This window comes from Malaclemys terrapin, chromosome 2 (genome assembly GCF_027887155.1).
Source record: "Malaclemys terrapin pileata isolate rMalTer1 chromosome 2, rMalTer1.hap1, whole genome shotgun sequence".
Classification (NCBI taxonomy): domain Eukaryota; kingdom Metazoa; phylum Chordata; order Testudines; family Emydidae; genus Malaclemys; species Malaclemys terrapin.
This window is the reverse complement of record NC_071506.1, coordinates 231,169,193-231,313,371: the sequence shown is the minus strand read 5'-3', so window position 1 is coordinate 231,313,371 and position 144,179 is coordinate 231,169,193. Positions and strand designations below refer to the sequence as shown.

The 144,179-nt window shown below is 41.1% G+C and overlaps 1 protein-coding gene across 1 annotated transcript; it reads left to right on the top strand.

The window, feature by feature from the left end:
- Window positions 1-22,587: 22,587 nt before the first annotated feature.
- AHR (aryl hydrocarbon receptor) lies at window positions 22,588-130,140 on the top strand. Its single transcript, XM_054020266.1, has 11 exons — window positions 22,588-23,086; window positions 33,362-33,549; window positions 87,067-87,182; window positions 101,408-101,497; window positions 103,499-103,622; window positions 110,282-110,412; window positions 110,838-111,040; window positions 116,293-116,402; window positions 119,195-119,336; window positions 120,143-121,409; window positions 127,155-130,140. Exons 1-11 carry the CDS (start codon window positions 23,031-23,033, stop codon window positions 127,308-127,310), a joined length of 2,583 nt encoding a protein of 860 aa, XP_053876241.1. The 5' UTR covers window positions 22,588-23,030; the 3' UTR covers window positions 127,311-130,140.
- Window positions 130,141-144,179: the final 14,039 nt, after the last annotated feature.

The window sequence follows — 144,179 nt, the reverse complement described above, 5'->3', positions numbered from 1 at the left end:
TGATATTCATGCCAAAGATTAGAAATCTATTAATTGAAACACACAAATGGAAAAGAAACAAAACAAGGCACAAAGATTGAAACTGGAATTGAGTGATTATGCAAAACAAGCTTAATCAAATCCCTTGGAAGTCTCTTGTTAGAGAGAGTGAATATTGGATTCAAGTCTCTTATTCTGACAAACTTATTTGGAGTTGGAAACGCTAACCACTTTCCTGCTTTAGACAAAACAGACAGACACAGAATGGAGAGAAGAGATAGGATAGTAAAGATGGGGGAAATACAGCATTTTGTTGATGTTCTCAGGATACAGTGTGGCTGATCAGTCATGGGTGGATGCTTTAGGCTGGTAGGTCAGCCACAACAGCTATTGCTGGGGACCTTGGCTAACCTCCCATTTAGGGACATCATCTGTTTGGTCCTTCTAATGACAGGCTGTCTCATCTCACCATGCTGGTACCATACAGTGCAGCTGATTTCTGGATGAGGTGAAAAGCGGAGAGAGATAGGGCAGGAGGAAGATTGTGTAGGAACAGAAAGGAATACATGAGAGAGGTGAAGACAGAGCAGGATCTCACATGTACCAAGCTGGTGCAGCAATGGTGGTCAAGCACAGGAGCAGCAGAAGTGCCCTAAAAGTGTGTGTGTGGAGGGAGAGGCACAGGCACCCAAAATGTGGCCCTGATTCCCTGTGCTGCACTGTGCTGTGCAGCCCCCAAGGTGCCACCCCCACACCACCCCTTCTCCCCAAGCCTCCGCACTCACACCACCCATTCCCCTTGAGGCCATGCTTTCGCACTACCCCTTCCCTCGAGGCCCCCCCCCCATTTCTTGCCCACACAGGTGATAAAAAGTGGGGGGCATGGTCCCCCGGCCCTCCCTGTTCCAGCACCACTGGTCAAGGATTCCCACTGAAGTATCGAAATCTGGTGTCACAGCAACCATCCTTCAACTGCAGCTGCAGTGATGGTAAAAAGTTCCCCTTTTCTCCCTCTTTTCAAGGGTCCCCAGAAGGGCGATGGATGGAATGATCCATCTTCTTATTATTTTGCCCACCAATTGGCCCTAATTTCTGACGCACCAATTTTGATTTACTTCCATTCCTCTTGTTTACTCGTCCTAATCTTATCAGAGTCTTTGAGTGGTATCAGTAAAACCCATTCTATTTGTTATTTCAGTCTTTGCCTCCTTCTTATATCTTTTCTTAAATAATTTTATATAACAGGTCATTGTGACAATTATTACAACATCACTAACTTGTCACAATTAAGTCAGATTATTATTAGAGAACAACAGAGGGTCCTGTGGCACCTTTGAGATTAACAGAAGTATTGGGAGCATAAGATCTAATGCATCTGAAGAAGTGCATCTGAAGAAGTGAGGTTCTTACCCACAATGCATCTGAAGAAGTGAGGTTCTTACCCACGAAAGCTTATGCTCCCAATACTTCTGTTAGTCTCAAAGGTGCCACAGGACCCTCTGTTGCTTTTTACAGATTCAGACTAACACGGCTACCCCTCTAATATTAGAGAACAGTATAGAATGGCAATATGGTGACTGGCAAGAAAAGAGTTTTTGGACATTTTAAAAAGTTAACACTGAAGCATTGATGCTAAAATATTTTGAGATTAACAAATCTTAAAATCTCAGTTGATGCAAACTCACATGGATTTGGGGGCTTTTCTTCCACAAAAGGATTGTCCACTTGCCAAAACACTGCCTAAAACACTGCAAAACACTTCAAATCACCAGATCCTGATGAAATGCAACCGAGAATACTCAAGGAGCTGACTGAGGAGATATCTGAGCCATTAGCAATTATCTTTGAGAAGTCATGGAAGACGGGAAACATTCCAGAAGACTGGAAAAGGGCAAATATGGTGCCCATCTATAAAAAGGGAAATAAGGACAACCCGGGGAATTACAGACCAGTCAGCTTAACTTCTGTACCCGGAAAGATAATGGAGCAAATAATTAAGCAATCAATTCACAAACACCTAGAAGATAATAAGGTGATAAATAACAGTCAGCATGGATTTGGCAAGAACAAATCATGTCAAACCAACCTGATAGCTTTCTTTGACAGGGTAACAAGCCTTGTGGATGGGGGGAAGCGGTAGACGTGCTATATCTTGACTTTAGTAAAACTGTTGATACTGTCTTACATGATCTTCTCATAAACAACCTAGGGAAATACAACCTAGATGGTGCTACTATAAGGTGGGTTCATAACTGGTTGGAAAATCGTTCCCAGAGAGTAGTTATCAGTGGTCCACCGTCATGCTGGAAGGGCATAATGAGTGGGGTCCCGCAGGGATTGGTTCTGAGTCTAGTTCTGTTCAATATCTTCATCAATGATTTAGATAATGGCATAGAGAGTACATTTATAACGTTTGCGGACTATACCAAGCTGGGAGGGGTTGCAACTGCTTTGGAGGATAGGATTAAAATTCAAAATGATCTGGACAAACTGGAGAAACCTCCTGAAGTAAATGGGATGAAATTCAATAAGGACAAATGCAAAGTACTCCACTTTGGAAGGAACAGTCAGCTGCACACATACAAAGAGGGAAATGACGGCCTGGGAAGGAGTACTTTGGAAAGGGATCTGGGGATCATAGTGGATCACAAGCTAAATATGAGTCAACAATGTAACACTATTGCAAAAAAAAGCAAACATCATTCTGGGATGTATTAGCAGGAATATTGTAAGCAGGTCACAAGAAGTAATCCTTCCTCTCTACTCTGCGCTGATTAGGCCTCAACTGGAGTATAGTGTCCAGTTCTGGGCACCACATTTCAGGAAAGATGTGGACAAATTGGAGAAAGTCCAGAGAAAAGCAACAAAAATGATTAAAGGTCTAGTAAACATGACCTATGAGGGAAGATTGAAAAAATTGGGTTTGTTTAGTCTGGAAAAGAGAAGACTGAGAGGGGACATGATAACAGTTTTCAAGTACATAAAAGGTTGTTACAAGGAGGAGGGAGAAAAATTGTTCTTGTTAACCTCTGAAGATAGGACAAGAAGCAACGGGCTTAAATTGCAGCAAAGGCTGCAAAACCAAAAGCAAAGTTTAGGTTGGACATTAGGAAAAACTTCCTAACTGTCAGAGTGGTTAAGTACTGGAATAAATTGCCTAGGGAGGTTGTGGAATCTCCATCATTGGGGATTTTTAAGAGCAGGTTAGACAAACACCTGTCAGGGATGGTCTAGATAATACTTAGTCCTGCCATGAGTGCAGGGGACTGGACTAGATGACCTCTTGAGGTCCCTTCCAGTCCTACACTTCTATGATTCTATAAACAGAACAGCACACGTATTCAATCATATGATTCTATGATTCTAAAACACAACAATACTATGCTCAGACTGAAGAAAAAAGAAAGCCAGCAGTTGTTTTCAGTTGTGAGTGTTTTCACAAATGTTTATGGGCAGAAATCTGTAAAGGAAGAAACAGATGATGAAACTGTTTCAGAAACCATTAAGCAAAGCGCCAACTAATGTAATTAAACTCCAAAAGTACCTAGATCCTGGCACCTTTACACTGATTAATATCTTACTCCTTAAGTAGACCCATTAACTTCAGTAGGACTATTGGCAAAGTAAGATACTACTACTCACTGTGAGCAGGAGGAGCAGAATCTGTCCTTAAATAAATTATTTCTTGGACTGAGGGGAATTAGAAGTAAGGAATTAGAAGTAAGATACTATAGGTTTCTGCAGAGGGATAATAGCTATGCTTTTTCACCTCATGTCACCTATGAAATGATCTCAGCTACAAGAGAAAACATGGATAGGGCCACCCACTTGGCCTGATTATTTTTTTTAAGCAACAAGCTTGAAAAGGACAGATTTGTTTGTATCTGTACTTATGTTGGGCTACACAGATTGAAGGGATTGAGAAATACTACTGGACTAAACACAAATGATTTCTATGCTTTTTATAGATGAATGTGATCTAGGTACTCAGAGTGGAATTCTTTTGCATGCAGGAGATAAGTGGAATGTGGTGTGGGTTATAATCAGGAATACAGTTCCAAGATCATTTTATCATTTCTCTCATTTTCATATGTGAGTTTTATAAATATTATGCACCTGCATCTGTATACGTTTCTGTATGTATGCATATGTCATGCCCTCAGTGTGGAAGAAATGAAATTGAAGTTGTACAGCATACTAAATAGTGGTAATACTGCCTGCTCTTAGGACATTTGAATACCAAGGAAATCAATTAAATGCATACAAGTAATAATATCATTAATGGCTACAGATATATTATATTTACTTCTTCCAAAAACTTTGGACATAAACTAGGAATGCATTGGCAATGAGGGGATGTCTATTTGTTGAAAAGTCTGCTCTAAGTCATGTCTCTATACAGAATGCTGGTTGACATTAGAAAGAGTTCAGATTATTTTTTCTTTTCCGTTTGAATGTCAGCACATATTAATCAGTGAAGTATGGCTTGTTACATCTACATCATGCAGCTTATACTGATTACAGGCAGCAGTTACAATAAAGCTGGAATGGACCAGAAGAAGTTATCTGACTGCCATTAATGTAAGCAATCAACAGTTTCATAATCAAGATTAATGTCACTAATCACTTATGTAAAAAATGTTGTTATTGTAACAACTACTGGGTAGGCCATAGAAGGATATCCGCTAGTCACAGCCAGATCTTTATTTAGGCCAGGGTTATACTAGGAAACTAGGTCTGTTTAACAATATCGCTCTGGGGTGTGAAAAATCCACAGCCTGACACGACACAGTTAAAACAACCCAACCCCTGGCGTAGACAGCACTAGGTCAATGGGAGAATTCTCCCTTCAACATAGCTACTGCTTCATGGGGAGGTGGAGTACCTATGCTGATGGGAGAACCTGTCACCTGTCGGCTTAGGTAGTGTCTCCACTGAAATGCGACAGTCGCACAGCTGCAGTGATGCACAGTATATGCAGAAAATAACCTCACCCTTTTAGTTTATTCTCAAGTTTCCTTTAAAACAAAGCCATTGTTTTTAGCTGGTTGCAGGGGGATTCACACCTGGGGAGAGGCACGTATTTTTCCATGTGTGCCTTCCCCTGAAGGTTCTAATGAGGGAGGCAGTTTTTAAGTTTCACCAGGTGGTCTTTGCCATTAAAGGGCCACTGATGGATGCTACCGAGGGAGATCGTCCCCTGAACACCAAATTATCGTCCCTCCTCCCCACAGCCTCCATTTTTTTTGGACTGCACTGATTGGCTCTGGAGATTGGCACAGCTTGTGTTGCTACTAACCACCCTATTGCAGACTTTCTCTTACTGGAAGCCTCTATCAGGTCCTGTGCAGGCTTTCCTGTTTGAATCTAGCTCTGTATACTTCTACTGAAACTATGTTATATTCTTTTTTATTTAGTGTTTGTTTTTTCTTCCTTTTCTGCCTCCTAAGGAGACAAATTTCTCTAAATCCTCAACTACTGTCATTCCCCCTTCTCTCTTTCCCAATCACCCTTCACTCTGACTCCATGATCACTTCTCTCTCCCTTGTCCTCCATGCTTGTTTTCTTTACGCTTTGTCTACCCTATACTCTAAGGTCACTGGATGAAATTCCAAACCTATACTGACTTCCTGCATTGGAATTTTATTTTCACTCTTTCTTCATCTGTGCTCTGTTCCTGGCTAGGCAGTTCCACTTCTAATCCCTTATCCATCCCCAGGCTTCCACCCCTTCTCCATTTGGGTCTCCTCCTTTATATATCTATTTAGGCTTAAAAAAAAATAATGCCTAACACAAAGGTATCTGTATTGTCATTTGCACCATGCCACTAGTAGTTCTTGTGGCAGAATGGAAATTTTCTGTAATATTTTGTTTGAATACTGTGTATGCCCCAGTTTCCGCTATATGCTGCTTTGTTAACTAGGTGGTGGGAAAAGGTTGTTTACTCTCTGCAGAGATCAGAAATACAGGTGTGACTGATGCCTCGCTGACTGCAGCCCAGGCCCCATGTCCATGGAGAGTCAGAGAAGGCACTGGCCACTCCAATTGCCTGGGCATTTGGTACCTAGCAACTGATGATACTGGATGGCCCACCCCTCTGCAGGAAGCCAGCCATGTTTGCCCATGAATAATAACAAAGGACTGTGGAGCGGCAAGGTGGGGGGTTGTTAAGTGTGGGCTGCTGGAAGGTTGAGTCTCTCCTGAACTGGGACAAAAGCGGGGTCAGAGGGTTGTGGGTTGACCAAGATAGACCATACTGTAACTTACTTCTCTCTCTGCTAACCAAGGACTTTTTACGCTCTGTTCCAGACATCTAATAAACCCTATTGCTTTTACAACACTGGCTGAGAGTCACTACAGATGCTGAAGGTGGGGTGCATTGCTCCCTGTGGGTGTACAAGTCTCTCTCAGGTGCCCAGTTCAGGAGGACTTATTGAAGGGAGCTCATAGTGTGAAGCAGGGGTGCTGAAGGAACTTAAGTTCAATCCAAGGAGGCTGCAAAGCAAAGTGGCTAACCCCAGTGAAAGAGTGATACCCTAAGATGTGTGTGTGTGTGGGGGCTGGAACACTAAAGGGGTCCTACCAGGGACTGTCCCAGAGTACCAGACCAGTGGATCCATGACAGTTCCAAATGCTGTTTCCCAATAATTAAGCAGTTGAGACGATCCTAAAATATGAGTTATACATATAGCATATTAATCAATTCTGAAATATTAGATCCATTTTTGAGTCTAGTATTTGTGTAATACAGATCATGTGCTGACCTGTGTTTAGTAGGTATGAAAATCTTTCTAGTTAAGAGAAAAGGTAACACACTTATTTGGGGAAGTAATATTGATTGGGAAAGCAGTTCCCTCTGTGGCACAGACATATGAGCTTTTGAGACATACATTCTTGAAGAATGAGGTGTGCTGTTGCAGCATTCTAAATTGTTTCAAAGAGGTTCTGATTATCAGGAGAGTCTTATTGGATCATATTCCTGTGGATGAAGAGAAAAGTGGCCATACAATTTTTCATTTTTAAGTAAGTGCGGAAAAAGCTGTTTATCCAGCAAACATTAATCTTTCAGTGAGTTTATCAAAACATTTGTCTTGAGACGTATATCATGAAGGAATGTATGGTGGATTCCCGGGTCTTAGTTCAAAGAATCCAGGACACAAGATGTTTAGCCAACAAACACAGACACTTTATTAGTGTTACCAACACATAGACATAGAGATAATACTGCTGTTATACATGAGAGTGTAATCAGTGGCGGATTAGACACTGGGCCAATGGGGCCCGTGCCCAGGGACCCAGCCAATTGGGAGGACCCAGAAAAATACGTGCTTCCGCGCTTGGACCTACTCCACCCTCCCGGCGCTCCTGCCAGGGAGCAGGGTCATGGCACAGGGACTTGCCTTGCTCCAGCTGCCCACCTGCCCAGCGCTTCTTCCGTGGAGTGGGGTCGGGGCACGGGGGCTTTCCCCACTCCATCCACCCAGTGCTGCAGCCTGGAAGGAGCACTGGGTGGACAGGCGGAGTAGGGTAAGCCCCGGTGCCCCAACCTCTCTCCCCAGCAGGAGTGCCGGCAGGTGGGTGGGGCAAACCCCCGTGTCCCAACCCCGATCCCCGGCTGGAGCACCGGGACAGAACAGGGAGGGGAGCTGCAGGGAGAAAGGGTGGGGAGGGGCCCCCACTTGCTCTGGCCCAGGGACCCCACAAAACCTTAATCCACCCTTGAGTGTAATTTATCCTAGCTTTCTGGGGTCCAGCTCCTGATCACTATTTTTTTCCATCAGGGTCCCACCTTGCCACAGCTACAGCAGATAGGAACTCTTCTCCTTCTGGTAGACTCCCCAGCTTTTTATCAGCCTCTCCCTGACAAGCTTCCATAGCCATATGAAAAGGTCATCTGTCTTTCAGCCAGCTAGTCAAAAGGTAGCTCCCTCCCTAAGGGTGCTCTTAGTTTCTCTTTCCCAGTTGCTTTCAGGGTACCTCAGTAGTCAAGGGTTTGTCCTCCAAAGGTCTATGACTGTCTCATTAACTTCCAGAGGTAAATTTATACTCTGAAGTCTTAGGGTCTGAAATTTCTATTCTGCTGCATGAAGGCTTTGACCTTTTATCTATTTATATACACCCACAAACTCACTGTTATTCAATGTAATCCATCCTTGAGGGCAGGAAACCTCTTGCATGACAAAATGAATTTTAAGGCTGAATCCCAGACTGTAGTTATTGGAATAGTTTGGAATGTTACAATGCACATGATCCTAGTTACTTCTTGCCCCTACTCAATGGTGGGGCATCTTTCTCTCACAAAGTCACTCCTTTCAACTCCCATCCCTTGAATGCAACTTTTTGAAGAACTTCAGGAATGTTAAAAACTTTTCTTCCTCATAGGAGAATCCTAAAAGTGGATCCATCATATAAGCAGATATAATAGATTTAAGTGCTGATAAAGTTCCTTACTATTAAGTGTTTTTGAGAAATTTCTCATGATTGTGTTTTTACATGAATTTATGAGCATCCATGGGAAAAATAATCAGGATTAATATATTGCAGTAACTGAATGACAGCACATTTCTGAGAAAAGATGAGAGAGGTCTCAGTCTACTGGTCAAAAGCAGCCATGAAGGTATCCCACTACTTCCTTGTCTGCTTATGTTGCCAAATTGTCACAATAGATCACAATAGAAAATAATGCTATATATTGTATACAAGTAGTAGACTCATATAAAGGCAACCATTTGGGCAACATATTCACTTTATCACACTGATACATCCTAAGAAGGGAAAATTGAAGGTGGGCCTATCCCGTGAGATCTTTGGTTATTGCATATATTAACTGTTTTGTAAGTCATAATGTTTAGATAGAAGTGATCACAGATCTATGCCCAATTATCTGAAAGGAGATTGTCACGTATAGCAGGAAATCAGTGGCATCCTCCTGAACTGTTAAAATAATCTGTTTTCTTCAGTTTGTCTTTGAACTAAAGATCTTGCTGAATCTGTTGTCTGTGGCTAAAATTTCAGGACAGAAGATATTGAATTAATAGAGCTCTATCAGGAGCATAAAACAAAATATGATGAACAGACTCATTATTTGTAGTTCCACATATTTATATGGCCATTGGGTGAAACACTATGGCAGGGATCGTCAACCTTTGGCATGCGGCTCGCCAGGGTAAGCACCCTGGTGGGCTGGGCCGGTTTGTTTACCTGCCGCGTCTGCAGGTTTGGCCAATCATGGCTCCCACTGGCCATGGTTCACTGCTCCAAGCCAATGTGGGCAGCAGGAAGCGGTGGCCAGCACATCCCTCAGCCCGCGCCGCTTCCCACAGCCCCCATTGGCCTGGAGCGACGAACCGCAGCCAGTGGGAGCTGCAATCAGCCAAACCTGTGGACGCAGCAGGTAAACAAACCAGCCCAGCCCGCCTGGGTGCTTACCCTGGTGGACCACGTGCCAAAGGGTGCCAATCCCTGCACTATGGGCTACAGTGTTGTCAATATACCTATGACTCCCAGATCTACATCATCTTCTCATTTAGCATGGATAATATTGTCTTCTTGATTTTCTAGTCTGAGGGAATTAGGGGACCGGATGAAAAATAGGAGGCTCACACTCAATTGTCAGAAAACAGCATTGACCTTGAATAGAGAGAGGAAGTATGACAATCTAACAGAAGCTGTGACCTCCCTGTTCAGAGTACCTGTCCTCTGGTTTTCTAAGGAGGAGGAGCATAACCTCAGGTGGTTTTTTTTTTGACTCATTCTCAAAGATACCCAGGGACAGGAAAAAAAAAGAAAACAAACAACCTCCCCCCCATTTTTTTCCATCTTTCTTCCTATGCTGTAATTTAATTGTTAGAAAAAACACTGTATGGAGTCTGTAAGCGAGGTAGAGTGAGACTGAATGATGCAATATAATAATTAATTACAGAACAGACTGAATCTCTTAACTGTTCATTTCCAGACATTCTAATATTTGGATTTTTTTTAAAAAGAAGTGTAGCAATTGCTTTGGTGTATTAGCTGGATGCTAGTACATTTTCAATCTTAAGTCTCTTTTAGTTATTCGACCCCACACCCCGCAGTATATAAACACTTTGATTATGGAACAAAAGCTTTAACAAATAGATGGTTCTCACAGTGTGTTTTCAGTATTTCTTTATATATCATATAGAAATTTTTAAAAGGACAAAACATTTCTTTTCCTTTTTTGGATCAACTTTAGAGGCCTGGAATGTGATTAGCTAATTATGGAGTTTATGGTTTACTTTACTATATAAATTACTATACTTTGGAAATTTCACTACTAGTGAAATTATGTGGATTAATAAATGATAGACTGGACTCTTTATGCTATTTTGAATACATAGACTGCTGCAGAAACCTTCAGAAAATGATAGAAAAGGAAACACTAACTTCACTAATTGATTAGTACACGTTAGTCTGGACATTGACTCTGAGATTAAAGATAATTTTGAATTAGCAAGTAACGAAATAGTCTGGCTATCTGCTTCACTATATATTAAATCCTCTCTTAAATGTTAGTGTCTAATTTCTACTGTACAGCTAATTCTTGAAATAATACTTCTCAAATAAACATTGAGAGTCCACATTGAAACCAATACAGCTCATTGTCCAGTGGTGCAAAGAATCAGGAAAATCATTTTAGCTGCAGCTGAGCAGTTGAAAATTCCTCTGCTGTAGAGATATGTGGATTAGAAGGCAGCCAGTGACTGATTACATCGGAGAGAGTCAAAGGACACCATAGGTAATGAAGAAACGAACCTCAAACTACACTAACTGAACAGAGGATGTGGTATTATAAAGATACTTGTAAACACCCATCTGTGATAAAAATTTTGGTATTAATGTAGTTTTGGGGGGATAAAAATGTTGACATGGATGTTAAACCTTATGATAATACTACTTTTCAATTAATACCTGTAAACAGGTTTAAAGATTATCACAACAGAGAAACAATAAAAAACCTGGTTTACTGTGTGTGAATGGGGAAACTGAGGCACGCTCCTTAATGGCTGGATGCCAAGAGAACTATAACACAAACTGCCTTCGAGCTAGTCAGTAACTAACCCTCGTGGGAACACCCTATACTCCCGTGTTCATCCTTATAATACGATTGTGTGGTATCTAATGCAAAGTTTGTCATGTCGGGTGTCTTCGGAAGGCTCATGATGTACTGAGCACTGTTATGGTAATGTTATAGTAATTGTTGTTAAGGTAATGTTATAGGTTGTAATTTCATGTATATAATTATGAGACTGAAAATGTGCCCTCATGGCTTAAAGCAAATCCAGGCAAAAACTCCCCAAGAGCAGAGGGGCAGTTCACACCTCATCAGGGCATGTATAGGACAAACCCAGCCACCTCACAGGAACAAAGGACACTGGCCTAGGCAACAACAACAACAGAAGGATCTATTGGCCTCTCAAGTGAGTCACCCCCCTTCTTTTGGTCAGTTTTGGACTGAGATGAGGTAATGCTCACCTGACTCTGAAGGGAGGGGGGGACAAAGCCAAGAGGGAAGAAAGAATTCGATAAAAGGAAGAGACGTTTGCCATGCTCTTGCTCTCTCTTCCACCTCCATCTACAGATATCATCACCAAGCAACTGAAGCGCTGATCAAAGGGGAGGGCCTGGTTGAAAGGCAACCAGCCAGCCTGTGGTGAGAAGCATCTAAGTTTATAATGGCATTGAAAGTGTTAAGATCAGCTTAGAATGCATTTTGCTTTTATTTCATTTGACCAAATCCGACTTCTTATGCTTTGACTTATAATCACTTAAAATCTATCTTTGTGGTTAATAAATCTGTTTGTTTATTCTACCTGAAGCAGTGTGTTTGGTTTGAAGCATGTCAGGGACTCCCCTTGGCATAACAAGCCTGGTACATATCAATTTCTTTGTTAAATTGACAAACTCATATAAGCTTGCAGCGTCCAACGGGCATAACTGGACACTGCAAGATGGAGGTTCCTAGGGTTGTGTCTGAGACCGGAGATATTGGCTAGCGTCATTCGATTGCATAATCCAAGTAGCTCACATGCCAGAGGCTGTGTGTGAACAGCCCAGGAGTGGGGGTTCTCACAGCAGAGCAGGGTAAGGCTGGCTTTGTCAAGGATTGGAGTGACCTAGCAGATCACTGGTCCAGATATCACCAGAAGGGAAGTCACAAAAGGGAAGCTGCATCATCTTCATTTTGTCTTCAATCCTGCTCCTCAACTCTGAAATAACTTCTCTGCAAACTGAAACTCTGAACACAGGACTGAATGACCCATCCATGCTTTGGATTTCTTCCAGAGGGACTGTCAAGCCAGCACACTCACCAACATTGCTAAGAACCTGATATATGGACTTTGAAGTCTTATGCATGTATCTGATTGCTTTACCATTGAACAACTCTCTCCTTACTCTTTTCTTTTCTAATAAACCTTTATTTTTAAATACTAAAGGATTGGCTGTCCGCGTGCTATTTTGTATAAGATCCAAACTCATGTTGCTCTGGTAATGTGGCTGGCCCTTTGGGACCAGAAGAATATTTTGTATAGTGAGCAGAATTTTTAAATAACTTCTCACTGTATTAGACCTATTGGCTGATTAGGAGCCGGAGAACTGGAATGCAATAGAGGCAGTGTGTGATTTCTTTTTTAGCTTTTTAATAACCAGTGTGGGAAATCAGGAGCATAGTTTGTGATTGATTGGTGAGTCTAACTTCACTGTTAACCACCACATTTGGGAGAATCCGCTCTCCCTTTTTCAACCTGCCCTGACCCTGGCATTTTCAGTGAAGGCTATCCCAGGCACCCTGGATCACAGTACTCACCATCCAAGCTGGAGAGTATCCCTATTGTACAAGGTACTACACATACCCCAAAATACCCGACCCCAAAAAGCTTACTATCTAAAAGGTATCTTCTCTTCTGGATTCCCAGTTATCATCTTCAAAAGTTCCAATCACACCTGCCTTAAAACAAAATAGTTGTTCAGACTTGACTCCATGGTGACTCTGATACCTAAGAATTGTTTTTCTCTGTTCCTAAGCAGGCTGTTTCCTCAATTCATCTTCTTCAAGTCACTCTTTCTTGGCACTCCTTTCAGATAGGTAACACACTGAGTACATTTACCATATTCTAAAATACCAATGTTTGTAAATGTTTAGTTAGGTTTTAGGGCTGGTCCTTATGAATTACATCTTTATATCTATACAGTATGCAGTGTTCTAGCCATGGTTTCCCCAGGATGTTAGAGAGACAAGGTAGGTGAGGTAATATCTTTTACTGGACCATCTTCTATTGGTGAGAGAGACAAGCTTTCAAGCTTACTATCTAAAGCTTGTTTCTCTCATCAACAGAAGTTGGTCCAATCGGGGATATTACCTCATCTGCTTTGTGTCTCTATGTCTATATTGTCATTTTTCCCATATTCTCACTTTGGATATTTACTTGTTTGGCTTCATATGAAGTCCAGTGGAAAATAGACAGTGTTTGTCATTCATACATTACCTGCAGTTTGTGATACTTCAATTAACAAAGTTTTACTGTCATGATAATCATAGGCAGGTTAAAATTCATGAACCTATAGCTATAATTAGTTAAATTAGCTCAGGTTTGTTGTTACAGAAATGAAACACCAGCATATTAACTGACTTGTCATTTCCAATTTAGATAATTCTTTTTATATAATTAATCTTGCTGTGTGTTATACCCTTGCCTCTTAATGAGAGCAGAAAGGAAACTGCAGCCCACTAGTTGGACATCATAAATGTAAGCTTGTGTTAAGCTCTCTAAGACACATTTTGTTAAAGTTAGAAGCCTACTCGGCAAGAAAGACATTTTAGTCAAAGTAATTCAATTTTAAAGCACATGGAAAAAATAATTGCCAATACTGATGTATCTTGTTTTACAGGTTTTTGGTACAGCAGTGCCTGAATCATATGTTGCTCATTATTTGTTGATAGGCCTAATGATTTTACTGTTGTGATCAAATGCTTCTGGTTTCCACACACAACTAAGGCAGTTGTCTTCCTCCCAGTGAGGATTCTTCAGCCCCCTCGTTCAGGAGTCTTCAGGACAGATCTGTCTTCCTCCCCTTCTGAGCTGAATTGCTCACTTTTAAGGTTCTTCTCCAATTGGCGCATGCTCTGCACATCTGCAGGGATGGGGTTATCTGGGCTCAGTATTTAATTCCTTCAGGACTACTGAAAGGTTTATAAATCCCATCGCACTCTCACATCCTCTTATCCCATACCTCTCCTCTCCATAAGTATACTACTTAGGGCTTAAGCTTTCGTGAGTAAAAACCTCACTTCTTCGGATGCATAGAGTGAAAGCTACAGATGCAGGCATTATATACAGACACATGGAGAGCAGGGAGTTACTTCACAACTTGACTTGTGAAGTAACTCCCTGCTCTCCATGTGTCTGTATATAATGCCTGCATCTGTAGCTTTCACTCTATGCATCCGAAGAAGTGAGGTTTTTACTCACGAAAGCTTATGCCCAAATAAATCTGTTAGTCTTTAAGGTGCCACCAGACTCTTTGTTGTTTTTGTAGATACAGACTAACACGGCTACCCCCTGATACTTAGGGCTTGTCTTCACTACTGGGGAGATCTACGCTGCTGCATTCGATGCAACAGGAGTTGATTTAGCGGGTCTAGTGAAGACCCACTAAATCGACAGCAGAGTGCTCTCCAGTCGACCCCCGTACTCCAGCTATCCGTCTCCTGTCAACGCAGCGCAGCGAAGACACCGGGGTAAGTTGACCTAAGCTACGTCGACTCCAGCAACGTTATTGATGTAGCTGGAATAGTGTAATTTAGGTCGATTTACCGTGATAGTGAAGACAAGCCCTTAGTTTTGAAGACAACAGACATTATTTTAAATATTGGCATATGGGAACAGCCACGAGGGTGGGGGGGGAAGAAAAAGAGTACGCTGCTTTTCTCCTGTGCTCACAGAAGTGTGATTGTCTTAAAAATTGGTGATTATATAACTTAACCAACTTTTGTGTATTTTGCAATCTAACTAATAACTATTATAAGAGATTCTATAATGGAAATAATCATAGAGCAACACAGTACAGTGTAGTAGGCACAACATCAGTAAACTTGTTTGTTCCTTCACTTAGAGAAATTTTTCTATCTTTAGATACACATCTTTTTCCTTTTTAATTTTTAAAAAAGAGGGGAGCAGACGGTTCTTTCCACATCCCAGATGCCTCAATAAGCTTAGAGCTTCTGGGCCTGGTTCTCGGTTACATTAAGGGTCTTTTTCAGTTTTGGGGAGCATAAAAGGAACTAAAAGTGTTTGTAACTGGCCCTTGAGAATTCTCCTTGCACAAAGGACCTCCCTGGCTAGTGCAGAAGTGGCATAAAGGTTCTGGCCTGGCCCTGCTCCCAGCCCATATCCCTGCTCCTTGAGTTGGGTGAGTGTCAGGGGAGTGACCAGAGCACACCGCACTACAGAAACTCTCTGTTTCTCAGGTTCCATGGAGAATAGAACATAAGTCAGATCTGTCCTAAGATAGCCCCAGCATACAGGGAGCACAAAGGTGGCTTAAATTCACCTTGGACATCTCTCCCCTACCCCTTTCCTATGTGCTTAGTTCTCCCCACCATGGCTGAGATGGATTAATTTCTGTAGGTTGCATGATGCTAGCTGGCAGAAACAGAGATTTGAATGTGGCTTGAATAAGTAGGGCAAAGGTTACAGATGAGTCAGTTGCAGGTTTGAGCAACATGGAGAGTGGTGGTGATACTGATGGTGACAGAGAAAGCACAGTAGACAGGGTTTAGGAGGGGTGGTTAGGAGTTTAACTTTGGACATTTTAAGCTTAAATTGATGGCGAAACATCCAGGCAATGTCAGAGACAGAGTGAGATGCCAGATTGGATGAAAGAGGCAGGAGTATACAAGTAGATTTGAGAGTTGTCTACATGGAGATGGCAGCTGATACCATATGAGTACATGAGATCATCCAAAAAGAAAAAAAAAATGAAGAATGATAAAAGTAGGGGTGCAGGGCAGAGCTCTGTGATACCGTTACAAACAGTGGGTGAGGAGGATTCACTCAAAGAGATGATGAAGGAACAGTCAGATGCAGAAGAACCAGGAGAAAACAGAAATGCAGAAGACTAGGATGGAGGATGATATGGACGGGGTGATTGATGGTGTCAAAGGTAGCAAAGAGGTGAAGAAGGGCATGGATAGAGTAAGACCTTGGAACCCAGCTGAGAAGAGGTTGTTAGAGACTTTGGTGAAAGCAGTTTAAATGGAGTGGGTGTAGAAAATGGACAGAAAGAGATCAAGGGAAGAGAGTTCAAGGCAATGATTGTAACCACGGCTTAGCATTGAAGAGGAGAATGAAGACCAAGTGGTAGTTTGAGAGGTAGGTTGGGTCAAGGAATTTATGTTGTGGATGGGGGAGATCACAGCTTGCTTGTATTTAGAGGGGAAGGAGTTAGATAATAATGAAAGGTTAAGGATGGAGGAGGCTGTAAGGGGGATATGGGAGTTTAGTAGACTGAAAGGAACGGGGGGCTCATGATAGATGGAGGGTTTAAAGGACAACAATGGGCAAGAAACCTCAGTTTTGGTCACAGGGATGAAAGAGGAAAGGGTATAAGAGGTGGGAGACAAGGAAAGAAAGAGATTATAGTGCATCGTGTTGATCTTTTCATTGAAAACTCTTGGGAAGATCTTGTGCGGAGAGAGACATGGGTGAATGGGCTTGAGGAGGGAGTAGAAGGTGGTAAATAGGAAACAGCTATCATGGACATAGCAGTCAATTTGAGTGGAGAAATAGGTCTGTTTGGCCAGGAATTTGACAAAACTACTGGAGAAGAGAACAAACTTAGGCTCAGGAAACACTTTTTCTTCTGTTATACTTCATTTAAAGTAAGTTTCTGCAAGCTTTATTTGCCAAATATATATTTTTCTAATATAATTTTATAACTTATTTTGGAATTTGCTGCCTCTTTTTTATTTTATTTTAGCGGTCAAATCAATACAGTGGATTCACTATATTTTGCCTCAGACAGATTGAGAGGTAAAGCAATTGAGCCACCAAAAAAGACTGATGTGTTTTGTGCTATTTAGATCGCAATTTCCTCCGTACAAGGACTATATCTTCTCTGTTTTGTACAGGACTGAGCATATTGTCAATACTGAACAAATATGATACCAACAATCAGCTAGAGGGAAGCTGCAGGATTACTGAAGCATAACTGTACAGTTTTGCAGTTATGGAATTCCATGCATTGATTGGTTCTGGCTATCTGATTAGCATAATCATTGTATCATTATCTCTCAGTAAGTACACAGCATATTAATACCTGTACTAGCTAATTACATCTATCAGCAAATCCAAAGAGAAGGATTTGCATAATCTTATATTGTTTTTAATAACCATTGAGTGAATATGCAGATGTTGTTACTGGCTGTTTTTGCCCCTTATACTCTGGCTGTCATTTGTAGTCAGATTTAAACCATTTAGCCAGCACCAAAGACACTGCCTCAGCTTCTCACTCCTTGCAGCTTAAGTAGAGAACTCCAAAATGAACATTGCTGGGGAAACCCAAAGGCAAAGAAAATTTCCCTCCAAACTGCTGAAAGGAAAAATGTGTTTCTCTTTGACTCATTTCCCTCCTTGGGGCCCAGTCATGCTTCCACTGAAACTAATGAGACATTTGCAGGTGATTTCAATGGAAGCAGGATTGGACTCCTTTTTTCTCTCACTACAGGTCAGCAGGGCTCTTGTTTCAGCAAACACTTATATATATTTTGTTTTACATTGGGAGATTCCTGCCCCTGCCTCAGAGTTCTGACACAAACTGTATTGTTACCTCGGAGGAGAAGAACCTTGCTGATCTGTAGCAAATGAAAAGATGAAAATGAGGAGGAGGGAAGAAAAAATTATCAAAGTTAGGGCTATCAATTAATTGCAGTTAACTCAAGCAATTAACTTAAATTAACTTGATAAAAAAATTATTGCAATTAATCACAGTTTTAATCACACTGTTAAACAATAATAGAATACCAATTGAAATTTATAAATATTTTGGATGTTTTTCTACATTTTCAAACATTAATTTCAATTACAACATAGAATACAAAGTGCATAGTGCTCACTTTATATTATTATTTTTTATTACAAATATTTGCACAGTAAAAAGATAAACAAAAGAAATAGTATTTTTCAATTCATGTCATACAAGTACTATAATGCAATCTCTTTATTATGAAAGTGCAATTTACAAATGTGGATTTTTTGTTACATAACTACGATCAAAAAGAAAACAATGTAAAACTTTACAGCTTACAAGTCCACTCAGTCCTACTTCTTGTTCAGCCAATCACTAAGATAAAGAAGTTTGTTCAAATTTACGGGAGATAATGCTGCCCACTTTTTATTTACAATGTCACCTGAAAGTGAGAACAGGCATTTGCGTGGCACTTTTGTAGCCAGCGTTGCAAGATATTTACATGCCAGATATGCTAAACATTTGTATATCTCTTCATGCATCAGCCACCATTCCAGAGGACATGCTTCCATGCTGATGACATTCGTTAAAAAAAAAATGTGATAATTAAATTTGTGACTGAACTGCTTGGGGCAGAATTGTATATCTCTGGTTTTACCCACATTCTGCCATATATTTTGTACTATGTCAGTCTCGGATGACAACTCAGCATAGTTGTTCAATTTAGATCCATAGAATCATAGAATCTCAGGGTTGGAAGGGACCTCAGGAGGTCATATAGTCCAACCCCCTGCTCAAAGCAGGACCAATCCCCAACTAAATCATCCCAGCTAGGGCTTTGTCAAGCCTGACCTTAAAAACCTGTAAGGAAGGAGATTCCACCACCTCCCTAGGTAACCCATTCCAGTGCTTCACCACCTTCCTAGTGAATTTTTTTTTCCTAATATCCAACCTAAACCTCCCTCACTGTAACTTGAGACCATTACTCTTTGTTCTGTCACCTGGTACCACTGAGAACAGTTTAGATCCATCTGCTTTGGAACCCCCCTTTCAGGTAGTTGAAAGCAGCTATCAAATCCCCCCTCATTCTTCTCATCTAAACAATCCCAGTTCCCTCAGCCTCTCCTCAGAAGTCATGTGCTCCAGCCCCCTAATCATTTTTGTTGTCTTCCACTGGACTCTTTCCAATTTTTCCACATCCTTCTTGTAGTGTAGGGCCCAAAACTGGACGCAGTACTTCAGATGAGGCCTCACCGATGTCTAATAGAGGGGAATGATCATGGTCCTCGATCTGCTGGCAAAACTCCTACTAATGCAGCCCAATATGCCGTTAGCCATCTTGGCAACAAGGGCACACTGTCGACTCATATCCAGCTTCTCGTCCACTGTAATCCCCAGGTCCTTTTCTGCAAAACTGCCGCTTAGCCAGTCGGTCCCCAGCCTGTAGTAGTGCATGGGATTCTTCCATCCTAAGTCCAGGACTCTGCACTTGTCCTTGTTGAACCTCATCAAATTTCTTTTGGCCCAATCCTCTAATTTGTCTAGGTCCCTCTGTATCCTATCCCTACCCTCCAGCGTATCTACCACTCCTCCCAGTTTAGTGTCATCTGCAAACTTGCTGAGGGTGCAGTCCACGCTATCCTCCAAATCATTAATGAAGATACTGAACAAAACCAGCCCCAGGACCAACCCTTGGAGCACTCCGCTTGATACCAGCTGCCAACTAGACATGGAGCCATTGATCACTACCCGTTGAGCCCAACAATCTAGCCATCTTTCCATCCACCTTATAGTCCATTCATCCAGCCCATACTTCTTTACCTTGGCGGCAAGAATACTGTGGGAGACTGTATTAAGAGCTTTGCTAAAGTCAAGGAATAACACGTCCACTGCTTTCCCCTCATCCACAGAGCCAGTTATCTCGTCATAGAAGGCAATTAGGTTAGTTAGGCATGACTTGCTCTTGGTGAATCCACGCTGACTGTTCCTGATCACTTTCCTCTCCTCTAAGCGCTTCAGAATTGATTCCTTGAGGACCTGCTCCATGATTTTTCCAGGGACTGAGGTGAGGCTGACTGACCTGTAGTTCTCCGGATCCTCCTCCTTCCCTTTTAAAGATGGGCACTACATTAGCCTTTTTCCAGTCATCCGGGACCTCCCCCGATAGCCATGAGTTTTCAAAGAAAACGGCCAATGGCTCTGCAATCACATCCGCCAACTCCTTTAGCACCCTCGGATGCAGTGCATCCGGCCCCATGGATTTGTGCTCATCCAGCTTTTTAAATAGTTCTGAACCACTTCTTTCTCCACAGAGGGCTGGTCACCTCCTCCCTATGCATATTTGACAAAATGCAAAGAAGATGAATGTGAGATTTCTAAAGACAGATACAGCACTCAACCCAAGGTTTAAGAATCTGAAGTGCCTTCCAAAATCTGAGAGGGACGAGGTGTGGAACATGCTGTCAGAAGTCCTCTGATGCAGAAACTACAGAACTTGAACCACCAAAAAAGAAAAACAAGCCTCTGTTGGTGGTATCTAATTTGGATGATGAAAATGAGTGTGCATCAGTCTGCACTGCTTTGGCACATTATCGAACAGAACCTGTCATCAGCATGGAAGCATGTCCTCTGGAATGGTGGTTGAAGCATGGAAGGGCATACGAATGTTTAGCATGTTTGGCACGTAAATACCTTCCATGCTGGCTACAAAAGTGCTATGAGAATGCCTGTTCTCATTTTCAGATGACACTGTAAATAAGAAGCAGGAAGCATTATCTCCCATAAATGTAACCAAACATATTTGTCTTAGTGATTAGCTGAAGAAGGACTGAATGGCCTTTTGGCTCTAAAGTTTTACATTGTTTTATTTTTGAGTGCAGTTATGTAAAAATAATAGTGCAACTTAAAAATGTAGAATTATTTTCAGGATAAAGAGATTGCACTACAGTACTTGAATGAGGTGAATTAAAAAACACTATTTCTTTTGTTTATCTTTGTAAAGGGCAAATACTTGTAATAAAACGAATAATATAAAGTGAGTACTGTAGTACTTTGTATTCGGTGTTGCAATTGAAATCAATATATTTAAAAATGTACAAAAATCCAAAATATATAAAGAAATGTTATTCCATTATTAACAATGCAATTGAAATGGCAAATAATCATGATTTTTTAATCTCACAATTACGTTTTTAATTGTTTGACAGCCCTAGGCAAAATACATGATGATTCTACTAGGGTTACCATATCCAGCACATAAAAAAAGAGGACCCTCCACGGGCCCTGGCCCCGCCCATTTCCCCACCCCCAACTCCGCCCCTTCTCTGCCCTAACCCCACCCCCTCCTCCCTCCCACTCCCAGCCACGAGGAAAGGGCTGCCCGAGCGCTACCAGCTTCACGGTTTGCTGGGCAGCCCCCAGACCCTGCGCCCCTGGCCGGCGCTTCCCCAGCACAGTTGGAGCCTGGGAGGGGAAGCGCCCAGCCGGGGGCGCACGGTCTGGAGGCTGCCCGGCAAACCGTGAAGCCGGTAGCGCTTGGGCTTCGGGCAGCCCCCTTGCCTCCAGACCCTGCACCCCCGGCCGGGCACTTCCCCTCCTGGGCTCCGGCGGCGCAGGGTCCTGAGGCATGGGGGCTGCCCGAAGCCGGTAGCACTCGGGCAGCCTGGCTCTTAAACAGAGTCGGGGAGGAGCAGAGCCGCCGCGGCCGAAGGCTCTGCTCCTCCCCTGACTCTTCGGCTCTGTTTAAGAGCCGAGCTGCCCCAACGCTACCAGCTTCGGGCAGCCCCCATGCCTCTGGACCCTGTGCCGCCAGAGCCCAGGAGGGGAAGTGCCCGGCCGGGGGTGCAGGGTCCGGAGGCATGGGGGCTGCCCAAAGCCGGTAGTGCTCGGGCAGCTCGGCTCTTAAACAGAGCCAAAGAGTCAGGGGAGGAGCAGAGCCGCCATTTTCCTGGACATGTTCGGCTTTTTGGCAATTCCCCCCGGACGGGGGTTTGAGTGCCGAAAAGCCGGACATGTCCGGGAAAAAGAGGACATATGGTAACCCTAGATTCTACCTGAACAGCTGGACTTAGCAGCACTTTAGCAGCCCATGTCACTTGTAAACCCCCCCCCCTTTAAAATGTAGGCTGATAATGGCTTCCCCCCCTTAAGCACAGTCTGGACACTTATCTTTCAGAATTTCATAGGTGCAATCACGGGTCGCGGGGGTATGGGTCCCGCCCCAGTGCAGGCCTAGGCCTAGGCCCCACCAGCACACTGCTCCTTCCTCCCTGCGGTGGCTCACACCTGCTGTCCCAGCTGTGGGCGGCCCTTGAGTTAATGTAGGCAGGGGGGAGGGGAGGCGATGGGGGTGCACAGCTCTCCCCTTACACACGCAGGCAGGGCCGGTGCCTGTCCGGACGGGAAATGCCCTGATTTCTGTGTGTTTCCTTGTGGTTGTCATTGACGGCTGTAGCTATTTTGTTGAGCGTCTATCACCTCCCCCGTCTCGGCGGGCCGGGCTCCTGCTGGGTACCTGGGCTGCCGGGGGCCGTAGCAGGCTCCGTCCTGGGGCCTCTCGCCGGGCGTGACCTACCCAACATGGCGGCGCACGCCGCCCCCTCACGTAGGCAGCCGCCGGAGCCTCCCCCGCAGGGCGGGGAGAGCAGGGGGAGGTTGGCTCCGAGACCACGGCGGCAGCGGTGGCCGGTGACAGACGTTTGCCCGGCCCGCGGCGGCCGCACAGGGACAGAGGGATCTTCGCACCCGGCCGTAGCGGCAGCAGCCTCGGGGTGCGCTGGCCCGGCCCCCACCTTCCCGGGCAGGAGAAGCCGCCGCTGCCGGGAGCCGGGCTGCGGGAACTGGAAAGCCCCGGCCGCCCCCGCCCCTATCTTCGGGGGCGCAGCGGGGTTGGTGGGTGACGCCGGCGCTGATCACCTGGGCTCCCCGCCCTCCCTCGGCCGGGGGAGCAGCGCTCGGCGCGCTGCAGGCGGGCAGGGCCGGGCAGTTTCGGGCTGCGGCGCCGAGCGGGGTCGCCGGGGACTCGCGGCGGCTGCGGGACGGGGAGCCGCGGCGGCAGCAGCAGGATGAACCCCAATATCACCTACGCCAGTCGCAAGCGGCGGAAACCCGTGCAGAAAATGTAAGAGACGAGCTGGGGGGGGGGGAGCTGCCGGGCTGGTTTCGCCACTGGTCATTGCGGGGCCGTCAGCGGCTCACCCAATCCGGCCCCTGGCCGCGCTCTGCGCCCCCAGCCTCCTCTCCCTCTAGCCCGAGCGTCCGCTCTGTAGCGGCTCCCCGCTTCCCCGGCGCCGGGTGGGTGTCTGCAGCCCCCGGCGCTGCTTCCCGCCGCAGCCCCCAGTCTCCCCACAGCTCCGGGGCTCTGCGCTTCGCAACTCGTGGGCCTCGGCAGCTACGGGTTTGCCGTGTTTGTCTGGGGCGCTGTTTGGGTTTTGCCCGGGAACGCAGAGGCAGGGGGCACCCGGGGGCTGTTCGCTGCAATGCCTGGTGCCTTTTCGTGGGGGGCCGGGGGCTTTTCTTTTTCTGTCGGCGGCTTTGGGTTGGGACCCCTGGCAGCAGTGTTGGGTGTGCGCGTGATTTCTGGGGATCCAGGAGGTCCCTTTTCCGACCCCCCCCCTCCCCCAGGGAAGTCTGTAGTTAGCTATGTTCGGAGTCCTGTTGTGAACAGGCACCGATGACCCAGTTGTATAAGGATGGTGATTAAAAGGCAGAATGAGGGCTTGGGGGAGGGGAGGAAGGAAGGAAGAAGAAATGACTTTAGGTTTTAGTGTGGCTGGGTTACCTGATCTAGACGAGGCGGCATTTAAGGTGGCAGTTCCCTAGGGATGGCTACAAAGCCCCCATCAGCTAAAATAATTGTTAAAAGTAGTGAAATGACAGATGTAGCTTTTTAAATGTCTTATTGGTCACAGTGCAAAGATGGAGCAGTTTCTTAGCAGTGCAGTGCTTAGCTGTGCTGCTTAGGACTTGGCATGTGTATATGCAGAAAGGCACGTTGTGCTGGGTGCACGGCTGACCCTGGTCGTCCCCATTTGGATGGGTTTGTAACTTACCGTTCACTCCCTGCGGTAGAGTATTTCACAGTCCGTACTGTGATTTTTAACTAATAAAGCACATTTTATTACTTCAACTCTGTATGAAGTCTTACACATCAGATTCTGGACACCCTGCCCCCCCCTCACCCCCCATGTAGTAATCCTGAATGTGGATGTCTCTGGCAAGGTGCCTGGGACATTTCAACAAAGGGCATGACAGTAGATTATGTATAATTATGTTATCCTGTTTGGGAATATTTAAAAGACCAATCTTCCTTAGTATTTTTATTCTGCCAAAAGATTGATTATATTTTATGGTACTTATTCATTTAGCTCCAAACAAACACAAAAGTCAGAAATTACTGCCACATCTTAAAAAGAAAAAAAAATACCTCTTAATATAGGGCCTAATCCTGAAAACCCTTAGTTGCATGAGTAAAGCTAATTATATCACACAAGTATAGATAGGATTGGGCCCAAGGTTGTACCTGCTTCACTAAAAGATTACTTTAATCTGAAATGACTTTCAGCCTAGAGGAAATCGTTAACTTTTACATTTATATATTACATAAAGATGCATATATTAACTACTTTTATAAGTAGTCTGATTAGCTGCTTTTTTTCCCCCCCTGGCAGCTTGTTTCTTATTGACTCATGACCAAAACAAACTTTTTACTCTTTTTTTTTTTTTTTTTTTTAATTGCACTTGTTTTCAAATAGCATTACTGAAAAAAACTGTATTAAAAAGTAAAATCATACACTAAGTTTATAAGAGTTGTTCCTTGTAACATACTAGTAAAAGAGAAACATTTTGGGACACTGTGTAAGCAAGTTCCTTTATATCATTCAGCTCCCTGTTTTGGATCAGTTAATTGAATGCATATTCAGTCACAGCTGTTGTTGTTAAAATATTTTTACAAATGGACATTTTGCTTTAAATGAAATTTTACTATGTTTGTGCAGTGAATAAATCAGTGAAAAGCAATATATGTGATGATTTCTACCAACACTCTGCAGAAGCGGCAGTAAATGTGAATATAACTTAATGTAAATGTGGCTAGCCTCTTCCATGTTAAAACAGTTCAACAATATAAATCTATATTTTTGAAAGAAATAGTTGCCCTATTTCAAGATATATAAGCATATAGGAAATGCTTTTTTTCTACAGTTATGCGCAAGCGCAAATAACTTCCCCGCTCCGTTTACATATTTTCTTAGACTAATCCTTTAAAGTACACACATCTTAATTTAAGGAACTGTTGTATAGCTATTCATTCTTTCTAATTAGTGTAGTCTTAATGCTTTGTTTCCTAATAAATTCTGGTCAGATCTGAAAACTGTTTCTATTTTTGTACCTGTATATAAAAATGTCTGACTCTCAAGCTGCTTAGTCTTTCATATTCTTTTTTTTCATTTGCCACACTTAACTTATTTGAATCTGAATATTTTCTTTTTTTATGTATATCGGCATATGGCTGGAAACTAAGTTTAATATTGGTCTTGAAGTGTCCTTGTCATAAAAGAACTTCTCTTTTTAGGACTGAAAGGGAAAAATAAACCTTTCTTAATTTAAGGTAAATATTTTTGTTTTTAATCTAGCCGTAATTTGGGCTTCACCTATAACAGGTTTTTTAAAAAAACCTCCTAGTAATCATATTATTTGCTAACCTGCTGGACTGACAAATAATTTGTGCAAGATTAATTTCTATTTGTTCAGTGTACCATACTTGTTTCCCTCTCTTTATGCTTAATTTTACATTCATTTTGTATTTATACTCTGATAGCAGTCTTGGGAGGCACATTATCTGCAGGCCTGAGGGTTCTGATTTGCCCAGTTAAAAACTGATCATAGTTCATACTCTTGGCCAAAAAGAGAGAAAATGCTAGAGTAGCAGCAGATTATCAGATCTGATTTTTAAAAAAGCTTGTTCGTTATTGTAAAAAGATCTAGCTTACCTCTGATTTTCCAAATTAATATATAGGATATTTGTAGGATAACTGCCTTGAAGTTAGCTTTCTCCAGGCAAATTTAAAACCTCTTGAAAAAATAGTTTAAAATAGAAGAGCTGACATACTATTATATGTAGTGAGGTAATGTAGCTTGTTTTTACATTCCTTTCATATAAGGAAGAGATTACATTTTTGTTGAATTGTGTATTTGTGCTTCACTTGCCATATCCAAAATTCTGAGTGGAGCATGAGTGATGTACTGTCCGTAATACAGACAACTCATTTGTGTGAACAACTTTTTTTCCTCATCTATATAATGATGTAATGTTCACAAGAAAGTCTAAGTGGGAAAAACTCTGATTTTTGTATGGAAAATAACTAATTGAAAATCATGGTAGTAATTTGAAGCCAGTTCAGAAAAAAACCACTCCTGTTATCTACAGTGTAGAGGACAGAACCCCACAGGAAATCTTGGGCTATTACCCTGACAGTACAAAGTATTGGAATATTATCCTTTCTGTAGAGAGCTACCCTATCACTGTAATATGTATAAAAGGAAAATATACTGACTGCATTTTTGGAGAAATACAATACCTAGTTTAAATGTAGGAATATCCGCATCTTTTGTTAAAGAAGAAAAATGCATGGTAAACAAAGTGTGATTTCACCACCTACACCCAATTAAATCTTGCTATGTATTAGGGAACACGCACTTTCTTGGAACCTTTTCTACTTTTATGTTTGTTTTTTCTCCATGTAATTCTTTTTATTTTATTGATTGAATGATGTGGACTCCCCCCTGTGGTCATTTTCCTATGGGTGTTAACAAATATTTATTGAGGCTTGTATCTTTTTTTAAAATTGTTCATATATGTTAAATTCAAATTCTCAATTTTTCTGGATTTTTATTAATCACTGGAATATCATTAATATATAACAAGCCATAGAGTTCATTTAATGCAAAACAGGATGGAATGCAAGATCCACAAAAGTTAGATTTGTTGTAAATAGATTATGTGCATTTAATCCCCTTCCCCTGGTGTTATGAATTTATATGTATTTAATCCTTATGATGTCTTTAGATAAAAATATTTTGTATTTAATATACTTTAACATTTTGTTGTTGTTGAAATAAAATACACAATAAACACTAAATGGGAAAATGGTGGTGGGGGGCGTTAAGAAGTTTAATTGCCATATATACGCAAACTAGAATGCCAGTTAAAACTAATTGCATGTTTCCTATATAATGAAAAATGAACAAAAAATATAAGTGATTGGTTTTGTCCAATGCTTACTTATATGGATTCTCCATATACAATGTACCTGAAAAATGTTTGCTTTATTTGGCTGTCTGGGTGACCCTTCAGGCTAGGATTAATAAACAGTGGTTCAAGAGGCAGCATAGAGATAATTTCCCTGTCATTGCTTTTTCTTCATCTATAGATAGGTGTTCACTTTCCAGGCTCATTCTGGTACCATTCATTATCTCTAATTGCACTTAATACAAAGAGTTAGTATACAGTAGGGGTGGCCAAACTTACTGGCTCTCTTCGTGCGACAGTCTTCAGAAGTTTGAGAGCCAGAGCATGCCTGCTGGGAGCCTGGGGTTTCAGTCCCACTCCTGCTGAAGCCCCGACCCGCAGCAGGTGTGCCCTCGTGGGGCTGAAGCCCCGAAACCCTCCTCCCCGCTGGGCAGAAGCCTCCACCCCATCACCCTACTGCAAGGCAGAGGTCCCGAGCTTTCCCCCCCACCCGCAAACCCCCCAGTCTGGTAGGTGGAGAATTGGGGGCGGACGGGGCTTGCGAGCAGCACTTAAATGGTAAAAGAGCCACATGTGGCTCGCGAACCACAGTTTGGCCATCCCATGTATACAGTCTTTCTTTTTAGAAACAATGCACATTCATTTATAGTTTCGGTACTTTAGATGGATGGTTTGTAGCCGATAGCATTTTAAGATGCTTCATATTTTTAATTTCAGTTTTATTATGTACTCTGCTTCTTTCAGAGAGACATTAAAAAGAAAATTTACATAGCATATTAAGAAAGTGTCTTTCGCTATATTTAGAAAACAATCTTGGGAAGCAAAGAAAATTCTTTCCTTCGTGCACAACCATGGTATATGATTTTAAAAGCTATATATTGCAATCTGTTGGATTTGGCACAAAACTTCCATTGTCAATACTCTAGTAGTCTCTCCTTGCTCTGGCTGTTGCAGGCAGTCTTTAAATCAAAATGAACTGTTAAGAGGAAGCCAACAGAGTGGGTGGGTATTGATACATACTCCCCAGTGGAGAACAAAAGGTTACAGCAGTAGTTCTCAAACTTTTGTATTGGTAACCCCTTTCACACAGCAAGCCTTTGAGTGTGACCCTCCTCCCTTATACATTAAAAACTTTAAAATATATTTAACATTATTATAAATGCTGGAGGTGAAGTGGGGTTTGGGGATGGATGCTCACAGCTCATGACCCCCCCACATAACCTTGTGACCTGCTGAGGGGTCATGACTATCAGTTTGAGAACCCCTGGGTTACATAGTCCTACCACACCATTGACCGAAGAGTTAGAACAGCCTGGTCCTTTAAAGCTACTTGGAAGCTCATTGGCTCTGTCACACCTGAGGGCAAACCACAAAACAGGTTTGCTGCACCATTGAGAAAGATGTACCCCAACTTCAAATCAAAGGGATCAACAGTCTACAGAGATAATACCAACCAGAGTGTAATGTTAATGTTGAATATGGTGGCAGGGAGAATAAAAGAAGTAAATCATGCTTAGAGCTTTTAGTTCCTCTGAGTGGAGTGGTATTGTTTGAGAATAGTGAACATGCATCACTTTTGGTAATAGACAGATGTGGTGTAAATAACAATTTTAGGGGAAAAAAACAGGTCTTTGCATATGTGGTTGAGACTATAGGGAGACATCATCCTATTTTAATTTAGAAGGGCTTTTTTGTTTAAATGTGAATTTTTTCGATGACCATGCATTTTAAGTCCATTTCAATGCCATTTATTCATGGTCCTTAAAATGTTATGTTGCTTTGTTCATTTCTAAAATAAAATGGTGTGTATGTACATGACACATTTCTCACACATCCTGAATTGTCTGAACTAAATAATAATGCACAAAAATAACACCCCAATTTTTGTAACATTAAGGATGGGTTGAAAAACATCTGCAGCACATACTACCTCGAGGATTAAGACTGTCAGCTATGTGACAGATGCCTGTGCCGCCAATCTCCTCAAAGGTCCTCTGTTTTTTAGAGGAGTAAAACAGTTGTGTATTATATTCAGGGATCCCATTTTCCATGATAACAAAACAAAATTCTCCGATAAAAATCCAGGGTTTTTTTTTGCTATTTAAAATGAAACACTGAACTTTAGGTTCCGTAGCAACAACATACATAGGTATCCCTTGAACATAATGTTTTACTGATATACAGTAGAAGCCCAGTTATTGGAGCCTCCATTATCCAACTCTCCGGCTCCGGGCTAACAGCAGCTGGGACTCCGGGGTCAGCCCTGAGCAGTTGCGGCACCAAGTCCCCCCGCCCCTTATAAAATAAGGGATAGAAAGCTCTTTGCCAATTCTCCTGATTATCCCAATTTTTGATTATTTGATCTGGCCTCTGTCCTAATTAGAACGAATAAACTGGGTTCCACTGTAAAGTTAAAGTGCACTCAAAAATAGACCACAAGAGGGGGAGTTTGTGAGCACTGAATAAGTGACACTGGTACTTTTAGTAAAATGTAGTTAATAGTTGTGTTTTTTATTTTTTCACAAATGAAAAAGTAAAGATTCTCTGTAAAACTGCAATTTCTGTGTTTTTCTGTGTCAAATGGAGTTTTAGGATCCCTGCTAATATTCATTTATCTTTAGGTGCTCAGCAACTGATCTTATTCAAAACTGTATTTTAATTTTACTTTTATTTTTAAGTCAGGAATATGTATATCAGAACCTGCTTTGGTTTCATGGTATAAATTAAGGCTACAGCCCTTTGGTTTTAGTGTGTGTGGGTGGGTGTGTATACACAATCTAAACTCACACAATAGTAAGGTATGTGATTAAAGACTATGCTGCATAGAAGAATAGTGAAAATACAGTTCAAATAATACTTGGACAACTCTGTTTTTATTTTGACATTCTATGACCGCACTTGTTTGTCTCTCAAGTATTGAAATATTTCCGTTCCGCTGTAATAGATATTAACAAAACAAGGAACTCTGGCCGTTTGGTTTATTGAGATCTCTCACAGCTGTATCTAAACAGTAGAGAAGCAGGAGTGGAAGGGCAGTCTACTGTTAAAGTAGTTTTAACAATCTTAAAATCTGCCCCTGCTTTCTGGACTGTTTTTGTAAAAAGCGCATATACAAGGATTAATCTTGACATAGCATTCAATTTCCTTCAGGGATAACTTGCTGTAATGCATAGAGGGTGCAGCACTCTATCTAAACGAGGGGTTCGCGGATTTCATTGCACCATGACCCCCTTCTGACAACAAAAAATACTACATGACCTCAGGAGGGGGGACTGAAGCCTGACACCACCTGAGCCATTCTGTGGTGCTGCCCCAGGCAAGGGGGCCAAGGCTGACAAAGCCCTGTTCACACCGATGTTTTTTCACACCCCTGAATGACAGAAGTTTTATCAACAAAAGTCCAGTGTAGACAAAGCCTGACTACCAGGAATCGGAGGCTACAAACTATTCCACAGGAATAGCAGACCTGGTTGACTGACTTAAAAGTGTACAAGTGTATGAGTGGGGTAGCTTAGTCCTGCTGTACTTGCAATGATTGTACTTCAAGCAATAGGTTTTTTTAATCTGGCTCTGTATTAACTGGCAGTAATGCACATTAACAACTCACTCAGTGAGGCATAGTGTTACTAATAGGGATTGTTAAGGAAATGTTGGGTGACTTTTAGTCTGTTGTTTGGCCAATATTGAAATCTAGACTACACAACAAAAAGTTTGTTCCTCTCCCCTCTCTTTCCCCCTCCCCCCCACCAAAAATTATGCCAGTTGTCATGATTTGGGTACACGAATGCTTCCCTAGAATAAGTAAACATTATTTGGTTCCTTTTATCTGAACAAAAGCTTTACAGAATTATTTTTAAGCTAATATTATCTGGGGTTGTGGTGAGCTGCAGGTAGTCTGACATCAAATGGCATTAGAGAGATATTGAGCTCAGAGTGGCCCTCAGAAAGTCAGGACTCCTAATTGAGGTAGTTCTAATACTGCCTGTAACCAAGTATTTATTTCACTGTGTATTTTAATTGATGACACACCCATACGTGGTGTGCTGTTTTTGCTTTGGATAAGTCTCTGTTTAATAGACATAATTTTCATAACCCTTTTTATTTCTCCATCACTTCCCTCTTGCTCATTTCTGTACCATTAACCTCCATCAGAGCAGTGGGGAAGCAGACCCTTTATTTCTGCAACAAACTTAGCTTTAATGGTAGTGAATTTATAAGTGTGATGGTGGTTGTTATTCCTGGGGCTTTCGTGTGTGTTGTCAACATTCAGTACCATAGCCCCTATCAGATTACAAACTCTGCGTAAGGAAAAGGTAGGGGTGTGTGTTTGTATACACTCCTTCAGTGTATAACAGCAACACAACATCATTTTTATAGCTAGAGTGAACAGTTGAGACAAATTTAAGTTTTCTCCAATCAAGAGGTAGTGGACAAGTGATACTGGTATAAGAAGACATGGTCCTTATAAGCCTTCCAAATCTACTTTTATTTAAATTAATAAATATTGACAATTTTATGATCCTTCCCCCCCCCCCCCCCCAGCGGATACCTAATAGTTGGAACTGGAAGAAAGAGACGTCTAAAAACACATGATATATTTCACTATTTGATGTCAGTTCTGTCTGTCATGTATTTAACTGGAAGTGATGAAATTGTTTTACAGTACAAAACATGTTTTCACAGTGGTATCTAAATTTCATTATGGGAGGTTTTTAAAATTTCTAGCCAGTGCAGAATATTAATTTGATTGAATGCAATACTTGGAAATAAATACTGCCAAGACTACTTAAACTAAATGAAGCACGTAGGCATGAACAGAGTTTGCAGACAGCATGTCACACACAACCAACATTCATGTAAAGGTAATCTAAGTAGTAGCAAACTGACTTTACAAACTTATTGCACAAAAATGAATCGATTGATCCCTCTGTAATTAGAAAACTTTATTTAAGCATACATGGCATGTGAGCAAAGCTAATCTGTTGAAAGACTCAGAATTTATTTTTCTAATAATAAAATATAATTTCATATAATATAAATGTCCCCTACTCACAACCTTGCGTGTAGGAAATTTTGGAGAGAGCACTGGGAATTTAAGGTGGGTGTTAATGGAAACTAGAAGCAAGATTACATAAACACCATAATATAATTCATAAAAGAACACTACTGCTTTGTTTTGGATGGTATACTTCACCAATTTGTCATGCCATGCTTACTGTAAATGTTGACGAGTATGTTAGTGCTCAGTATGTTGTCAACTGTGAGTGGATTTAATGAGTTGATTTACGTATTCCCACTCCCAAAAATCTCATTACAAGCATTCATAGTGACTCCTTCCTCAGGAACTCCCCAACATATCTTCACCTGTCTCTCTCCCAGATTGGAAGATATCTGGGGCAGGGGCCATCTTGATGTTTTGTGTCTTGGACACTAGCAAAGTATTCAGCACTGTACAACAAGTTGTTAGAACTCTTGCAGTGTTAAGCAGAAAATAAAACACTGTATAAAAATTAAGCATACATTGAGATATGTTGCACTAAAAGTGAACAAGTGTAGATGCAAGAGTACAATTTTACACAGAATATTAATAATATACTGAAATACCAGTGTTGATGTATAATATAAGTAACACCTCTGCCCCGATATATAATTCAGATATAATGTGTTAAAGCAGCGCTCTGGGTGGGCGGGGCTGCGCGCTCCGGCGGATCAAAGCAAGTTCGATATATAACATGGTAAGATTTTTTTTTGGCTCCCGAGGACAGCGTCATATTGGGGTAGAGGTATCTTTGGCATATTGAGGAACATTTGAGTTATTTTTTTTTCTGAACAATAGAACAGTTTATTTTTAAGTATCTCTCAATTTTCAAACACTTTTAACTAAACACTCTGATGCGCGAACAGGACTCTTAGATGCCCACCTGACTTTTGTTTTTCCTAACTTTAATCTAAGTTAATTTTTGCTGAAGAATGTGCAAGTCATGTTGGGAAAGCATATTACATGTTAAAATGTAAAAGATTTGTGGTGGTGGGCATCAGCTTAATGGCAGAGCTTTACTACTTTTCTGTTTAAAAAAAAAAAATTAAGACAATATCATCATTTTGAGAAAAAATATGCATTTATACTGTGTTTTGTCTTTGCCACAGAATAAAGCCGTCCCCATCTGAAGGAGCCAAGTCCAATCCATCCAAGAGACACAGAGACAGATTGAATGCAGAGTTAGATCGCTTGGCTAGCCTCTTGCCTTTCCCACAAGATGTTATCGCCAAACTGGATAAACTGTCTGTGCTTAGGCTTAGCGTGAGTTACCTGAGAGCCAAAAGCTTCTTTGATGGTAAGAGATTAGGATTAAATTTTTCTTGGACTGCTTTTAAAATACTGTTTGGTGCTGTTACTTTCACCTGTTTTAGTATTTAAAATTGTTGAATGTATCTATACTTTAATGACATGTCAAGTTGTGAAGTGAGGTAACTGTACAAAATCAGTTGTCCAGTTTCTTGAAAACCAAATGTATCTATTTACATTTCACTTAACTTGTCATCTTGCATTTGGAAGCAATATTGCCTTTAATGAGTCTTCCAGACCTTTTCCTCAAACTTGCAAAGGTTTTGAGGAGATGAGATAAAATTGTTGAACTTTTTCAGATGGATTTCCCATCAGTTGGATGTTTTTCTTGATGCTGCAAAGATAATTTTGTTATGAATAAAATGAATGAACACCTGCAACCCCATCACATAATTGGTTTATCATCTAACGTGCTTGAGGAAGCTACTTTCTGAAACTAATGGAGGCAAATTCTCTCCTGTGCTCAAGCTGTGCTTGGCAAAGGAAAATGGAGGGGGGAGGGAAACATAAGGAACCAGTTAAGGTTCCCTAGTTCTGTGGGCTGGTCTGCATTGACCCTGGTTCTGGTTTGAGTTATAGCATTCTTGGAGCTATTCTATGTTGGGCCAACAACATACGATAACCCCCACACCAGCTGAGAATTGGTGGAACGAAGCTCTGTGCTGCCCTTTCATTCCCTGGCCTGCCCCCTTGGCTGAAATGGAGTGGTTGGCTTAACGCCCGCTGAGAGCTTCCCCTACTGTGGAAATTCTTATCTGACCAGTTGTGGCCAGAATCTGGCTGTCTTGTGACAGTGCAAAAGAACCATGCCCACAAAAAAAATAGTTGATTATTGTATCACTTGCTGTGATAGTATTGAAGTTCTAATTGCATGTATAATTAAAGTTTATCATCCATATTAGTGTAGGAATTGAGCTTAAAATGATGCTAATCTTTTAGTTGAAAGCCTTTTCGGCAAAATTGTGTGACATAATTTTAACCTCCTCTGTCTTTAACACCACACTACAAGTGTAATGTGGTCTGATATGATTGCTCACTACCTTTGATAATCATGCTACTGAAGTCTATCTTTCAGATAGTTTTGCCTTTTTCTTTTCTCCAAAGTACTTCCTCTAGGTCAGTGGTTCCCAAACACTTTCTCTGTATAACCTCATATTTTCTGTAACCCCAGACAGCATTGACACCATTTTCAAATGGCATCTTCCATGCAGCAAGACCTTGCACGCGCTGTACACCTAATATCACATTGCATAAAGGGTGCCATTTTGCTTTACAAAATGGTGTCTTCCTCACAGCATTACCTTGTACACACAGTGTGTGCAAGATCACAGTGCATGGAGGGTTCCATTTTGTTGAGCAAAATAGCATCCTCCATGTGGCATGACCTTGCACGTATTTTGTAAAATGCTATTCTCCACACACTTGGAATTGTTGCCACCCTATCTGCTAAGGGAGCAACCTCACTTGGGGTCGTGACACACAGTTTGAGAACCACTGCTCTAGGTTGCGTTGACTGGTTGTTAGCAGTAGGCAGTCCCACATATAGTGTGTGTATTTTATTATTGATAACTAATCCTGGTAAATTTTGTCTTTTTAAAAAAGTCAAGCTTTTTTGTCTTTGAGTAAACAGTCGATGCAGTGCTTTTTGTGGTAAATCAGGATAGTACAGCATGTGACATTTGTTCAACACTACAGCTTGTCGAAAAGTTTGGTGGAACAATTTCTCATCATATTACAGGGTGGCTGGCCCCTTTAAGGGGAAATAGTGCCTCAACCCGTCTGTGTTAAGATTAGTTCAGCTTTCCAGGTAGGCACGAATGAGGTCATGCAGTTAACTCAGGTGAGGGCTGGGGAGATAGAGGAGGAACAGACTGACTCCAGAAGGAGTCTTTGTGGAAGGGAGCTCAAGTGGAAGCTGGTAGCACTCCAGCTAGGAGGCCCAAGCACAACAGAAGCCTGGAAAGCTGTAGCTGGCTTGAGGAAGCAGCTGTAGGTGCATGCTGCAGGGAATGAGACTGACTCTAGTGGAGAGTAAAGGAAGTTGGATTGGGTCCTGGAAGACCAAACTCCTGACTCAGACAGAAGAAGACACACGGAACTGAGAGACAGACTGAATTGAACCCAGCACTGTGAAAAAGGGCTGGGGACACCTGATTCAAGGAGAGGGACACTGAACTGGGGTGGGGGCCTAGAGGGCCACTGTTTTAGGACTAAATAAATTAGACCCCCCAGAAGGAGAGTGTGTTTATTACCTTTGGACTGTGATCGTGAGTTATTGAGGAGCCCTGTGAGAGAAGGGAAACTGAGACATTATAACAGCGAGGAGTCTGGTGGCATCTTAAAGACTAACAAATTTATTTGAGCTTAAGCTTTTGTGGGTAAAAAACCCACTTCTTCAGACCATGCATCTGAAGAAGTGGGTTTTTTACCCACGAAAGCTTATGCCCAAATAAATTTGATAGTCTTTAAGGTGCCACCAGACTCCTTGTTAGTTTGTATCCACAAAAACAACATGGCTACCTCTCTGATACTTGAGGCATTGTCGTCCTTGGCCATGAGTGTGTGATTGGGAGCAGCCGGCCTGTGACATATCAGAAAATGCTGTTTAGATGAAATCAAGATCTCATAGAACATACCAATTTTCATTGAAATTTTACAGCAGTTTTTTTTTTAAATACTTCATTTTGATAAGGTAGAAATGCTTTGTTTGACTTTTGTTATAATTTATAATATAAAAGTTGAAACAAAACACTTCAGCCTCATCAAAACAACAAAATGTTTGTGAATATTTTGTTTCACCCAAAATTCCAGGATTTTAACTTTGTCCTGACTTAGGCCAAAACCAGATTTCAGAATTTCCCATTACAGTTTTTGCAGTTTTCAGCCTGCTCAAGAACATTATGTGGTCTTTCAAGGTCCAGAAATTGCCCAGGGTTTTTTTGAATCCTGCACAGACTTATGGATCTTAATCCAAGTTCACACTGTATAGCAATATGGCAAAAGCCTCATATTCAGCCCCCTACTTTTGTCTCATATATGTTGTTTGTGTCTGACTAGCTTGGATGTAGAGGTAGTTTCCATCCATTTAAAGTGATTAACTGGAAATAGTTTTCTTGACACCAAAAGAGTCTGAATTCATTTAAAGTGATTAACTGGAAATAGTTTTCTTGGCACCAAAAAAAGCCTGTATGCACTTTTGGATGTAACATATCTATAAGTAGATCCAGATTTGTAGCAAGGTTGTATAGCACTGAACAGAAAATCCCATCTTTTTGGTTGAAAGCCATTTCGCACAACAATATATATTCAGCACATTGTACTAAGAGATGAACAGTTGCAGCTATATGCTTTGCATTTAATCTTGTTGCATAGTAGTGAGTTCTTTAGCAGAGTTCTGATTAATTTGCCTGTCTGTAGTGAATATGAATTGTTTATTTTCAAGCTACAAGAAATATGTGCATGTACTGCAAGTTACAGCAGTAACTTTGAATTAGTGTGTTCATATTCGGAACTAGAATTATCTGAGACTTGAAAAATTTGTGCACGTTGTACAACATTAAGGTGTCTTGAAAGAAGTCTTGAAAAAAATGATAATGGAAGATAAGTTTGAAAAGAGGAGTCATTTTTGGATATAAATTGGTTTTATTAAGAACAAATTTAAGGATATCTGACTGTATTATAAGGAAGGTAACATTGAAAAATGGTATTTTTCATGAAATGCAGGTAACTCCTATTATTTCTTATGCTGGTGACTTACTGTTGCAAACATTTATTTTTATCTTACCCACTCTTTCTGCTCACCTTAGCTTAATGTATGGTTTATCATTGAATATCTTGCGGCTTCCCAATAAAGGAATAGAGTTCATACTATCAGGATTTTAAAACTTTAAAAGGCTAGTGTGGCTGCTATTTGGTGTATTTGATGTTTTTTAAAAAGTTTTCAAACTCCTTTCTCCTTTCATGTATTGTTAGACTTTAGGTAAACTCCTCTGGCTCAGCTAGTTGGGTATTTTAACTCATTGTCCTAACTGAGGAGAATGGAGCGGGAGGGGCGGGGGGAGAGTGTCACCTGAACAGTGTCTGATCTAATTTCTACTGAAGTGTGTAAATCTCTTCTCATTTGGAATGTTCATGACTATCTCAGGTGACGAAAATAAGTTGAAATTTTATTTAAATTTCTCTTTGTTAGAGAAGACTACATAGATATGTACATGGCTAATAAAGCATCGTCTTTAATCAATCTGAGTAATAATTTTTTTTTTTTTTTTGAGAGTCCTATAACAGGGCAATTAGTGTTACTTTTATAACTGAAGGGCTTTGTGATATGTGAAATGGAGTGTAGGGTGTCTTGTACGTTTTGACAGAAGATTAATTATACATACATTTAAAATTGTGTGTGTATGTATGTATGTGTGTGTGTGTGTGTGTGTGTGTATATATATATACATTTATTTATTTATTTAACAGTTCCTTAAATTACAGGATTGAAAAAACATCATTTAAATTTTCATCCTGTTGTGCTTGGCAGTCTGTAATTTCAGCAACTAAGTGAAGAGCAAAGAAATTCTGACATTCTAGTCTTCAACACAGTTGTTTGTAAATATGTAGCACCCATTTATGCTATAGTTTAAACTCTGTTAGATGTGAAAAGAGAAGCATGACCTGTGTTAAAAATATTGCTCATCTTTTGTGATGGTTCATCTTACATTGTGACTAGTGTCTTCATTTATTGCTTCGGATGGAATTGTGAGCATAGGGCTTTTTGTACCATTTTTGTTAACTCGCTACCCTACTGACTGAATGTATCTTTAAGACATTCTAAGAGCATTGTGTGGTTGGTAACTCAGAATCTGTCTCAAAGTATTTAAAGATTTACATCTATAGTGTTACTAATAAAAGTGAAGAGTACAAATAAATCTAAATGTCTAAGATTCAGACAGATGCAATATTAGGAGTAGGGCATAACCTTAATCTTTTCACTGTTTAAAAGACGTTGTGTATTAATTATAGAAGTTGCAACAGAGATTGATCCACCAAAGGAAAAGGTCTGGATTTCTGTACCACGTGGGTTTTTCTGACATAAAGTGCAGTTTAAAACAATGGTGCCCTTTATAGTGCCTCAAATAGAATATGAAGAAGAACCATAGTTTGTACAGTGAGCTGAAATACTCTGTGTATAAAATAAACCAGTTAAATGCAAAAGTTAGCATTGTGATTGTCATGTTATTAACACAGCATGCTGAAGGGAAGGGAAACGTTAAATGAATAACAGGATGCAAATGGGGGTGTATGTGAATTCCTGCGGAAAGTAAAATATAAACGTGTAATCATATGATCTTGCTTGAAAGGAAACCCAAGTTTTTGCTGTAACAATAGATATTTTTTTAAAGAAAACACTTGCATTTTTCCAAGTTTAAATAATCCAGAGTGGATGTCTGTTTTCTGAAGGCGGAAGTCTGGAAGACAGAACTATTTTTATACTTTTTAAAAAGTCATCTTAAGTTGAAATAAAGTGTATTTTAATAGATCTTCTTATTTAACTTTTAGACTCTCAAAGCCATGCTTGAAGAAAGAGTGAGCGCAAGAAGCTTTTAATGTACTTGTTTGCTTCTCAGATATTAAGGAGATGCAGTAGTGCTTCCATAATTAAAGTTATAGGAGTCATTTCAATAGTCCTGAAATTAAGAAACCATTGAACTCAGCAGATTTACATAAAAAGGTACTCTATTACAGAACTAATTGAGAAGATGCACTTAATTTCTACAGTATTATGATTAGAGGGTAGTCTCCTGTGCCTGCCTCAGTGATGATGATTATATTTCATCTAAACAAGTGACACTGCAGGTTTGTAAATAATACAATTAAGTCTGATGATATTCAGCAGTTGGTCATATTCACGTAATGAGCTGCCATCAATCTGAATGGAGTACAAGTAACCCACTAATCATAACCAAAAATATCCAAAGGCAATTGTTGACTGCATTATCTATAATTAAATTAATTATAAGGGTGAGACAGTTGCATAACGTGGAACAAGCTGCCTATGTTGCCAGCATAATACAAAAGAACTGTGCTATTGGTTGAATTGTAATTTTAGATATGTATGTCAAGAGGTCTTAGAAACATTTAGCATGTTGCTTATATGACTGGTGTCTATTATTTCATTTTCCTATAAATTCCTGTGGTTTTTAATAGGCACTCTTCTTTTTGTTGCTATTTGGACAGTATTCTGCTGTCATTGAAGAAAGTTTCTATTCAAAATTAGTGTCTTATGTCAGATGCAAGTGACTTTGGCAAGCCCAGCACAACGTAAAGTAATTACTTTAAGGGTTTTTTCATTAAAGTTGCACTTCCTAATTTACTCTGAAATGTAGCACACATTCTTTGGTGTAGTATGACTTCATTGCGCCTCTTGTCAGCACATAAATAATTTTGTGGTGTTGTAGTTTACCGTTTGTACTGTGGTAGGCACCATACAAATATAAAAACAGTACCTGCTGTGAAGGGCTTGCAGTCTAAGGTGAGCCAATAGATGTGTACAACAGATGGGAAGCACAAGGTAACAATGAAACTATTCAGAGCATTGTGATGAGCAGTGGTCTCACCACATTAGCTGCTTAACTGTAGATGTAACTCTTTTGTCAGGTGTTAGACTGCATAAAGGGCTGATTTCAATATGATGTCCAGGATTACTGCTGGGGTCCTTTTGAAAATATATAAAACAATTGGTTCAGGTCTCCTTTCCCACACATTCATAGGGTTTAAGGCCAGAAAGATCCATTAGATGTTGTCTGACCTCCTGTATATCACAGACCATTACATTTTACAGTTATCCCTGTATTGAGCTTAATAACTTGTGTTTGATTAAAGCATAACTTGTAATTGGCTAAATCATATCTTCCAGAAGGACATCCAGTCTCGATTTGGAGACATCAAGAGATTAGAGAATCCACCACTTCTCTTGGTAGTTTGTTATAGTGGCTGATAACTTTTACTGTTTTAAAAACGTGTGCCTGATTTCTAATTTGAATGTATTTGGTTTCAGCTTCTAACCATTGGTTCTTGTTAGTCCTTTCTATCCTCAATTAAAGAAGCCTTTAGTAACCAGTATTATCTAATGTAAAGGTACTTGCAGACTGTAATCAAGCCACCACTCAATCGTCTTTTTGACAAACAGATTGAGCTTGTTAAATCTGTCTCTAAACCGTTTTCTCTAGCCCTCAAATAATTTTTGTGGATCTTTTCTGTACCCTCTCCAATTTTTCAACATCCTTTTTACAATGTGGACACTAGAACTGGGTGCAGTGTTCCAGTATTGGTTTCACCAATGCCATATACAGAGGTAAAGTCATCTTGCTGACTACTCCAGTGTTTATACATCAAGGATTTCAGTAGTCCTTTTTGCCACAGCATGACATTAGGAGCCCATATTAAGTTGCTTGTTTACTATAACCTCTAGGTCCTCTTCAGAGTCGCTGCATTCCAGGATACAATCCTGAAGTCTGGAGGCTTGGCTTGCATTCCATGTTCCTAGCTGGATAACTTGGCATTTTTCTGTACTAAAACACATTTTGTATGAATGGGCCCAGGTTATGAAATGATCTTATTGCTCAGTATGACTGCCCTGCCCTCATCATTATTTACCTCTCCACCAATCTTTGTGTCGTTGGCAAATTTGATCAACAATGTTTTTATATTTACTTCCAGATCATTGATGAAAATGTTGAATAGTATCAGGCTTGGTACCAATCTCTGCAGAACCCCAGTAGATATGCATGCCCCCATTTGATGATTTCCCACACTTCTGCACTTCAGGTTCAGGAAATCAAACGCTAAAACTTTGGCCACCTTTAATAGTGTATCATTTATGCTCTTACAAGCACACAGAAAAGTCTTTGGGAACCTGAAATACAACTACTTGTATTTGGGCTAAAATATTTGAATTTTAAAATGAAATTAAGCAACACTACAACACTTCTGAGCGAGAGGAGTTCCTCCAATTCCATTTGTTGTTCAGTATTAAGGCTACGTTTTTATCATGGAGATTGCGGAAGTCACGGAATCCATGACTTCCAGAGACCTCCATGACTTCAGCCCATGGCAGTGCAGAGCTGCAAGGTGCCCCGAAGCTTCCAACCAGGGCCTGCAGCTGCCCAGCCCCTGGGGCTGTGGGGCGACCCCAGAGCCCCAGCAACAGCCATGGGTGTGCTGGAGCCTTCTCCCTCCTCATTTTGTCAGGGATATTTTTAGTAAAAGTCACGGACAGGTCCCGGACTTGCATGAATTTTTCTTTATTGCCATGACATGTCCGTGACTTTTACTAAAAATATCCCTGACAAAATCTTAGCATTTATGTATTAGCTATTTGTTAAGGCACTTATTCAAAGCACAGCCCTCACAGACCTAAACCACATTCTCAAATATAGTTTAACTTGATAGTAGTCAAAGGGGTGGAATATGGACAGTCTCTCCCTCTGGTCCACCTCTACTAAGTACAGCCTAGCCTACTGGTCAGATTTTCTCTAGCCTACAGCAATCAGCTGCCATCCTCTACTGCCAGCTCCTGTCCAGTCTGCGGCTGCCATTTCACCAGGTTGGCTCCAATCCAGACAGCTTTAATACGGTGCTGGAGTGGGATAGAGCCTCTCTCACCAGAGCAAAAGTCTCCAGAAGAAGTCTCTCCTCTAACCGTATTGTGCCTGACTTCCAGATCAGGGTAGTCATTTTCCTCATTGAATAATGTTCATGAATTCCTACATTCATTATATCATGCCACATATATGCAGTTACATAACACTTTTAATACTAGTTAAAAGAATGAAACACAAATTCCAAAATAAAAAAACTTAAAGTGCTTCATAAACTCTTTTATGTAAATTAGACCTGGAAGTAGGTAAGTAGCTCCTTGATTTCCTCTTTTTTTTTTTTTTTTTTTTTAACCTAGAGGGGAGCCAGAGAGCCTAATGAGCAAACTAAGCTGGTAGTGGGTTTTTTCCTTCTCACCATAGAGGAAGCCCCAAGATCTGTTCCTAGCAAGCACCTAGTCCTGGGGCTTACATTAGCATCTGTTCATCTTCCTCTCTTAGCCACAGCTTTGGATTTTATTTGTAATTCTGGAAATGTTTTAAAAATAAACACTTAGTTTACAGACACTATTCAGGTTTTTAGGCCTAAATTCCCATGACCGTGTTCCTCTTCTTGAAAGTTAATTTCCTGGGTCCATTGATTCAATTTAAAGTTACATCCTAAATCCAAGTTGATTTGTTTCTTATTATGAGTCTGACATTTTACTGCCTCTGACATCATCAGCACTAGCATATGCTGCTGCTCTCTTAAATCCAACATTGTAAAAACTAGACCTTTCCATTCTTTCCACAACACTCCTTTCATTATTGGTGACAAATTAAATATTCTCCCTTTCACCCAAGCTTACGACCTGTTTTCTTTCCTACTCTCTTTCCTCCCTCAAACATTCAGCCTCTCTCCAGCTCCATTGCTTCTTCCAAAGTATCGCCTCTTCAGACAAACAGCCTTGTGTATTTCTAAGTCATCTTCTGCATCAACTACTGCAGTCCCCTTTCTTGCACCTCACTTCTCATCTTGCCTCAATCCAGTATTCCGAATTCCATGGCATTGATGATTATAGTAGCACCTAAAAAACACAACTAGGTTAGCCCCCCCTTGTGCTTGTTGGTCAAACCATAATTGACAGCCCCTGCTCCAAAGAGGCGTATAATCTAAAATGTCATGGTACATAAAGATCTTTGTTGAAATCCTGGTCCTATTGAAGTCCATGCCAAAACTCCTCATTGACTTTGGGACAGGATATCACCCCTTGAACTTTTTCTTTGAATACTGTTTTAAAAAGAATTCCTTGTAATTCTAAAGATCACTCTTTGCAGGGGGTGGGGAGAGAAGGCAGGAAAAACACTTAATGGTGTTAAAAATGCAAGTATCTTACGTAATTTTAAAGATATAATAAGCAGTTAAGGCTGAAACACCTTTTCATGCTTTGTGTTTCTGTTATGACTCAGCATTTTCCTGTTACATATACTTGTTAACAGAAATATCGGCGTTTTCCTGTTTGATTGTTATCTAGTCTCTGATAAGGAAATAAGATTTGCTTGTATGGTTAAGCTCTGTAGATGTTTATAATTCTGGCCATTTATAACATTTGTTTCATAGGGAAAAAGAACTTCAACCATTAAAACTACTGAATAAATATTTTAATGAAGCTGTTACTGGTTAAAAAGTGGTTGCTTTGTGAATAATTTTAAAAGTTTAGAGCAATCCCAGACAAGTACTTCATTAAAATGGAGTTAATTAAGATGATCAAAGACATTAATAAACACTTTTAAATCAATTTATAGTCTAGATTTTAGCAGTATTGGTTTAGCTAATGGGTTAGTTCATAACATGTATCTTATCCGCAAACCTCAAGGGAAAAGATTTCAGCTATCCAGGACATCTAAAATAGTAGAAAAAAAATATTAAAAAGTGCTTTTCCAGTATTTCTAGACTAAATTTTGTGTTGATTAGCCTTGATTCATTTGTTTCCTTCTGCAGAGATTATAAAAGGAAGTCTTCTATCCTTGTGAGATAATGGATTGGATGTCAGAATAGCTACAACTTTTTTCACAAGACATTCTGTTCAAAACAAAATTTACCATTAAGCCTGAAGTGAGATGAAGTACAGTAACTCCTCACTTAGTCATCCTGGTTAATGTTGTTTTGTTGCTGATCAATTAGGAAACATGCTCATTTAAAGTTATGCTGTGCTCCCTTGTAATGTTGTTTGGCAGCCGCCTGCTTTGTCCACTGCTTGCAGGAAGAGCAGCCCGTTGCAGCTAGCTGGAGGGGGCTTGGAACCAGGGTGGACCAGCAGCCCCCCATCGGCTCCCCACTCTCCTAAATTCCCTGTGCAGCAGCCACCAGCAGGCTACCAATTGCTGGCAGTTCAGCTGTCTCTCTCCTCACTGCCATGTGCTGTTCCTGCCCTCTGCCTTGGAGCTGCTCCTGGGAGCCTCCTGCTTGCTGTGCAGGGGAGTTGGGGAGCTAATGTCAGGGTGTCCCCCTCCCCCCTACTCCTGCCCCCCGCTTACCTCTTCTCCATATAGAGCAGGGTGGGGACAGGATAGGGCTCAGGATGGAGAGAGCTTGCTGCTGTCTCAACTTCCTGATCTTTTTAAAGGCAATGTACATAGAGTGGTGTCAATGTACTTTAAGGGGCAATGTGCATCTCTCTCTCTCTCTCTGTCTGCCATGCTATCTCCCCTCCCTCCATTCATGCTGTCTTGTAGAGTGTGAAGCTACATTAACAACAATGTGTTAACCATTGAGGGCTCAGCTAAAGCTAGTTCATTATTTAGCAGTAAGGCATTCCCTGGGAAATATTCCACCCTCTGACTTCACCACCTCAACCAAGCATCATTGCTGTGTACAGTATTAAATTGTTTTAAAACTTTGAGTGTGTGTGTGTGTGTGTGTGTGTCTAAAAATATGTAAAATAGTTTTGTCTGGTGGAAAAAAATTTCTCTGGAACCTAACACCCCCCTCTTCCCCCATTTACATTAATTCTTATGGGGAAATTGGATTCGCTTAACATCATTTCGCTTAGTCGCATTTTTCAGGAACATAACTACAATGTTAAACGAGGAGTTACTGTAATATTTTAAATTTAGACAAAAAGAAGGGTTATCTGAAACTGCTCTAGGAAATTGCAGCTTACTTTCTTTGTAAATTAACAATTTAATCATTTTCAGTAATATCTGCTGGATACCACCTCTGATTGGGCTAACAGGTGTAGTCCCTGAAAAATTGTCTTAATATTCAACCTTATTATGCAGTGCGGGAAGAAGAGGAGAATGTCAGTTTACTATTTGATACCATGCTATAAAGTTGATATTTTACATAATGAAAGACTTTTAAATAATCTTACTACATAACGCCCACCAAAAAACATCCTTACCCCATGATTCAGCTTGAGGTGGTTATTTCATTAGGAACATGAGGAATCAGGGCTTTGGGGCTTCTAGTCCAGTATTCTGTTTCCGACAGTGGCCAGCACCAGATATTTGGGGAGAAGGTACAACAAACACCACAGTAGATAGGTTGGGGTAATCTGGCCTCATGAAGGACTCATTCTGGTGTGTAATAGAGATTGGTTTACACCCTGAAGCATAAGATTTAATATTCCTTCCAAAAATTGTTAGTACTATTATAATTATGGCTATACTTTTTATCTCTATAAATGCTCAATCTCTTTGAATTGTGCTAAATTCTTGTATTCAATGACATCATGTGGCAGAGAGTTCCACAGTACTTACATAGTGAAAATCTGTCCTTGTCAGTTTGAATTTGCCACCTTTTAATTTAATTTAATTTAATTTAATTTCAGTCTATTCTGTCTTTTCAAATTAACGTTTTGATGTTTCTAATCATGCCCGTAATCATTTTCATCCTCCTCCTCTGAACCACATCTAATTCTGCAGTATTCTTTTTTGACGTGGGGCTGCCAGTACTGCACACAGATGAGGTTGAACCATTGATTTGATCACAGAAAACAAGATGTTAATATGCATAAGGAATTCTGATTCAGTTGAAACTGGGTTAGCTGGTGGTATTTTATGCAATCTGAAAAGGAAAAACCGTTTCATGCTGAAGTCCCTTTTTAGCCATAGTGAGGCCATAGCTGAGGAACATAATATTTTTAACTTAATTCTTGCACTTAGGGATGCTAACTCCCGCTATGACTGATGGTAATCCTAATGTATAAACATTGGGCTGGATTTATCTGTTGATACGGAAGGAAGGGAGAATGTAAGTTGCATCGTGGTGTTCCAGCAGAGGGAGTTGGAGGCATTTCTGTTTCCCTGGGGATTCATAAACAATGAGTGTTTAGGTTCTGATTTGTGGTAGAGACTCTTTTGGAGTCTTGCAAATGGAGGTTGCAACAGATATCCACTGAATAGTGTTATATCTCAGGAGTTCCCTGCTCACACCCTCTCCTTAGCTAGTCCCTCCCAACCTCTGGGCAGCACCAGCCAACTGCTGGCCCTCTTCTAAAACACTTGTAGCTGCATACTTTCCAGCAATGGGAACGTGCAACCCAGGGCTGCTCTCTTTCTCCATCCCAGGAAGGACTAATGCCAGGCCCAACGTCTGTTCAGGCCTTTCTGTCAGGGCACAGTTTTTTCCCCAAACACAATAGAAGAGTTCAATAGCAGTTCCATGTATAAACCCTATCTTTTTTTCTCTTGACCTGTGGTCTTCTGCAGGGTCCCAGAGGCCTTTCCTGGGCCTCTCTCCCCCATGGTCCAGGACTGATCAGCAGAGCCATCTCCCTCCTGCAGCTGTCCTCCTTATCACTAGATCTGTCTCAGCTGGGGAGTAATGAACAGTCATAGGTGAGGCTGGGCCCAGTTTCCCTTGAAGGGCCAGCCATCCTATTACTGCCTTTTTTGAAATGTATGTATGTAATTTCAGCATTTGAATTGGCTAATAACTTGAAGACAAAGGAAAGGAGTACGGTTAAGGTATAAACTGCAGTGCTGCCTCCTCATACTATGGGCTATGTTACTAGTTCATCTGAAGCTATATGTGAAATTACAACTTTTAACTTCCTTTAGTTGGGCTGGGGTGTTTTTGCTCAGTCTAGGCAGGATATGCATGTAATAGAGATTGTTTAGCAATAATTGAATTAGGCCTGCTATAATTCAGAGGGATGAATTTACATGACCTTGTAAAAATTCACTCCAACCCAAAGGATTCTGTTTATCATGGTTATGGGTAAAAGACGACAACACGTAATTTCAGTAGGAGAATTAAACTGTCCTGCTTCGTTGTCGAACACTAGCAGCAATTTACATTTTCCTTTCTACAAGTGGAAGCATGTGGAAATTCACCTGCCAAAAATTCTGTAACGTTTCTCAATTATTACTCAATGGAAAGAGAAGCCCAAATTTAAGATATTGTTTCTATAGTTGTTAGGCATATTTAATAGATCAAATCCATCATTTTTTTTTCTATCAAGACATTGTATGGCAGACCTTTATATTTAAGGGCGGTGTATTGAAACTATCTGAAGTTTTTTAAAAAGATGCTGAAAAGAACAATTACCAAGTGATTTGGGGGAGAACTTTTCTGCTGATGGGAAAACTAGAGACCTAGAGTGGAGGATACTGTTAGTGACATGCTCAAGTAGATTTCATGTCTGGCAAGGTACTTAGAACCATTGGAGGATGTGGTTTAACACCCCCTCCCCCGCAAATTCTTTTTAGTGTCTGAAACCCTTATTAAATTACGTAATATAATCTTAACATATGTAATATAGTCTGATGTTAAGTTAAAATCTTAGACCTATTAACTCAGGCGGATATTGTCGTCCCGCAAGCTAATCAAGGTCAAGATAGATCATTACTTGAAAGGGAGGCACCTCAGGAAAATCTATGGTGCTTCAGAAAACAGTTTGAGTGAATCAGCTGGTGACCTTTCTTTTGGAGGTATTAGTGGGACAGACCTCAGTGTCTCCAGTTTTAAAATAATATGCAATGGTTCTAAATTTAAAGCCCAAGGAAGAGTCCACAAAATTGAATTTGCTGTGCAACTGCATGTTTTTCAGAAGCACCTTTCTGTTTTTAAAAAGATAAAAAAAATGAAATGCAAACCTGTATTATTTCAGTGTTACATGCATAAAAATAAAGAATTTCTTAATCTGTGATTCCATCATCAAATTGCTCAGCCTCGTGTATAAAAATAGACTAAAGATAAAATTACTTAATTTAATTGATACCAATTTTGTCTATGGTCATGCTTCTAAATATTTTTTGTTCATATATAGTAGAACCTCAGAGTTACACCTTGGGAATGGAGGTTGTCTGTAACTCTGAAATGTCCGTAACTCCAAAGAAGATATTACGGACTTCGGCCACTGGAGGGTTGGGGGGATTTGGGGCTGCAGTCACTAGGAGGAGGGGGGTGTCAGGGCTTCTGACACTCAAGAGCACCAGCAGCTCAGGGCTTTAAATCTGGGGGGAGAGCTGGGGCTTAGGGGCTTCTGCACCATGGCTCTGTTCCTGGCTTCTGCCTCGCAGGGGGTGCTGTGGCTCAGGGCTTCAGCTTGGGTTCCCCTCAGCTCCACTCCCAGTTTCAGTGGTGGGGGGAGGAGGGTGCCGAGACTCAGGGCGTTAGTTCGCTGGGGCTAAAACCAGTGCTCCCCTCATAGCTAAAGCCCCAAGTCTCAGCACCCCTGTGGGGCTGAAGCTGGGAACAGAGCCGCAGGGCCCCCCATGAGACTGAAACCAGGAGCAGAGCCGTGGGACTGAAGCCCTGAGCCCCAGCGTTCCCTCCAGATCTGAAGCCCTGAGCCCTGGTGCTCCCAAGTGTCAGAAGCCCTGACTTCCCACACCCTGTAGCTGCAGCCCTAGCCCTCTACCCCCTTGGCTAAAGCCCCAAGGTAGTAAAGTATTTGCTGCTTTTATGTGTGTATCTCCACTGCTGCCTGATTACTTCTGGTTCCAGAGGATTTCTGGTTGACCAGTAAGTCTGGAACACTGGTGTTCGTATCTTTGAGGTTCTTCTGTAGTACACGTTTCTAAAACACAAATACTATAAATGACCTTCATTTCAAAGGTGGGCATTTTGTAGGCTGTGGTGACTCCACTGTGGAGGTAGGTGTTCAGCACTTCTGAAAATCAGGCCAGTAATAATTACAGGTCTACTCTTATTTGTACATTTTATTGAAGTTTTATAATAGATTTGAAAAAAATCTAGTGACTACAAACTTGATCAGATACCAGATCTAATAATAAACTAATATTACATTTAGCAGTTCTACATACTCTCAATGATTAAAAAATGAACACTACTATGTTACCAAATGGTATCCAAAATATTAGTTTTCTATTTTAATTACAAAAACACTGCAGTATTTTAAATACCATGTTGTGATAAATGTTCTCCTTTTAATGGAGACTGTTCTTTAAATAAGCATTAATTGTAGCGTTCAATAGTTAATACTACCTACATAAAAAAACCCACAGATAAGTGTCTATAGTGTTCTCCTCTGTGTGCAAGAGTTATGCACCGGTCAAGTTCAGTGTAAGCCATATTGCAAGGACTTCAGTTGTATATGGTCCTTGTCGTCCACCGCACATAAGTGAATTTCATCCGTTATACATTTAAAAACAATATTTAAAATACTTATCTGCTATGACAATTTTTGACTCCAGATTTGCATCCTTCTAGGAGTGAGTCAAAAGAGAGAGTATTCTGCAGACAATGAACATATTTACAACACCTGCTGTAGCTTCAGGTTTGTATCAAGCCCTTGGAATCTTCAGAATATTTGCATAAATAAAGCTTGCAAAATCCCAAAATACACTCAATGGGGGGGAGTCAAAAGTTAACTTTTCAGTCATGTCTTGTCACTGGTTTTACATGACTGAGGAATTTCATAGCTGCTGCATTTTTTCTCTCTCTAAAAATAAGGTTCTAGTTACTGGTGGTGGTATAAGGAAAGTGATTCAGTTCCTCTACCATTTATTATAATATTGGTGCAGCATGTTATTAAAACTCCTGTATGCATTACTCTATAAACCAGGGGTACGTAACCTATGGCACGCGTGCCCAAGGCGGCACACGAGCTGATTTTCAGTGGCACTCACACTGCCCAGGTCATGGCCACCAGTCCGGGGGACTCTGGATTTTAATTTAATTTTAAATGAAGCTTCTAAAACATTTTAAAAACCTTATTTACTTTACATACAACAATAGTTTAATTATATATTATAGACTTATAGAAAGAGACCTTCTAAAAACGTTAAAATGTATTACTGGCATGCAAAACCTTAAATTAGAGTGAATAAACGAAGACTCGGCACACCACTTCCGAAAGGTTGCCGACCCCTGCTATAAACCATCAATGACTGTTGCAGTTATTTGTGGTATAAATTATAAATCAGGAGGGGAACTATGAGATTCTAATTGGATAGAACTGCCCTTTTCCTTACAGATCTTACTCAGTGTTTTTTAGAATAGAGGAAAAGAAATAGTATCTCATAGTGCACTATAATTATTATAAATCACTTATCACCATAAATTTGTGTTATACAAACATATAGTAGGAAACGTTTCCTCTTAAGAGTGAAACTATGGCACAAAATGACAAACTAGTTGATGAATACTCATCTACAACAAAGTGGTGCAAAATTCAATTATAATTGTGGCATGACTCAAATAATCTCAGAACTGGAGATATGGTCATAACAATTCTTTTCAGTTCTGGTGTCAAACAGATTCTCAGGTCTGTAACCATGTGGATACCCAAGTCTGGTATTCTTGGTGATTCTTCTCCATCTTAGCAGATCCAGACAGTCTAGGAACCTTCCATCAAACTCACAATAAATCCAGTGCCTGATTGAAATGTCTATTTCTTAGGCTAAAAATCTGATTCTGTAAGTAGTTGTACACTTGTTTTTGTGTAGCTTTTTACTGAAATATATCTTACAAATGTATTTAATCTAACATGTATTTTTGTGGTTTAACTAAAAGCAAAACTTTGAAGTGCCTTTAACTTACTCTTTCATCCAGGAAAGATTGGATGTCTGCTTTGCAGGTGCCTATCATCTTTTTCTTGTAATAAGATTTAAGTGGAGTTTCAGTTCATATTAAGCTATTATGTTGCATTACTGTTGAAGTTCCTATATCAGTGATATAGAAAGAAACACTCATTTAGGAAAAGATTGTGGCTGATTGGACTTCTGAGCACTGTGCTAGACAAGTGGTTTCCTTCTCAGACACTCACCTTTTGCTTTGTTAAATGAAAGTGTAGATAACAGAAAAATCTCATAGGAGGGCTGTTGTGGTGGTGGTTTTTTTTTAGACATTGAATTGGCTTGAGGCGCAAAACAAGGACTTCAAGTCTAATGCTTTGTCTAAAATGTGCAGTTTTTAGCGACGTGGCTGTGCTGTTACAGCAATGCCACAAAAAGGTGAACAGTGTCACCGCTGCTTGTCGGCTCTTCTGCTGACAAAAACCTTCCACCCCCAACAAGCGGCAGTAGCTTTGCCGGCAAAGTGCTGTTCACCCTGGCGCTTTTGATCTACAAAACTTTTGTCTTTTGTGGTGTGTGTGTGTGTTCTTTTTAACACCTCTTACACTTTAGCAGCTGAACGACAAAAGTGTTAGTGTAGACAAAGCCTAAGTGTGGTTGATAAGATGGTATAAAGAAAAAAGGGGGGGTTACGTTTATTAGGCAGTGGGGAAAGATTGGGGAAGAAGGAGCCTACTCAGCCTCCATCAGACTGCTGGCACAAAAAACAAATATGTTTTGGGGGAGTGTTTAAACTAAGAGCTGGGGAGACAGCCATAGAAGCTGAGAAGTACACAAGTTAGTTTTATTACTGACAATAGACTTAGAGCTGACTGGGAGTTTTTCATTGAAATGGTTTGTCAGAAAATCCTAATTCATCAAAATAAACTCTTCAGGAATGTACCAGTTTTGACCAAAAAAACCCAAACAAACCAACAAAAACAAAAAAAACCTTCTGTTGGGAAGGGTTTCTCAAGTAAGTACAGGATGAATTTTCTGATCAACATGATAGATACAGATCCACTCCCTATCACAGTTAACAGCTTGGTGGCTAAGGCATTCACCTGAGTTGCGGGAAACCCAGATTCAAGTCCCAGATCTGAATCAGGCAGAGCAGAAACTTGAATCTGGGTCTCCCAACTCCAGGTACATGCTTAGATAGCAGTCTGTTAGCTATTCTCAGGACAGGTGTTGCCTCTCTTATTTTGACCAGATATTCTAGGCTGGACATGAAAAAACATTTCCTGACTAAAGGTTTATCAAAACAAAACTGGTACAGTCTAGTGAAAAAGTTATATCAAAGAAAAATCATTTACTTGGAAAATTCCCAATCATTTTTGATTAGCTGGAGGTATTTGGGCGGGGTGAGGAGGAGGTGAGACTGGTATCTATGCCTATTATGTTTTCTGACAATTCCCATCATAAGCCCCTTTTTAAAGGGTTTTTGCCCCTTTTTCTGAAACTTCTGGTGCTTGCCATTGTTGGAGGGAGGACTGAACTAGATGGACCTCTGCGTGATCTTGGTGCATTGCCCTAGCCTTCATGTCTCAGGCTGAAAATGAAAACGTTTCTTGCCTTTAATTTTCCTCTTGAGCATATGACATCTTAAAAAGGAATCCAAATCTGCTAATCTTGCCCCACACCACTACAAAGAAGATAATTTATTACTGGGAAAGGGGCCTCATCATTTGTTCAGGGATTGTAAATGAGCATGGGGAGGAAAGAAAGTGTGTAAGGGGGAGGAGTGGAACTTTATAGGTAATAAATTAGCAGATTTTTTTCAAGAATTGTAGGTTACTTAGTTGACCCACATTTATTCACAAACAACTTAACCTTTCCTCTGATCTGTTCCTCTAAGGCTGCAGGTTGCCCACCACTGCCTATCAGAGTAATCCGCTGGCGGGCTGCGAGATAGTATTTACATTGACCGTCCGCAGCCACGGCCGCTCGCAGCTCCCAGTGGGGCCACAGTTCGCTGTTCCCAGGCAATGGGAGCTGTGGGAAGTGATGCCCAATGTAAATACTGTCTCGTGGCCCGCCAGCCAATTACCCTGATGGGCCACGTGCCGCCCGCGGGCAGCAGGTTGCCCACCAGTGCTCTAAGCGAATTAAGCTCCTTGAACAGGATCAATGTCTGTTTTTGTTTTGTGTGTGTGGTGCTAGGACACTAGTGTTACTTACATAATGAAATGGCCCTACTCTGTAGCAAAGTGGGTGAAATGACTGTCAGTATTCCTTTTAGAATTCATATAGATCATGGGAATTCACAACATTTATAAACTAACTTTCACACTTTTCACACTCTCAGATTGACTTTCAATTAGTTTAAAGATTCCCTGGTTTCTAGCTAATAACCAAAACCAACCAACCAAAAATCCACAACCATGTATTGTATAGAACCATATAAAACTAAAATTCAGATTCTTGGAGAAATTCCCAATCTTCATTCCCCTGCTTCTCTAAAGGTTTGTCTGCTGTTTTACAGTTTCCTTTGGGCTGCTAGCTATAGCCAAATAGGCAGATCTACATGTTAAAATTCATTTAGAGGGTGAGGCTCTGAAATACATTTCTGATGAATAACTCAGAATAGAGACTGTTAATTTCAAAAGAGGCATTTGACCAATTATTCCAGTGGGAATAAGAGTGAAGCGATTCTGCTCTCTCAGCTTTGTCTCAGGACAGTTGTAATTTGATGGCAGTTCTAATGGTTACCAGAATGTCTGAGCTACTTCTGAAGTTTTCCTAAACAAAAAATACAAAAATGTAGTTTTAAAATGATGGTGTGATCCACCAAAAGGACTTTCTTTATTAATGTAGCAACAAAGTTTAAAAACAGCACAAAGCAACCCAGGCTCACTGCTCTTTAGGGTCTTGTCTCAATCCTTGTCTCCAGAGCTACTTCATTCTTACAGTCCTTTTTCCAGGGCTTCCCAGCCTTTCTCAGTTTTGACTTCCTCCTAGTCAGCTCCTCCTCCTTGAAGGTATCTCTCAAGGTCAACTGCTCTGACAGTTGTGGAGGGCTCCCCTTCCAGTTCCTTGCCTTTCTGCTTCCCTACTTATGAGGCAGAAAGTCTTATATACAATATCTTGTAGTACACATGACTAAGAACGTGTGGCTTTCAACTATAGTTCCTGGGTCTAAAGGGTCAACTGGGACATGCATAGTATTAGGTGCTATTAACAATTCATGACAGAAACAAAGCTAACTACGATTGCATTATATGGATCAAACAAGAAGTCTCTCTATTGGGTAGAATGCAAATTATAACACTAATAGTAGTATCTCAAGTTGTGGCAATGCTTCCTTTGCCTTCAAAAGTACACTTTATAGCAATAGATGATATATAGATATTCCTCTGGGAAGATAAACAGCAAAGATTATCACTTATGGTGCTAAAAGTACCTTGTAATACAGGAGGATTATTGCTCCTTTACTTAGCAAGTTAATGCTTGGCAAATCGTGTGGCTCATTTGACAGCCTTAATATATAAGAATGTACCAGTTAGCTGGGGAGCAAAGGCGACATGGCGAGCCCAATTTGTACCATAATTTGTGATGAAAATGCAGTCATAAGCCCATTATGGTACAGCCATAATAAAACTTTGATAAGTGCCACTCTTTTACCAATAACCATCGACGTAAATTAAATTCCTCCTCGTGTGGAAATCCATATCTAAATTATAAATTTGCATAATTTCCAGCAATTCAAGAAAAATAATTAACTTTTATCAAGAAAAACATGTATGAAACTATCTAATCTACAACTATCATCTCTTTAAGTGCACTTTCTCTAAAAGTAACCATTGCCACCTTACCTAAAGTCAATATATGATTAAAAGTAATCAGTTCAGTGGCTGGTAAGTCTAAAAGATGAAATAGAGAGACATTCAACTCAGTGAAGTTACTCAAATGTATAAAGTTGTATCAATAAATGTTGAATGGAACAGGCAAGATGAACCATGTAACTAATTAGATTTACAAATGAAAACCAGCCAATAAATCTGCCTTTGTATTTTGATGGATGACAAATTATTCTTATAGAAAATTCATAAGTAATTGAATGTGATTCTGAAAGGTAGATTTTGTTTGGCTGACTGTTTTTCCTTGTTGTTGCTGAAGTGGTTTAATGAAAATTGTTACATGTTGTCCACTGGCTCAGTTTTGTTTGAAAGCCTGCTAAGAAAATAGGTTGAACGACAACACAATGTATATGGTATTTGTATTTGGTCAGTTGCACTAGTTCCAGAAAAGTACCATCTATGGTTTTTATACCTTTTTATATAAAGGTTTGGAGTGAAATAAATGGTGCTCTGTCACCAGGTTCTGAGGGAGGAAATGCAATCGGGTACGTAAATGTGAGAGAGCAAATTTTTACTGACTTTTCCAGACTAAACATCCAAGTATATTTTTTGTGATTCTAATGGAAAGCATTGTTTAGCTCTAATTTGTGTATTTAATCATTACATTACCTTAACCATGTATGTTTTAGAAAAGAAATTGGCACCTCCCCTGCCCCAGTAGATTACCTGTTCCTACTTATAGGAGGAGAAAAACAAATCTGATACTATAAATACAGCCAAAGATCGAGATAAGCTGGAGAAATCAGTAGCAAAATAATATTTTTAAAATCTTCTATAGCAGGCCAAGTTTTTCTTAAAGGGAATGTTTAAGTGGCTAACCTGAGCAGTTGTCTGAACAAGATCCATTTCAGGGTCTGAGGTCTGGACATGCTTTGTAAGAAATGTGCTCACTGCAAAGATGTTTGGTGTGTCTTTGCCCAGCTGGCAGAAGAGAAGGGGGTTGTTGCTCCATATGGGGGTTGCCTTTCTAATTGATGGTGGAAGTGGGGAGGAAGGGGAAAGTTTACCTGGATGGAGCAGGGAGGAATAAGAAGTGGCTGGACCAGGTAGTAGGGGAAGGGGATATTTTTATACAAGGCAGCTCCACAGAAGCCCCCTCTCACTGCATTTAGGCTGGCAGCAGCGGCTCTGTAGCTCACAGCGGCAATGGTGGTGGCAGTGTGTCCACTTCTAGGCAGCCACAGCTTCAGATACCTGCATGTGCTCATCTCCTTTTTCCAGTCTCCTTAATCCTGATTCAAGGGGAGGGTAGTGGAGTCCCAGCAACGGGAAGGGACAGGGCTAACGACAGCCCTTCCGGGTAGCGGGAAACAGTCTTCCCAGGTAGGGGGAAACAGTTAAGGAAATGATTATCTACACCATACAATTTATTGCTGGGCATTTTCCAGATATTTTAAGTGAATAAAGTTGTGGCCTAATTAAATCACATCCATTGCCTCCTGTCTGTCTTCTGACATGGCTGGGACACTACAGCAATATACAGTACAACCAACACCATTAGTGTCTCTTGGTGCCTCAATATAAGCAGTTACAAAAATGGTATTTTTCTTCAGCCACAAAATAGACACAGTGATCGTTTGATAGCTAATGTTTTCAACAGGATGAGTTAACAACTCTTTCAGCTGACTAGGGAAAGGTTACATTTGTGGAAAAACTAGAGGCCGTGCAGGGACCTCCCCCTGTTAAGCCTGAGTTACCCAAGGTGGCAACATATTGAAGTACTTTTTCTGGGAGACAGCTCCCACAGCCTAGTTTTCTGTTAGAGATATCTGGGACTTCTGTCTGTTTTAGCCATAGAAAAAACAGAACTTTTTGCCTTTTTAATGCGGGAATTTAATGCAGCTTTTTGCTTTTTTATTGCTTTGTCTATAACATTACAGTGACAACATTACAGAATTTCTTTATTTAGCTCCCACTCTCTTAGATGATAGACTTGCTGTTATGTTCAAAATAGTTTTATTAGAATGTTGTGCTTACTAGAGATCAATTACAACATATGGGTTAATTTTGGGACTTTGTAAAGTTAGCTACATCAATATTGCACACTCCTTTTGGTGGTTTGTAGAGTGCATACACTGCATGCCCTAGCACAGACGTAAATAGCAGTGTTGACTGAAGCAAGTAGAGCCATGCCTGAATCCTGTGGGTATGTACCCTACACAGCTCTTTAATTCCCCAAGCAGTGCCTCCCCCATCTAAACTGCTGTTTTTAGCTGTGAAGCGACCTGCTGTGGGAGCCTTTCACCGCTACAGAGACCTGCTGGAGTCTTTTCCCCCGTTATGAGGAAAGGCTCTGGCATTTTCTCACTGCCTCCACCTCTGCCAGAGCCTTTTGCTGACGCATGTAACTACGCACCACAATGTGGACATAGTCTGCTTTTCACTGTGGCATGTAGCTACATGAATTCTATGCACTGCCACAAGGGGTTAGCAGTGTAGACATAGCAATTGGGAAGGAGTAAAGGGATATTAGCCTATGGCTGAAGCTACTAAATATAGTTCTGCAAGACTTAATAATCTCTTAAGTGATTGCGCATACTTCCCCCTTCCCCCCCCCCCATTATGTGGTTTTGGTAGCCATATTTTGTCACAAGAATTAGTGGTAGATAATTGATTCCTGCATTAAAAATCCATGTATGCAGCTCAGTTACGATAGTCTTTCAGAATTTTAGTAGGCTGTCCATATAACGTCTAGTCATACGTCCATTCTAAGCAAGAAATAGTTTTATTTTTACACTAACATAAGTTATTTTAAAACTTAAAATATCCCATTCTTTTGAAATGATGCAAGTTTTTCCTGTTTTTCTTTGTTGATGTCAAGTAAGAGGGACAAATGAATTGACTAAAGTGTATGAAAAGGGCTAATATAAAAAGTCATAGTATGTTTGCTAAAAGTACTAAAATATAATAGTGAGAACAGATTTTTATGCAAAGTTCTTTACAGTGTTTTAGGATCCTTACTGTAGTTTTGTTTCACCATTTTATATATATATATATATATAGAGAGAGAGAGAGAGAGGCAAATTAGAAGAATTTTCGGCTGCTAGTGTAGTACTTAATTATTTTATCAAATGCAGTATGTCTCCTGCAGGTCAAGAGGGTATATCAGTATAACTTATTAAAATTATGACTCTTTTCTTATATGCAAGCTAATGAAATCCAGAACCCCCCTCCCCCACACACGGAAATACCTGATCAATTTTCTTTTCCATTAAATCTGTTCTAGTCAAGTTGTGATACCAAGCAGGGAGGGAGGGGGACCAAGCTAGTTGCTGGCACCCTTTGTAGCTAGATTCCAGTGTGGTTGAGAGCATAAAATGAACAGTTTTATGCGGGGGGAACAGGGGGCGGGGAGGGGACATCCTAGGATGCAGAGAGAGTTGAGTCCTAGCGGGTACGCTAGGGAGAGCCTACCTTGCTTTATGGGTTATATGGCAAGGAGCCCTGTTACCCTGGTGCCAATTACAGGTTATATGGTAAGGAGCCTTGAAATCCCCACACTGGAACCAATTAAATACCTGATATAGGAGAGTGTGGGTGATGGGCTGGTAGTGCTTCTCGTGCTAAAAGTTTTAACAGAAGTTATGGCCTGCTGCTTAATTCTATGCATGTGTTTGTCCACATCAAAAGCTCTTACTCTTACTGGACTAACTAGGGAATTCCTGTCATTAACTGGTCTAACTTTAGCTGACACACTAACCATAATGGCAACATCCAGTCTTTAAATTACTATCAAAAACTTTCTTACAGAAACAGCAGTTTGAGAGCCAGGAATGCAGTTAAAAGTTTCTGCTCCTTAACATCGTTTAAGTGCATGAAAAGTACAAACACGGTAAACATTGTAGTGCTCAGGCTCTCAGTTAAGGGTCCACTTTTCTCTGCAAACAAAACTAGATTTATTTCTGGAGAATAAACACAGGATTTTGTAGAAAGGGCTCGTCCCTTCCATGTTCTGATTTGCTCTGCTATATCACCATTGCTGTTGACCTCTAGTTCAGCTCTCCCTCAAGCCACACTTAGATTTTTACAGAACATAAGTCACCATTAGAAAATCTTCATTTGCCAGTACTGTTGTGAGACACTGCGATTGTTTCCTGTTTTAAGCTTAGGGAAAAACTGTAGATGCCAACTGTGCTAAAGGTTGGGAAATGTTGACTTAATTGTGTCTACTGGTGCTTGAGACCAGCCTGAAGTGTTAAGTATGTGATGCACAATGTTCAGTAAGGCTTGGGACTGGGAAACAAGTGTTATTTTGTACCCACGAGTAAGTCAGAGAGGAATTCATAATTCTATAGAGGAAGTAGTATTAGGAGCTATTATCTTTAAAGGTTTCAGGGTAGCAGCCGTGTTTGTCTATATCCTCAGAAAGAACAGGAGTACTTGTGGCACCTTAGAGATCTTTAAAGGGTACATCTACACTGCAAAAAAGAAAGAAACCCCCATGATAGGAAGTCTCTCAGCCTGGGCTCTGAAAACCACCCCCACCTTGCTGGGCTTCAGAGCCCTTGCTCCAGTCCAGGTGGGAATGTCTGCACTGCTATATTTAGCCCATGCCGTGAGCCCGAGTCAGTTGACCCAGACTTTGAGACTTGCTGATGGAGGGCCAATTTCTTTCTGAACTCCGGTGTTGAAAAAGGGATTGATATTTTTTTCTTTCATCAAAATCTTAATCTATTTTTTCAAAACTTTAAGAATCTATCACATTTGGCTTTCTGTTGATATTATTTATTTATTTTTACTATATAGCTATATATCACCTCTTATTTTTTAACTTTGTCCTACAATTATCAGTTTATAGTGTAAAGTTGGAAAACACTGAACTTAGTTTCCCAACCTCATCCACCCCTTATTTAAATTAAAACATGCATCATGTTGTCAACAAATTGCTGTACTATATTAAAAGAACTCAAAGATCAATTTTCAATTCTCCCCGCCCCCCCCCCCCCCCCAAAAAAAAAAAAAAACCCTAAAAAACAAAACAAAAAACAAGGCACAGCATAATTACAGCTAGGTCAGTTTGAAGTGCATCTGCTCTGCAAAAAAAAAGAGAGGGTCAGAAAAGGCCATTTACAGTCCATCCTTTAAGAAATACTCTTCAGTATTCTCAGAATAGTCCATGTGTATAAATCAAATGTACAGATTAACACACAGCTGAAGACAAATACTGAATAATATTCAGTGTATAACAGACCAGCAAATTAATCAGAGATAAAGACGATTAACTTACAAAATCTACAGTGGCTCTTACCACATATAAATTAAATGTATTGTTGAAAATTTTGCCTTAGCATTCTTTGGCCCCTCTAGCTTAGCTTTCTACCAACCACTTGAGGCCCAGCTCACTTCTAAAATGGTAATTCTTTCAAACGAAAACGACTTGTGTTCAGGCTTTCCAATGTCTAACAACTTCCTCAGAGGTACAAATGGCAATCATTTCTAGGCACCATGCACAAGCAGATGAAAATTTTCATAGAAAACGCTGTGACAGATTTGTGAGACTATATGGGAATCTTTTTGTAGAGTGGTATAGAATGCATAGTCCTTTAGTCATAACTTAGTGGGTTTCTGTACAATCTGGTGATGTGAAGGTGTGGGTGGCTTCAAGAGGCTCGAGGGTACTGTGTAATGCTATAATCTCACTAATTTATAGAACTTTTTCAAATCCCTATAAAAACACCCCTATTTCAAAAAGATCTGCAAGCCCATGCAAGTCAAATATTTTCTTTGTGATGAGAAGTGAGACTAAAACAAAATCCAAATTAACGACAATGCTTAATCTTCCAGAGTATCTTGCTTTATTTTATGTGTTTGTCCTCCAGGCTGACGACGTCTCAGGCAGATGCTTTATTTATTTTTGTGTATAGTGTTATGCTAATCAAGTTCCTGGCACTTATTAAACAAGAAAGAACATTTGGTTGGTGGGTCTTGCAGCTAGCTGATTCAGGTGCTATTTAACCAAATATAATATTGCTTAGATTTAGAATGAAAAGTAATATAAATAGTTGGGAATTTGTATGTAGTTTTTATTTATATGGTGAACTTCTAGTGGAGAAATAACATATAATTTTCCTTTTTAGACCTGAGGAATAAAGCCTTCTGGGTTCTTTAGGGTAGATTTATTTAAGTCAAGGCAACTGAAATTGTCAATTTAAATCATGAGTAAAAAACTTAGATTTTAAAGTTTAATCTCTAATTTTAAGATTTGTAAAGAAAAAATCACCTGCTGATTAGCCCCCGAAATTGTTTCTGTTTGGTATACTGAAGCTGTCGGCTGCCTGCCTAAAAGGATAACAGTGCTATCTACTAACATTTGTTTAAGCAATAAATTCTTAGTAAATAAATTTCTTCCAACTTTTTACAGTCGAAGTTGATGAATGCTAGTTCTGAATTATTAATCATGGATGTACTCATTTAATTTATAGTACATATAAGCTGTATTGTTAAAAGTAAACAAAAAAAACCCTCAGCCCAGCATATTAGAATTTATAGGACAAGCTTTGCAAAGCTTCTCACCTTGGCTTGCCCCTTCCTTTTTTCTTTAAAACATAATTGACTGAACATGGAGGCATTTGCAGATTCAGCATGTAAGCAGATTGCTTAGAGTGCAGGACTTCCACGAGAGGCTCTCCCTTTGGGAAGACTGGATTAAGTAGTCAGAAGTTCCAGTTTCCTTCCTTCCTCTCTCTAGGCTTCCTCCTGTAAGTTCAGCCTTAACTCTCTTGTTCTCTCTCCCCAGTGTATTGGGTTTTTTAGGGTAGTTGCATACAGCACCCAACTTCTGCATGTTGCAGGCTGAGCAGTAAATTGTTAGCCCTGCCTTTGCTGTCTGTAGTTCAGTCAAGAAAGTACCTATTAGGCTCTCCAAGCCCAGCCTTCAGCAAAGTTGCTGCCTTAAGCTGTGATACACCACATGCTTTTCTTTATCTTATACTCTTAATGAATAAAGATACTGATGTTCATATGTCTCTTGTTTTGTTTTTAAATCAGCTATACAAAACAGGATCTTGGGGGGGAGGGGAATGGTAACCATTCATAATTCACTGTTCAGTGCTGCTAACCAAATAAACCAAGAGTACTTAAAAAGTCGTATTGTTCGCTATACATATACTTTTGGTATAATTTAAAGTATTTTCAAATATCTATCTTAGGAACTTAGATGGCCCTTGTATCTGAGCACCTCGCAATTTTTAATGCATTGATCTCACAACTCTATGAGAGAGACTGTTTTTATCTTTATTTTACAAGTGGTAAACTGAGTCACAAAGCGGCTTAAATAATTTGCCCAGGGTTACACAGGAAGTCTGTGCTAAAGAAGGAATTCCAAGTCCTAAGCTACTCCCCTAACTACTGGACCATGCTTCCTCTCTATTCTGATAAATATTATTGACCATTTCATAACTGGATTCATATACAAGTATTTCATTTACCTGCTATAATGACACTTGCTCTGGCAACATTTTTTTTAATTGCTTAAAATTGATTACTTAAATATCTAGGCAATGTCTGATTCTTCTATTCCATTGTATAAAACATCAGTTATGCTAACGTGGAAATTTGTGGGTTGAACAACAGTATTTCTATTACCTGTTTCCTTTTTTCAAGCGCCTATATATTTGGCCTGCAGTCATGCTATTTTCTGTTCTAATATTGTCAATCTCTGAAACTAACAATGTCAGGAGAAGTCTGATTTTTGAATAGGAGACCAGTAAGTGACTCAGGCATGTATATGTATATGTACATGCATGCAGTGTTGTTGTAGCTGTGTCTGTCCCAGGATATTAGAGAGACAAAGTAGGTGAAGTAATATCTTTTATTGGACCAACTTCTGTTGGTGAGAAAGATGAACTTTTGAGCTTACACAGAACTCTTCTTCAGGTCTGGGAAACTTACTCAGGGTTTGTGTTCACTACCACTTCAGTATAATTTACGTTGTTTGGGGTATGAATAATCCACACCCAAGTGACATAAGTTACACCGACCTAAGTGCTGGTGTAGACAGCGCTATGTTAGCGGGAAAGCTCTCATGGAGGTGGAGTAATTAATCGAAAGAGCTCCCTGTTGGTTTAGTGTCTTCTCCAGATGCTCTGATGGAGCTGCATCACTGTAGTGCTTTTAGTGTAGACTAGTCCTCAGTGTCACAGCTAAATACTAAATGGAATATATTGTTTAGCATAAGTAGTTAACCCATTTCAAGATGAAGTGGCCTGATAACACCCTTCCAGTCATAGAGAAGGTGGTGTGTTATCCAGCACTTTACCACCCAGAAAACTCTAGAAACCAGCATTTTGGGGTGGTGGACCCAGGTGGCGCTCACCTTGGGCAGCTCCCTGTGCTGCCCCCGTCCCACCCCGAGTGCTGGTTCCGCAGCTCCCATTGGCTGGGGACTGCAGCCAATGGGAGCTTCAGGTGCGGCACCTGCAGGTGGAGGCAGTGCGCAGAGCCGCCTGGCTGTGCCTCCACCTAGGAGGAGCAGGGACATGTTGCCACTTTCAGGGAGCCACCCAAGGTGAGCGCTGCCCATATTTAGCACCCTGAAACCCCTACCACGCCTCACCCCCTGCCCTGAGCCCTCTCCTGCACCCAAAGTCCTTCCCAGAGCCCACACCCCCAGCCCCCTCCCAAACCCAAGCTACCTCCCTCCATTGGTAAGTATAGCTTTTAGTTAACCAGAATTCTTGACTAACCGGCACCCCTCAATCCCCCAACATGCCAGATAACAGAGCTTTTATTGTATCTGGGTGGGTGGCTTAGTGGGTTATAGATTGCTGTAATAAATCTAGTGTCTATTCAGTCCATGATTTTTATTGTCTAGCAAAGTTATGAATTTTAAGCTCCCAGGCTTGCCTCTTGAAAGTGTTGTGCAGGTTTCCTTTGAGGATGAGGACTGATCGGTCAGCTATAGAATGATTGCTTTGTGAAAAATGTTTACCCACAGTTTGGTGTTTTTGTCTTTCATTTTCCTGTGTGAGTTCATTCAAGAGTGTAGTGATTGTCTGGCTTCACCGACGTAGTTTTTATTAGGGCATTTAGTGCACTGGATGAGATACTATCACATGTGATAGTATTTTGGATCCATGGATCTTGAAAGGTGTGTTGATCGCTGTAGTGATGGAGATATATCTGCAGGTTTTGCATCTGTTGTTCTGGCAGGTCTGGCACCGCTTTGAGTTGGTGTGTCCTGGTTTGTGGGGAACTTGCTTTTGACGATGAGCTTGGAGAGACTGGGGGGAGGGGAGGGGAAATGTTTGAAAGCCAGAAGAGGGAGCTCAGAAAAATTTTTCAGGATGCGGTCCCATCGACAGTGGTTTGTACTTGTTTGATACCCCATATGGATTCCATTGTGGTGTGGCAGGTGACAACTAGGAAGGGGTGTGCAGTCAGAGGGGCTTTTATTTCTGTATTGAAGTAGGTTCTCTCAGGGTATTTGGTTGTCCTGTTCCATGCTGCAATCTACTTCTCTAGTGGAGTGTCCTTGTTTGGTGCAGGCAGTTTTGTGTATTAAGGTGTATATCACAGATTTTCTCCTCGGAACATAGTATGTGGTATCAGAGGGCCCAGCTGCAGATAACAGATTTCAGATTTCTGGGTGTGTTTGGAGTGGTTACTGGATCTATGAAGGTAGGTATGGTGATCCATGGGTTGCTTGTCAGTAGGGTTCGGTTGTTGGAACTGATGGTAGTATCTAGGAAGAAGATGCTGCTGTGGGAATGTTCCAGAGACTCTTTAATGGATGGGTGGTGGTTTTTGAAGTTGTGTTGGAAGTCTGAGGGTGTTCAAGTTGTTTGTCCAGAGAATGAAAATATTGATATATCTCAGGTATTTCATTGGTTTCATGGTGCATTTGTCCAGAAATTCTTCAGTGTGGCCCATGAAGAGGTTGGCATATTGGGGAGCCATCCTAGTACCCATGTTCCCATGGTTAAGACAAAGCGTGTGTTAAATGTGAAATTGTTATGGGTGAGGATGAAATGGATGTATTTAGGGTGGATATCTGAGGGTTATCCATTGTCTTGTACATATTTGAGACAGGCAGCTATGCTGTCATTGTGAAAGATGTTGGTGTACAGGGAGGTGACCTCCATGGGGGCAAGGATGGTATTCTGAGGGAGCTTGTTAATGTTGTGGAGTTTGTGGAAGAAGTTGGTTATGTCCTGTAGAAAGCTGGCCCTTTGTGTGGTGAATGGGTTTCTAGGAATCTGAATATCGGTAAGAGTACCATGGCCAAATATGATGGGTCTGCCTAGTTTGCCTTGTTTGTGTATCTTGGGAAGCATGTAGAAGGCCTCTGAGTAGCATTCTTTTCAGAGTCAATATTAAACCACTGCTCGGTCATTTGTGGTGATAAAGGTCAGCCTCAGTATTTTACATGTAGGCTAAAACCTATGTTTTGACCATCCATAGCTATTATGTCTGTGGCCATTTTCATGAAAATAAGGGTGTTATAACCCTGGTGTCTTGAAGTTCTGATTCAGAAATTTACTTTATAATCTGCCTGAATAATTTAACCCGTTCTTTTATTTGAATAAAGTACACTTTCTGTCCTACCTTGTGTGTTGTAACATTTGCAACATTTAATCCAAGAAGTAGTTGTGCTGCATTTGTGAGGGAAGATTATTTTTGTCTTTGAGTTGTTGTGTTAAGAAATTTTCCGCTGTGGGAAAGGGTACCGATGCAGCTGAAGCATATTAATATGAGAAGTCTGCAGATCGGTTGAGAGCCACTGACCTAAGCTATCCAGACTACTGTACCCCCTTTCAGGAATCGGATTTGTCTTGATGCCTCCCAAGTTTTACTTCACTTTAAAACTACTTGCTTACAAAATCAAACCTAAAAATACAAAAGTGTCACAGCACACACACACGATTACTGAAAAATTGCTTATTTCTCATTTTTACCATATCATTATCAAATAAATCAATTGGAATATAAATATCGTACTTACATTCTAGTGTACAGTGGCTATAAAATAGTATAAACATTTAATTGTATGAAATTTTCATTTGTACTGACTTAACTAGTGCTTTTTATTTAGCCTGTTGTAAAACTAGGCAAATATCATCTAGATAAATTGATGTACCCCCAGAAGACCTCTGTATACCCCCCAGTGGCACACATACCCCTGGTTGAGAATCACTGGCTTAGGTTGTTGGAAAGGAGGAGCTTATGCTTCTGGTTTTCCCTCTCTTTCAAAACATACCCTCATGTAGTTATGCACTAGCAGATGTATGTATTCCTGTCATTACAGGAAAACCATTAACATATATTGCCCGCCTGTCACTTCTCTACTCGTCTAATGCTAAGTGTGTTCTTTTGACTGACATCTCAGCTTTTTAATGAAGATACAGTGTATATTTGAATGCTTTTGGTTTACCTATGTAAATGTCTTAATATGAGAAAAGAAGTGTTTATAATCTTGGTCAGAGGCAATTGTGCGAATATTTTCCAACATTGTACCTGTTCTTAAGGTTGCATATATTACAGCATCTTATTGCTATGGAAATACATCTTCGAGTAAGCTTTCAATACTAAGATGAAATATAGAAAGAGAATTTGAAAAACAGAGTATAGAAGGGAAGACTGGGAAATAAAAGTACCAGTGACCATTGTAAGATAAAGTTGCTTATTAGCTCTCTAAGAGTTCATCAAAACCTTTTAAAAAGGCTTTTCTACTTCTATTAAGGTTTCTTCATTTATTTTACTAAGCCATATCAAGTAGAATACTTAATAACTGTACATAGAATGAAACACAAGAGTTCTTTGAGTTCTGTTTAGTAAATGCATGTTATTAGTGGGATTCTTGTGATCTTGAAATGTAATTTCTGGGAAATTGTGGGCTGCTTGTTAGTCTTGACTTGTGCAATTCAACGGGGCGGGGGGTGGGAGGTTCCTTCTGCCAAGTTCTTGTCTCTTGTCTTCTGATTTATAAACATACATATCCCTCGCATAGACTTGGAAACCAAGTACCAGTGGTTTGAGCTCACAAACGTAAATTTTGAAAGGGCAAGAAACAGACTTCCTTATGACAAAAATAGTTTGTTTTGTGCTAAATTAAGTCTAATATTTTTTCTTTAGCTGCAATCAAACATTAATTTTACACTTCTTTTGACCCAAGGTTATCTTAAAATTAAACCATTAGTGGTATATGAATCTAAAGCACCACACAAAAGCTAACCATTAGCAGTCAGCTTTGATTAAAATGTAAGCAGTTTTAAAATATATTTTTATGCCTGGGTCATAAGTCTGTTCTATTTTGTTGTCATTATGGACAGTGTGCATATAATGAATTAAGTCAAGGAGTAATTTTTGCTGACTTTGAAGTAATTTAAAGACTGCCTACTCCTTTTCCTTATTAATTTAAAATATGTACAAAGACATGTTTTTAAAGTTTAAGCACTAGGACCCTTGGGGATTTTCTGTAGCTGTATGCTGAGTAATTTTCAAGACAATACTGACAAAATATTAACTATTTTGTTTTGTAAATCTGTTTCCATCTGCATTCTCTAAAACATTCAACAATTACTAATGAAACCTTAATATTGGCAGTTCTTTATCCTGACTAAACTGAAAATATGCAAAGCACTCTTTATTTTAGCAACCAAATAGTGCTTTATTTTAGTGTTTGTTTTGGTGACAACCCCTATTGTCAAGATTGCAAAATAGTTTCCATTGAAACCCTCTGTGTTCATACACTTTTAAAATATCTGAATCATTCGCTTTTAGAGCTGAAATTTTCCTTATTTGTTCTTTGAGTTTGATTTTTTTTTTTTTTTTTTTTTTTTTTTTTTGGCAAAGTTTGAACAAATTCTCTTTAGCAATTTTTACTATGGAAGGGTGACAAAATACATTTTTCCCATTTTCAAAGAGAAAATTTTGTTTTGTTTTTCTCAGAGTATGTGCTCATAACGGGCTATACTTTATTATAATAAAAATAATAAGGCATGGGCACTGAGGAGTATGTGCTTTACTCAGTTTTAGAAGAGGCTTTTGAAAAAATGTTATGGGTGAATGAAAATGCAGGACTGCACATGTATAGCAGAGATTTCAGTTTAATTGCAGCAGCTGAGAAGCTATGCTGCTGATTGAGAGGGGAATTAGTTGGAACTGTATACCTATGTACACTAGAATTTTTCTTGAATTCTGTAAGTGCATGCTCAGTGATACACCCTTTTTTCCCCCAAAGTGCATTTCTAGAGCTTTCTCCATTTGGATCAGTAAAAAGCCAGATAACTTTTTGAAAGTGTCTAGCACATTGTGGATGATTCCAGAAATAAATAAATAATGATGTCCTGCTTTGCCCAGCTATGACACCCAATAATAGACTCGGACCGTCATTGTCTTTCTTTGATACTAGACTAGCTGGAAGCAAGTCCAGGAGCCTCTGTGCCATGCCACAAGACTCTTGCAGGACACACATTTTTTTTTTTCCAGCCCACTAACACTGTTGGGCTCCGATTCTGTTTCCCTCCCATCAGATTACAGCCTGTGTAGCTTTGACTGACCACTTACTGGCCAATGACACAATTTCAAGAGGAAGATCTCTACTATCCATCTCCCACCAATCCTTATTTTTAAAACGATGCCTCCTTATATAGTCCATTCCCAGACCAGGCAGGAGCAGGTACAGAATCAAAAAGTTATGCCCTAGATGGCTCACTGATTGCTTTCATTACTGATTCCTTTACCTTTAATTGGAAACCATTATGACAATATTAAAACATGGCTGCTCCTACTGAGAAGTTTTCATTGCAATATTCAATGAGTGTAAGTTTTAAACAAACAAATGGAAAATAGTGTGTTGTACTCCACTTTAAGGTTGAGTCAATAATCAGGGTGGATTTGATTTATATCATTATTTAAATCACTAGTCAGGAAGACTCGATTTAGTCATGGATTTCTACATAGAAGTGCATTCTTGTTGGTTGTTCTAACCTTAATACATATTCTTCACAACTCAGATAGATGTAGGTTTCATTTTTAGAAGGTACACACTATACATTTTAAGTGATTTATTTTGAAAACTTTTCTGATTACTTTTACGGCTATATCAGAAAATGAATGACTGGTTATTTCATTTACCAAAGATAATTGAAGCAGATATTTATGAAGTCATTGGGAGGTGAACGATCTCCAATTCAACAGGTTAATCATTAATATTTGGAGGATTTTTTAGCCATGCTGTATTTGGAGAACATCACCAGACAGACATTTAAATTGTTTTATTTAACTACAACAATGCTATGTATTCTGGATTTTTTTTCTTCAACAGCAAACATATAATATTTTAACAAAACAAGCATATGAATTTTTTAATTTAGTTAAACATTCAAGTTTTTTAAAATCAGGTTTGTTTTTGTTAAAATTGTTTAAAATAGTTAAATGAAATATTAAAAAAAACCAACACATTTAAATAGACTGTCAGCCAGGTCAACATGAGAAACTTAAAATATTGGCTTCTGCAGCTAACTCAGTCATCTTCACCTTCATTTTCCTGTTTGTTCATAATCTGGAAAAGAAAGCCAAGCCTTCCTGCTTTTTCAGGTCCCAAACCATTTCTCAATTTGGAATGAATTAGTCCAAAGGAAGATAAAATTCTTTCTACGTCGGCAGAAGAAGCTACTGCTGTTAAAAGTGAGATGATCACTTCAACAGTCTCTGAATCCAAGTGCTTAAGTGACTTAAGTGACTTCAAACCAGTTCACTGATGTGACTTTCTTTAAAACATCATCAGCAAACAAGTATTTCTTGAATGGGTCTTATTCCCAAACTGGGTCTCTCTTACGACCTGCTGCTATTATAGGTTTTCCCTTCTAGTGAGATAATGGTATGGTAGATATCAAATCAATGAAGGCCACACTCAGAAGGACCTCAAGACTTCTGGAATATGCTGCCCAAACAGTTTCACTTTTGTTTCTACTGCCTGTCCCTCCCTTCTCGCATTTATCACCACACTTCTTCTCCTTGTCCAGTTCTATTCCGCCCCCAACAATCTTCTGTTCATTGAACTTTTTGAAACTTTGCACTTTTAGAGAGAGGCAAGAGATTGACTCTGTACACAGATTTGCAGAGACAATAGGGTTGAGGTCTAATTTCTCACCTCTACATATTTATTTATTTATTTTATTTAAAAACATTTTTGCTGTTAACAAGCATATTATCTCTGGAGACACAAATCCATAGTTTGAGAACTGCAAAACTAAGCATCTCTGATGGTATCATCTAGGCTGAGCACTGAGTCCCATAGAGTAGATAGAAAGATTATCCCAAATAATCTATACAAAAGCCCCTGAAGCGCCATAAGATTGGGTCCTTAATCCATGAACTATTGGAACTCATTTACAAAACTTTTCTTAAAAATTACATGAATATATTGTCTCATACTATAGAATTAGAATTTATAATCCCTATTACATTGTAGCTCAAAGATCTCTCGTCATGGATCTTAATTAAAACTATCTTTAGATAAGTTTTTTTCCTCAAAAAGCATTTTATCAAAAAAAATCCGATTTAAATCAAAAACATCCAATTTAAATAAACAAAATCTGATTTTTATCCACCCTGCAAATAATATAGCTGCTGTGGATTCAGGTGCCAATGGGTTTGGCCTTGTTGTTTGCATGAAGAGGGGGTACAGTTAACTCCCTCTCCCATTTCTTTCCTTGGTCATCTTTAGAAAGTACTGATCCATTTATTCATGCCTCTTCCAAAGTTCTATAAAATTGTATTCCCTCAGCTCCCTTCACCATATCAGAGTAATTATTTATCAGTTATTCTTTTGATTTGCATTTAAAAGAATCTATCCATTATTTTAGGTGTTTTCACAATAATAAATACAATATATAATTAAACTGTAAAAATATAATGGACTGTTCACAATTTACTATATTTTTCTGTGCTTCAGTATAAAGCATAATATCCCCACATCTTATTAGCCCAGCTTACTTAACTTCCTCAAATGCCTAACAAAATGGTTTGTAAAAATTAATACAAAATTACAAATAAATAAAAGAAGAAAACAAAATGGGTGGTGTGCACTAGAAGGTGTGGGCATCCCTAGTGGTAATGGACTGGAAGAAGTGGAGGCATAGAAATCAGGGTAATCACCTGTTTAGGTTTCATATTCTGATTTTTCCAATCTATACTAAAATTAGGATTGTCACGCAGCGAAGGGCATTGATATTGCTGAAACAATGAACAGAGTGCATATTGGCAGCGGTCAGACTGACAAAATGGATGATATAGCTACAGAAATTAGAAGAAAAATTATAAATCTAGCCACTCATCGTTTCTGTGAACAAAATGTCATTTGTTGCAATAGAAGGCCAAGTGAACGGAAGGTGGGAAAATCTTCCTTTTATCTTCAGTTTTTACAGTTCTTCAAAGTAGACAGAAGTACAACTTTTGGTAACATTTCTGCTAGTAACCTGAAGGTCAGATACTTGGATGAAGCATTCACATACAAGTTCAAATGATAGTCATGGGAAAACTTTCTTTCCTACTTCTCCCAAACTTAACAAGGAATGCATGTAGTTGAGATTTGTAAACTACAGTTGATTGCTACCTAAACATACCACACTGCGTGTGTAGCTTTGCCTACTTTCTTTGGTAGCAACTAGTGCAGGAACACACATGCAGCTTATGGAGAAGGATGGCAATCATATTTGTTGCCTTTTAGTTGCCAGTTTCTTTCCTTGGTCATCTTTAGAAAGTACTGATCAATTTATTCATGCTGCTTCTTTTTTCTGTTAGTTTTAAAAAAATAAAAGCTCATGCATGCTAGGATGTTGCATGTAAAAGCCTACTTAGTTATAGTTTGGTATAACATTAAGCTTACAAAAGTTAATCATTCAAAAGGTAAAAAATGCAAAAAAGGAAAAGATGCATGTAGAACAGGAGTGGCCAAACTTTTTGGCTTGGGGGCCACATCAGGGTATGGAAATCGTATGGCGGGTCATGAATGCTCACGAAATTGGGGGTAGGAGTGCGGGGGAGGGGAGGTGTGAGGACTCTGGCTGGGGGTGTGGGCTCTGGGGTGGGGCCAGAAAAGAGGAATTTTCAGGGTATGGGAGGGGGCTCCGGGTTGAGGTGCAGGGTGGGGCTGCTTGCAGGCTCTGGGGTGGGGCTGGGGATGAGCGGCTTGGCGTACAACGGGGGCTCGGGCTGGGATCAAGGGGGATCAGGGCTGTGGCAGGGGATTGGGGTGCCAGGGGTGCAGGCTCTGGGCAGCGCTTACTGCAAGCAGCTCCTGGAAGCATGTCCCCCCTCCGGCTCTGAGGCGTGGCCAGGCGGCTCTGTGCGCTGACCCATCCGCAGGTGCCAGCCCTGCAGCTCCCATTGGCCGGGAACCACGGCCAATAGGAGCTGCGGGGTGGCCATGCCTCCACGTGCTACGTAGGAGCCAGAGTGGGGTCATGCTGGCTGCTTCTTGGGCGCTGCGTGGAGCGGGGCAAGCCCCGCCCCCTCTCCCTGGCGGGAGCTAAGGGCCAGATTAAATGGTTTGACGGGCCAGATGTGGGCTGTCGTTTGCCCACCCTTGATATTGTATTCTGGCTCCATGGGGAAGTTACAGTGGTTTCCTGCAGAAACTAAAAGCACATTTTTGGGTGGATGGGGGAGTAATTAATGCAAATCCCTAGGCAAGTAACAAGTCTGGAGAAGCTCATGCCTGAGGGAAGGGAAAATTGCATATACTAGTTTGACCTGGTTAAAGAGAGCTAGAAAACAAAGAACTGAACACTGTATAAAGTAACCATAGGGGTGGAGGTCACTCACCTGACTCAAGAACTGAGATGAAGCTTCAACCTATGGAGACAGGCCCTGCCAGAGGATCTGATGTACTTTGAAACCTGCTAGGGTCTCCATGCAGAAGATGGGTGACACCTGGTAAGCTAGACATTGCATATAAGCTGTTTGTTTTCAACATATGTTTTCTCTGTAATGCTGTTGATCTGAATAAGTCATACCTTGCTTTATGAAAGATGGCTGGATGCTGCCTAATGCTGTCATTGCCCCTGAGAGAATAGAACAGCAGATGCTGAACTAAATCAGACCTGCTGAGTCAGTTACAGTGAATTCTTCTTCGAGTGCTTGCTCATATCCATTCCATTAGGTGTGTGCGCGCCGCGTGCACGATCGTCGGAAGATTTTCTACCCTAGCAACACCGGCGGGTCGGCTGTGGAGCCCCCTAGAGTGGCGCCTTCATGGCGCTGAATATATACCCCAGCCGACCCGGCGCCCCCTCAGTTCCTTCTTACCGCCCCTGACGGTCGTTGGAACTGTGGAGCGCGGCATAGCTGTCCTCCACTGTCCCTAGCTTAGTTAGTTATTCGCAGTTGTAGTTATAGTTATAGTTCTAGTGTTTGTAGTTAAATAGTTAAATAGTTTTAAAGTTGTTATAGTTGTTATAGTAGTCCAGGGGACTAAGGGGGTCGTCTCCCCCTTTCTCCCCCGGCCGCGGGCCCGGGCTCATGCCCAAAGCTCCTGGCTTCAAGCAGTGCGCCTCCTGCGCTAAGCCTATGCCCACGAGCGACCCGCACGACTCCTGTCTGAAGTGCCTGGGAGAGTCCCACCAAACAGATAAGTGCAAGATCTGTAAGGCCTTCAGACCAAGGACCAAGAAAGAGCGGGACTTTCGGCTCCGGCAACTCCTGATGGAGGCGGCACTTAGTCCGGACACTCTCTCTACGAGCCAAGCCACGGCACCTAGCGCCTCGGTGCGCAGTGCCCCAGCAGCACCGGCAATGCCGACCGCGCGGGTGGTGTCGGACAAGCCTCCCCGGCACCGGACCTCGTCGGCACCGCAGTAAGTACCTCGACGCCGGTCATTATCCCCGGGGCATAAAAAAGCCCATAAGACGGGGACCTCCGTGCTGAAGGCGCCGGCTCCCCCAGTGCCGGGGGTAGAGCCGAGTCCGCCGGTGGAGCACCGGAAACAGGTGCCTCCAGCACTGTCGACTCCGGCACCGAGGCCGTTGAGTCCGGTGCAGATAGCGTCTCCACCGAGACCGGAGATAATACAACTCCCGTCGACTCCGGAGACCTTCGTGGCGGCGAGAGACTTGATAGCTCTCACAGAGCCGGCACCGCCTCAACCACTGGCACCGACGGCACCGTTGACTCACCCGGTCCAGTCAAGGGGGAAACCTGCCCTGATGCGCCCTCCATCGCAAGGGCTGGAACCTCGGCATCGGTCCAGGTCCCGAAGCAGGTCCCCACGCCGCTCGCAGTCCCGGCACCGAATATCACCTCGGCACCGGTCGTACTCGCGGCCAAGATCTTCGTCGCGGCACCGCTCTACGTCTCGGCACCGCTATGATCGTCGGCACCGATCAACGTCGAGACGTAGTTCTCGGCACCGCTACGGTCGACGCTCGACGTCGAGAGGCCGCTCCCGGCACCGGGCATACTCCAGGTCCTCGTCGAGGTCCAGATCCGGCTCCCGACACCGACGAGATCATCGGCACCGATCGCGGTCCAGGCACCGTTCGCCGGCACCGCGCAGAGATAGATCATCTCCGGACCGGCACCGTGCGGCACCGCAGCCCACGGGAATCGTCTCGTCTCTCTCGGCACCGCCATGGCCATCAAGATCGGTGTCTCGCTCCTCGGAGGACCTGTCGAGATCGGCATACCCCCCTCAAGGGCAAGCCGAGGAACGGAACTTGGGCCATTGGCAGGAGATGGCAGAGGACCACTCTCATGGCCCATCTCACTGGTCGTTTTGGACCCCGTGGGCGTACCACCAGGAGCAAGGGGCTCCAATACCATCGACCTCTCGCTCGGGTCACTCAGTTAGAAGGGTCCCGGAATCCACCATCTCTCGGCCTCCGCCAGGGGGCATGGAGGCTTCCGTGTCCACGCCACCCGACACCATAGATCCAAGTACAGGTGATGCTTCGGCCCAGGAGCAGGGGGATCAGGACCCTCCATTGGATCCAGTACCACCGGAGGCATCTTCCTCTTCCTCTCCGGATGAGGCAGTGGCGGGCACGTCATGTACAGGTCCCCCTCCGATAGATCTTCGGGCTCACCAGGATCTCCTGCGTAGGATGGCCCGTAATATGGACCTGCAGGCGGAGGAGATAGTGGAAGTGCAGGACCCTATCGTTAACATCCTCGGAGCGGATGCCCCATCGAGGGTGGCGTTACCCCTGATCCGCACGATACAAACCAATGCGGATACGATATGGCAAACTCCTGCCTCTATCCCACCCACAGCGAGAGGGGTGGAAAGGAAATACTTTGTCCCGTCTAAGGACTATGGGTACTTGTACACCCACCCCCAACCGTGTTCACTGGTGGTGGCATCACTGAACGCAAGAGAGCGCCACGGTCAGCAGGCTGCAGCGCCTAAATCAAAGGAGGCTAAGCGGCTCGATTTGTTTGGCCGTAAGGTTTACTCAGCCGGAGGGCTGCAACTTAGAGCGGCGAACCAGCAGGTGCTCCTGAGCCGCTACAACTTCAACTCCTGGAACTCTATGGGGAAGTTTAAGGAGTTGATTCCCCAAGAGTCCAGGGAGGAGTTTGGAGCCATGGTAGAGGAGGGTAAGAAGGTGGCTCGGACCTCCTTGCAAGCCTCCTTGGACATAGCGGACTCGGCTGCGAGGACCATGGCTTCGGGTATCGCTATGCGGAGGATCTCCTGGCTTCAGGTTTCGGGGTTGCCCCCGGAGCTGCAGCAAACCCTACAGGATCTGCCCTTTGAGGGACATGGATTGTTCTCGGACAAGACGGACTCTCGCCTGCAGAGCCTCAAGGACTCGAGAACAATCATGCGCTCCCTGGGGATGCATGTTGCGGGCCCTCAGCGCAGACCATTTAGGCCGCAGCCTCAGCGCTTCTACCCCCCCCCCGCCTCGTCAGAGACAGGACTCGACCCGGAGGCGAGGGCGAGGTGGTAGAAGAAGGTGGACCGGCCCTCAACCCGGCCAGAACCAGGGGCCACCTAGACCACCTTCAGGCCCCAGGCAGAACTTTTGAAGGTGCGGTCGAGGACGGCGCCCCAGTCATCCCCCAGGATCCAGCCCCCTCCTTCCGGGATCGCCTCTCCCACTTCCACCGTGCTTGGTCCCTTATAACTTCGGACCGCTGGGTCCTCCGCACGGTGGAGAAGGGATACGCTATCCAGTTTTCTTCTATCCCCCCCTCTCACCCTCCTTCCCCGTCCCTCTTCAGGGACCCTTCTCACGAGCAACTTCTTATACAGGAGGTTTCTACGCTCCTGGCCATGGGGGCCATAGAGGAGGTTCCGATAGAGTTAAGGGGCAGGGGATTTTATTCCCGTTACTTTCTGATCCCCAAGTCCAAAGGAGGTCTGCGGCCCATCTTGGACTTGCGCGGACTCAACAAATTCGTAGTAAAGTTGAAGTTCCGCATGGTCTCTTTGGGGGCCATTATCCCTTCCCTCGATCCTGGAGACTGGTTCGCCGCCCTCGACGTGAAAGACGCATACTTTCACATCTCAATTTACCCACCTCACAGACGCTTCCTGCGATTCGTGGTAAACACGGTGCACTACCAATTTGCAGTCCTTCCTTTCGGCCTATCCTCGGCCCCAAGAGTGTTCACGAAATGTATGGCTGTCGTGGCAGCGTACCTTCGTCGGCAGGAGATACAGGTGTTCCCGTACCTAGACGACTGGCTGGTACGCGGTCGCACCAAAGAGCAAGTTCAAGCTCACGTCCACAGAATAGTGCACACATTCAACGAGTTGGGCATCCTACTCAACAAGGACAAATCCACTCTAGAACCTACCCAGAGAATAGATTTCATCGGCGCAGTTCTAGACTCCAGACGTGCACAAGCCATCCTGCCAGACAACCGCTTTGGCACCATCACGAGCCTCATTCAAGGGCTACAGGCCTTCCCAACTACCACGGTGAGGTCGTGCCTTACCCTGCTGGGTCACATGGCTTCCTGCACGTACGTAACCAGGCATGCCAGACTTCGGCTTCGCCCACTCCAGACCTGGGTGTCATCAATATACCGTCCACATCGGGACAGCCTGAACATGGTGGTCACGGTCCCGAACTCGGTCCTGACCTCCCTCACCTGGTGGCTAGATCACAATGTGGTCTGCGAAGGGATGCCATTTCACGCCCCACAACCCTCTCTCCATCTGGTCACAGACGCTTCATCTCTGGGTTGGGGCGCCCATCTCAACGAACACCATACCCAGGGCCTGTGGACTGCACCCCAGTTAGCCCTGCACATCAATGTTCGGGAACTGATGGCGGTGCGCCTGGCGTGCCAGGCATTTCTCAATCAACTACGTGGCCGTTGTGTGTTAGTTCTCATCGACAACACCACGGCCATGTTTTACATCAACAAGCAAGGAGGAGCATGTTCGTCAATTCTATGCCAAGAGGCCATTCGCCTGTGGGACTTCTGCATCGCCCACTCAATCCATCTCACGGCATCGTTCCTCCCTGGAGTCCAGAACACTCTAGCGGACCGACTCAGCAGGTCCTTCCAGATGCACGAGTGGTCTATCCGTCCGGATGTCATACATTCCATCTTCCAGAAGTGGGGGTTTCCCCAGATAGACCTGTTTGCATCGCGAGACAACAGGAAGTGCCACGTGTTCTGCTCCCTACAAGGTCGAGCTCCGGGCTCCCTCTCGGATGCATTTCTCCTTCCCTGGAAAGACCACCTGTTTTATGCCTTCCCTCCGTTTCCTCTGGTCCACAAGGTACTGCTCAAATTGTGCAGAGACCAGGCACAGGTAATTCTGATCGCTCCAGCGTGGCCGAGACAACATTGGTACACCACACTGTTGGAACTCTCGGTTCAGACACCGATCCCGCTTCCATTATGTCCGGATCTCATCTCTCAGGACCACGGCCGGCTGCGTCACCCCGACCTGCAATCACTCCACCTCACAGCGTGGCTGCTCCATGGTTCACCCAGGCAGAGCGGCAATGCTCGCACTCTGTCCGACAGATTCTGCTGAGCAGTAGGAAGCCCTCAACACGAGCCACGTATTTGGCCAAGTGGAAGCGGTTCTCCTGTTGGTGCGAACAACGAGCCACGTCCCCGTTACAGGCACCTATTCCTCTCATATTGGAATATCTCCTCTCCCTAAAACAGCAAGGGTTGGCGATATCTTCAATTAGAGTTCACCTGGCCGCTATATCAGCCTTTCACCCAGGGGAACTCACGTCCTCGGTATTCTCTAACCCGATGGTCGTTAGATTCCTCAAGGGCTTAGACCGGACGTACCCACAACAGCGTCATCCCGTCCCGACGTGGGACCTCAATCTGGTTCTCTCCAAACTCACAGGTCCTCCATTCGAACCACTAGCCACCTGTTCACTTTTGTACCTATCCTGGAAGACAGCCTTCCTCGTAGCCATCACCTCAGCAAGGCGCGTTTCTGAACTCAGGGCGCTTACATCCGAGCCCCCTTATACAGTTTTCCATAAGGATAAAGTGCAGCTTCGTCCACATCCTGCCTTTCTCCCTAAGGTGGTTTCTCCATTTCATATCAACCAGGACATATTTCTTCCGGTTTTTCACCCTAAACCACATGCTACTCGCCAGGATCAACGTTTGCATTCTCTGGACGTACGCAGGGCCCTGGCCTTCTATATTGACCGCACAAAGCACTTTAGAAAGACGACGCAACTCTTCGTTGCAGTGGCCGACCGAATGAAAGGCTCACCGGTCTCCTCACAACGCCTATCCTCCTGGATTACGTCTTGCATCCGGACTTGCTATGACCTGGCAGGTGTCTCAGCACCGCACCTCACCGCTCACTCCACGAGGGCCCAAGCTTCCTCGACTGCTTTCCTGGCACATGTTCCGATCCAGGACATTTGTAGAGCGGCGGTTTGGTCATCAGTCCACACGTTTACAGCTCACTATGCACTAGTGCAGCAGTCCAGGGACGATGCTGCATTCGGATCAGCGGTTTTGCACACAGCAATGTCTCACTCCGACCCCACCACCTAAGTTGGGCTTGGGAGTCACCTAATGGAATGGATATGAGCAAGCACTCGAAGAAGAAAAGACGGTTACTCACCGTTGTAACTGTTGTTCTTCGAGATGTGTTGCTCATATCCATTCCAAACCCGCCCCCCGTCCCCACTGTCGGAGTAGCCGGCAAGAAGGAACTGAGGGGGCGCCGGGTCGGCTGGGGTATATATTCAGCGCCATGAAGGCGCCACTCTAGGGGGCTCCACAGCCGACCCGCCGGTGTTGCTAGGGTAGAAAATCTTCCGACGATCGTGCACGCGGCGCGCACACACCTAATGGAATGGATATGAGCAACACATCTCGAAGAACAACAGTTACAACGGTGAGTAACCGTCTTTTACAGGAGGAATTGCAGGCTAACTCACTCATCTAGATGGAAAGTGTCACGGGTTCTGCCTCAAGAAAGGTGACAGAAGCCTGAGACATAAGTCAAATTCCCTCAAAGGAGTCACAGGTGCAGTTATCTCAGGAACTATTACACATGTACCATGGTGTAATGTAACTTAACTCTAAACACTTTCATAAAAACGTTTATTCCTGTTTGTCTAAAGCATCGTATTTAATTGTGTCCCTAAATATGTATTTGACACGAGAGCTAGATTCCTTTTCTCTGGACCCGCGCAACAATGAACTATTTAACAATCCATCAATAAAGTTTGTTCTGTTAATGTAGCACAAATAGAAATTTTGCTGTTGCAGATTTTTTGTTTATACCTTTACATATATTGATATATACTTCCTTTCCTTATTAACCTGATTTATTATATTTCAATTTAAATATTTGGTTTAGTTGCATTTTGCTTTCTTTGACAATTTTCATAAACTCCCTTTGTCCTACATGGTTGCAGCAGTACAGAGTAATTCAAAATGCTCCATACGTCTCTAAGTTAAGGGGCCATAATTTAGCTTGCACATGCAACCTTAATTTTTGTATTTCCTGCATTGTTGCATGTTCCTGCCTAATACACTGTAGTTTTGCATTTAGTTTTATTAATAAGGGTGATTGAATATTATTTTCAATATAATTGGGTATTTTATATATATTTTAAAAGACAAACCTATTTAAATCTGAAAATATGACAAATTATGTTTAGACCTAAACTTACTATAATACAGAGTCACAGTGCGGCTTTTGTGCTGGTGTGGATGCACATGACTTTTGCAGCCTGACAAATACAAGAGAAGACTCTTGAATAGAACCAAGGACCTGTATGTGCTGTTTGTTGACCAGACTAAGGCTTTGACACGGTGAATCACTGGAACCTATGGAAACTCCTTCATAAAGTAGAACCTCAATTTATGAACACTTCTGGAGTGGAGGTTGTTAGTAACTCTGAAATGTTTGTAACTCTGAACAAAACGTTATGGTTCTTTCAAAAGTTTACAACTGAACATTGACTTCATACAGCTTTGAAACTTTACTATGCAGAAGAAAAATGCTGCTTTTAACCATCTTAATTTAAGTGAAACAAGCACAGAAATATTCCTTACCTTATGAGTATTTTTTTTTAATTTCTTTTTTTTTTTTTTTTGGTAGTTTACCTTTAACACAGTACTGTAAAGTAATTACCTTTTTTGTTTCTGCTGCCTGAGCGTATTTCCGATTCCAAATGAGTTGTGTGGTTGACTGGTCAGTTGGTAACTGGTGTTCATAACTTTAAGCTTCTACTGTAATTAAACAGCTATCAAGAGAGCTCATGTACCAGCCAGGACTAGATCGCAAGCATCATGATCCCATTGTCACTCAGCTCTGTCAGGAAATTCTACTACCTGGTTAGCATGCTTTCCAGTAACACCATGTTATATGATGGTTGTTCAGCGACTGTAAAGGGCAGTTTGGCATTTGGCAGGCTCTGGAGGGACCATAAAGTCTGCCTCAGAACCAAAATAGAATTCTATCACGCTGATGTACTCATCTCACTCCTTTATGGTTGTGAAACATGAACACTCTACCAAAGCCACATCAAACAACTGGAAGTCTTCCACCTTCACTGCCTAAGATGCATCTGCAGCATCAAGTGCTAGGACTGATCCCCAACACTGAAGTCCTTGAAAGGTGCCAAATCCCTAGCATCAAGAGCATGCTCATCAGAGCTCAACTTTGGTCCACACATAATCCACATGGAGGTTTCCCATATATTGAAAGTGATGTTCTACAGCCAACTGAGCATAGGAACCCACAATAATAGTCAAAGTGTGCAAGTTAGACATTAAAACGTGGGGGATAAGTTGCACAGAATAGACCCAGACGGAGAAGTGTGTGCTGTAAGGCTCTGTCCAATTTTGAGGAGTGACATGTGAGATCTTTGCTTGAGAAGAGTGCATCATTAGGTCGATGCCTCAAACCCTCGCACCGCCAATGACTACATGTGCAGCCGCATTTGCAAATCCAGGATTGGACTTCCTTGCCATGTGAGAAGTCATAAAAACAAAAACAACAAGGAGTCTGTTGATGATTTAGGCAGTTGTTTACTATTAACTCTGTGTTCCAAATAGTGTCTTCCTTTAGGTCTTTTGAAATAAGTCTGGTTTTGATTGATTAACTTTATTTTGGGAGTTTGGTGGTAGTTACTCAAGCAACTATGAACCTCCCCCTCTTCAGAGCATTTTAAAAAATAATCGTTAGTTGAACTGGTGACGCTATTGAAAGGGTTATGAAACAGACTAAACTGGCTCTAACTATAACTTTGACCTTTTTGACCGAATTGTGGGAGTTGTGCCAACATTTGATAATAAGCAGTTCTGGGAAGTTCTTTAATATTGAATTCCAGGGCTGCATGAGTGATGCACTAAAGATCTACTTGTGATTGATGTAATACTTTCCTAATACATTTTTAGGCTTGAATAGATTATTTATCTAATAGTAAAACTGCATAGACCCTGACTTAAGCGGAAACTTCTAAATGACTTTTTAAAATGCTCAATTAGGAGTTAGCAACTTAAGACTCTTCTTCCCACCTCAATGCAAGTAGTCAGCCTGCCTCTGCAAACACTCCCTCCTAGTTGCATCTTCATCTGTAATAAGAAAAAGCTCAACTCACAGAAGGGGTTTCATATGATTGTCATTCAGCTTTTCAGCCAGTGGTTGCAGGATCAATCTGCATTCACAAAGCTTTTCTGGCTTTGGAAGAGTTTGAGATCAGAAGTCTGTTTAATCCTGACTTCAGTAGACTGAAGGCCTCTGTTTTCTTCAGCCACTCAACACATACAATTCTCTTATTCCTAGAGGTTATTTCTGGTGTCTTGCAAGAACATATCTATCTTCAAATTGAGTATTTAGCCTCAAATTTAGGACTAGCCTGAAACAAAAAATGGCTTGTCTGAGCTACTGCAAAGGTGATGAGATCTGTCCAAGAGGTATTTATTCTCAATTTTTTTTTTTCAGAAGGGGAAATTGAGACAGATCCAGAAACATACCAGATGCATGAGAGTCAGGGGCTGAGGTGCTGGGCTTATAACTTAAGATTCATTTTCATCCAGTCCATCAAACCAAGCTGCTTCTCTGGTTTCATGGATCTTCTCCCCATAAGTGTGGGCAAAATAAGCAATATCCCGTTTTACTAACAAAAAAGCCTTGTGGTCATTCTTCCAAGGAGGAGTCTTCATATTGTTACTTCCGATTAAAAGTACAGGGCAGAAAATGTTTAAGGTGGTACGTCCATCATTGAATTTTGCCGTAGTACAACACGATACAGCACGTATTCAGTGAACATTACAGTGTAATAGTACTGTGTGTATCCATAGTATTTTCCATCCAAGGCCTTCAAAATGCTTTGTAAATATTAATAAATTTTCTCACACCCTCTGTGATGTAAGTTAATATTCTAGGTGTATTGTAAAGCCTTCATTCTGGTGATTTGTGGCACAAGCATTGTTTAAAGAAAAAGTAAGTGTGTGTGTGTGTGTGTGTGTGTAAGCCTTTCAGGAAGTTATCTGAAGGACTGAAGAAACCTGGCAGCTTCAAATGTTGCCTTGAATGTGCTTGTAACATGTTCCTCGATTGTCTTTTTTGTCATTGCATAGACTTTGACTAATCTAGCTGCAACATTTTCAAAGCAAAAGGTGAAAGCAAAATCAGAGGTCTGATCAGAAGGAGACACATCTCGGCATTGCTAGCCTCTCGTCCAAATTGGTGTGAGGGATCTGACTCCACACACAGTATGGGGGAGGTCTTCACCATCACAGAAGCTTGGACTGCCTTTAAATCTTGTTAGTTTTCAAACCTTCTGTGACAGATGTAGAGTTGCTTTGTAATCACTTAGGAATAGGGCTCTGCTTGTCTGACAGTGGTAAGGGGTTTATGGTAGGACTACAAGGAGTTTATTCAAGCAGGGATTGGCTGCATGTCAGCATGAACAAGGGCAATATCTTCAGAGTGCCACCCATTTATTTATGCACTTGAAGGACAATATTATACTCATTTGATTTGATATCTGACTTCTAACCTCTTGTTGAGCTCACTGGGCCAATTTGTTAAGGGGGAGAATCACCATTTGTAATCATAGGAGCATCAAAAGCCTGAGAAGCAAGATAAAGGGCTTCTGGTGGGGACACGAGACGTTGTCAAGGGAGGAAGAGAATGGTTGTTGGGGGTTGCTCTAGGAGCCAGGGAGCTGAAGGAAAGAGGGATGCCCTAGGGTCTGCAAGGGATGGGAAGCCACTGGGAAAATAGGGCTTTTATTGTTTTTTAAATATTTTTTCTCTTGTGCTTTGCTGTGTTCCTACTGTTAAGATTAAATAATAACTTGCTTTATGAAAGCTTTCAGGTCACTGTATTAACCGTTGGCCACACCTCCCAAAGGGAAGACTTGCAGGTATTGAATCCATTTGGGCCTGGTAAGTTATCAGGATTGGAACACAGAGCTCTGTAGTCTGGGGACCCAGTCTATAAATGGGAGACTCGTGGGTTCCACGCTGAGATAAGTCAGCTCACAGGGCCTAAAACTTGAGGACAGGTACTCAGAAATCAGAGAGGAGTCAAAAGTGCAACTGCTCTTTAATTGTGATAGCCCCCATACATGCCTCTCTATTCTGCATCATAACCAGTGGGTTACAGTTCTGATAGCTGAGGCTACAGCTTATGCAATGTTTTTCTCCGTGGTGTCTGACTTTTTTGATTTTGTAAGATTCTTGTATCTCAAGCGGTACAAGAATATACCAGGAAGCAAGGCTTCTCAAAGTGGAAATTCCATTGTGAAAATAAAGAGCTACCTAGTCTCCATGTATATTTAAATACTTGTCAGTTCATTTTTCCATCAGTACTTCTAGCTATGCAAACATCTGATTTTAAAACTAATTTGCCATTTAAGTCAGCATCTACCTACAACACAGTTTTATCTAACTTAAACTCAATTTCCCGCATATACTTAGAATTAAAGATATGAGGTTATGGTTGCTAAACGTTGGCATTTTAATTGCTTCTCCGATAAAGTGTCTGTATTTAACTTGCTGTCTTCTGTAGACGTAGTACAAAACGGAATCAAGTTAATATCTTTTACATTTGCTGATATGAGTGTGAACAGATCACGTTTCACACTTAAGACAAATGCACACAAAACCATAAAGCTGCTGTGTTTTAGAAAAGCCATAAAAGGTCACTACCTCATTCTGCTACATCTAGGGTTTAGTATTTACTGCATTGGAAAATTCCTGGCAATGGTAGGGTGATTATTACTGGATGATAAATCCAGGATTAAGTGACAACCAGTGAAGTTTGAGATTATAAATAGGACATATTTTCTATATTTCTATATTTTCTTATATAAAAAGAATTCTGCATGCAAATATTATAAATTGTATTTATCCACTTGCATAGCTTATGTTTACAATTTTTAGCTTCATATGAAAGTAGAAAAGTGCTTAACCTGAAGCCCAATTGTTAAAAAGAAAACTTGGATTATTTATTTTGTGCTATTCGTAAATTTGTTGAAGATTTTCATTAAAAATAAATTACAGAGAAGCACATTAATTGTCCCCTTGTTTGTTCCATTTTTTAATATATAAACATTAGTGCATAATTTATTTTTTTTCTGTTTTTTCTTTTAAATCCACGTAAGAATAATCAGGTTTATTTCTTTTTGCTGGAAGATTGGAGTTGGATGGTCAAATCACAATAAGATGAAACACAAACTACAGTCTGTCATTTAATGATTTGGAGGTTATAGGGCCAGAAGGGATGATTGTGGTCACCTACTCTGATCTCCTGTGTAATACAGGCCATAGGCCTTCCCTGAATTAATTCCTGTTTGAACTAGACTATGTCTTATAGCAAAACATCCAGTCTTGATTTAAAAATTTCCAATGATGGAGAATCCACCATTACCCTTCATAGATTGCTGCAGTAATTGGTTACTATCAGTTACAAATTTGCACCTTATTTCAAGTCTGAATTTGTCTAGCTGTAACTTCCAGCTAGTCAGAATTGATGTTCACAGTGATTCCTTTGGCCTTGGAATCAATGAATCTAGATCTTATTATACCTCAGTATGCTATTCTCCTCATTACTATTTATATTTATAGACTGATCACGTCTATAAATACTGATCAGGTATTTATAGACTGATCAAGTCACCCCTTGATATTCTTTTGATAAGATTAGTATAGTGAGCTCCTTGAGTCTATCACTATAAAGCAGTTTTTCCAGTCCTTGTATCATTTCTCTTGAACCCTCTTCCTGCAGACTTGGGAAGTAAACAGTGCATTTGGAAGGTTAGCTTCATGAATGCGAAAGCTAGAAATTTATACCCTGGCCCACAGATCTTAATTAAACATGGAATTCCACTCTCTCCGCAGGGTGAATGACACCTGCTATTATGAACTCAGGGAATAAATTGCAGATGTATAACCTCAATAATACCAGCAGATATAATTTCCACATGATCATCCATCTGTTATTCCCAGCCTACCAATCTCTCTTTTGTCTTATCCGAATAGAGACTCAGGCAGCTGGCTCTCATTTATGCCATGATGTCCCCCAGGACTGAGGTCCTAGTTCAGCAAAACACTTAAGCATGTGCTTACCTATAAACACATGCTTAAGTGAAAATGTAATCAGTGCATCCTCAATAATTGATTTTTTTTTTTCCCCTCTCCCACGCTAACGATCCCCATATGCATGTTGGACAAGAGGGGTGACATGATGGAAATTTGACACAGCCAACATGAGATTGCCTTCAGGGTATGATACTGAAGTGGATGAGAATAGCGAGCACTAATATTTTTGCATCAGTAGTTTCACTGAAATCAGTTGGACTTATGACATGAGTGATAACTGCAGGATTCATCCATTAACTTGCGGTCAAGTGTTTGCCTAGTAGGTCAAATGATTAAAAATGAATTTTGTGGAACAAGGGCTTCTCATTTTACAGAAGTGTTTGTTGCTTTACATTGATGAAACCATGTAATAATGTTCTTTGCATTTAACGTAAATGTAGTAGTATTGCTGAATTCTCCTGGACTCCGCTTAGGAAAGTGTTGTTGATTTTACAGCAAAAACAGTTCCTAACTAGCTAAATGATTTTTCTTAAATTCATTTATACTTTGAAAGAATAACGATGGATACTTTAAGCCAGATAGGTGACTTTGGGCGGGAATTAAAATCAATGATTATACCAATTTAAAATGAAAGTGCCTTCTTACTTTACGCATAGCAAAATGTTTGATTTCTCCTATAATAGTATGTTAAATGAAAACGGCCACATATTGCAAAGATACGTATTGTAAAGGAAGTGAAAAATAAATCTCTTAAATATAATAATGAATAAATAACAAGACAATGGGAAACTGCCATTGTGATAACTAGATTTTGATTTATTTAAAAAAGTCCCATGCACATGCAGCACAGTGTTTCTGCTCCATAAATACCATTTACAAAAACCCCCAAATCTATGTAGCTTTTCATATTATTACACTTTGTGCCTTTGAGAGGATAGAAACGAACACCAAGAATATTAAAATGTAAAAACCTTTCATTGTGTTTTTTGTTTGTTTGTTTTCTTTGAACTACAGTTTAGCACTTTCATGGCTTACTAGTAAGACCTTCAAAGAAAAACTGATTTTTATTTTTTGTTTTGTTTCCATAGTTGCATTAAAATCTTCCAACTGTACCAGACCTGAGAGAAATGGCATTCAGGACAGCTGCAGAAGAACTAAGCCTGGAGAAGGCATACATCTACTAGAAGGAGAACTTTTATTACAGGTATGGTTTACAGTGGATATAATAATTGCTGAAGAAAGGTCTTTTGTTACCTTTAATAAGCCAGCAGTTAACTGATGGAGTTTAGGAAGAAACTTCTTATAGTCAAATTACTATGTAATTGTCCATTATGGGGTTTCTTGAATCTTCCCTCTGAGTTATCTGGTACTAGCTAATTTAAGAGACAGGCTACTGGACTGGATGAACCACAAATCTGTTCCAGCATAGCAGTTGCTATTTTCCTGCTATCGGACAATAGTCTTCCAATTCTTTCTTACTCCTTAATCTCTAACAGACTATTTAAAACAAACAAAAATACCCCCCACCAACAAGTACACAAAACCATGCCTTGTATTGATGAGGGTTAAAATGCTAGCCGTCTGTAACCCAGCTTGGAGGCTATTAACTTGGGAATTTATTTAAACATTACATTACTTTTTAAAAAGCACATTGTAGAGCACTTTTTTCTATTTTTGATACCTTCATACTCAAGATGTTTGAATTTATTTTGGGTTCAAACTATTTTGCATGCCATGTTTTATGAATAAGAAAAGCTATTGTGTTCTAAGTGCCATTTTAATTTTTTTTATTTGTATTTCTATTGTATTCAATTGTTACTGAAATTATTTGGCTTATAATAAAATGAACAGGGAGAAAATATAGTAGGTGTCTTTGAAAAACCATCTGGACTGCAGAAAGTTAAGAATGGAAACTTTCTATATCAATTCTTAAGATATTCAGAACCACAGAATATCACAATGATCCAAAACTCTGCTCACATTTTTGTTGGGTAACTAATGCAACTAAACTGATCAGTGTAAAAAACAAAACAGAAAAGTTCTAACTGATCAAGGACCTATTTGAAGGTTAATGTGAACCTATTTAAAGAGGCATGGTTGAGAATATGTGAATAATAGCTTAAGATACCACTGCTAGTTATTGAATACAATATACGGCAGGGCTTTAATTGTACCTTTAAAGAACTGGCCCACATAGGGAATAATCATAGAATCATAGGACTGAAAGGGACCTTGAGAGGTCATCTAGTCTAGTCCCCTGCACTCATGGCAGGACTAAGTATTATCTAGACCATTCCTGACAGGTATTTTTCTAACCTGCTCTTAAAAATCTCCAATGCTGGAAATTCCACAACCTCCCTAGGAGATTGTCCCTCAAATTTAGAGGAATGAGGGACTCTAAGTAATTTGGTGTAATGAGACTAAGTTCTAGACACGAAAAAGAGTTAATGGAGAAGTCAGAAAAGACACGGTGGGTGAGATTGCATGCTGTGCCTCTGCGGGTACGTCTGCAGTGCAATAAAACCCCCTGGCTGGCCCAGATCAGCTAACTTAGGCTCATGGGGTCCCAGAGCTCAGGCTTCAGCCTGAGCCCCCAGTCAGCTGACCGCTAAAAGCTACCTTTAGGCCTCCCAAATTCTGGGCTGATCTAGGGGCTGAAGTGGCAGCCAGTGTAACCTATAACCCTGGTGGGTTTGTTTAACTATGGTAGCCTGTCCCTGGCTGTCTATGGGCAGCTGCGCTGCCAAGGATCTATGCAACATTATGCACTGTGGGTCCACCTCTCCCATCCCCAGCACACTCCACCAAGTTGAAGTTTCACCTGCAGAATGCCTCCTACACTACAATTCGCAAAGTAGACCTCAGAAGACCGCCTTTAGCTCTCTTCCTCAGTTCTATTGCAAGGGGATCTTGTTCCCAGGCTAAAAATGTGAGTGAGAAAGTAAGGAACAAACATAAGAAATGAGGGGAGAGGGCTAATAATAGATTAAAGATGCTGTAATGCAAAATCTTCCCTTATTTGTTAATTCTAAAGGCAGAAATTGGCCAGTTGGGAAGTGTTAGTTTTCCAAGGATTTTACTAATATAGAAATCAGCAGGCCCATATGATACACACCATTGGATATTACGGAATTAGATAACAAAGGTTCTTCTTCGAGTGATTGTTCACGTCCATTACACATTAGGTGTACGCGCGCCGCATGCACGGACGTCGGAAACTTTTTCCCTTAGCGGCTCCCGTCGGGTCGGCAGGGCCCCCTCCCTCCCGCCAGAGCAGCGCCCCGCTCTAGGGTATATATATCCCTGCCGACCCGACCCCTTCAGTTCCTTCTTACCGCCCGTGGCGGCGTTGGAACAACTCTGTCTCTCGTCTGAGAGTGTCCCTTAGCATAGTCATTAGTGTTATCTGCAACAGTTATTTAGTAGTTAGTGTTAAGCTTAGTAGTTAACAGCTCATTAGGTACTTAAAGTTCCTGCTGTGGTTGTTTGGTCAACCCGGACACCGGCTCTGGGCGGCGGGGCATGCCGCAAGCCCAAGGCTTCAAGGCTTGTGCCACGTGCCGTAAACCTATGCCATTGAGCGACCCCCACGACTCCTGTCTCCGCTGCCTGGGGGAAGCTCACCAGAAAGAGCGCTGCAAGATCTGCAAGGCCTTTAAGCCCAGAACTAAGAAAGAAAGAGACTTTCGCCTCAAGCAGCTACTCATGGAGATGGCGTTACAGCCCTCCACTTTGGCGGCACCGTCTGCCTCAGTGCGGAGCGCCCCGGCATCGCTTCGGGACCCGGCGCCGGCGGGTCACCCAAAGCCCACGGCACCGACCCAACGGGGGCATATACGGCACCGGTGGTCTTCACCGACAAAATCGAAGGGCCAACCCAAGGCCCGAGGACGCTCCCCGCGTAAGAGGGCAGCGCCGGCGAAGACCTCGAGTGCGCCTAAGGCCGGCACGGCCCTGGCACAAGCCCCGGTAGTGGCCCCGGGATAGGCGCGTCAAGTGAGGAAGAAGGGCTGGAGGAGCTCTTGGAACAGCCCTCCACTCCGGACACATTTGAGGTAGCAAAAGACCTCATTGCATTGTCTGTTGAGGGCCCTCCACAAACGCCAGACTACATAGCCTCAAGGACTCACGAGCAACCCTGAAGTCATTAGGAATGCATACCCCGGTGACACAGCGCAAGCCCTTTAAGCTTCAACCACCACAGAGGCAGTACCACCCTCGCCCTCGGCACGAACCATACCGCCGTCGTGGCAGGGATAGCAGGCGGAGATGTAACAATACGCCTAACCAAGGCCAAGGTCACGGCCAGGGCAAGCCGCAGCCAGGGAATAAACCAGGCTTTTGAAGTTACGCTCGAGGACAGCGTACCACATTCCATGCCGGATCCTCCTCTAAGTTTCAAGGACCGCCTGTCCCATTTCTACCGGGCATGGTTGCGCATAACATCGGACCGCTGGGTCCTGTGCACAGTGAAGGCGGGCTATACCCTCCAGTTTTCCTTGCTCCCTCCCTTCCATCCCCCTTCCCCGTCCCTCTTCAGGGACCCCTCTCACGAGCAACTTCTCATGCAGGAGGTACAGACCCTTCTCACAGTGGGAGCAGTGGAAGAGGTCCCACCAGACCTAAGGGGAAAAGGATTCTACTCCAGGTACTTCCTGATTCCCAAGGCAAAAGGGGGCCTCCGTCCTATTTTGGACCTGCGCGAACTAAACAAGTTTCTGGTCAGAACGCGCTTCCGTATGGTCTCCCTTGGAACTATTATCCCATCCCTAGATCCGGGGGATTGGTACGCTGCCCTCGATATGAAAGATGCGTATTTTCACATCACCATCAATCCGGCCCACCAGCGGTTCCTGCGCTTCACTGTCAACCAGCGCCATTTCCAATTTACGGTCCTGCCTTTTGGCCTGGCATCAGCACCACGAGTGTTCACGAAATGCATGTCCATGGTAGCAGCCTTCCTTCGGAAAAGAAGGATGCGCGTGTTCCCGTACTTGGACGACTGGCTCCTCGCGGGCAGGTCGGAGGCCGAGGTCCTCTCTCACGTGACGCTGGCCTTACAGATGTTCGGCAGGCTCGGCCTCCTAGTCAACGTGCCCAAGTCCACATTAGCTCCCACACAGAGACTGGACTTCATAGGTGTAGTCCTGGACTCGGTGACCGCGCGGGCAAGCCTCCCAGAGTCACGGTTCTTGACAATTCAAAGGGCCGTAAACTCCGTCCAGAAATTTCCCACGACAACGGCAAGGTGTTGCATGCAGCTCCTGGGACACATGGCAGCCTGCACACACGTAGTCAGGCATGCCCGCCTAAGGCTCCGGCCCTTGCAGTTGTGGTTTACCCAAACGTACCGCCCCAACAGAGACCCCTTGGATCTGGTGGTGACGATCCCGGCTCGGGTGTTGGGCTCGCTCCGCTGGTGGCTCGATCAACAGCAGGTCTGCGAAAGGATCCCCTTCGCTGCCCCACAACCCACTCTGACGTTAGTAACAGATGCATCGGACCTGGGTTGGGGGGCGCACCTGGGGGAACTGCGGACCCAAGGCTTGTGGTCCAGGGAAGACAGGTTGCTTCACATCAATCTGAAGGAGCTGAGGACGGTTCGCCTCGCCTGTCAGACCTTCCACGCCACCATAGAAGGTCACAGCGTGGCAGTCCTGACGGACAACACTACCGCCATGTTCTATATAAACAAGCAGGGTGGGTCCCGGTCCTCTCCCCTCTGTCGCGAGGCACTCCAATTATGGGACTTTTATATAGCCCATGCGGTCCATCTTATTGCAACATATCGCCCAGGGATCCAAAACGGGTTAGCGGACCGCCTCAGCCGATCCTACCACATGCACGAATGGGCGTTGAGGCGGGACGTCCTGCATTCAATCTTCCAGAGGTGGGGCTTTCCCCGGGTGGATCTTTTCGCCACCAAGGACAGTCAATGCCCTCAGTTTTGCTCGTTTCAGAACCTCAGCCCGGGATCATTGGCAGATGCCTTCACGATTCCGTGGGGAGGGAGCCTGAGGTATGCCTTCCCTCCATTCCCGCTCATCCACAAGGTCCTCCTCAAGACCTGCAGGGACAGGGCGACAATTATACTCATCGCCCCGGCCTGGCCACGACAGCATTGGTTCACGACCCTGCTGGAATTGTCCATAGCCGACCTGATTACCCTCCCGCTCCATCGCGACCTAGTCACACAAGACCAGGGTCGCCTGCTCCACCCGCACCTGTCGTCACTACATCTCACGGCGTGGTATCTCTCTGGCTGAACGATGCGGAACACAGGTGCTCTCACCAGGTTCAGCAAATTCTCCTTAGTAGTAGGAAGCCCTCCACAAGAGCGACCTACTTGGCCAAATGGAAGAGGTTCTCCCACTGGTGCGAGCCTCAGCACATACAGCCTCTGCAGGCCTCAGTTCCATCGATCCTGGACTACTTACTGCACCTCAAGCATCAGGGGCTCGCCCCCACCTCGATTAAAGTGCATTTGGCTGCCATATCGGCATTCCATCCGTGGGAGTTGGGAGTGTCAGTGTTCTCCAACCCCACAGTAGCCCGATTCCTCAAGGGGCTGGAGAGGGTGTTTCCCTACTCGCGCCCACCGATCCCGGCGTGGAGTCTGAACCTAGTCCTAACTAAGCTCATGGGGCCCCCCTTTGAACCCCTAGCCACTTGATCCCTCATGCACCTCTCGTGGAAGGTGGCGTTTCTCGTGGCCATCACATCGGCCAGGAGGGTATCGGAATTGAGGGCCCTCACTTCAGAACCTCCTTATACAGTTTTTCATAAGGATAAGGTGCAACTGAGGCCGCACCCCAAATTCCTCCCAAAAGTGGTCTCACAGTTTCACATGGGGCAGGACATTTGTCTACCGGTGTTCTTCCCAAAACCCCATACGGACCCTTGTCACCACAGCCTCCATACCCTCGATGTTCAAAGGGCATTGGCGTTCTACCTGGAGCGGACCAGGTCGTTCCGCAGAACACCTCAGCTGTTTATTGCCATTGCGGAACATATGAGAGGCCTGCCTATCTCGACACAGCGCTTATCGGCATGGATTGTGCATTGTATACGCACACGTTATGAGCTCGCCAATGTTCTGGCCCCAGAGATCCGGGCCCAAGCGTCCTCGACGGCCTTCTTGGCGCAGGTTTCTATCCAGGAAATCTGTAAAGCGGCCACCTGGTCGTCCGTACATACGTTCACAGCCCACTATGCGATCCATCATCAGACCAGAGAGGATGCGGTGGTCGGACGGGCTGTGCTACAGTCAGTTGTACCTTGACTCTTACCCACCTCCAATGGTAAGCTTGGGAATCACCTAATGTGTAATGGACGTGAACAATCACTCGAAGAAGAAAGAACGGTTACTTACCTTCTGTAACTGTTGTTCTTCGAGATGTGTTGTTCACGTCCATTACACTTCCCACCCTCCTTCCCCTCTGTCGGAGTCTCCAGCAAGAAGGAACCGAAGGGGTCGGGTCGGCAGGGATATATATACCCTAGAGTGGGGCGCCGCTCTGGCGGGTGGGAGGGGGCCCTGCCGACCCGACGGGAGCCGCTAAGGGAAAAAGTTTCCGACGTCCGTGCACGCGGCGCGCGTACACCTAATGTGTAATGGACGTGAACAACACACCTCGAAGAACAACAGTTACAGAAGGTAAGTAACCGTTCTTAGTGAACCATTGACACTTACTGAAAATTCACGTATGACTGATGTTACCAGAGGATTGCAGAAGACGCCATCATGAAACTGGTAAATGAAAATGTCTGTTCCCAGTAAAATAATGGGAGAAACGTTGTCCTTCTATATAGAACATTATGGAACCATGAACAGAAAGCAGTATAGCTGTATAAAGAACGGATCTGACCAGAAATAGCATTTGCTTTTGTTAAGCAGAAATGCAAAATTATTTCTTGAAGGGAATGCGATACATTTAATTCAAGAGAATACTGCTGAATAAAGGTTAGAAAAAGAACTGCTACAATTCTCTGTTAAAAAAGAACCAAAAGATCAAACATAGCTCTTATAGAAAGAACTGTTTGTTTTACCTGGGACTTCTTCCCAAATTCTTTGAACAACTGGATTAATACTAGAAGGAATGGGGAAAGGGCTGGAAGAATGTCTTTCTTTGGAAATGCATATGAAACTTTTAGCGCTACAATTTCATCAGTTTTGGAACAACTGTATTCCAAGAGTCTAGGAACAATTTTTTTTTTTTTTTTTAACAATACAGTTTAGAATAATTTTTATCAATATATATTTGGCTGTGGGACTTGGATTGTTTGTCTGATGTAGATGATCCATGGGTGCATCTTCAAAGCCAAATTACTGCGATACACAGGGCCACATTTCCCATTCGGTATTGTAGGCATGCCTAGGGGCGCAAAATTCAAATTTTGTTGTTCCTGTGTCCTGGCAGGGGGCAGGGCCAGCTGAGGGGGAGACAGCTCCACGCAGCCCTGCTGGAGCGCTCCTTGCTCAGCCTGGCAGACAGTCAGTTCCCAGCGGGACCGGTGAGTGCGGCTGGGGGGCAGGGCATGGGAGAGTGGGTCTCTGATGGGATTTATGGGGGAGGGGGAGGTCTATGTGTGTTGGGGTGCTGGGCTGTGTGGGAGGGCTGTGGACGGCGAGGTGCCTAAAAGTCACATGTGGCGGTACTCCCACTGCCCGCAGCTTTTAGGAGCTACGAGCCCCACAGCTCCCATCTGCCACTGGGAGGCAGGGGCACCCCCGCAGCTCCCAGCTGCTGCCGGGCAGTGGGGGATGGGCTGGAGCTCCAAGCCCCTGCAGATGGGGGGGAGCTCGGATCTGGGGCAGCCACCAGAGATGGTGTGGGGACCACAAGGTATAAATCCGGCCCTGGTGATGCATGCTACTTGGTCTTACACTTGCAGTGACTGAAAAGCTTGTTAGCATAGAAAGCAATATCTTGTCTCAGTTGGTTCAGCCTGTTACCATAGAGCACCAGTCTTCTGGACTCTGAACTGTCTTCCTATGTGGTTCCAGGTGTAGTTCAAAGTATTAGTTAAAACCTATAACAATTTGTGATCTTGGTCCTAGATATCTAAAACTTACCTTCTCGAGTCGTGTAATGAAAGATACCATCTGCTGAGCTGCTCTAGGCAGTACTTCATGTGACTAAAATGTTTATAGGTGATGATGTGCTCACTGGAAGCTCCTGTCTTCTCTGGTTGTTTGAAAGAGCCTAAATTTGGCAATACAAGTTCAGGTCACGTTGTAAAACCTAAACTTTTGATTCACTTCTACTATCAGGGAGTAGGTAGAGGGAGGGGGAAGTGGTCTGAACGAGACAGGGTTTTTATATACTATTTTGTATTTTGGTATTTTTATTTTATTTATAAGAACATAAGATGTCCATACTGGGTCAGATCAATGGCCCATATAGCCCAGTATTCTGTCTTCCAGCAGTGGCCAATGCAAGATGCATCAGTGAGAATGAACCAAACAGGGCAATTATCTAGTGATTCATCCCCGATCATCCAGTCAAAGGTTTAGGGACATACAGAGCATGGGATTGTGTTTGTGACCTTCTTGGCTTATAGGCATCAATAACCCTGCAATCTCCATGAATGTATCTATTATTTTTTTGAACCCATACTTTGGCCTTCACAACATACACTGGCAGGGAGTTCCACAGGCTGACTGTGCGTTGTTTGAAGAAGTACTTCCTTATGTTTGTTTTAAACCTGCCACCAATGAATTTTATTGAGTGATTATGTTAAGGTGTAAAGAGTTCTTCCTTACTCACTTTCTCCACACCATTCATCGATCTTATCCATCCTTAGTTGTGTCTTTTCTAAGCTGGTCAGTCTTTTTAATCTATCTTCTTATGGAAACTGTTCCGTACACCTAATCTTTTTATCACCCTTTTCGGTACCTTTTCCAGTTCTAATGTATCTTTTTTTCAGATTGAGTGAACAAAACTTTATGCAGTATTCAAGATGTGAGCGTACCATGGATTTATATAGTGACCATATACTTTCCTAATGGTTCCCAACATGCTGTTAGATTTGCTTGTTTACTTGTTTGCTTGTTGCTGCTGTTGCATGTTGAGCAGATGTTTTCAGAGAACTATCCAAAATTTCTCCAAGATCTTTCTTGAATAGTAACAGCTAATTTAAACCCCCATCATTTTGTATGTATAATTGGAGCTATATTTTCTAATGTGCGTTACTTTGCACTTATCGCCATTGAATTTCATCTGCCATTTTTTGGCCCAGTTACCCAGTTTTCTGGGATCCCTTTGTACCTCTCTCCATTGTAGGAATAAATGATCAGTTTTCCACCCTTTGTTTCCTATCTTTTTAACTAGTTACTGATTCATGAGAAGGCCTTCCCTCTTATCCCATGACTGCCTACCTTTTTAAGAGCCTTTGGTGAGGGACCTTGACAATGGCTTTCTGAAAGTCCAAGTACACTATATCCACTGATCACCCTTGTTTACATGTTTGTTGACACTCAACAAATTTTAATAGATTGGTGAGGCATGATTTCCCTTTACAAAAGCTGTGTTGACTCTTCTGCCAACATATCGTGTTAATCTATAATTCTGTTCTTTGCTATAGTTTCAACCAATTTGCCTGGTACAGAAGTTAGGCTTACTAGCCAGTAATTGAAAGGACTGCCTCTGGAGCCTTTTTAAAAGGTGTTACATTAGATATCCTCCAGTCATCTGGTACAGCGGCTGATTTCAGCAATAAATTACATACTACAGTTAGTAGTTCTGCAGTTTTATATTTGTGTTCCTTCAGAACTCTTGGGTGACTACCATCTCATCCTGTTGGTTTATTACTGTTTAATTTATCAATTTATTCCATTTCTTCTATTGACCCCTCAATCTGGGACAGTTTCTCAGATTTGTCATCTAAAAAGAATGGTTCAAGTGTGGGAATCTCCCTCACATCCTCTGCAGTGAAGACTGAGGCAAAGAATTCACTTAGCTTCTCTGCAACAGCATTGTCTTCTTTCAGTGCTCCTTTAGCACCTTGATTTCAAAGACTAAGAATCATAATGATATAATAAAGTCAAAATCAAAGTCAGTTAATATTTATAAAACTATCCCAACGTTCTAATTAAATATCTGTTCACAAAGTAGAAGGGTTTTAATATATGTCCTACAGATAAATTATGAACACTCCCTCTAGCACTTTTGAACTTTTACACAATTTGTTTCCTAATAACCCTAGTCACTATTTAGTTTGTAGTTGTCCTTCAAAGACCATAATAATTCAGTTACTTGGATAAAAGAAAATAAATGTATTCCAATCACTATTCAGGTAGCAATAAATTATCACTGATGTGTGATGATAAATTCCTAAAATAAATACTTGAATGCAAAAGTAAAATATTTAGTTTAAGTATGAAATTCATTTATTCATATCATCCATAGCCCTCAGTCAAAACCAAAATCAAATTCAACTGCACTGTCTCCACCTGTCACAGGGTGCACTTGCTGCTGGTGGCATCGCCTCCTGGGTGCTCTGGAGATTAGCTCTGGCCAGGTTTTGTGCCCTCCCCTGGTGGTGGTTCTCCCATAATCCTCTCGCCCTGTGTACCACTCACTCCAGGAACCACAGCCTCTTTGTGACTCGGCCTTCCAGCCACATAATTCCCCCTTCCAGGGTATGTAATAAATCAGGCAGTCCACTGTCATCTGGGTTGGTGCCAAATCCCTAGTAGCTGGTAGGGGAACCCGGGCCCACTGTCTACTCTGGGTTCCAGCTCAGAGGCTCTCCAGTGAGTAGCCAAGGCCAGCAATGTCCTACCTAGCTGCTTTCCCCCTGATCCTTTCCTGGCTTCCTTCCTCCCTGGGTTTGCCAGCATCCCAACTCCCTCCTCTCAGGGAGTGACTGCAGCCTACCTTCCTGCAGCATCCTCAGGTTACAAAAACCTCACTTTCTGAGAGAGGTGCTAGAAAGAATTTTGAAAGAATTAGAGAGCTCATCTAATGATTGGTGCTCAATTAAGGCTCACTTCATTTGCTGGTGTAATTTTTTTTTCTACTGACTAGACCATGTCTTATACATCATCAGTGTAGTGACTGACATGACTACCAGGTACAGTAAATATACCCATATAATGTGATAGTTGAAAATCAACTACTTAGCAAGGGTACTGTGTTTTGTATAGCACCTAGCACAGTGAGGTCCTTATACATGACCAGGGCTCCTGGTTGCTGTAATAATAAGGAAAAAATAAGGAATTATCTTCACCAACTTTTTCAAAAGGAACAACAAGAATGATGACCCCAACATTTTTAGTTTTTGTCTATACTTTCTTTGATATTGTCGTCTTGAAAATAATCCCTAAAAAAACATGAAAGGGAAAGAATCCTAAACACTGACTGTAAATTAATATTGATGAAAACTAATTTCCTCAATGATTAGAAAAGCTAATCAGAATTAGAAGTACTTCAGTATATTATTGTTTTAATTCTAAGCAGATACAATGAACAAATACCATGGAAGTATTAAGGCGACCAGTTTACCTTTTAAATGGAGCAAAACACACACACACACATAAAACACTTACTTATACTAGAGACATCCATTGGTTTGGTTTAAAATGAAATTAGTTTTACTTTATCCAGTTTTTAAAAACAGATAAATGACATGATTAAACTGTTGTAACCAAACAAGAAATTGATGAGTTCAAACTTATGTAGGGCACCTATATGCTTACAGAACATTAAGTATTATTTTTCTAATAAAAACTTTGGGAAAGTGATTTATTTTGTATTTTATAGAAACTGAAGTTACCACTTACCTAACAAACCATTTTTGGCATGGACAGCCATTTCTCTCTGAACTAAGCATCAGAACCACTATAAAATATGTTGCTCCAGACTGGAGAGATGGCCTCTTCATATTACAATGAGCAAAGAATCTTTGACTTTTGGATGAAAAGGTACAGAAACTAATTTTAGCTGCTGGGCCAGAATGTAATCACACTACAGTTTACAGCATTTTTTAATTTTAGGTGTATTAGTACTGTATAAATAAAATCAAAAGAGCACCCAAACACAGGCCTTGACATTTTTGCACTGTATTCACTTTTAATTTATATTATCTTTTAACAAAACCAGGCACTTTAAATGACATGCAGTAGTTATGTAGTCAGCTATGAGAACTGAAGACTTGTATTGGTTATACTATTAATTTAACTCTGTATTCTTTTTAACTCTTACTGTCACTTATTCTTCCAGGATTAGAACCCTAATATCCTGTTTATAGGTGGAGGTCGCTTCATTTTTGAAAAGTTTTTAAACAGCTCCATAAATGTGGCATTTCTGTTTTTTATTTTTTTTATTTTTTTTTAAATGTAAGGTGCTCAGAGAGTCTTCAAAAAGGTAATTTAATGGACTATTTAACCTGACCTTATTAAACCCTGGTAATGGGAAGAACAAATTGAAGTAGTAACTGCACCCTAAGAGGGAGAATTTATGAAATAACAGTTGTGCCGAGGATCACGAATGTGTAGGTGTGGTGGGTAATTCTTTGTAATGAGATTCATTTTCTTACTTTAGTTTGTAAACATGACAATATTTTATCATTCATTTACTTTGTGATCTAGAAGTTGTAAATAATAATTTTTCACACTAAAAATTTTGAAATGTGCTTATTTGAACACATTGTCAAAGTCTAACTCTAAATGCAACTATGGTAATTAAATGGCAAAACCTACTTAGTTCAGTCCCTTGAGACAGCCTTTTGTTAAAATCTTGACTGGAATCCATGAAAGTAAATCAGCACCTTTTAGATGAGCTGCCAAGTCACAAATGTTCTGTTTGCTATCACAACAATCGCTGTGAACCATATTGATTGTGAGCTCAGATAAATACCCTTTGCGTGACTTTAAATAAGGAGCTACTTTGTCTAGTTCTTCATAAAGGGAAAACTCTCTTTAAAAACATTGTTTGCTTGCAGCGTCTGCTAGTACAGATGTTTTCAGCTTCATATTTTAAATGATCTGCAAAATGCTTTTTTAATCATATAGAGAGCTTGATGACTTGCCTCTCCATGTAAGACCTGTGTGCACTATAAGTAAAATAGATTTGGTTCCATTTTTTTACTGCACATGGTATTTTATCTGTTAATTGTGCAAAAGGTTTGGGTTATCTAAGCCTTCCTAAAGTTCCATTTGCACCACACCTTGGTTGGGAGAATTGTGTTGTAACTAGATCTATATTGGTTTTATAGTACTGCTCATTACCATAGTAACTCAACATCTTCAACAATAAATAGGTAGCAATAGAGAAGTTACTAGTGAACTTCATTGTGCTTTTCCCTTTTGGGGTTAAAGCTCTGAGATAATGTGTGTTTTGTTTTTATGTGTTTAAGTCCCCATTCATTGTGGTACTTGTAGTGTGGTGTGGACAAGCCTATAAATAAGTAAACGGTAATTTTAAAGATGTTTATCTGTTATGCACTTAAAATTGAGAATCTATTATGCAATCTGAGCTAACCCTGCATTATTGCCTTATTTCTTCTATTATTGGGACATTTTATTTTTAATAAACATCAAGGAAAAAATTCATCCTCGGTGTAAATGACTTAATAGGACTTACTGTAGTGTTTTCCCTCAGTAGTGTTTCATCAGGAATTAATTAAACTCGATATGTAGAATATAAATAAGTATCGTATTTCAACTAACCTTTTAGAAATTAATTTACACTTACCACATACCTATTTGGGGTGCATGACTCATTATCAGTTCATGATTTGTAGAGGTATGACTCTCTTGTGATTTGTGGTGTAAAGTAGGAGGGATCTGTGGACTGTTAGAGGTGACCTGATTATCTTAATCCTGCATTTATGGACTTTTGAATATCTGAGGTTTTAAGATGTAACTTACTGTAAGTTAATTTCCCGGCTTTCAGGTATTTATTTTCTTTTGAAATTAGAGTGGCCTATTAGTTTTCCACTCTGAAGTTATTTGATAAATATTTGCATCCTTAACTACAGTTCATTGTTATAGTACCAACTCCTCTCAATTTATAAAAGCACATCTCTGCATTATTTTTTTCCACAATAATAAAAAGTGCTACATAAGAACAAGGTGGCAGTGTTATGCGCTTGGAGAAGGATGGCTTAAAAGTCAGTATGCAGAAATGTGTACTTAGGATTTTATATAAAATCTTTTCTTTCAGATTCAGATTGCATTATACAGAATTGCATACCTTTGTAAGGTACTGGTAAAATCAGGACTTAATTGCCTAACAGTGTAAGTAGGGAAATTTTTGATTTCTTTTAAAGTGATACTTTGTTTTAATGCATTGCAGTTCAAACTAAAGCTGGAGGTGCAAAACCAGCCAGTAGGTTTATAGAAACACTGAAATTTATAGAAACGCTATTTAATCTGGAATTCTGTCTTTCAAGCTAATGGATTTTGGTGTTTTTTCTTTTCAGGCATTAAATGGCTTTGTGCTGGTTGTTACAGCAGGTGCTCTAGTCTTTTATGCCTCTTCAACCATCCAGGACTATCTGGGGTTCCAGCAAGTATGTCCTTTTTTTTTTTTTTTTTAATCTCACTCTCCTCTTTCTCCCCCCCCCCAAGAAGTTTTTATTGATTTCTAGAAGATTTTAATTAATGATTTCCTAAGGCTTCAAAGCTCATATTTAGTCTTTGATAATTTACATGGAAAATAATCTGTTTAAATATTTTGAGCTGGATTACTTTGGTACTATACTTCTTTAGTATTAGCTGATATAGTAGAGAGGGGGTCTTGTGCCAAGCAAAATACGAATATTTTTCCAACATTGTGTTAAGCAAGTCAGGGAACTTTCACAGTTAAATTGTCTGTACTGGAACAAATGTTTGAAATCGTATGAAATGCTGCACAATTTACGGTGCTGAATGGTACATCATTCACTAGAAAGGTAATTTTAATAGGAACTTTTCTTAATAAATGACCTACATATGCTTTAAGGTTAGTTTAATTATGTATTGGGTTAGTTTACTAATTTTTTTTAGTTTCTTTTGCGTTTGTTTTTCTTCAAGTATAATACCTTTTTTGTAAATGACTCACTGTGTAAATGAAGGATCTGAGTTTTTGTTTAATGATAACGTCACTTAATATATAAGCCAAACAAATTATGTTGTGCTGCAGAATATAAAAAAAAAAATCCTGTTTAATGGAAAATGATCATACTGATATCCAGAAGGTACAGTTGTACTTAACTTCTTCACCACCTGGGATTGATACAGATCTGTCTTGCTGGGTGCTGGATATATATGCTAGATGGTGATATATGTAGTTGCTGTTAGACCCAATAGAATCTCTTCTTACTTTTATCATCTTAGCCAATGGATAAGGGCATTGGGAATTTTAGTTTAAAAGCAAATGCTCCAAACAAAATATATATATTTTTCAAGTTACACACCTTTGTTGAAAAATAAGAAAAGTTGGAAAAACAGAGTAGGTATGAAATGCACATTGTAACTGCAAAATGTCAAGTTTGCATTTCTTATGGAATGAAAAGTAAAGCTTAAAACTTACATTAAGATTTAAAAATTAGTATTTCTGGCAGTTTTTCTAGTAATGGTTGACTTTTTTAATAAAACATGGATAAAGCAAAGAACTAATTTGTTTGAGCTAAACTGTTGCTTCTGCCAAAACCATCTTATATTCCTTATGTCCTTGTTATTTAGATACTGTGAGTTTATATAATGGTTGATACCACAGAAAGCAAATATTTTCTAAGAGAACCTACAGTACAGAAATTTATCTCAATTATCTGATCCTGCTTTTGAAATTCTTTTCTTAGCTTTAAAAAGTTTTCCTTCAATTCTTTCAACCCCGATGCAGGAAGTTCTTAATGTTTGGCTCACATCCCGTTCTTAAGCACCATTACTGCAAATGATAAGGCAGTTTAATAATTAAAGATATAAATGGACCTTAGATAGGGAAAGATTTCAGGCAAACAAAACCAACGTTCAGAGTTTATACTTGTCTTATATTTGTGAGTTTCTTTGGGACCTTGTCTCCTATCACAACTATGCTCAAGTCCTGATTGGCACTGTACTTACTTTGCTTCTATATAAAATGGAGTGTGCTTTAAAAAAATCCATTTCATCTTTATCTCCTCTATTTAAAAAAAAAAAAAAAAAAAGAGAGAGAGACATTGTCATTGTCATTTCTGTATATGGCAAAGCTGTTTTCTTATTTTTACATTTCTGTTAGGCTGTCATGGACAATGAAGAGTGAAAAATAAAATCTTGATAAATTAAGATAGGCTGAGCTTGTGTCAGAAGAAAACCAAAATATAACAGGAAGGAATTCAATTCTAATGGGCACGACTGGATTCTTTTATGAGCATTTACAAATGATTTCATGAAACTTGTTCTTCTTAAATACAAACTTATATTATTGCATCTCTAGTGAGATGGATTGTAGTATCCAGTTCAGCAACCAGTCATGTAATTGAAGTCAATAAGATGACTTTGGTACTGTCATCAGAGATGTCTTACTCTCTCAACTTTTTCCTTTTTGCATATAGTCTGATATTATACACCAGAGTGTATTTGAATTGATTCATACAGAAGACAGACCTGAGTTTCAGCGTCAGCTTCATTGGGCATTAAACCCTGCACAAACGACAGATTCTGCACAGAGAACACAAGGTGAGAATGCAATCAACTAGCTTACAGTTGCCTTTTATGTATTTGTATTCTAAATCATAAATTCTTATTTCAGATAAGCATTTAACACATGACTCTTGCATAAACAAGATTTTAGTTTCACTTTAAATGGAAAATTACAGGTGGAAAATATTGTTTTGAAGCGCAAATCCCAAGCCTTGCACGTCACATCACTACTCATTAATTAGGGTGAAATAATGTGATGCCTAGGATGGATATTATGTTTCTAAAAGTGCCCAAATGTGATTTTTATTTCATAAACTGAAGATACAAACACAGACAACAACCAATCAATTTATCTAAACATCTCTGTCCGGAGGGAAGGAAGGTCTTGATCATGTCTCTTTGAATGAAGTGTGGGTGTCCCTTCCATGAAATTATGCATTTATTACACATTCTCTCCTGATACTGAGCTTGACATTAAATTTGTTAGCTCAGTCAGGACGTCACTTAAATTGTGTGACATACCTTTTCAGTACTTTTTGCCCATCTTCTGTGATGGCTGAAGGGGTGCATTTGTCACATCTTTGCACTGGAAAAGTGCATTGGTGGCTGTGGAAGAGAGGCTTTTTATTCCCTGTTCACATATGAAGTCTCTCTCACGTACACCCCCTCCTGGGTAGGAGCAGGAAAAAGAACAAAAGGTAGCTGCATACACAAGAAGGATGGCCCTTAAAACCAGAGACTATCCTAATTGGCCTTATGAGGTAGGTGCCAATTTGATCTTTTGGATTGAGAAGCGATTAGTAATAGATCTCTTACCTATAGGTACTGGGAGAGCTGCCTTTATGGCTGGCTTTCTGTAATAACAAAGGAACTGAATACTACCTAGTAAAGCCACCAAACTAGTCAGTATCCAGGTAACCATGTGGTTTCATAGAATCATAGAAGATTAGGGTTGGAAGAGACTTCAGGAGGTCATCTAGTTCAACCCCCTGCTTAAAGCAGGACCACCCCCAACTAAGCCATATTTGGAAATACTTTTTTTTGGTACGACATTTTTACAATTTACATTATTTGGAAAACCATCCAAAAGTTGTACACCTCTGCCTCAATATAACGCTGTCCTCGGGAGCCAAAAAATCTTACCGCGTTATAGGTGAAACCGCGTTATATTGAACTTGCTTTGATCTACCAGAGTGTGCAGCCCCGCCCCCCCGGAGTGCTGCTTTACCGCATTGTATCCGAATTCGTGTTGTTGGGTCGCGTTATATCGAGGTAGAGGTGTATTTGAATTATCATATATACTAGCTTCATTGATACTCTTAGATTGAGCTTTAATAAGGCTTTTGTACTGCTCTTTTTATAGCAATGCAAATGGTATTTGGGCCTTCACCACTAAAACTGCATGACAAAGAGGGCAAGGCATTTTATATCCATAGAGGACAGAAGACCTTTATTAGGTTGAAAACATTTTGGATAAGTGCATTTTGGCACTGTAGTTTTATAAATATGTGGGCCAGGCCCCATCTTCCTACTTATTATTGGATTATTTCCACTTTGAATCCACCAAACAAGGAATAATCCATATTATGGTCAATCTACCTACATAAGGAAATTTGATTTAAAATTTTACAGTTTCCCTTTAACCTTCTTAAATTGCAGACCGATGGCATACTTCAGTATTTAATAAGGTAAATGTTCACTAAGCTAGGTAGGAAAAGACCAAATATCCTTGACCTGTGGTCTTGGCAGGGCAGGCACCAGCCGAGCAAGCTGGTGCTTGGGGCGGCAGCTTGTAGGAGGCGGCATTCCGCCCAATCCTAGGGCAGCACAGGCGCTTTTTTTTATTTTTGTTTTTTTGTTTTTTGTTGTTGTTCTGCTCTGGTCGCCCTTTAGGGGGCAGCGGCTTGGAGGACGGGAGCGCCCTGCAGCAAGCCCGGCAGGGCAGCCCACGTCCTTCCCTCCCAGCCACCCGGAGTCGTGTGGAGCCCTCCCGGCAGGGGGCACGGCGGGAGGGGCCGCGTGGCAGCGCCCTGCTGAAGCCCTGGCCGCCCCCCTTCTCTTTCTCCCCCCGCTAGCCGGGGCACATCTGCAGGGCAGGGAGGCACCCTGGCTCCGGCCGCGCCGCAGGTCGTTCTTTTTTTTTTTTTTTTTTTTTTTGCTTTGCTTTGCTTTGTTTTGCTGTTCTGGCCGCCACAGGTTTTTTTTGCTTGGGGCGGCCAGAAAGCCAGAGCCGGCCCTGGGTCTTGGCTCATTTAAAGCTCAGTGTGCTTCACAGTTGTTGGTGTTCCTAGTACAAAACAGTTCGTTTGTGTTTGTGACTCAACTAGTTTTTATAGTGTTTATACCAGATGTGTAAATTGATCCAGATCTAGCTGAAAACATACTACAGTGAACATGTCTTTTGATTTAGCGTTGGGACTTAATTTAGCAAACAGCTGTTGTCAGAAGACATATTTGTATAGAGTGGTTTACTCTAGAGTGAAAAAGCATTCCAAGATTAAAAATTCCCTTTAACAGCGCAGAGCAACTTATAAATAATGTTGTGTGAAAAGGTAAGACAATAGCTTAACTCAGCATCAGTTTTCACTTGAATGATGGAAGTAATGTAAGAACAGAGTAGTGCTATACAGTATGTTTCTAGTTTATTTAAAACTGTTAAACTGTTTTCACACCAGATTACTTGTAAATTGGGAAAATACAGCTTTTGGTTCTCAGGTCTTTTTTTTATTATTTAATTCAGATACATAACAAATGTCACATTTATTATCACAAGGACCCTGATATATTAGTGAAAGCATTATCTACTTTAATTCACTTCTGATTTTTAATACCCTCATCTCATATACATATATTTGTCTTGATTTGTACTTTTAGTGACCCACAGGATAAAAGTGCTATGGACACTGAACAAACATTTTACCCATTGTGAGGCATGGTTGGAGTTAAGGGCAGAATGGAAAGGAATAGTTCATTCAACTAGCCATCCATTTACTGGACCTGTAAATCAGAAAAATTAGTTTCTGAGGTTAGAAACCATTAGTTTTCAGTGTAGTACAAACATTTCATATTTAAATAGTAAATTGTGTGTATAGTGTGGTAATCTGGATTAACATGTTTTCATGGCTGATAACATTTTCTTCTTATATGGAAAACTGAAAACATTCCATGTATGTCATTTTGCTGTTTTTACTTTCCTTTTTTGGTTTGTTTTCATAGGGGGAAATAGTAGGTATGACAGTAAGGAAGACAGTGTAAAAATTAGTTTTCCATAATGAAACATGGTTCAAAATTTCAGATGTAGCTCTGCTGTGGAGGGAGCCTGCTGTGTTAGTATTAAGAGTAAGATTAAGTCCAAGAAAGAACAAGACAGCAATTGAGTACCCCAGACCATACTATTCAGGTTGCGCTATGTTGATTTCTGTTCCAGAATGTTTCTATGAATTACCTGAGTTGCTAGTGTTAATGTTCATATTGCCATTTTTGGCATTCATAGTTAATTATAGGTGGCTTTTAACACCTTGAAATTAGAGTCCAGGTTTCATGACCTTTTAGATCCCTGGATCCAAAAAAGCAGTGCCAGTGTGTATGTTTGGGTCTTTCCTGTTTCTAAGGAAGTTAGAAGAAACTTTCAGACATTCTTGAGTGCAGCTGTACCATGGATAGTTAAATGTGTATTGCTGAAGAGTGTTTCAAGACTGTATAAAATTACTCCCAAAATAGTGTGAGAGAGAATGGTACCGTAGTTAATGTGCAACTCATTTACTTTATTATGTTATGATATATGAGAAACAACAGATTAGATCTTGCTTGAGATCTGGAATTTAATGTTTGAGTTTTTTATACCATCAAAATCAGTTTCCTCAATTGACTTCGTGTGGTTTTTCATTGATGCTCTTAGTTATTGAATTTCTATTAGAGTAAATGCCAGAGCAAATTTTGTGTAGGTTTTACGCACCTGATTAGTTTATTTTAATCAAGCTCTTTGCATAGCTCCAAAGACACGCTGTATATATTGCATAAGAGATCTTACTTAGTTCTTACTAAATAATAATATGTGGAGATATACCTATCTCATAGAACTGGAAGGGATCTTGAAAGGTCATTGAGTCGAGTCCAGCCTCCTGCCTTCACTAGCAGGACCAAGTACTGGTTTTGCCCCAGATCCCTAAATGCCCCCCTCAAGGATTGAGCTCACAACCCTGGGGTTAGCAGGCCAATGTTCAAACCACTGAGCTATCCCTCCCCCCAGGGAAAACTGTGTGGCAGTTTTCTCAATTGCATCTGTATGTGCATATCAATTATTTTGGTAGGTCACTTTTTGGTGGTGGGGGGGGGTGGGGGGGTGGGTGTATGTGTATGTATATGTATATATTGCCTGCAAAGAGTACTTCATTAACTGACATTGAACAGACATAGTACAGTAATTGTAACGTGTAACATCATGCAGATCATATGGTCAGTTTACAGGTTACTGATGCAATATTTTTTGCATTAAGAAGAACAGGAGTACTTGTGGCACCTTAGAGACTAACAAATTTATTAGAGCATAAGCTTTCGTGGACTACAGCCCACTTCTTCGGATGCATATAGAATGGAACATATAATGAGGAGATATATATACACACATACAGAGAGCATAAACAGGTGGGAGTTGTCTTACTAACTCTGAGAGGCCAATTAATTAAGAGAAAAAAAAAAAAAAAAAAAAAAAAAAAACTTTTGAAGTGATAATCAAGCTAGCCGAGTACAGACAGTGTGATAAGAAGTGTGAGAGTACTTACAAGGGGAGATAGTCAACGTTTGTAATGGCTCAGCCATTCCCAGTCCTTATTCAAACCGGAGTTGATTGTGTCTAGTTTGCATATCAATTCTAGCTCTGCAGTCTCTCTTTGGAGTCTGTTTTTGAAGTTTTTCTGTTGTAATATAGCCACCCGCAGGTCTGTCACTGAATGACCAGACAGGTTAAAGTGTTCTCCCACTGGTTTTTGAGTATTTTGATTCCTGATGTCAGATTTGTGTCCATTAATTCTTTTGCGTAGAGACTGTCCGGTTTGGCCAATGTACATGGCAGAGGGGCATTGCTGGCACATGATGGCATAGATCACATTGGTAGATGTGCAGGTGAACGAGCCCCTGATGGTATGGCGAAACATCAGCCATACCATCAGGGGCTCGTTCACCTGCACATCTACCAATGTGATCTATGCCATCATGTGCCAGCAATGCCCCTCTGCCATGTACATTGGCCAAACCGGACAGTCTCTACGCAAAAGAATTAATGGACACAAATCTGACATCAGGAATCAAAATACTCAAAAACCAGTGGGAGAACACTTTAACCTGTCTGGTCATTCAGTGACAGACCTGCGGGTGGCTATATTACAACAGAAAAACTTCAAAAACAGACTCCAAAGAGAGACTGCAGAGCTAGAATTGATATGCAAACTAGACACAATCAACTCCGGTTTGAATAAGGACTGGGAATGGCTGAGCCATTACAAACGTTGACTATCTCCCCTTGTAAGTACTCTCACACTTCTTATCACACTGTCTGTACTCGGCTAGCTTGATTATCACTTCAAAAGTTTTTTTTTTTTTTTTTTTCTCTTAATTAATTGGCCTCTCAGAGTTAGTAAGACAACTCCCACCTGTTTATGCTCTCTGTATGTGTGTATATATATCTCCTCATTATATGTTCCATTCTATATGCATCCGAAGAAGTGGGCTGTAGTCCACGAAAGCTTATGCTCTAATAAATTTGTTAGTCTCTAAGGTGCCACAAGTACTCCTGTTCTTCTTTTTGCGGATACAGACTAACACGGCTGTTACTCTGAAACTTATTTTTTGCATTGTGTTTCTTGGACCTTAACAGTTGAAGTATAAATTAATGCCTGAATGTCACTTCACCAGCAAATAGTTATCCTAAATTGCCAACACAGTATCATTTTACCACCTCAGTTACACATCCTTAAGTTGCACATGCGTCTGATGGATAGAACTACACACTGATTTCATGATCAGCACTGTACACAACAAATCTTGCTGCTTTTGTTGTTTCTGTATTCTGCACCTGCTATAGAGACATCACAATATATGAATTGGAGAATGTTTCTATAAAAATAAACGAACATTTAACAAGTGGCAGTGTGCACAACTGAACAGAGCAGCTGATCTGTGGCACTTTTCCTGTTGGATTTTGTTAGATGCTTGGAGAGTTGTGATTTCTTAATGCAATATTAGGCATCAACAGGAAATGCTGTAGGATTTTCAAAAGGACTCAGTGGAGTTAGGTGCCCAAGGAAAATAAATGGGAGTTGACTGCCAAACTCCCTTTGAAAATCCCACCTGTAAGGCAGTGTGGACATTGTCCATGGAGAAATCTAATTTTCCAAGACTGTTTCAAAATCTGAATCATAAACTAAAAAAAGGACTACTAAAGAACAACTAGGAGGTGTGTTCGACACAATTCTATCAGTATGATAAACAGTTAAACACAATCCTATCAGGAGAATTGATATTTAAACCATTACTAGTGGTGCAGTCAATGTAGGTCTTGAGGATGTTTCCAATTTACATTGTTCACATTCAGGTCATGACCTGAGATTTTGTTTATGGGGCGGAAGATCATTTGTTATAGATAGCCTTCACTAGGTGTTTCTCTAAAAATAACCCTTATAAATAATCTTTTCCTGCAGGCGATAATGCTTTTTCACAGCCAGCAGCCTATTATAAGCCAGAACAGCTTCCTCCAGAGAATTCTTCCTTTATGGAAAGAAATTTTGTCTGCAGATTACGGTGCCTCCTGGATAATTCATCTGGGTTCTTGGTGAGTATACAATTATATAAAGGCTTCCACTGTTGCCTAAAGTGTATAAAACTAGAGAATGGTGGTAATATTGCCTAGGAATAAAATAAAAGATTCTCTGAATCCATCTCCGCTTACATAGAGTTCAGAACAATGCAGCTTTTGTTTACTGGTGATGTTCTGTTTTACACCAGGTTTTCCGTGTTTGCTTTTTGAGATGGGTTTATGGGGTAATAGATTTCTAAATGACAGGCATCTAAGTATAGCAGCATAACTCTATTTTTTTATTAATTTTTTAATATTAATTAAGGTCCAAAGCATGAATGTGATGGAAGTTAAAATAAGTGCCACTTTTCAGAGAAATATGTTATCAAAAAAAAAAAAAAAAGTTTGATGCATGAATATCTCTCTAATCTGTGATCACTATATATTTTCCTCATCTGAAGGCCATGAATTTTCAAGGGCGATTAAAGTTTCTTCATGGACAGAACAAGAAAGGGAAGGATGGCTCTCCTGTCTCTCCTCAGCTGGCTTTATTTGCAGTGGCTACCCCACTGCAGCCTCCATCCATCCTTGAGATACGAACCAAAAACTTCATTTTCAGAACTAAACACAAACTGGACTTCACACCTATAGGCTGTGATGCAAAGTAGGTACATGGTCATCTACATAGCATGTTACATTTCCCTGTACACTTGCAGCTGAAATAGATCTCTGCATCTTTAAAGTGTTTAAATGGGTACCTTTAGGTGAGCATTGGAGGTGATTGTGTATTGGGGTGGTAAGTAGTAATTTGTCATTAGGTTTTTCTCCTCCACTGCTGGAAGATATAAAGCACTTGTAGATAGAAAGGGTACTGTCTACAGATATCCTCTTCATAAACTGTTTGATAATGCCTATCTCCTGAGCATTATCAAAACAAAAAATTGCTCTTTAGAAGTATCTTTATGAATTAGGGATAAAAGTAGCCCCTGGGAGGGCTGATTTAGAATACTCTCCACTGATGAGAATGAAGTTCACCCAAATCAAAGCATCTTTCTCATCGTCTCCTCCTCCTCCTCCACTACACCCAGCCACCCTTTCAATTCAAATAGATGTAAACTACTATGGAAATGTGATTTGTTGCAAATTAGCTGTAAGTGAAACAAAATTATACAGAAATTAATCACATGAAATAACTGTTTTGCACAGTGCTTTGGACCAGTTTCCTTCCAAACCATTATTTTGTCTTCATTTTAAGAAAATAAACCCTACTACATTTCTAGATCAGCATAGCACAACCATGCCCCAAGCATGGCAAAAAGCGCACTAAATTGATTAAAGATAAAATCCTCTGGCCTGTCCTGAGTTTTTCCCTTCTCCCTCCCTTTCTGAGATCAGATTTTCAGTGTTCTCAATGCTTTAAATCTTCTCTCCCATTTATGATTGGATAACCCTGGTTAGATTTCCGTGGACCCGTGGTGCACAATGTACAGCCAGATTATCCTCCACCCTTTCCATCAGTATATGAGTATGCTTTTTCTATATTCCCCCAACTACTACTAATCCCAATAAAGAAAAGTAGATGTGAATATATAAAAGAGAAGTAAAATTTGCTAGCCATGAGGTTGCTATCTTCATCTCTTCCTCTTTCCATTTTTGTTTTTGTATTTATTATATTGTCTTACCTTCCATCTCCCATTTTTCTTTTTTATTCACAAACCACTTATTCTTTATTTTGTCTCTTGTTTCCTTTCCTTTTTATTTTCTCTTTCCTTTTGTTACCCACATCTTTCCTTTTTCTTTCTACTGCATCTTCCTTTCTTTGGACGCCCCAGATGTCTTCCTCCTCAGTCTTTCCTTCCACTGAGCATTCCACTGTCAAACCCTCTGGGAGATACCCCCAGCTCCTTCAAAATTATTGCCTCTTCCATTCTTCATCCCCATTCCTGATAATATCCTGTTGATCCTGCTGTGGCCACAAAGGGCTCTCAAAGTCAACTCCTGTTGACTTCTATGGAGCATGGTGCTCCTGCCAGCACAACTCTTGTGTTCCCTTTAGTACTGTGGCGTTCGCGTCCACTCCCAAACTGAGCAGCTCAAGTGAGTGTCAGCTGGCATGAAATGCAGACGATGGAAAAGGTGTTTAATAACTTGAGGATGGAGGTGCTTAAATTTTTTTTTAAGAGAAGGGGGGTTAAGAGACATCATGGGCTTCTGTGACACAGACTGGCTAACCTAGTGAGGAGGGCTTTAAACTAGGTTCGACGGGGACAGGTGAGCAAAGCCCACAGGTAAGTGGGGAACATGGAGACCGGGGAGATGGGTCGGAAACGAGAGGGAGTGTGGGCTATATTGGCAGAGAGAAAGGAGAGTCAGGACAAAACTGGGAGGAAAGATCAAACCAGTATCTTAGATGCCTATATACAAATGCGAGAAGTATGGGGAATAAGCAGGAAGAACTGGAAGTGCTAATAAATAAATACAACTATGACCTTGTTGGCATCACTGAAACTTGGTGGGATAATACACATGATTGGAATGTTGGTGTGGATGGGTACAGCTTGCTCAGGAAGGATAGACAGGGGGAAAAGGGAGGAGGTGTTGCCTTATATATTAAAAATGTACACACTTGGACTGAGGTAGAGATGGACATAGGAGACGGAAGTGTTGAGAGTCTCTGGGTTAGGCTTAAAGGGGCAAAAAACAAGGGAGATATCATGCTAGGAGTCTACTACAGGCCACCTAACCAGGTGGAAGAGGTGGATGAGGCTTTTTTCAAGCAACTAACAAAATCATCCAAAGCCCGAGATTTGGTGGTGATGGGGGACTTCAATTATCCGGATATATGTTGGGAAAATAACACAGCGGGGCACAGACTATCCAACAAATTCTTGGACTGCATTGGAGACAACTTTTTATTTCAGAAGGTTGAAAAAGCTACTAGGGGGGAAGCTGTTCTAGACTTGATTTTAACAAATAGGGAGGAACTCGTTGAGAATGTGAAAGTAGAAGGCAGCCTGGGTGAAAGTGATCATGAAATCATAGAGTTTGCAATTCTAAGGAAGGGTAGAAGGGAGAACAGCAAAATAGAGACAATGGATTTCAGGAAGGCAGATTTTGGGAAGCTCAGAGAGCTGATAGGTAAGGTCCCATGGGAATCAAGACTGAGGGGAAAAACAACTGAGGAGAGTTGGCAGTTTTTCAAAGGGACACTATTAAGGGCCCAAAAGCAAGCTATTCCGCTGGTTAGGAAAGATAGAAAATGTGGCAAAAGACCACCTTGGCTTAACCACGAGATCTTGCACGATCTAAAAAATAAAAAGGAGTCATATAAAAAATGGAAACTAGGACAGATTACAAAGGATGAATATAGGCAAACAACACAGGAATGCAGGGGCAAGATTAGAAAGGCAAAGGCACAAAATGAGCTCAAACTAGCTACGGGAATAAAAGGAAACGAGAAGACTTTTTATCAATACATTAGAAGCAAGAGGAAGACCAAAGACAGGGTAGGCCCACTGATTAGTGAAGAGGGAGAAACAGTAACAGGAAACTTGGAAATGGCAGAGATGCTTAATGACTTCTTTGTTTCGGTCTTCACCGAGAAGTCTGAAGGAATGCCTAACATAGTGAATGCTAATGGGAAGGGGGTAGGTTTAGCGGATAAAATAAAAAAAGAACAAGTTAAAAATCACTTAGAAAAGTTAGATGCCTGCAAGTCACCCGGGCCTGATGAAATGCATCCTAGAATACTCAAGGAGCTAATAGAGGAGGTATCTGAGCCTCTAGCTATTATCTTTGGAAAGTCATGGGAGACGGGAGAGATTCCAGAAGACTGGAAAAGGGCAAATATAGTGCCCATCTATAAAAAGGGAAATAAAAACAACCCAGGTAATTACAGACCAGTTAGTTTAACTTCTGTGCCAGGGAAGATAATGGAGCAAGTAATTAAGGAAATCATCTGCAAACACTTGGAAGGTGGTAAGGTGATAGGGAACAGCCAGCATGGATTTGTGAAGAACAAATCATGTCAAACCAATCTGATAGCTTTCTTTGATAGGATAACGAGCCTTGTGGATAAGGGTGAAGCGGTGGATGTGGTATACCTAGACTTTAGTAAGGCATTTGATACGGTCTCGCATGATATTCTTATCGATAAACTAGGCAAATACAAATTAGATGGGGCTACTATAAGGTGGGTGCATAACTGGCTGGATAACCGTACTCAGAGAGTTGTTATTAATGGTTCCCAATCCTGCTGGAAAGGCGTAACGAGTGGGGTTCCGCAGGGGTCTGTTTTGGGACCGGCTCTGTTCGATATCTTCATCAACGACTTAGATATTGGCATAGAAAGTACGCTTATTAAGTTTGCGGATGATACCAAACTGGGAGGGATTGCAACTACTTTGGAGGACAGGGTCATAATTCAAAATGATCTGGACAAATTGGAGAAATGGTCTGAGTTAAACAGGATGAAGTTTAACAAAGACAAATGCAAAGTGCTCCACTTAGGAAGGAAAAATCAATTTCACACATACAGAATGGGAAAAGACTGTCTAGGAAGGAGTACGACAGAAAGGGATCTAGGGGTTATAGTGGACCACAAGCTAAATATGAGTCAACAGTGTGATGCTGTTGCAAAAAAAGCAAACATGATTCTGGGATGTATTAACAGGTGTGTTGTGAGCAAGACACGAGAAGTCATTCTTCCGCTCTACTCTGCTCTGGTTAGGCCTCAGCTGGAGTATTGTGTCCAGTTCTGGGCGCCGCATTTTAAAAAAGATGTGGAGAAATTGGAAAGGGTCCAAAGAAGAGCAACAAGAATGATTAAAGGTCTTGAGAACATGACCTATGAAGGAAGGCTGAAAGAACTGGGTTTGTTTAGTTTGGAAAAGAGAAGACTGAGAGGGGACATGATAGCAGTTTTCAGGTATCTAAAAGGGTGTCATAAGGAGGAGGGAGAGAACTTGTTCACCTTAGCCTCTAAGGATAGAACCAGAAACAATGGGTTTAAACTGCAGCAAGGGAGGTCTAGGTTGGACATTAGGAAAAAGTTCCTAACTGTCAGGGTGGTTAAACACGGGAACAAATTGCCTAGGGAGGTTGTGGAATCTCCGTCTCTGGAGATATTTAAGAGTAGGTTAGATAAATGTCTATCAGGGATGGTCTAGACAGTATTTGGTCCTGCCATGCGGGCAGGGGACTGGACTCGATGACCTCTCGAGGTCCCTTCCAGTCCTATAATCTATGAACTAGAGCACACAGTGCTGACTTTGATTCAATGGGACTCATGTCTTCACAGACCACCTAATTACACTATGAGCATCCCCAGACTCTTCAGTAACATAAGTGGCATATTCTTGAATACACCTTTGGCTAGAATAGATGTAGAAAATTGCCCAGAATACTTATCTAACTAGCAAGGAAATGTTAGGGGGGAAATTTAATGCCATATTTAACACCTACCAGTAAAACGTGGCTTGATTTGCACGCACACAAAACAAAATGCCAAGCAGACTAGGGAGTCCCCTTGCAGTAAACGGGAGCTACTGCTTGCACTGTAATTCTGAAAATTACCGCACTTATTTGCTGATACATAACAAAATACAGAATTAGGAGCATAACTTTAAATATCTATTTTTGGAAATTCTAGCCTTAATATCCAGTTTCATTTTGTGGAAGCATTTCTGTATTCTGAAGTCAGTTTAGGTAAATAATAAAGGCCGTATGGCTCATGATGTATTTGCTAAATTTTGTAAGAAGAATCACATAAAATCTTGCATAAAATCTTTATTGTAAATACTGATGACATACTCTGCTGTAGCAGAAATGTTTAGCCCTGATTGATTAATTCCTGTGTTCATACTGTACATTGATACACCAGTAGTGCTACAGTTTGTTTTCCTTTTTGTCTTACAGAGGAAAAATTGTGCTGGGATACACTGAAGAAGAGCTGTGTATGAGAGGAACAGGATATCAATTTGTTCATGCAGCTGATATGCTTTATTGTGCTGAGAATCATATCCGAAGTAAGTGTAATTTGCCATCTGTGAGGCAGGCTGCTAAAACAAGCAAAGATTACATTTATAATAAAGAATGTTATGAAACATAACCAAAATTAATCTAGTCCAGAGGTTCTCCAACTGGGGGTCGGGACCCCTCTGGGGGTCGTGAGGTTATTACATGTGGGGGTCGCAAGCTGTCAGCCTCCACCCCAAACCTTGCTTTGCCTCAAGCATTTATAATGGTGTTAAATATATAAACAAGTGTTTTTAATTTATTAGGGGGTCACACTCAGAGGCTTGCTATGTGAAAGGGGTCACCAGTACCCAAAAGTTTGAGAACCACTGATCTAGTTATTTACAGAATAAACACTTTTCTTTGTACATGTTCTTCTGCTGCATATAAGTTTATACTAGAAGAAGAAATATTTAATATTCTTATCTAGACCCATTTTGGTTAAATATCCCAGTTCCTGTCATATCCTGCTGTTCACAGTTCCTGTTCCCCACAGCCCAACTGCTGCTATTTCAGCAACTTCTCTTAGGGAGATGGATTTTAAGATAGTTTTCCTTTAAGATGCTAAATGGAGAACGTCCTATGACCTACAGGCTTTTACTCTTCGTTGGAGGTAATGTTTAATAATTTCCCGCTATCCCCTTAGACATCTATAGTAAATCACCTACACCCTGCTCTTCATTGATCATTTGTAAAGCAAACTGGTTAGTTATCCCAAAGGGGTGACCAGTAGGCACACAGTCCTCCCTGACTTGTGCAATCTCACATGTGTAAGTGGACCCCTGTGTCTGTTCAGAGCCCCATTAATAATCTGTCAGATCTGCCCACTCAGATCAGCTTGCAGGCTTGGGAGCCTTAAAGAAAAAGTTGGTGGCACACTCAATCGCCCTCACCCAAATCCAATCATGCAATGAATGTAAATATTACAGAGGTAGCTTCATTACTTCCAATTTCTGGCTGAGACCAGGATTGGAAATGGCGGCGCTGAAGGGAAAATTATTTCAAACATTTCAGAATCTCAAAAGATTTGTTTTTTAAAATGTGAGAAGGTTCAGGGAAGACGTGGAATAATTTTTCCCTACTGGTTTTCCCATTCTAGTGCTAAGTATATTAAATGCCTCCTTATAAAATAGATTTTTTTTTCTATTAGGGACTCTTACAAACTTTTACTTTTTTTATTTTGTCTAGGACTGCAATTATTTTACCACTGTATGTACTATAAAAGTGACAGTTGGATCACAAGATGAAGCAGTGGCAAATAGATTTTTTGAGCTAGCATCTGAAAACTATGTATTTGAAATACTGTTATACTATTTTCATCATCTTAAAGATTTAAAACAACTAAACATGACCCAGCCTAGAGTCAAAGCAAATGCTGTGTGTGTGGTGGTCTTGTTTTTCATTTTATTTTGTGTTTTTGTAATTGCATTTGCCTTTCTGCCAGAACACAGAGTTTAGGATTTTGTAATTTATGTGCTGTTGTATTTAGCAGTCCCTGCTATTGGCGAAATAATGGACCATGGTGCCATTAAATACTGGGATTTTTTGTATTGAATTGTCTCAGTGCCTGGAGTGACTCTCAGCAGAACGTCCCTTTGGCATTCCAGCACCTACTTACCACCCAGGCAAACTGGACTTTATGATGTAAGGTTATTAAAACCAAAACTAACACATGTTAGGTTTTGATCACTCACCCCAGGTTACTGGATACTTCAGGATCTAAGCAAAAAACAGCGCTGTAAGCCAATCTTTAGTAAACTAATTACAGATTTATTAATAAAATAAATGTCATTAAAAAGGTTAAAATCAGATAAAATACATGACAATTGAATCAGAATATATAAGCCCAGTTGATAGCAGAGATATAATGTCTGCTAATATCCATATGTCTCTCAGGGCTTTCCCAAAGTTAGCTTTTTGGGGATCTCAGTCCAGAGGCTCAAAACTCCCCCTGTTTAGGTTTAGCTGATCAGAGAAGGCAGGATCGGATTATCACTGACGCAGCATGAGTTTTCACCAGCTGAAGAAGAATAAGTAATACAGACAGCTTGTGAATCTCCATTGTTAAACGAAGGACCTTTGCTTTGAAGTTAACCTTTTACTTCCCATCCATACACAAATAATCCAGTTACATTGATTTACATAAGGTAATTGCCGGCCATTCATTTTAACAGAGATAGATAATTGAAGACAATGCAGGTAATATCATTAGTTACATACAGTATATACATATCTTTGATCTTAAGGTTGACGGCGTACAGAATACAGACAGACGAAAAACAATTCGATCAACATTTTCCTTGATCTCTTATCAACATAATTGAATGGGCTGATGTCTGCTAGCCCATTTAGCATCGATTTGATACTAGCACACAATTGAATTGGCCTGATTACATTGCAGTGCTTCTTGACATGCCTTAAAAGGTTACATGCAGGTGGACTGGCTAGTTCATTTTAAACTGTGCTGGTTTGTCAGTGTCACATGACTATCTTAAAATTCATTGTGATTTTTGTTCCTGTATTTACCCTTGGGCTAATTAAAGCTTCTTGGCAGGCAGACCATATATTCATTTTGTTTTTATTTTACTTTCTGGGTCCAAATGGGCTTGGTTATTGCATATCAATGGGTTTATTGAGAACATAATTCTGTAATATGGAAGCATACTATTAAGTACTTACCTTTATACTAGTATAATTAAATTGCTTTTCAAGTAGAATTATTTATATAACATGCCACGTTTTCTTGTTTATTTTTTAATTGGAAAAAATATTAAGCAGTATATTTGACCTTTTTTAATTCTAGTGATAAAAACTGGAGAGAGTGGCATGACTGTGTTTAGACTTCTTACCAAAGAAAAGCGATGGGCCTGGGTTCAAGCAAATGCACGCCTGATCTACAAAAACGGAAGACCTGATTATGTCATTGCAACACAGAGACCTCTTACGTAAGTGTTACTGCATAGTACTTGAAAACTCCCAACCTACCATCTGACATAGATCTTATTAAGATACAGGGATTTGGGGGTTATGTTTTTTTTTTGTTTTCGAATGTTCTCTACCTGCTGCAAAGAGCTTTTTGTTTTGTTTTAAGAGTTAAAAATTGCCCGTGTTGCAATAATTCCTTGACATCTCAAATTGTATGCAACACTGATTATGGCAGATGCCACTGTGTTCCTCTTAGGAAGTAAATTTAATGAAACAAAGGCACAAGATGGTTCCATGCACCCTACTTCTATTCTTCTCCCCTTTTCTCTTGGAAGAAATCCAACTGCAGCTGCAGAGACATCATATATTACTCATAGGAATTAACTTCAGTAGAGTACATACTGAATTCCATTCCACTTATTATTTAGCATTATCCATACAAACCCAACGCTCACTTGACACTGAGAAATGAAAAATACCAAGAGAATTCAGAGCTGAAAGATCCATGCTCCCAGCAAGTCAAGAATAGTAGAATAGGAAGTATGTAATTTAGGTTTATTGAATTGCACACATAATATTGATTAACATATGGAACGTGTGAAAGTATTACAGTAAATAAACTCCTTATATCATGATCTGTTGCTCATTTTACCCACTAGAGTTAAGTTTTAATAGCCAGATTCCTCAGTGACTGGCCCTTTTTAAGTGCCTACAAATAGAATAGTTCACTTTGTTAATGCTTCAATTCTAGGAAACAGAACTATACTATTTTATTGTAATGACTATAATACTGTAATAAAGTACTGTAATTTTTTGTCAATTTCAGAGAAGAAGAAGGGTCAGAGCATTTACGGAAGCGAAACATGACGGTTCCTTTTATGTTTGCAACTGGTGAGGCTGTGTTGTATGAGTTAAACTTTCCTTTGCCTAGCCTAATGGATCCCTTGCAGACAAAGGTTAAAAGCACCCCTGGGAAAGGACCTACTGCCAAAGCTACACTACATAAAGAATATGTTGATCCAAACTCAATTCTGGGTGCCATGTTAAGGCAAGATGAGTCTGTATATCTCTGTCCTCCCGCTTCAGATAAACTTTCTTTCGAGAGAAACTTCTTTACGGACACCAGCGATGAATTGGGCAATGTTCTTAGCAGTGACTGGCAGGATAATCTTTTACCAACCGGAAATAACAACATCTTGAAACAGGAGCAAACCAACTGTCCCCAGGAAAGTAACTTAATGATTACTGAAGACAGCACAGGGCTCTTTCAAGATAATAAAAATAGTGACTTGTACAACATCATGAGAAGTCTGGGTATTGACTTTGAAGATATAAAATGTATTCAGCAGGATGAGGAGTTTTTTAAAACTGAATTTTCGTGTGCGGATGATATTGGAGACATCGACATAACTGATGAAATCCTGACCTATGTTCAGGATTCCCTAAATAATAAGCCTGACTTCTTGTATTCAGGTTGCCACCAGCAACAGACGACGTTTCAGAACTCTAGCTGTTTGGTACAGCAACATTTGGATAAGCAGCAACTTAATCAGCACCAAAACCAAGTGGCTGAGCAGCATCAGCAGCAGTTATGTCAGAAGATGAAGCATATGCAAGTTGATGGGATGTTCACAAATTGGAACTCTGGTAGTAGAGTGCCTTTTAGCTGTTCACAGCAACAGCCAGTGCAGTATGTTTTTTCGGACATGCCTGGCACTACTCAAGAGTTCGCTTACAAATCCGAAGTCAACCCTGCACCTCATGCATGTAGGCAGGAGTTTATGCCTTATAAACAGCCCACAACCCTGGTGCCACAGCTCTCTAATTTTACCCAAGTAGATTTCCCAATAGGATGTTTTGACAGATCGAACTATCCTGGTTCTTCAAGCTTGGAAGATTTTCTCAGTTGTTCACAAGAAGTCCCTGAGAATCAAGAGCGTGGAATAAACTCTCAGCCAGTTATGGTAACTTCTCAAACATGCTATGCGGGTGCTGTGTCTATGTACCAGTGTGTTCCAGAAACTCAACCCAACTCTGTGGATCAAATGCAATATAATTCTGTGATGGAGGATCAACAACTATTGTTAAATAAGGTATGATAAAGGTCATTGTTAAATTTTCTTGCATGTTATAATAGTTGTTAGCAGGAAACTAGATGGTTTATGGGATACAGAACCTATTATCAACTAAGTCATTGGATTTGAAACTGATGCAGTTGTAGTAATGAATGAGAGGTACTGTAACGTCTGTTCATTAACCTGAAATGAGCCATGCTCAGTCCAGGTCCCAGGGAATGTGTCCATATCATAGGAACCTCTGCAAGTATAAGTGACAGATACCAATTGTAAATATCCTCCCTCTTTAACCTAGAATTAGTTCTTCGAGGCCAAGGTTGAGCAGAGTGACAGAAGTTTTTGGAGTATGCTTGTATCTATTTTGTAGGTAAATAGATTGCTTACAGTACAATTGTCTGGCACATTTCATTGTCAATTCATTTTAACCATACATAGATCTATCATACTTTAAGAATAAGAAAGGTAAACTTTCATTGTTTGGATTCTTAAAATACAAAGCTTCTGTTAAATCAACATAATCTCACTGCTTAATTTAATATATTTTAAAGATCACATTAACATACAAATTCTAATTTTACATAACTTGCATGGAATCGTATGAATCCTTGTCCTATATATGTGCAGGTATTGTGAGAGAGGTTTCAAACTGTGTGTCAACAGGTGGTGCACCGTTAAGATGAGAAACTGGCCTATACATATTTTACGCATGAAATACCACAACATTTTTAAGAACTAAGACTTATAAATATGTTATACATGTACTTTTGTAAAAATTTAAAGTATTTCTTTTGCTCTAAATGCTGCAATGTTAAGAATATGACAAAAATTAACACAAGTTACATAAATAGGATGTGCACACAAAAATAAAAATTTAATATTAGTTAGGCCTTGATTGGTGGGACTAATTACCCTAGCGCAGGAAGCTCAAAGCAGAGCATGGACATAAATTATTTTAAGATACATCCATCTATAAAAACACAATTTTATTTCCTTTAGCAGTACTGCATACAATTTTTAGTTTAAAAAACTTCCAAAAGAGAAAACTGTTAAAACGGTGAAAAGATTATTCAGAAGCATACCTTAATTCTGCAGAAAATCCAGTTACATCTTTAGGGCACATGCAAGCAAAACCAGAAATGAATTCTGATTTTAAACTAGGAGTTATGTGCTAATTGTTTTGAATGTGCAGAGTCGCTAGCTATATTGCACCTCAGTCAAAGGAGAATAATATGGCAGCAGAAAAAGATCAAAACAATTATTTCCTGTTCCTCAAGTTCCTGATTTAAAAAAAATCAGGTCTTCTCTACCTATTGGTTTAGTTTATATGCAGAAGAAAGGAAGAATTATCCGAACATTGAAAATGGTAGGCATAGCCATGTTTGGCCAAGGAGAGTGCAAAACAAAATAATATAACACATTAAAATAGCGTAGCCATTCTTCAGACAACGTTGTCAGCAAAATTCTTCCTGGGTAGAATTGAGTACATTAGCAGCTTTGGAAGAAAAACTTCCAATTTCAAGACAATTATTTGAATGTGATAGCAGCTATCTGCATTGCAGTGCATTTAAATTGTATTCTTTATTTCTATTGTAATAATGCCCAGGCACTCTAATCAAGACTGGGGCCCTGTTGTGCTAGACATGTAATATGAAGACATGATTCTTTTTCCAAAGAGTGTATATTCTGAGGCCATGATCCTACAAATGCTTGTGCACATGCATAGGTATTTTCAGAATTAAGGCATTAACTGGCATTTAACATACACAAAGCAAGGAAGAAGAATACAGAAAATGTACAGTCTATATTACATCATCTCAGAAGTAAAATGAAGACTTGTTACATTTCTTAATTCTTTCATTAATTAAATACAATATAATTATAGAATTATAAAACTTCCTTTAAAATTGAGCACAGTTCTGCAAGATTAATAGCTTCTGCTTGAGAGACCCAAGACTGGAATAGCATGAAGATATTTTGGCAAAGTTCAGTAAGGAAGCTTACACAACACTTGGCTGCACTATGTCTCACTCTAGTCTGTGCTATTAATCCTTCATAGTCCTAGATAATAGTGTTGGAAAGCATCTCCTGCGTCCTCCAACTTCATGCCCTTCTAATAGTACAGGATTGTCATTTACACAAATACACTTCAGCATTGTTATGTTGATGCCTATTTTTTAATAACCAATTTAAATTTTCTTTTTTAACATGTAAGTTGTTAATTTCTCACTATAATACTCATAGCCACTCTAATTATTCCTCATTTTTGTTACTTCATTTTGAGAATTTTTCTCTTCCCATTCCTCAGCAAAAATATCTTACCAGAGTACTTTAGTAGATTGTCACAGTACTAACAAAACGTACTGTCATACTTAATAGGATATTATAAATAGTTAAAATTAAATCTAGTTGTAGTCCATGAAAATGGTTAAACCACTAGAATACTGTGTTCTGATTTTTCACCTTTTTGTAGTAATGTTAATGCATCAAAGGGAGATGAGCAACCAGGACAATCCTATGTTAAAATATATTTATATCATGGCTATATTTACTGTTGTTGTCAGAAGAGTGAATGATTCCAAACAAATGGGTGTATTCTTGTAGTAGTAATCACATGAAATAAGTTCCAAATCAAAGCCATGACTGTAAATAATATAAATGAATTGGAGACATGTTTACTGTAGATAGGGAGAAGTTATTAATGGTTAGAGTAATAACAGATGGAAAAAAGTGTGGACAAGCATGTTGTCAGTTACCCTTTTTATGATCCTTCCATCCCTAGTTAGTTTCTCTATGACAAAATTTACAGTGAAGGTCCAGATGGGATGGCTGTGGGTATTTCTACACTGCAATAAAAGACATGCAGATGCGTGGCATAGCTGTGTTTAGCCCAGGTCAGCTGACTCAAGCTTGCAGGGCTATAAAATTGCAGTGGGGAGTGTCTCGGAGCTGGGGTCCCAGCCTGAGCCCAAATGTTTACATTGCAATTTTGTAGCCCCCGTCCCCTGAGCCTCGTGAGCACGAGTCAGCTAACCTGGGGTCTGAGACTCAGTGCCATGGGTTTTTTATCGCAGTGTAGACATACCCTGAGCATATCTAATCTGACCTCCTGCATAACACAGGCCATAGGACTTCTTCAAACTTGATTTTAAAGTTTCCAGTGATTAAGAATCTATCACAACTTTTGGAAAGTTCTTCCAATTGTTGTAAGACCAGTGTCCTTTTAATAAACAGGGACTACTCCCCCTTACTAATTACTACTATATGCTCAGCAAAGTCTGCCAGACAATGCACATATTAATAAGTGATCTCACCACAAAATGGATTTAATGAAGAACATTAAAATAATTCTGTCCTGGCGGGGGACAGCTAGTGACTTAGTAGATATTTTCTATCTCTGACTTACGATTCTGTGAATATTTCTAATGAGAATTGATGCCTCTATCTTAAAAGGATTTTATTTTGCTTTATTTTCCACGAATATATGGAATATTTGTGCATATGATTTTTGTAAAATGACAGGAAGCATTACATCAGTTGATTAAAATAATCCTGGGGATCTTTGGGGGTTGGGGGGAGATGGTTTTGAAGAGAATTGTTGAAATGCAGAATATCAAGACTGATAAAAACTTTTCAGCACTCTCACTTGATTTTGTTAGATGTGGTGATGACGATGATCATTCATTCAAAAAATCCAACTGCATTAAGTGGTGTACATTCCAATTTATAAATGAACTGAATACGCACTCATGGAAGAACCATAAAAGCTGACCACCACCACACACTCAAAAATACCACCTTAGGTGGATTTTGAAATTGTAACATTCTTGACGAGGAAATTGGTAGTGTTGAGGTGGGTTATGCTTTCCACAAGTGGGGGGAAAAAATCACACTAAAAATCTGACTTTGAGAAACTTTCAAGACCTACCTGTCTACTCCTTCTGGCATTGTAGGCAGTGACAAAACTCCCATTAACTTCAACAAAAGTAGGATTGTGCCCATGATCTTTGTTTACTTAACTTTCCATTTCTCTCACTAGTCCAGTGTGTTCTATTTGCAACTGACCACAGAAATCAGGATTTACCCATGTGATTTATTATGCAACAGGTGCAGTATTAGTAAATAGAGTATTTACTATTACTAAAAAGTTAGAACTGAACACGTTTCAAGGCATACTTCAGATTTGCAGTGCAGAACCAAAATATATTTTTATATATAGCAACTCTTATTAATATTTTGCTAAAAAAGTCCCCCAAACCGTCTTGAGTAAATAGGGAAAAATAAACTTTTAACATCTTAAATATCTATTATATATCAAATGAAACACTTGAGTCTTGTGCCATTAAGAATACTTTACATTCAACAACTAAGCTTATTTTACTACTTCAGAAGTTTGATAATTAATTCTTCAGAACCAGTTTCAGAATTCCTGGAATGGCCAACTCCTTTTTAATTTTAGATGCCAGAAAAGTTTTCATAATCCTAAAATATTGCCTGTGATCTTTGTGTAATCTTAATTTGGGGGGAAGAATAGAGGTTGGGGAAAAACAGAAGTCCACAAACTCTGTCCTAAGCAAAAGCAGTTCTTGCCCCTGACTAAGGTCATCTTTGAGATGTATGGAAATATGAAAAATGTATTATTGGTGGTGGGGGGGGGTGAGTTCTTTTCTTTCCCATAGATAGCTCTCATGGATTTACATGCTCAATTCATAAGGTGACGCATAGTCGATATCAGACACAGTATAGGATTTTTCTATATACAGTATTAAGCTTTTAATCCTTTATTGAGTATCACATAAAAACTTTTATTGAAAGGCATGATTGAAATATTTTAATGAGTTCAACAATAAAGAAATAGCTAGGCCATTCCCTTTAGATATCAGACATACCCAGTGTGGTGATGGTTTGATTTACTATTTGTATTGCAGTAGTGCCTAGAGGCCTCAATCAAGGGTCAAGATCCATCTGTGCTTGATGTTGTACACACCTGTAGTAAAGACCACCCCTGCCCGTAGCTTATAGACTTAAGGCTTGTTGACAGGACCTTGAGTTTGCCTTCTGTGCTTTGACTTCTGCTTATTATGTTAAACATGACTGTTTTACTGTGCCTTTGTACTTCTCTTTTCACCCATCCTAATATGTTGTGTATCTCTATTGGCCCCAGCCATAATATAAAGGGCTGGTCTCCAGGAGTATTTAGTTTGCGGTAAGGTAGGGTATGAATCTACCCCACACTAGCCTATTGTGCTCCAGCTGTTGTGGGTACCATACTGATGCACATTAACGTTTCATTAATGTGCCAATTTGGTCAAGTCCTATCTCAAAGAACTAAGGTCTAGTCCCATCTCAGGTCTGAGATGGGCATCCAGGCACCTACAGAAACTTAGGCACCTAGGGGACTTTTACAGCAAAAATATAGTCACCAAGTAAGTTTAGACACCTACATGGTTAGATAGCCACTTAGCATGGGTTTTGTGGATTGCAGTGGTGTGTAAATCTTGGGTTTAGGCACCGGAGTCACTTTGTGGACCTGGGGCGCTATGTTAGCTGATCATGACTAGTTTCTGCTCCCTATGAAAAAGTATTTATTTCACAATTGGAGTGGGGGGGAGGGGTAAACACCACCAGGAGCTTAGCTAGAGAATGCAGAAAGAGTCCCTGTCTATTTTAGGATTAGGAATCTCTAATCTTACCTGTGCATTTCACTAAATGCTTTTGAAGTTTTTAAAGAAAACAGCCAGTAACCCCTGTAATTTTTTTTTCCAGTTCCAAAATGGTTTCGGTGGAATAAGCTTAAATGAAGCATATCCCTCTCAGTTAGATGTCATCAGTAACACACAGTCTGCCATGCACCTTCCGCCTCTTCATCATCCGACAGAATCCAGACCTTTCTCAGATTTGGCATCCAGTGGATTTATGTAATTCAGAGCCAATATCCCATCTCTGGTTTTTGATGGATATCACTTTGGCCTGTGAAGGAGCGCTTGATAAGGCTATGGACACTGGGCTTTAAAGCCCCAAGTACATTTTGATAAGTTGAGGCTAGTTGCACTATATACCAATAGGATATGTAATCCAAAACCTGACTTTTTTGGGTGGGAATAGGAACTATACTTTGACTGAAAGTGTGCATGCGCTGTTGTCAGTCAGATTGAAAATGTGTTGTTGCTGCAATATGGATTATGTACTATATACATCACGTTGTAGAACATAAGATAAGGCAAATGGTTTTATTTAGAAAATAAATGGGCACTTTGACAACCTTACTTGTAATGGCACAAACGGGAAGATGTTTTCACTCTTGGATTATTGCCAGATTTTATTTTTTTTAATTAAAATTTTTAAAAAGAATGATCTAAAATTAAGAGCATCAAAAGCACTTATTTTTTACTGTATACTAAGGTCTTTCCTTCAATTAATTACTTGCTATTTTAGCTCCTTTTGTTTTAATTTCTAGTTCTAGCACTTTAATCAATGGATTAAAACGAGGATTTGATATACAATTTTAGGTTTTATATAAACAAATCCATTGCATTCCTCCTTTACTGTCAATCTTAAGTGCCTCACAATTTAGCTATCTTATTTCTGAAAGGAAGCTTGTTTTAGAAAACATTCACTATAAATTAGTCATCGACATTGTGTGAACTTTTAACTAATATATACAGTGATATTGGCTTTCTTTTTTCTATAAAGTTTTTAGCAATGGCTGTTTCGAATTAGACTCAATTCTGAGTCTGCAGAGTTGTAACACTTATCTGGAGATGTAAATGTTTTACACATAGTTCAAGTAAAGGCTTTTTGTTATTCTGTACTTCATGTCTGCTTGCTTCAGGTAAAACAGGGTAAAAACAACAGAGATTTTGCAGGGGGAGGATTCCTCAAGATTAGTTTCAGATTTCAGTGCTGAAAAACATGTGCCTTATCTTGTGTTAAAACACTTGTAATGTTCTTCAGAAATAAAAGTACAAGGCTGCTCTATGCAAATACTTTCACTAAAATGGATATTGAAAAGGGTTAACTTTTAAATTATGGGGGAAGAGCTGTCTCAATGGTAAATGGTATTGAGGTTTACTTTTGTAAAAATTTCTTCACTGATAGTCAAAGTTCGATTGGCTGCAGTTTTTAATGTTGCAGGGGGGAAGAGAGGGTCTGCTATTATTAAATGTTATCCCTGATAAATTGCACTCTAAAGGAAAAGAAGTGATCTTTTTTTTTTGTTTGTGAACCCACTTAAAAAGATCTATGTGCAAAATATAAAAATGAAAAAAAAAAAATAAAGTTCAGAGAGATTATCCTTGTAATGAAAAGGATTTTTATATTTTTTGTTTTCAGAAAAGCTAAAAATATTGCTTTGGGTTTTTTTTTATTTGAGAGAACTGTTAGAATTGTAGACACCAATGTTTGGTGCAAAATAGTAGCATAATGGAAAAATACAGAAACGTATATGTTCAAATTGTTGCATACGCTTGTGTGCTGTATAGTTCATATGTAATAAAACGTCTTTGTAAAATATTTTAAACCAGTTAATTTTAAAGTGTTACATCATATATATAAAGATGAAATGTTTACATTTGTTATGTATAATATAAATTACAGTGTAGACAGTTTTGTTAAAAAGGAAACAAAAATAAACCAACGTTCTCCTGGTTGGTGTTCATATTGTTTAATACAAGGACAACTGGAGTTTTTTAACTTGAGGAGAGACTATTTTGCAAAATTGTTGAAAATGCGATGGGGAAGGTTTCATTCCACTATTTGTGCAATCTGCACTGAAATAACTACAAAGCTAAATATTGTGCATTAGATTTTCATCCCATTTCTTTGATTTCTTCTTTGAAACACACTCTCCATGAGTAAAACTAATTTCCTTCTATAGTGTAATATGATCTGCTAGACAGAATATCAAATTCAGTTGTAGAATTTCAGATGCATGACGTTATCAAGGGAGAAATGGATGTCAGGGAAATATCTTGTATTAATACTCTATATTATTCAGGAAAGCCCTAAAAACAAATTAGCTTGGGACATGAAATTCATTTTTTTAATGTTTCAAACTTAGTGATATCTCACACTGAAAACAAAAAGTTTTGATTTAATAGCATCTGGATTCACATTTTAACATTTAAATTTTTAATTTAAGGTAAGTTTTAATCAATTTCTAGAATGGCTTGCATTTCTAGTTAGTGTATCACTTTTAAGAGTGTGAATTTGACAGTCTGTTTTAAATTCTGTAAAACTGAAACATTCAAAGGGGTAATGTACATTTTTACATCAGTATAAATAAAAATGCATCTGATCAGTCTAGCTAAACCAAAAATTTGTTGTTCTACCACTAAGTGCCAAGGAAGCAGCAGTACTAGTGTACTGCTTTATTATAAACATTTAGTTTTGTTATATACATATCAGTTTATTTTCTGTAGCTATGCCTACAACAAACCCATGATTATGACTGTGTATTTTGAATCTACACCAAACTACTTCAAAAGTGCACAGGAATTTTTGAATTTTTTCATTAGCCCTCCAGTTCTGTTATGAGTAAGATATAGCCCATTGTTAATCAGTATTACTATCAATTTTTTGTACCAGTTTTCTTGGCTTGTTTTGCTTTAAGTTCTTATTTCTGATTTGCTATGCCTGCACATGCCATGCAATACATTTCTTGGGTTAGGGTATGTTTTTGTAGTGTTCTTACTGACCTTCAGTAATGTTTGTAAAACATAATATATGGTAATAAAATAATCATTTGAATGTAGCTGATATGTATGTTCTTTCACTACAAACAATTCTTTGTCTATCGCAGAAGCTTTGTGATTACACCACTGTGGACTTTGGAATTTCCAAAGTATTAGACACAAGCACATGTAGACAATTTGGTGCTGTATATAAAAACATACATTTGAACTGTAGTTCTATATCAAAATGACAGAGAATGGTAACTGGCAGCTTATCAACATTTTAAATATCAGCAACAATTAACTCAACAGTTGAGTTGGATTAGACACCACTTGCTAACCAAATAATCTGATACCAGGAAACCTGAGTGTGATAGGCCCAACATTTGACTTAACATTTTTGTATTTATTTAATTTTATAGGGTTCCATATTCTGAATGAAAAATGTCCTAACATTTTCTCTGAGAAGAAAAAAAATCCGTTTTGTTCAGTATATACAAACTGACCAGCAGTCATTTTAAAGTAAGAAATATGTGCATATGAGGAAAGAGTTTAAAAGGAAAACAGTTGCTTTCAAAGAGATGATTATAAATCAGTGAGAATCTTTTAGTAAATATAAAACAAAAAAACCTTGATCTTGTGCTCTTTTAATAAAAAATACTGAGCAAAGTCCGCTATAAAAGGAAAAATACATTTATGCTCCTTGAATATGCCTTTCTGTAGGTGAGTTAGAGATGGCATGACTAACTCATGAATTTTCCATTTGAGAGTCATGTAGTCATCCCTAACTCCTTTTAGAAAAAGGCACTTCCCTCCACACATAGAGGAGGGCTTGGGTGATACCTAAGCCTTGTACTTTCCCTCTTCTGCTCCTCAGTACATAAAGGAATATGGCCCTTAGCATTAAAGGGAGTTATCAAAAGGAGAATATTCTGTCCATGCTCTATAGTAGTGCAACTAATTGAATGGTGAAAATGATCTCAAATATTCCTGGAGTAAGGATGTCCAACTATTTATTTGGATAGCTGCTGGGCATTTTAAAATGTTAATGAATCTCAAATGTTTCATTAAGTTTAGCACAAATGATTATTCATCCAAACATGTTCCAAACATTGCTCTCCTTTCAATTAGGGGATAAATAAAACCAGTACCGTGTTACTTAGCTGATCAAAAACACAGATTAATGGTGTCTAGTTGGAGTGAACAATTTGTACATAATCCACAGTCTTGAGTATTTTAACACAATTTTTGGCTAATAATTTAAAATGAAGAATACACTCAAAGGCCATCCATCAGGTTACGAGATTTTAAGACCAAAAGAGAGCATTATGGCCATCCAGTTTGACCTTCTGCCTAACACAGGCTAGAGAATTTCAATAAGTGGTTTCTGCATCAAGCCCATAACTTCAGGGTGAGCTAAATCATTTCTTTTAAAAAGACATCCAACCTGGATTTTAAAAATGCGTCTCATTGCTAGCCTGAATTTGTCTATCTTCAGTGTCCGGTATCAGAAATCTTGACACTATGTAACTACTTTATAGACTAACACCAAGTCAGTTCTGAACCTTTTTTTATTAAACCAAATAGATTGCGCTTTTTTACTCTCTTCCTGTAAGGTAGGTATACAAAGCTCCAGTCATTCTTGTATCTCTTTTCTGAATACTCTCCAATTTGTTTAAATCATTTTTAAAGTGTGGACATAACTGGATATAGTATTGCAGTAATGGCATCAGTGATAACACCCTCCTACTTCTGCTTGATATTTCTCTATTTATACATGCAAGGTTTGCATTTCCTTTCTTAGCCATCACATCACACTGCGTTAATGTTCAGCTGTTTATCAACTGTCCTCGTTAAGTCCTTCTCTGAGTTCCTGACATCCAAAATAGAGCCTCCCTTCCTATAAGTATGACCTTACATTTAATTGTATTACAATCGCATGTTCTTCAAGTAAGCCCTAGCTTACCATGTGATCCAGATCACTCTGCAGAACTGCCCTGACCTTATGATTATTTTCCACTCCCCCAATTTTATCAGCAATGCTTTGATATTTTCTTCCAGATCACTGATAGGGATCTTGAATACCATTGGGCCAAGAACAGATCACTGTGGAGACCCCACTAAAAGCACCCTCATGAGATGAAGATTCCCATTTGATGATTTGCAAGCTATGAGCCAAACCACTTAGCACTATACAAAGTCACTATGTAATAAGTCAAATGTCTTACAGAAGTCTATTATGTTAATGCACTTTGTCAACCAAACTTGTAGTCTCATAAACAAAAAAAAACCCACATGAGTTTCAGAAGACCTATTTTCCATTAAATGATGAGTGGTATCAAGGGTGCTACCATCCTTTAATTCTTTACTGATTGTGTCCGTGTTACCCTTGCCATGGTTTTATCTGATATCAATGTCAAGTTAATCAGCCTGTGGTTACCTGAGTCATCCCATTTACGCTTTGTTCCAGACACTGCAGGAAGACACACAAGGTGCTAGGCTGTACTTTATTATGTAACTACTGGGAATTGTTTGGCAATAACTTGTCCAGTACTGGTCACTTTCCCTCTTGTCATCTAGTCCCCTGAGTGATGGGACTCTCTCAATCTAGATGGAACTAGGCTGTTCTCAGGGGTAGCAGATGACAGAACAAGGAGCAACGGTCTCAGGTTGCAGTAGGGGAGGTCTAGGTTGGATATTAGGAAAAACTATTTCACTAGGAGGGTGGTGAAGCACTGGAATGGGTTGCCTAGGGAGGTGGTGGAATCTCCATCCTTAGAGTTTTTTAAGGCCTGGCTTGACAAAGCCCTGGCTGGGATGATTTAGTTGGTCCCGCTTTCCAACCTTACTCTTATCATCTCTCCTGCTTTGTATAAAATACTTGTGTTCACTCAAGTGTAGCTGGAAGCTGTCTCCCCCAAGAGAGTGCACTAGCCACTCAACTATGAAGTTGCTCTTTCTTGCCACCCAATTAATATTTAAGTATTCTACAAAGTAGAACAGCTTCAGCAGGGGAGATTTGCAAAAGATCCAGCCCCACCCATCTGAGGTAGTTCAGTAGATAGGGCACTGTGTGGTGGATATGAGTTCAAGTCCCTGCTCCAAAATAAGGCTGGGCAGGAATTTCAACATGACTCCCCCTGTCCAAGGTGAGTGTGCTAGCCACTGGACTGTTAGGACACATGTACAGAAATTCCCAACCTGCTCTTTACCCGGTGTTTTTTGTGGGAAGCCTGAGTCTGTTTGCAAGCTTGGAGCACACCTATGGGATTGGGACCCACAGGCAGTGGAATGCCTGGTTTCCCAAAGCACTTCAAGCAAAGCACACTGTTTTAGGCAAAATATAAAACAGGTTTATTAACTACAGAAAATTTTATTTTAAGTGGTAGGTATAAAAGGATCAAGATGGTCACCAAAGAAAATAAAAATAAGTGCCTAATCTATATTCTATAAACTAATCAAGATTTGAATCAAGTAATAGTCTCACCCACTAGATGTTACAGTCCTTAATGCACAGACTTCCCTCCTAAAGTCTGGACCAGTCTCCTCAGCTGATCTTCATCTTCTTGGTGTCCTGATTGTTTCCAGCATCGGTGGTAGAGAAGAAAGTTCCCCCTTATGCTGAACTGTTTCTTATTTTAGTGCCTGGCAGACACTAGCCCACGTATGTCCTGGTGGGCTTTGCTGAGTGACAGTGAACAAGCAGCCCCTGAGTCTCAGTGATGGATCAGTTCCCATTATGTGGGGCTTGCCTAGTTGAGTCTCTCAGTTGATTAATGGCCAGTAAACATCCATCTGGGCAGCAATCCTTGGCATGCCACTAGCAAACTTACAGCATGTTTTAGTAACAACCATAAAGTATAATTTCATAGCTCTATACACACTAACGATATACATATTTGGACAGAAGAATGGGCTTCAGCAGATCATGACCTTTCAAATGATGGCTTACATGGGAGGCTTTGTATGAAATATTAAATCATATATGAATAATGAATATGGGGGTTACAGGGTGCCATTCTGAGGTACAGTGTCTCTCACCTTCCCAGTGGCATTACTAGGGGCCTTGGGACCCAGATATGAGACATCCCAAATCCTGATGACATTTAGTCAGGGGGAGGAACTTCAAATGCTGTTGAACAGGAACCCACTTGCCCCTGCAGGGTTATCATCCTCCTCCCCAGATGAGGCATCATCACCACCTGACTACTATAGACAATTCCAGAACTTCCTGAGGAGAAGCATATAGATGCTATAGATCAGGGGTCTCAAACTCAAATGACCATGAGGGCCCATGAGGACTCAGCATTGGCCCGAGGGCTGCATCACTGACGCTGCCCCTGGCCCCGCCCCCACTCCACCCCTTCCATGAGGCCCCGTCTCTTCTCCACCTCCTCCTCCAAGTGGTTTTAATAAAATATATACACTCAGTAAAGCCCCCCACACACACTGCACTGGGCTGCACCACCACTCCACCCCTGCTCTGCCTCTGCCAGGGGTGGCAGGTTTGTAGAAATTTTGGTGGTGCCCAGAACCTGCCCCCCCCCCCCCCCAAACTCTGCCTCCACCTGCTTAAGGCTCTGGGAGGGAGTTTGGATGGGGAAGGGGGTCTGGGGTGCAGGCTCTGGGTTGGAGTTTGGGTACTGGGTACAGGCTGTGGTAGAGGGTAGGGGGTGCAGGCTCTGGGATGGAGTTTGGGGATAGGAGGGGGGGCAGGGGTGAGAGCTGTGGGTCTGGGGATGAGGGGTTTGTGGCATTGGAGAGGCTCGGGGCATTGGCGAGGCTCAGGACTAGGACAGGGGAAGGGCAGCCTGCCCTGGCCCTAATTGGGGGGGGGGCACTAGGATCCTGCGGCAGCAGGTGATGCCAGGAGTCAGCATGAGCTGCAGGCTCCAGGGCGCTGAGGGGGCAGCAAGTGAGCGCAGGGGACACTCGGGGGAGGTGTGTGGGGGGGGGGCGGCCCCAAACATTGGGGAGCAGTGTGCGGGGAGCTTAGCTGCCACATAAAATAACTTGGGGAGGGGCGGGGGTGAGGGGAGTTTGGCGATGACAGGAAGTAACTGGGGGGGGGGGCCGCGGGCAGCTTGGTGGGACGCAGGGAAGAGCTCTGCCGCGTGTTTGAGACCCCTGCTCTAGATCCCCCTCAAGGAAGCATAGCCCACCCCTCATAAGCTACTGAATATTTTGCAGAGTGTGGGTCTTTAGTACAGTGGCACTTGCAAATCAGTGAGGCCATCTTAGAGTAGACCTTCATGGTCTGACACACTCCAGCCACCTATGTGCTCACTCTGAAAAGAACAGAGAAAAAATACTTTGTACCAGCTAAAAGGGGTGGAATACATATTCTCCCACCCTGCTCCAAACTCTTACATGCACATTGTCTGGGGGAGTAGAGCTATGTTAGTGCTGCTTGTTTCTTTCAGTGACAAAGAAGCCAATGTCTAGACCTCTTTGGGAGGAAGAGCTTAGCTTTGGCAAGTTTACAGTTCTGCTTAGCAAACGACCAAGCTTTGATGGTAACGGATGATGGTATTAATTAAAATTCGTTTTTTTGGAATTCACCAACAAAGGGCCGCAAGAACACAAACGTCAATTCCAATCAATCTTCAAAGAAGGTAAATTGATAGCCAGATCTGCCTTCCATCAGTAGATGCAACAAATACAGATTCCTGCTTAATGGAAACATCTATGGTTATGAAGCAGACCTCATGGCTCCAATTCTCTGGATTTCCCAAACTCCAATCCATCATGGAGGATTTGACTTCTGAGGGAAATAACCTTAATGAGCAAACAGATGAATCATTACACACTCTCAAGGACACAAAAACAGTTCTTTGCTCTTTGGGTATCTTTATCTCAGCACTATGGAGAAAATACACTAAGTCTCAGCCTTACAATGAGTAGCTCCCCAGCCATTTAACTACCAGAGGGCTTACAAACCTCTTAGGACACACCAAAGAATGCAGTTTAGTAAGCAAAATGTTCTCCCTTCATTCTCTTGTCATCCCCAGTCTCCCTGCAAGATGTCCTTTCAATGGGGCCTTTGAGAGCATAAAAATCAGTGCTCCTGCCAAATCCACATCAGACAGATGGGTGTTGGAGATAATCACAACCAGTAACACACAAGAATTCCTGTCCATACCTGTCCCTCTTCAGGGACCCCTCTAATGAGAGGATGCTCAGACAGGAATTAGAAGCCTTGCTCCATCTGGGAGCTTCCTCAACACAGGGGCAAAGGCTTTTATTCAAGATATTTCCTCATCCCCAAGAAAGGGGCTGGATCTCAGGCAACTGAACATCTTCATCCACTGCCTGAGGTTCAGAATGATCACTCTGGCCTGTTTATTCAGGGGATTATACAAAGGTTTACAGCTCTTGATTTGAAGATCGCTTTTTTTCTACATAGATATCCACCCGCACGTAGGAGGTTCCTATGATTCCCCATTGGCCTAGACCACTACCAGTACAGAATGCTCCCTTTCAGCCTTTTGACAGTGCCAAGAGTGTTTACAAAGGTATCATCATTCATGGCAGCACACCTGCGTCATCAAGATATGTCAGTATTACTATGCCTTCATGACTGGCTGCTCACAGGGAAGTCCTCAAGAACTGCAGATAGCACCTGGATCCCTGCCATAATGATTAGGAATCCCAGTAAACATAGAAAAGTCCACTTAGACAGAATATAGCCCATAGGTGCCAACTCTGTGGGTGTTCCAGGGCTGGAGCACCCACGGGGAAAAATTAGCAGGTACTCCGCACCCACTGGCAGCCAAGCTCCACCCTCTTCGCTGCCTTCTCCCCCCGCAGCGCACCGCCTCCCCCTCCCTCCCAACACTTCCTGCCCCCCCGCCCAACAGCTGTTTGGCAGTGCTTAGGACTTTCCGGGAGGGAGCAGGAGGAGTGGGGATGCGGCGCAGTCAGGGGAGGAGGCAGAGAAGAGGCAGGGCAGGGGCAGGGACTTGAGGGAAGGAGGGAATGGGGGCAGAGCTGGGGTAGGAAAAGGTGGGGTGGGGCAGGGACTTTGGGGAAGAGGTGGAATGGGGTGGGGCAAAGGCGGTGCAGGGGTGGGACAGGGGCAGGGCGTGGGGCTTCAAGCACCCACTGGGCAGAGGGGAAGTTGGCGCCTATGCTATAGACCAGAGGTGGCCAAACTGTGGTTCGCAAGCCACATGCGGCTTTTTTCCCATTAAAGTGTGGCTCGTGGAACTCCCCCTAGGTACCCTCCCCCCATTCTCCACCTACTAGACTGAAGGGGGAATTCAGGACCTCTGCCTTGCAGCGGGGTGGGGGCTTCTGCCCAGCGGGTTGCACCTGCCAGGGCTTGGGGTTTCAGCAGGAGTAGGGCTGAAGCCCTGAGCCCTCGCAGGTGCACCCCAGCTCTCAAACTTCTGAAAACTGTTGTATGCAGCTCAGTGGGTCAGTAAGTTTGGCCACCCCTGCTATAGATTTTACTGGAGTGACTCTGGATGCTATCAGAGCCAAAGCATACTTACTTCAAGACTCGGGGGTAGCTTGGAAGGCAGGCCAGTCCTCGCTTACAGACAACCCCCCAACCTGAAGCAAATACTCACCAGCAACTACACACCACACCACAGAAACACCAACCCAGGAACCAATCCCTTTAGCAAACCTCGTTGCCTACTCTGTCCCCATATCTACTCTGGCGACACCAACCACATCAGCCACACCATCAAGGGCTCATTCACCTGCACATCTACTAATATATATGCCATCATGTGCCAGCAATGCCCCTCTGCCATGTACTTTGGCCAAATCGGACAGTCCCTCCGCAAAAGAATAAATGGACACAAATCGGACATCAGGAATGGTAACATACAAAAGCCAGTATGTGAACACTTCAATCTCCCTGGTCATTCTATTACAGATTTAAAAGTCACTATCATTGAACAAAAAAACTTCAGAAACAGACTTCAAAGAGAAACAGCAGAACTAAAATTCATTCGCAAATTTAACACCATTAATCTGGGCTTGAATAGGGACTGGGAGTGGCTGGCTCATTACAGAAGCAGCTTTTCCTCTCCTGGAATTGACACCTCCTCATCTGTTACTGGGAGTGGACTACATCCACCCTGATTGAATTGACCCTGTCAACACTGGTTCTCCACTTACGAAGTAACTCCCTGCTTTCTATGTGTCGGTATATAATGCCTGCATCTGTAACTTTCACTCTATGCATCTGAAGAAGTGAGGTTTTTACCCAAAGCTTATGCCCAAATAAATCTGTTAGTCTTTAAGGTGCCACTAGACTCCTTGTTGTTTTTACTTCAAGACATGTTCCAAGCATTGAAGGATCTCATCACTCATTTTTGACTGAGCCCTCAGCTGACAGTGGGATCCTGCCTTGTCCTTCCAGGACACATGGCTTTCATAGAATCATAGCATATCAGGGTTGGAAGGGATCTCAGGAGGTCATCTAGTCCAACCCCCTGCTCAAAGCCCCAGACAAATTTTTGCCCCAGATCCCTAAATGGCCCCCTCAACCCTGGGTTTAGCAGGCCAATGCTCAAACCACTGAGCTATCCCTCTCCCCAAGTGCTTTGTGTACTTATGTGATGCCCTTTGTGAGATTTTGTCTGCATTGTCTACAGGCATGACTGCAGATAGTATATGTACCAAGCAAGCACAGTCTGGACAAACAGTCTCTCTCCACCACAGCATTCTGATTTCATTCATCTGGTGGGAGAATGTGTATTGGGGGCAGGGTGAAGTGAGCCTTTCCTTCTCCCTCCCACCTCCGCACCTCCTGCTCATGAAAAAATTGATTGCATTGCCTCCCTGCATATCGGGAGAATATCTAGATGAGCATGGAACCCAAGAATATCCAAGTTGCACACAAACCTTCTGAAACTGTGGGCAGTAGATGAAGCCTGCAAATGGTTCTTGCCATTTATCCTGACCCTGCACATTCAAGTCATGGAGGACAACATGAGAGCAGTTTATTATATCAACAAAGCAAACAGGAAGGGACAAAATCCACTTGTCTCTGTACAGAAGACATCAATCTCTAGAATTGGTGCGTCCTTTGCCAGGTCACCATCTTAGCAGAGCCCCTCTGGAGTGCACAGTACTCTGGCAGACAGCCTCAACAGACCTCTTGCATAAACCAGAAGTGGAAACTACACAACTCACAAGTCCAGATCATCTTTCAACAATGGGGATTTCTGCCATGGGATATCTTTGCATCTCAAGAGAACAAGAAATGCCTAGTCTACTGCTCCCAAGCAACCAGGAATCAAAGGCCACAAATCCAGAGTGGATATGATCATAACTGCTGACATGTGCATTTCCACCCATCCCCCTCTTACCTTGAGTCCTGATGAAGATCAAATAAGACAAAGCGATGGTGATCCTAGTGGGTCCACGGTGGCCAAGGCAGTTCTGGTTCATCAGCATGCTCAGTAGTCCTTATGCCCACACATCCCCATCCCAGACCCAGGAAAGGGGCAAGATCCTCCATTCCAGCCCAGCATCTCTCCACCTAACAGCTTAGAGTTTGGATGGATGATGAAACTAAGAGGTCTTGCGCAGAAGCTATGCAATCCATCATTAGCAATAAGAAAAAAGACTTCACAAGAAAATGTGATACAGCAAAATGGAAAAGATTTTCTATCTGGTGTCAGAATCACTGAATGGTTCTGAAATCCCTACTATTCTGGACTACCTCCTATCTCTAAAAAATGTCAGGACTATCTTTTAGCTTCTTGGCAGCTATTAGTGCCTTTCACCCTCTGGTCTTCACCCATCCTACTACTGAGAGTTTTCGGACGGGATCTGGCAGAACCTTACCTCCGGTGCTGAAATCTATGCCATCATGGGATCTCAATCTAGTTCTTTCTGTATTAAAAACCCTCCATTCAGGCTGTTAACCTCATGCTCCTTTGCTCCTCTATCTGTGAAAGTTGTCTTTCTGGTTGTAATCACCTTAGCTAGAAGAGTAGGTCTTATGGTGGACCCTTGCTGTGCAGTCTCCCACAAGGATAAAGTTTCCTTGAGGTTACACCCTAAATTTATTCCGAAGGTAATCTCAGAATGGCATCTGAACCAGGTCATCCACCTGCCCGTCTTCTATCCAAAAACCCATGCCACCAGGACCGACAGGAAACTCCACTCTTTGGAGGACCATTGAACTTCAGCATTCTACCTGCAAAGGACAAAACCCTTCAGGAACTCTCCCAAATTATTTGTCTCTTCTGAATGCATAAGAGGAATCACAATCTCTTCACAGAGACTCTCTAAATGGAACTCAGGCTGCATCCTGCTGCGACCTCTCCCCCCACAAGGTGTGAGATCCTACTTGACCAGAGCCCAGGCTATGTTGGTAGCTTCACTCTGTGATGTTCCCCTTCTGGAGGGGTGTAGAGTAGCAAAATGGGGCTCTGTGGGTTCCTTAGCAAGACATGACAGCCTGGTACCAGCTTCTACAGCATACGCATCCTTCGGGTCAGCGGTTCTCCAATCTGTAGCTCAGGAGGGCTCCTTGCACCCTCCTGCTCAACGAACACTGCTTGAGAGTCACCTCAACTGCATACACATCACTCAAAGAAGAAAGAGGTTACTTACCAGGTACAGTAACTGGTATTTGAGATGTGTGGTTCCAGTGTGTAGTCCATTACCCGCCCTCCTTCCCCTCTGCTTCAGATCCTCACCCTGAAGGTTATTCGTGGTGGAGAAGAAACTGGAGAAGCAGTCAGTCCACACTGCTCTTTATACCCTTAATTTGGACACCAGGAGGAAGAAGTCTCAGGTGTGGATTAATGGACACTGCTGGTGAAAAATCTTCCAGTTCCAGGTGCACCTCAAATAGAATACGCATAGGACTCCACATCTCAAAGAACTCCAGTTACTGTATAAAGTAAGTAACCTCTCTTTTTTAATAGTCTTTAATAGTCTTCCAGTAGCTTCTTGAAGTAACTTGCTTACAAATCTCCTGCAGATACTGAATTTCTCAAGGCAAGCTGGCACCTATATGATCCTTGGACTTACTCTTGAGGGACAATATTTCTATAAATTGCTTGGCTTATCTATGATAAGAAAACAGAATCCACCTATTGATTTGGGATATAAATAACTTCCACTAACCAGAGAAGAATCCATGGTAAATGGGTTTCATACATATAAAAGGTATTCATTTCAGTTGTATGAAGTTGTAAGAAAACAGATTTTCACATTAACACTTCCAGTACTTGCTATCTATTTTCTTTTATAAAGAAAACTTTATAACTTTGAATTTTTCCTTCTCTGAGTCATGGTATTCCTTAATATATAAAAATTGTGTGGCAAAGAATAAAATAACCCACTGGAATTGAAATCATGAGTCAATTAATAATTTGATCTAACAAAACCTTTGCTTCTCCATACTGTATTTTAATAGTATATTTTAGGATAAAATTACTTGGCACTCAACATACTAATTCATGCATAAAATGCTCTTTTATGCCCATGTTAGCAAGCAAATTCCTGGCTAGTTGATATTAGAAACCAGATATGCTCCTTCATTTACAAATAAAATGACTGTGGTTCTGGTGTAGACTACTATAGAATAGTTGAAAGGTCCCACAACTGCTCTTTATACAACCCAGCATAAGTTAATCTTGTTGGTGTTCAAGTGCACATTTTGCCTAGTAGCAGAAGGGGAAATTAGTTTGAAGACTGAGAATGTTGCTAGCCTGTGCATTTTGGAACAGATCATTTACTTTAGACTTTTGGGGCATGCTCATTTTTAACCACGTATCAGTTAGTGGCTTTTTAGATTTTTTTTAAATCTGCCTAAATAGAATCATTCATACCAGATGAATGTTAGTATATTTCTATTAAGGTTACATTAAAAATAACTTTTTTTACCTTGTGGGATAGATTACATCCTGTTCTGATTTTTGTGATTCTCTTAATGGCTCAGAGCCTTGTCTTTTAGGCATACTGGAAGCTAAAAATACACAAGTACTGTCATATTGAAAATACATTGTGCTTAGTAGGCCTAGCACTGCTTAAATTCTTTTTGTCATATTATTTCAGGTGAGGATCTGCAGGTGAGCTACATTTGCAGAGCAAATTCCAACAATCCAACAGTGTTTCAAGACTTTAATCAACAAAATCTGTTAAATCTCTCCTTAACAATCATGACAATCTAAATTTTTGGTTTCACAGTGAAGTCTTGAGTAGAACTGCTTTATCGGATTAATTTTAGGCTACATCTACACTACAGGGGGGAGTCGATTTAAGATACGCAAATTCAGCTACGTGAATAGCGTAGCTGAATTCGACGTATCGCAGCTGATTTACCCCGCTGTGAGGACGGCGGCAAAATTGACCTCTGCGGCTTCCCGTCGACGGCGCTTACTCCCACCTCCGCTGGTGGAGTAAGAGCGTCGATTCGGGGATCCCCAAGAGGTCGATTTCTACCCGCCGATTTAGGCGGGTAGTGTAGACCCAGCCCTAGTTAGCTGTATCTGTGACTGTCATACCATTTTATAGGCTCTTGGTGGTTGTACTTCAGCTTCAGCCAAATATCAAGGCATTGCTTAATTTGTATTTTAGGGCAGACGTCAATCAAAGTTTCCATTTGCCAGCTGCCTCACTTTGATAATTAAAGGACTATTTATACGACAGTGTAACTGGGGACCCCAGTTACAACAACATAGTTGTGCTCCAATTGTGTTATTACATGGATTCTTTTTCATTTATGCAGACCAGTCCAAATCATATTAAGGCAGCCATGTTACCTAAATCAGGGATGTAAGCCAAAACCAAACCATGTTATAACATGTTGCGGGTATACCTCTGTTTTAATAAGGTTGCCCAACATCATGATTACATGGCAGAAAGGACAATGATTTCACTGGATTTCTTAACCACATCTACCTGATTTTTAAACTGCCTTTAGACAGATCAAAGAAACTGAAATGTTACCCATAAAATCTAGATATGGTAAAAACCTACTAAGTCATCTCGCTTCCAGTGCAGAATTGCTTTAATTGTTCTAAAGCTTTGTTCAGTATAAGTTTAACGGTGCCAAGCAATGGGGGTTCCACTACTTCACTTGAGAGAGCATTCCACCCCCAATAGTTCTCACTGGCAGGAAGATTTCCCTGTGTTCAGGCTAGGTTTTCCCTTTCTTAATTTCTTCCCATTACCTTTCCTTATACACTGTTCATTATATCAAATGTTTCCTCTTTCTCCTGGATATTTACTCCACACAATATTTAACTGTTCACATGCCCTTCCCACTTCGCTGTTGCTTAGCCAAGCTGGGCATATTTTACTCTAAGGGCTTGACTACTAGCGTCCTGTGCTCTAACTGCCCCATGTAGCTGCTGCTTTTGCACAATGAAAGGTACCTAGTTCCTCTTTCTAGGTCTAGCATAGCCCTCTTTCAAACAGGACTAGTTACCTTTCAGTTCATGCTTGGAACCTCCACATGGAGCAGTTGGAGCAGAACAATTTAGGGTGCTCCGCAATTCACACCTCCATTGTCTGCACTGCAGTGCAGCATAGCGGTAGATTTGATTTTTTCTCATCACGTCTCAACAAAATAATCTGTGTGTGAAGAGCGAAGTTAAAAGTTAATATCCCAAATACCAAATCCCAGACCTGACCCTGGGGAGAGTTGCCTCTAGTTTTGATTTAAAAACAAATCCCCCCAAAGCCAGCAGAAGAAGGCCTAATTTCCATGGTGTCCCCTGGTGCCCCAAGTTCCTGTGGGGGTCCCCAGACACCATGCCCAGGTCCCATGCCAAGGCCGGCCGGAGGCTTTGATGTGCTTGATGGGTGGAAAGAGGGTCCCGAGGGTGACCCGCCCCCTGGGAGAGAGATCCAGCAACACTTTTCCCCACGAAAAGGTCAGAAGTGACCATCAAAATGTATTTAATCCTTCCTCATAAATAAATCCCTTCACCCCTCACCCCACCCATGTTTATTGTTTTTCTCTAAACTCCCCCACTTTGGCAAGGTTTTTCTGAAACTGAAAATGGTATTTCAGGTGCTGTCACTCCAGACAGAGGGTCTAAGGGCAGGTCTACACTACTGCTTAAGTTGATGTAACTTACAGTGCTCCGAAGTGTGAAAAAAACCCTTTGAGTGACTTAAGTTGCATCAACTT

Coding starts and splice junctions, on each gene's coding strand:
- AHR (XM_054020266.1), top strand. CDS start 23,031: ATGAACCCCAATATCACCTACGCCAGTCGCAAGCGGCGGAAACCCGTG. Junction 110,413..110,837: donor ATAATTCATCTGGGTTCTTG/GTGAGTATACAA, acceptor CCTCATCTGAAG/GCCATGAATTTTCAAGGGCG. Junction 121,410..127,154: donor AACAACTATTGTTAAATAAG/GTATGATAAAGG, acceptor TTTTTTTTCCAG/TTCCAAAATGGTTTCGGTGG.